Source organism: Sarcophilus harrisii, chromosome 2, assembly GCF_902635505.1.
Source record: "Sarcophilus harrisii chromosome 2, mSarHar1.11, whole genome shotgun sequence".
NCBI classification, from domain to species: Eukaryota; Metazoa; Chordata; class Mammalia; order Dasyuromorphia; family Dasyuridae; genus Sarcophilus; species Sarcophilus harrisii.
In genome coordinates, this window is record NC_045427.1 from 32,215,468 (window position 1) to 32,337,363 (window position 121,896).

Sequence of the window (121,896 nt, forward strand, 5' to 3'; positions counted from 1 at the left end):
GAAAGGGAATACATTATGAGGGGGAGGGAATGCAATTAACAGTAGGCTAAATCCACAGAGGAACTTCCTAAAAGAGTTACTATAACAAGGAGGAATGGGGGAAAGAAAGGGGTAGGAGAAAGACACCAGGAGGAAGGAGGGCTGACCCCAACAGGGATTCAGCAAAGATGGCAGAGGCCGTAGACAGATTTCTAGGGGATTTGACAGCATAACTTGCCTTTCTGGTTGAATACATATAGTAAGGTGGGATTATCTAAGACCTGGAAAGTTGAGCTGATCCCCATTAGTGCCCTTCCCTGCTTGCCTCAGGAAGTATCATTTGTTTTTTTTTTTTTTTTTAATAAAGTTTTTATTTTCAAAATATATACATGGATAATTTTCAGCATTCACCCTTATAAAATCTTGTGTTCTAATTTTTTCCCTCTCTTTCCCTAACTCTTTCCCCTAGACTGCAAGTAACCCAATATATATTAAATGTGCAATCCTTCTATATTTATTTCCACAATTATCATGCTGCACAAGAAAAATCAGATCAAAAAGGAAAAAATGAGAAAGAAAACAAAATGCAAGCAAACAACTTTCAGAAAGAGTGGAAATACTATGTTGTGTTCCACACTCTGTTCCCGTAGTTCTCTCTCTGGGTGTAAATGGATCTCTTCATCACGAACAAGTGGAATTGTTTTACACATGATGCTTACTGATGGTTTTAAGTAGACACTACTGATCATTTTAAGGAAAACTCCATTTATTCCTATACTCTCTAGTGTTTTTAATAGGAATGGGCATTGGATTTTGTCCAATGCTTTTTCTGCATCTATTGAAATGATCAAATGATTTTGTTAGTTTGGTTTATTGATAGTCAATTATGCTAATAGTTTTCCTAATATTGAACCAGCCCTGCATTCCTCATATAAATCCTACTTGGCCGTGATGCATTATCCTGGGTATAACTTGCTGTAATCTCTTTGCTAATATTTTATTTAAGACTTTTGCATAATATTCATTAGAGAAAATGTTCTGTAATTTTCTTTCTCTGTTTTGACCCTACCTGGTTTAGGTGTCAGCACCATATCTGTGTCATAAAAGGAATTTGGTGGGTGAAAATTCTCTTACCTCTGGAGAGAGAAACCTTAACATACATAATCTTGTCCCATTGATTTCCTAATAATCTAAGACAGGAATATTGGATGAATCCTTGATCTGACTGACCTCCTACTGAGTCCTGATGGTCCCTCCTTGATCCTCCGGTGCTGAATGGACTTTAAAAAAAATACAGATTTGCTGGGACACCATTCTCCTTTCACTTCAAATGAAAGAACCAACACAAGAGCAGGCAAGAAAACAGGGCCACATGGGAGCCTTGGGAAGAAGGCTCAAGGTCTTTCTCCTTCCAGCTTTGCCTCTTACCATCAGGGGAGTCCAAAAGGTGTATTAAGAAAATGGCCACAGAGACTTTGAGGCACATGTCCAAGCCTTGTCGGGATATAGAATGGTTTCTGCCAGCCCCCTAATTAGCCACTCTCTGTGACATCATGTCTTCAAATTGTAAATGAGCCAATATAGGTTAAAAAGTGTAATTTCTTTATACATATTTCCAAATTAAATCATGCTGCACAAGAAAAATCAGATCAAAAGGGAAAAAATGAGAAAGAAAAAAACAAGCAAGCAAACAATAAAAAATGGTGAAAACATTATGTTGTGATTCCCCTTCAGTCCCTCTTTCTGGATGCAGATAGCTTTTTCCATCACAAGTCGACTGGAATTGTTTGCCGTTACTCTTCAAACAATATTGCTGTTGCCAAATACAGTGTTCTCCTGATTCTGCTCATTTTTACTCAGCATTACTACATCCAACTCTTGCCATGTTTTTCTCAAATCAATCTTTTCATCATTTTTTACAGCTCAGTAAGATTCCATCACAATCATAAAACCACAGCTTATTCAACCATTCCCTAATTGATGGATATTCCTTTAATTTCTCTTTTTATTGTCGATTTTTCTGTCATAGACCAGTTTTGAATTTTGTCAAGTAAAGGGAGGAAGGAGAAAAGAGATTTACGAAGTAACAGACCGTTAAATGTCATTTTCCTAGGCTCCTTTCCTGGGCGTTGGTCCTGGCGCCACACCCCTTCTCTTATGTACCCCCTCTTTTATACCATTCCCAGACTGCCCAAGTTCTCTGTGTGATGTCACAATGAGGGGTTCCATTGGAGTCTTTTCTGGATACGGCCCCCTGAGAGCACCACAGTCCCTTGGAGAGCGTCCAGGTAGTCTCCCATCCCCAGATTTCCACAGAGCAGGTGCTCCCTCTCTGGGGATGCTCGTGTAGCCGAGCCCTGATCCCAGGCTGGTTTGGGGGCTCCCTGGTAGCCCCCACTCCAGCTCCTGAGACTGTACTTTGGCTTCTCCAGGGCTGCGATGGGCAGAGTCAGCATTACATAGAACAAGCCTTTGTTCCCCAGTCACTGCCCACATGTCACTCAGCTCTCTGACTCCTCATCAGTACCATTGGCCGGCTCAAGATGCAGGGTCCCCATCTCCTCCCCCCCCTTTCTGACCCCAGAGCCGGAACCCTGCCCCAGACCCCAAAGGTCTGTCTCTGAGCCCCAGGTCCTTTAGGTTCCTTCCTGCTGCCCACTCTCCAGCTCCCCTTCCCTGCAAGGTAAAGTGGACAGCGAAGGGGGAGCCGGGGAGGGTTTGCTGGATGGAGGCCAGTGGGGGCTTTCCCTTCCATGTGGGCATCTGACCACTGGCTAAGTCTAACTCGTCTTCTCCCTAGGATTTCCTGTTCATCATGAAGGGCATAATGTATCCCAGCCAGGTGAGCCTTAGGGACTTTGTTTCCCCTTTCTACTCGAACCTCTCAGGGGTTGCTCATTGGGAAGAAGCTTCATTTCTTACCCAATCCTTTCGGTGAATTCTGAAGAATTCCTATATAATGGGTACATTTTATGTTAGGCAGGAAAATGAAGATTAACCATGAATATTCGAGCAAATCCCTCCAGACCTCAGGTTACTCATCTGTAAAAAGAGGGTGTTGGATTAATATTAATCACTCATATTTATATAAAACCTGAAGGTTTACAAAGCATTTCACAAATGTTATCTATTGATTCTCGCAGTCCTGTGATGCAGGGGCTGCTATTATATCACCCCTCTTTCCAATAAGGAAACTGAATCTCTTCAGTGATTTGCCCAGAATCCCACAGCTAGTAGGTATTAGGATTATTCCCTCCCTCCCCACTTTTTAAATGAAAGCTGTGATTCATCAATACAATGATATTATCTCACCCCAGGATGGGATTCCCCTCACTCTGGACACTGTAGCTTTAGAGAGTGGCTTAAAGAAAGAAAATGTCTTGGCCCCAGTCCCACAGGTCGAAAGGTGTCAGAGGTAGAATTTGTCAGCCTGATGGCCAAGCGCTTTTCCCATTCTAAAGATAGATGGTCTTGCCAACCGTCCTCAGCCCATAGTAAGTTATTTAATGGACAGAGCTTTGGGTTTGGAATTAGACAATCTGAGTGGTTTATTAACTGGGTGATTGATTGGGCAAGTCATTTGGCTTCTGTTTTCTGAAAACGAAGGAAAGGTCCCAATTATAAATCAGTGTTTTTGAAGCACCTAGTATGTGCTAGGCATATAATCTATCAATATTTATGAAGTACCTACTATGTGTCAGGCACTGTGCTAAGGGTTAGGGACACAAAAAAAGGTAAAAGACAGTCCCTACCCTCACTTAACTTACAATCTAACGTGGGTTAATAATAAATATTAATAAATCAACGATCTTCAGTATCAGAGATAGGATTTAAGCCCATTTCTCCTGAGCCTAAATCCAGTGCTTTTTCCACTGTATAGATTATTCCTTAGGAGTGGGGAGAGAAGGGATAAATATTTATATAGCACCTACTGTGTACCAGGCACTGTACTAAGTGATTGATCCTAATTATCTCATCAGATCCTAATAACCCTGGGAGGTGCAATTTTTATTTTTACAATTTTTTGTTTATTTGTTTGTTTTACAATTGAGTAATTGTACTCACTTTACAAAGTGAGACAGAGGATAAGTGACTTTCCTGGGGTTGCACAACTTGGCAATGCCAGAGGCTGGATTTGAATCCAGGCCTTCCTGATTTCAGGCCCACTGCTCTGCCCATTGAGCCACCAGCTACCTGTATAGGTGGGGAATAGGCTTAGGAGGAAGGACTGTTAACAGTGCCTTCTGGTTTCCCAGACATTTCCTATCTGTTGTCCTTCCAACCCCCCGCCACGAGGTAAGTCAGTGCAGATCTTCTCCCCATTCTACAGATGAGGAAACTAATACTGAGATTAGTCAAGTGATTACCCTAAGACCCCATAGCTACTCAATGAGCAGTGTAGGAACAAAGACCTCATGATGTGAGGATCTTTCCCAGCAAAGAGGTAATGGCAGCAATGGTAGAACTCAGATCCGACAGCAAGTAAAGTTGCCATTTTTGATAAATCAATAAACATCTATTAAGTGCCTACTGTATGCCAGGCACCAAATGCTGGGGAGAGCATTAGGTGACATTCTTCTAGGAGGAATTTTTTCTTCTTTACTTTCTTTATTTAATTTTTAAAAATTATATATTTGCAGGCACCTCTGAATTTGAGTATGTACAAAAGTTCCTACATGGTCGACTACAAAGATTTTAGCAAATACAAATCTCCTCTGGAAGATCCTGAGGAGGTAGGTGGAGCCTGTCCTGTCCTTTGTTTTCTTTTTTCACTGAAATAACTAATTTTTGTCCCACTGGGAACAGGAGAGCACCGCGGATCCCCTATGTGGGCAGTCTGCTTCAGTAGCTCTTAACCCACACATAATTTCAGAAGCTCCAATGTCTCCCCCTGTTCTTCCTGACTGAGAGGTGTTTGGTCAGCAATGGGCAGGACTAACAGGAAAGCCTTGGGCCCCAGGGGACGGAGAAAGTTCCAGGGAAGGCCCAGCCACAAGGTTAGAGGGCCAAAGAGCCCAAATGTCTCAGGACACGGGGGTTTAGGCCCAAAGGGACTCCCGGGGGCTCCCAATTCTGGTGGGAAATGAAAACTGCTCATTTCACCGAGCAGAGCCTGAGATCCAGAGACTGGTTTGCCCCAGATCACACAGTAAGCAGCAGAACGGGCATCTGAAGCCATTTGGGTCTTGGAATTCCAAGTCTAAGGCCCTTTAGACTAAGATCACAACTTACAGATTAACAGTTTAGTTCAGCCTTAGAGTTACTGTCTTAGAACCAGCCAGTCATGATCGGCTGTAAAAACAGCTATTTGGATGAATGCAACCATCCAAGACAGTTCTGAAGGATTCATGATGAAACAGGCCATCCATCTCCAGAGATAACTGATGAATTTTGAGTGATGGAGTATCATACCTGCCCCTCCCCCCCGCCGCCCTTTTTCTTCCCTCCTCCCTCCTTTCCTCTTTCTCTTCCTTCCTTCCTTTTCTTTCTTCCTTCCTTTCTTTTCTTTCTTGCTTCTTTCTTTCCTTTCTTGCTTCTTTCTTTTCTTTCATTTTTCTTTTCTTTCTTTCCTTCCTTCCTTCCTTCCTTTTTTCTTTCTTTCTTTCTTTCTTTCTTTCTTTCTTTCTTTCTTTCTTTCTTTCTTTCTTTCTTTCTTTCTTTCTTTTTTTCTTCCTTTCTTCCTTTCTTTCTCTCTCCTCATCTTCCTTCCCAGGTTTCTCTGCACCCATCCATTTCATCATTTATCTGAGTCAAAAAATATACACACATAGTTTGGAAGATTGATGGGCATAGCTCCAAATTGCCTTTCAGAATGACTGGAATAATTCACAGCTCGACCAACAGGGCTTCAATGTTCCTTTTTAAAAGCAGCTCCTCCAACATTAATCACTTTTGGTTTTTTCTCATTTGTCAGTCTGATGGCTGTAAGGTAGAATCTCAGAGCTGTTTGGATGTTCATTTCTCTAATTAGTAGTTCCAAATTAGTAATTGGGAACATTTTTTCTTATGACTGTTGATATTTTGGATTTCCTTTGAAAGCTACCTGTTCCTATCTTTGGCTAGCGCTCAATTGAGAAGGGGTCTTATTTTTATGAATTTGAATCACTTACTTATATATGTTGAAAATGAGAGCTTTATCACTGAACCTTGCTGCAAAGTTTTCTTTGTTTTTTTACAGTTAGTGGTTTACTTTCTAATTTTAGCTGTATTGGTTTTGTTTGTGGCAAGCCTTTTTAATACAATATAATCAAAATTGTCCATTTTATATGCTGTCTAACCTCTCTAACCCTTGTTTGATCATAAACTCTTTTCCCCCCCAAAGATACGAAATAAAATATCTTCCTTGTTTCTCTAATTTTTTTTGTCATGTGACCTTTTCTATCTAAAGCTAAAGCATACATCCATTTGGAGTTAGTCTAAATCTAAGTTCTGCCAGACCACTGATTTTGTTTTACTTTGTTTTTTGTGTATTTTTTTTTTTTTTTTAGCAAACAAAATCCTTACCCAAGAGCTGGTATTTGGGAGTTTTATCAAACACTAGGTTACTAGGTTGATTTGTTTCTATATGTTGTATACCTAATGTTTTTTTTAACAATTATTTTGTTGCTTTGTAACTTAGCTTGAGATCTGGTGCTTCTAGCATTCTTTCTTTCTTTCTTGTTATTTTCTTAAGATTCTTGACCAGATTTTTATTTTTTTCTCATGCCTCAAATTAATCTTTTGGTAATTTGACTGGCATGACTGAATAAATAAATTAAGTTGGTTAGTATTGTCATTTTTATTCTATTGGTTCAATTTATCCATGGACAATAACTATTTCTGCCATTATTAAGCTTTCTATTTCTGTTAAAAGTATTTTATATTTATATTTATATAGTTCTCCTGTGTGATTGAATCCTTCAATATTGTATACATACTGTTATTTTAAATGGAACTTCTCTATCTCTTCAGGTTGGGTTTTTTTGGTAATCATAGAAAGCTGTTGATTTCTTTAATATATTACATCTTTTACTGATGTTTTATTTTACTCTGCTGTTCTCTAAGTAAACCATATCATCTGCAAATAAGTGATTATATTGTTCCCTTTTTGCTTATGTGATTTCCTTCCACCTCTTTTCTGTCCTTGCTCTAATGATTTTATCTTGTATACACCTATTTGCAAATTGGCTTCTTTCTCCATTAGAATTTGTAAGCTCCTTGAGGGCAGAGATTATTTTTGCTTTGTTTTTTAAATAATAGATTTTTATTTTTCAAAATACATGCCGATAGTTTTCGACATTTACCCTTGTAAAACTAGGTATTCCAAATTTTTCTCCCTTCCCCCTACTCTTCTCCCCTAGACTAAAAGCAATCCAATATAGATTAAACATGTGCAATTCTTCCAAACATATTCCCACATTTGTTTTGTTTGCTTTGCTTTGGAACCAGTGAGACCCCTGGGTACCCTGACCCGATTTGGGTTGATGACCCGATTAACCCCTCTGTACTTTAGCAACTCTCTAAGACCGTAACTGCATTGGTGGAGGAAGTTCCCCTACACTGAGGAAAGAATCCTCTGGGTGAACCTTTCTTCTCCAGATGCAGAGTAAGACTTAGAAAAGTGGGTGAGCTGGCCAACTTGCAATAAAGCCAATTAATCAGAGCAAGGGGACCTAATGTTGGTAGTCCACTGTGATGCTTCCTGGCACTGGAAACCAAGATGCTGATTCCTAAAGATGGGTCAGCCAGGTTCTTGGAGGGTACGGGAGCTTCCATCATGAGAAGACCCTTTCCCTTTTAAACTCAATCATTCAACAAGCAGTGATTTAATTCTTTCCATGGGCCAAGAACTGTGATAAGCACTGATGATACTAAGAAAATTGGGCCCACAAACCCCATCCTCAAGGAGCCTGCATTCTACAGGGTAAGACATTATGTAATTGAGTGGTTCTCAAACTTTCAGAGGGTCCACAGATTCAGTTAGTTTTTATTCCTAATATGGTAACTATGTATAAATAAAACCCACATAAACAAAAACTCTTTGGACAGATCCTCGATAATTTTTTTTTAATAATATAAAGATACTGAAAATAAGTTTGAGAACCATTGATGTAAATAACCAGGTATCTACAAGATATATACAGAATAGATGGAACATACTCTCAGATCGAAGGAGATAGAAGCTGGATAAAGAGGAGATTAAAAAAAGGCTTCCTCTACAAGGTGAGATTCGAACTGAGACTTAAAAAAAGGCAAAGGCACATGGCCAGCAGCCAGAGCAAAGATGCAGAGGTGGGAGATGCACTTGGTGTTTGAGGAGCAGCAAGGAGGTGGGTGACAAATGAATTGTGGGGAAAGAAAGGAGGGGAAGGAAGGAAGGAGGAAATGAAGGGAAGAAAGGAAGGAAGAAAGGGAGGAGGGAAAGGAAGGGAAAGAAGGGAAGGAAGGAAGGAGAAAAGAAAGGGGAAGGAAGGAGGGAAGGGAAGAAAGGGAAATAAATAAGGAAAGGAGGGAAAGGAAAGAAGGAAAAGAAGGGAAAAAGAATGAAGTGAGTGACCCCCTCTCCCCCTCAGCCTTTGATTTGTATCTGCTTTGGTTCCACAGCAACGGAGGGCAGAAATCCAGTTATGGCAGAAAGAATTTCATCAGGCTCCTTTCACGTCACCATTCAAGCAGACAAAACCATCCCCAGCTGTTAAGGAGCCCCCGCCCTCTGTGCAAGACCTAGAGCCTCAGCAGCTCCCTCAGGAGCCAGCCCCCAAGGCCCCTCCGGCTCCTTTCTCCCCCTATCTGTCCAAGTCGGCCCCTGTGCTGATGAGGGCTTTCACCAAGCCCCAGATGGCGGCAAAAGACTTGGAGGCCGGGGCCTTCGCCCAGGACCCAGGGCAGAAGGGCCCCCAGGCTCTTCTCTATCCCACCGTGTCCGTGTCGGCTCCCGTGCTGACAAAGGAAGCTCCAGCTTTCAAGGAGCCCCGGAGGACTGCGAGAGACCTAGAGCCCTGTCCCTTCACCCAGGAACTGGCCCAGAAGGCCCCTCAGGCTCCCTTCTGCCCCACTGTTTCCATGTCGGCCCCTGTGCTAATGAAAGGGTACCCAGCTTTCAAGGAGCCCCAGAGGACAGCGAGAGACCAGGAGCCCTGTCCCTTCACCCAGGAACCGGCTCAGAAGGCCCCTCAGGCTCCCCTCTGCCCCACTGTTTCCACTTCAGCCCCTGTGGTGACAAAAGAACACCTGGCTTTCAAGGAGTCCCAGAGGACTGCAAGGGACCTAGAGCCCTGTCCCTTCACTCAGAACCCAGCCCAGAAGGCCCCTAAGGCCCCAAATTTGTCCCAGTGATCACCATCCTCCTCTGGACCCAGATTGGATCCCAGCACACAAAACTAGGTATGTCCCAAACCCGGGGAACTTAAGGATCCATTTCCTGAGACGAATGAACACTGTGAACTGAGTAGCACATAGTTATGACCAGATAAGATGTCTCTGCCTTTCCAACCGAGACCCTTGAAACCATTTTATCTTCAGTAACCTTGAGAGCCCAATAGAAAGCCAGTGGGAGAGACCACCGTGTGACAGCCACCGTGTCGCTCCTCCAGAGGGCAGGGGTCAGATTTTAAATAAACCAAGAAAGTGCAACTGGATTCTTGCGTTTCTTCAGGTTGCCTCTTGCGCTCTGGCCAAGCACACTGGGCCCCCACGCTTATCCCTGGGGAGAGAAGAGCCTTAAATGCACTGTGCTAAATGCTGGAGATAAAGATACAAGAGGAGGAGCAGGGGTCCTGAGTCTTGTTTCCCCTTCCATTCGACCTTAAATGGCCGCTTCACACTTCTGAAGCCTCATCTGTTGTCTAAGATGACTCAGTTCTAAACCTGGGAATCCAGGATTTGAAGACTAGGAATACTTCCTTTCTTCCCTTCTTTCCCTTCTTTTCTCCTTCCTTCCTTTCCCTTCTTTTCTCCTTCCTTTCTTCCCTTCTTTCCCTTCTTCCTTTCTCTTCTTTTCTCCTTCCTTCCTTCCCTTCATTTCCTCTTCCCTTCCTTTCCCTCATTTCTTTTCTTCTCTTCTTCCTTGCCTCCTCCTTTGCTCCCTTTTCTCCTTCCATCTTTCCCTCTTTCCTAGGATAAGAACTTACTGGCGAGTGAAGGTAGAGTGATCTGAGGTTCACAGATGACAGGGTGGTCTAGACAAGACAAAGAAGTCAGATAATCATTTATTGGCTTCCTGATCAATTCAGTAAGTGCCTATTATGCATCAGGCACTGCATTATGGGTTAAGAATATAAATACCCACGAGGATCCCTGTTGTCAAGGAACTTGGATGAAGGACACAACATACCAATACCTCTGTACAATAACTCCAATACATTGGAGGGAATCAGCAGAGGGAAGGCACTCATTAAGGTGGGAGGGGGGAAAACTCCCCATAGTGGATGGGATTGTAACTGGGATGTGAAGGACTGTTTTTTGCATTTTTTATCTCCAGCATTTAGGAAGCGCATTTAAGGCTCCTATTAGGTGGGGAAGAGAATAAGCATTTATATACTAAGTGCTTTATAATTACCATTTGATCCCCCCCCCTCCACCCCTCCACAGCTTTATTATCTTAATTTCACTATTAAGGAAACTGAGATAAACAAGTGCCTTTGCCAGAGTCCCAGTCGGCCTTGAGGTCTCATTTGGACTCCAGTCTGAGAGATTCCAGACCCAGTACACTGTCTCCTGCAGATAAAGCCTCCATCCAGGCGGTTCAAATCCCAGACAAGACACTTCTCTAGGCACAAGGTGGAAAAGTGGACGGAGTTCTGGTCTTGGAGTCCGGAAGGCTCATCTTCCCGGGTTCAAATCTGCCTCAGATACTTCCCAATGACTTTGGACAAGTCCCTTAATCCTGTTGACCTCAGTTTCCTTATCTGTAAAATGAATTGAGGGAGGAAATGGCAAATCACTCTGCTTCTTTGCCAAGAAAATCCTAAAAGGGACCAGGAAGAGTAATACACAAATGAAACTACTGAGCAATAAGGCACTTTCTGCCTCAGTTTCCTCTCTGGTAAATTGAGGATAATGACGGCATTTCCTTCTCCAGATTGTTGCGAGATGTTGGCAAAACACTTTGCAAACCTTATAAATGCTGGTTCCCAGCTATAGAACTAATACCTGCCCGCACTTAGCAAGAACCCAATAAATAGTAATTGACTAACCCGACCGGTATAAAACATACAAATGTGCACGCAGTGTGGTTTGTGCTGGGAAACTGTCATGGTTAGAGACGCAGGACCACAAAACGTGGGCGACCACTTCCTAAGCGGACTAATTAGTGGGTGCCAATTACCTGTGCAGATCCCTCTCCGGGCTAAGGCCTGTGGCTGGGACTTTATTTATTTGAGAATTATTCTTGGTTTATGGGTCCAAGCGTGGCAGAAGGCTCTCGAGAGGTGAGCTAAAATTGGAAAGCGCGCAGATCTTCCTGATTCTGTCTGGGGTTTTTCGGCAAAGACCCTGCCGCCATCGGCCCTTTCCTTCTCGTGCTGCAGATGAGAAGACTGAGGCAAGCAGGGGGGGGTGACGTGCCCGGATCCCGCAGCTGGGAAGCTGTCACTGGGGACCGTCCACTGCGCCATCTGGCGGCCGCTCTTCGCCAAGCCGAGCAGAGGCGGGGTCGGCGTGCCTGGTCTGGATTTCGCTTTCAGGGACGGTCGCGTCTTTCCTCCCATAGTCCTCCCCAAGCTTGGCGCCGCCGCGCCTTCCTGCCTTTGCTCTCACGGGCCATTAACAAACACGAAGGGAATGAATGAATGGGCGAATGGCTGAGTAAGTCTCCCTAAGCCCCAGAGTCAGTGCTCAGGGAGAAGGGAGCCAGAAAGGGCATTGTGGTTTACCACACGGTCCGCTGGTTCCGTTCTTTTGGTCCGCCCGGTTCTAAGCCTGAGCGTGCTTAGGGAAAGGAGTTTTTAAGAGATTGTCGGTTTATAAACTGTATCCCCTTTGCCGGTTCCGGTTCTGGTCCCGGTTCCGGTTCCGGTTCTGGTCCCGGTTCCGGTTGCCCCAGAGTAGGTTGGAGAAGGAGTTTTGAGAGAGATTTTGCGTTTAAACTGTACCGGTTCTGTTCCGTTCTGGTTCTGGTGTTCCGTTCCGCCCCCAGAGTGGGTGTTAGGGAGAATGGAGTTTGGAGAGGAAATTGTTGTTTACCCAGTATGTATCCAGTTCTGGTTTGGTTTGGTTTCCGTTTCGTTCCGTTTTTGTTTCCCTTTGTTTTTGTCGGGGGACGGGAGTTGGGAGGGAAGCTTGCCAAGAGTCCTTGGGCGTTTGGGGGAGCAATTTGGGCCCGCTTTTTGGGATAAGCCCTTGCTTTCGCCCAAAGGGGCCCTTCGTCCCCCGACGGGTCTCCCCGCATTAAGTCAAATCCTAAGAGGGGTCTGCGGGCCCGGATCCCTCGGGGAACCTGGGAGCGCCCTGCCCTGTGAGCCGCATGAGCCAGTTTTCGGGCGGTCCTTGGGCGGGGCAGGAGAGGCGCCCCCGCCCTGAGCGGGCCGCCAGGGAAGGGACCCCGGGGTTGGTGCCGCCCCTGCCCGGGCGCCTTGGGTTTGAGGCGGTCCGGAGGGAGCCCCTTTGCTCAGGCCCGGACACTGGCCGGTTCCCCAGGCGTCCGGCAACGGGGTCGGCGCAGGAGTCTGGAAAGCTTCAGTTTGGGGGTCGGGGTCCTACCTCTCCTCTCCCGCACTTTGCTTTGGGGCCTTCCCAACACTGTGTCTGGTACATAGAGAGAGAGGAAGGAAGGAAGTAGGGAAAGAAAAAAAGGAAGGAAGGAATGTAGAAAGGAAGACAAGAAGGAAGGAAAGAAGGAGGAAAAGGAAGGAAGGAAAGAAGAAAGGAAGAAAAGGAGAAAAAGGAAGGAAGGAAAGAAGAAAGGAAGAAAAGAAGGAAGGAAAGAAGTAGGAAAAGGAAGGAAGGAAGGAAGGAGGGAACAAAGTAGGGAAAGAAAAAAGGAAGGAATGAAGAAAGGAAAAGAAGGAAAGAAGGAGGAAAAGGAAGGAAGGAAGGAAGGAAAGAAGAAAGGAAAGAGGGAAGAAAGTAGGGAAAGAAAAAAGGAAGGAAGAAAGGAAAAGAAGGAAAGAAGTAGGAAAAGGAAGGAAAGAAGAAGAAAGAAAGGAAAAAAAGAAAGAAGGAGGAAGGGAGGGAGAAAAAAAAGAAAGAAGGGAGAAAGATGATTGTAGATTGCTTGATTCTTATTGATTCATTACTTTTTCAATACTCTTTGAGTTATTAACATTAAAACTCTGGGAAAGCTGCTGATAGAGGTTTCCCAGGAATTGGTCCTTTGAGTTATACCTGGTGCAATGTACAGGGTTTTGACAAAGTAGAGAGCCATTTATCAGGATTTTTAATATCAAAGGTGCCTCGGTGGAGGCTAGACAAAGGCCAGTCCACACCGATGGAGGAGGCTCCACTAAGGGATTTTTGTGCCCAGAGGAATCGTTGTGGCTTTTGTCCCACTGGGGACCAGAGGTTATTTTAGCATTGATGCTGTTCCATGGCGGCCCCAGGGAAGGAGAGCTAAAACTCCAGAGCCTTCCTTGGGGAGCAGGCACCTGTATGTTCTGTGTGACTCTTTTAAGCTCCTGTTCTAGGTTTTCTCTCCATTGGGATGTTTTTCCTAGACAACAACTAAACAGAGCTCAGCACCCAATACAGAGTGACCTATCGTGGAGGACAGGGAGGGAGATGGAAGAGAGAATGTCATGTACAGGAAACAGGGAGACTCTTAAAGCTTCTTAAACCAGGTCTCAGGCCCCATCCAGGATCTGAACGCAGGGATTGTCAAACATTTGGCCACAGTAAAAAGTATCAAATATTCCATCAAGATTTAGTTCCTGATGTAAAAATAAATAAGCAATCCATTTCAATACTATGCAATTTTGCTTTCACCTTTAATAAATGGTAAAATTATATGTATATCAAAGAATTGTTTTAAAATAAGTTTCTTCAGCAATATTATACGTTGACCAATTCTGGTGGACTCTCATCAACAATGAGATGATTCAGACTGGTTTCAATGATCTTGTGATGAAGAGAGCCATCTACATCCAGAGAGAGGACTATGGGAACTGAGTGTGGAACACAACATAGCATTTTCACTCTTTCTGTTGTCGTTAGCTTGCATTTTGTTTTCTTTCTCATTTTTTTTCCCCTTTTGGATCTGATTTTTCTTGTGCGATATGATATTTGTGGAAATATGTATAGAAAAATTGTACATGTTTAACATATATTGGATCACTTGCCAACTGGGGGAAGGGGGGGAAGGGAGGGAAAAAATTAGAATACAAGGTTTTATGGGGATGAATGTCAAAAATTATCCACATATATAGTTTGAAAATAAAAAGTTATAATAAAAATATTTTTAAAAATAATTTACTATCACTAAACGTTTGATTTGTATGCCTATTTTATACACCTGTATACCCGGGGTCATATAAAAGTTTCTCAGGGGAAAGGGGGTCTCAAATGGAAAAAGTTTAAAGCCTTGGACTAGAACATAAAATATGTGAAATGATATAAGACCAGAAAGATAGTTGAGAATCGGGATTTGGAAGGTTTTCAAAATCAAGCTGAAGTTGTATTTTATCCTAGATGCAAAAGGGAACTTCAGAAGATTTTGGAAATGAATGATGCCTTCCTTCATTGGAAAGAGTAAAAAGAAGAGGGATAAATGAGAGGATAGTACAATAACTTGGGTGACAAGTGAGAAGGACTTAAACCAGGGCAGAAACGATCTTAGTGCAAACAAGGATGTGGAAGTGAGTGAGAGATGCTGGAGACAGAATGGATACAGATTTGACAAGGATTGGAAATACGAGGGAGAAGGAAGAATCAAAGATAATTAGCTCCCAACCCATCCATCTCACGATGTGGTAAGAACTTATTAGCAGAGGTAGGTGGCAGTGGCTACTTTGCATACGCTTATATTTTCTAAGAAATGATCTTTCCTATTATCCATTTCCCATTTTTCAAAGCCAACAGATGGATTTAGAACCAATATGTTTGCACCTGCTGGCTCCTCTTTATCCTTTTAAATGGAATCAATTTTGACATTTGCTTTAACTAATTGCTGAGCTAAAGGCATGGACAGTCGGGGTTTGGATGAGACAGCTTCTAAGGTCTCTTTCCAGCTCTAAATCGATAATTTATGATCTGTTCAATTTTTTCTTTATTAATCTGAACCATATTTTGCAGTCACTGTGCCCTCTTGTGAATTAAGGTCCTCAAATATTGATTTGAATAGAAAGACAAGGCCTTTGCCTTGATCCAGGTCAAGCCTGAGTACCCTTCATGGCGCTGTCCTCTTCCTTTCTCCCTCTAGGCTGGTTCATGTGGTGACTCCATCAGCTCCTATGGATTTAATTTAATCTCCACGTGGATGATTCTCAGATCTCCTGACCTACAAACTCATACCTCCAGCTTCCTAAAGACCCTCAATAAACTCCAGTGTCTCCCTATCACTTCTAGAATCAAATATAAATTCTCCTTTTTTTTTGTTTTGTTTGTAAGTCCCTTATAACGGCTTCCACCTCCCTCACCCCCATTCCATCTTTCCAGCCTTCTGACATCTTCCTCTGCTCCATGTGTTCTCTGAGTCCATGAACAAGAGCCTCCATCTCTGGGCTCCTTTTCTCTGGCTCTCATTGGTGCCTGGAATGCTCTTCCTTCTCTCTCTCCTGGCTTCCCAAGCTTTCTTCGAGTCCCAGTTAAAAATCCCATCTTCTATGAGGGGCTTTTCCTGATCCCTCTAAATTCTAACAGGTTGATAGGACAGCGGTCAAGTGATGGAAGACCTGAGAGCTGCCTTCGGAGGTTTTAAGGAGTGTCTTGCCGTGGCTGGAAGCTGAGGTTGGACAGACCTGGAGCTGTCCCAGCCTGGAAAGGACTTCCTTGGGAGATAGGATGAGTGCTATTAGGCAGGAGGAGGAGGAAGATAATTATGATTAGATATGGACTGAACAAGATGCCCACCAAGGTCTCTCCTCAGTTTGAGATTCAATGACTCTGCATGTCAGGAAGAATCATCTTTCTGAGTTTAAATAAGGTCTCAGGGACAGCTAGGTAGTGTAGTGGATAGAGCACCAGCCCTGAAGCTAGAAGGACCCTGAGTTCAAATCAGATCTCAGACACTTAACACTTCCTGGCTGTGTGACCCCAATTGCCTCAGCAAAATAATAAATAAGTAAATAAATAAATAGATAAGGTCTAAGCTGTGTGATCCATGTTGCCTCAGTTTCCTCATCTATAGGAAATGGCAAAACCATTCCAGTATCTTTCCCCAAAAAACCCTAAAGGGGGTCACGAAGAGTTCCCATTTCTAAAGTCCCTTTAGGAGCTAAATACATATGATTCTACAATTAGAATCCATTAATAGCCAAAAGAAAGATTACTCCACAGCCCCGATAAGAGAAATCAGATTTAGAGGTGGTGTTCTCTCAGCGCTAGCAAAGATGAAAAAGTCCGTGGCAGAGGGGCTCCCCCCATACGCTGTGGATGAAGTTTTGAATCGGTCCAGCTATTGTGGAAACAGTTTGGAATTAAGCAGGAAAAGTTCTTTTGACGTAGTAATGGGCCCCATTCCTAGTCTTGGTTGGTTGTGGTTCTTTGTTCTCAAATAGGACCGAAATGACATCGCTGTTGGAACCAAGTTAGCATGGCTGATCAGAGCAATGGGAGCTCGGACACAAATGGTCCCTACCAACATTTGGGGGAGATTCTCCAGTTTTGCCCATTTAGCGGTTCCTTTGGGCTAATTCCTTTCTGCTTTGCTTCTAGAGCACGGCCCCTTCTCTGGTGAGGGCTCGCCATCCTGGGCCGGGGTCTCTCGGGTCATACAATCGATTCTGAAGTTACTAAGAGAGACCTTGGGAGTGTCCTGGTGCCCCTTTTCTGACCCCTCATGGCTCTTGCCATGGATGAGTTCTCCATAAAATGGTCTTTTTGGCAAGCGTACATCTGGGCCAACTTTCTCTGGTATCTTGCTGCCCTCTTGTGGTGTCTCGGAGTTCAACCAAGGAGGACCTTGTTACTCCCCATTCTGAGCAGAACTCCAGAAGAAATGAGTAGCACAGAATCTCCAGGCTGGAAGGACCCAGCCGGGCCGCCGAGCAGGATGGCCCCGAGGAGCTTCCGTAAGAAGTGTACCTCGGAAAGCTAACCGGTTTCTTTTGGATCGCTCCCACTGTTAACAAGTTTGCCCATCACTTTTTCCCACCCTAAGGCGATCAGGGTTAAGTGACCTGCCCAGGGTCACAGAGCCAGGATGTGTTCAGTGTTTGAGGTCAGATTTGAACTCAGGGCTACAAACAAAATGTGTCTTTTTGCCATTCTAAATATCCTCTTTCCGGACCAAAGAGAACAGTCTGTCCTTCCACTGATAAAGACGTGAGACATCTCTCTTTGTTGTTGGTCAGCAGTGTCCAGCTGGGTGACCCCTCTGGGGTTTTCTTGGCAAAGATCCCGAGCTGGTTTTCCCTTGGATTCCCTGGCTCATTGTAGGGAGCTCCCCTTGGCTAAGGTTGCTGAATTCGAAACTATAAGAAAAACGTGGCGCCGGCGCCTCCCTCAGGGTTCCCCCGTTCTGATGATGGTGGTGGCGTTTGCGGGCCAGGCACTCGCCAAGCGGAGGACGCTCAGGGGCCTCCCCTCACTCACCAATGGGCTACAGGGGCTTCCCCCATCACCCTCCCTCCCTGATCCGCCTTTTCTGCTTTTGGAATAATGAAATCAGTCTCTTCCCTGACTGCCCAAAAGGTGTGGCAATATCTTAGGGCAGCTCCCATTGGGTGACAGAAAGCACTCTGTTCCAGCTGCTCAGATTTGGATGAAAGTTGAGGATTTGAGGGCAGAAACTGCTATCTGCATTTCACCTCCAGTGCTGAGCACAGTGCTTGGCGGTCGTGAGTGCTTAATAAAGGCATTTTCCTTCATTGACTCAGCATTTATTAAGAGTCTGGATATGAGTGACACCAGGCTGTGATCCGGGCCGGGGGACACCAAGTCTCCTGTGCCAATCTAGCCACAGATATTTATTAGCCGCGTGACCCTTGGAAAAGCACTTACTCCAGATTGCCTCCCCCAAACTCCAGGGAAAACAAAACAAAGGAAGCAGCAGGGAAGGGGAGAGCCCACTGTGTGCTGGGGGCTGTGCCCATGAAGGGCTTTACAAATGGGACCTTGGTTGAGATCTGAGCTCAGTTCCCGAGCCCTGCCCTCCCACTGTCGTTTTCCATTTTTTCTCTCTACGGCTTGTTGTGGTTGTTTAGGCTTGCATGTTGTCTCCGCCACCGGACTGTGAGCTCCTTGAGATAGGGTTTTTATCTTTCCTTATATCCCCTGAGCTCAGCCCCGTGCCTGAAACACGTCAGCACTTAATATAAAGGTTGTCAACGGTTTTCTACAGGTAGGTGGGTTCTCTGCCTAAGCCCAAGTTTATATTCCCCCACAGACACTTCTTAGCTGTATGGGCGAGTCCCCTACCCTCTGTCTGCCTCAGTTTCCTCATCTATAAAATGGGAATAAGGGAAGAAGGGAGGTTGTGAAGACCAAATGAGGTGATAATGGTAGAGTGCTTAGCAAAGTGCCTGGCACATGACCACCGTCATCATCAGAGCTGTGTAACCCTGAATGGGACATGTAATTTCTTTTGATCTCTTTTTTCATCTGTAAAATGGGAATAATAAAAGCCCTACTTCCTAGGATCATTGTGAAGATCAATAAGGTAATAATGGTCAAGTGCTTAGAGAGGTGTTTGCCCTGACACATCCTAGGCTCTAGGTAAACGTTGGCTGTAATTACTCTCACCATCATTATTAAAATCTGTGTCAGCTGGAGGAAGTCACTGAGCCATTTTCCTCCTGTTTTCCCACTCTGGCAGTGTCCAACAACCAGAACTGCTTCTGGGAGAACTCCTACAGTCATCCCCGAGGGGAGAAATCACCATGGAGACAAGGATGCTCACGATCAGAACCACTGACCATGAGTCTAGGACCCCCCTCTCCCCCTCCGACTCACGGCCCCGAGCCCAGCTCGGCTCTCACCCCTCCGTCCAAGGAGGCAATGTCATGGAGAAGGGGCCAGTCATCCCCCCCTCCCCCAGTTGTCAGTTTGTTGTCCCTCCAAGCAGCAGCCACTCTGCCTGAAGCAGCCCCTCGACCACGCCCCCCCCCATTCTGATGGCAGCCCAGTACCCTGGACCCCACAGGGACACTAAACAATGACACTAGAGCACTGCAAAGGCTGGGTTGGGGTAGGGGGACACACAACATGCAAACAGGTAACAAAGAAGGCTGAAAGAACAAATGGGAAATTATTGACAAGAGGAAAGACTCCAAATGAAGAGGGTGGACGAAAGGTTTCTTGTGGGGGTTTAGAGGAGGCTGGAAGGGAGCTGAAAGATGGGAGGAGCTAGGAGAGAGTCCGGGACATGGCCACGGACACCTCACCTAGTCATCGGCCCTAAAACATGTTACTCTGGTTGTGGCTCATGAAAATCCAGCCCAGACGCCTGCCAGCTCCTGGGGAAGACATTTAACCCCAATTGCCTCAGTGTTGCCCAATTTCGCTTTTTCCTTGTGGCTAAGTTTTGCCGATTTTTAGGGAATTTGAATCCCCAGCCTGACTCAGGTATCAGCAGACCTGAGCATCCCAGGCACTGGGGACAAATGGAGAGTGTAAGGGTTCTGGAAGAAGAAGAGCAGGAGAGCCAGTGCCCTGGGAGAAAGGGTCCGGGGGGAGGAGACTGTGCAGGTGGAGGGGCCAGGGGCGAAAGACCTTCGAATGCCCCACCAAGGATTTTACATTTGATTTGATCCCAGAGGTGACAGGGAGGCCCTGGAGTTCAGGGACCATGAGTGACATGGTCAACCCTGTGCTTTAGGAAAATCATTGCTGAGAGGAGGAAGCCCTGGAGTGGGGGGAGGCCTGTGGCCGGCAGCAGGCTATGGCACAGTCCAGGGATTGAGGCTGGAGAATGCTGGGGAGGGGGCCAGGCCAGAAGCTCCAGAGGTAAGACTGGCAGGCCCTGGAAAGAGATCAGCTACGGGGTGAGATGGCGAGGAGGGCGCTGAGGGGGGTCTTGCCTTCAACAGTGATGGGGGAGTTTGGAGGGAAAGGCACTGAGTTCCTCAATTTTGGACACATGGGACATCCCGACGAGATGTCTCCTTGGAGCCAGGGCTGGGTAATCACCAACACAGAGAGAGAAGGATACAACGTGTCACCAGCCTCACCACTGGCCACCTGTCTCCAGCTGGCAAAGGAGCCCAGGGCCCTGGGCGGGGCGATCCCTCCTCCCCATCTCAGACTCACAGCCGGAGCCCAGCTCAGCTCTCACCCCTCCGTCCAAGGAGGCAATGCCATGGAGAAGGGGCCAGTCACCCCCCAGCTGTCGGCGATTCCACGGCAGTGGATGAGATCACCAGGTGGGGCCATTGGGAGGAGGTAGGGATTGTATCTGACCCCAGTGCCGTAGGTTGTCGCTGCTGCCTTCTGAGAACCTACCTCGAGAGGAACGAAACGGGCTCTCTGGAAGCAGAATCTCATGCAGAGTGTGCCTCTGACCTGGGACCAGGGCTTCCAGAAGGTAGAGGGGTGACCAGACCTGTCATTCCTACAATTCCCTCCTGCAAAATGCAAGTCTTCTGTTTTGTTATTTTCACAAAGGAAAAGACAAGCCATAAATAAAAAAGTTTTATTAAATCATTTAGACTTGAAAGAAGTCACAATAGTTAACACACTTTTATGTGTGCTCTGTACACCACCAACCCAAATGGATTGATTCAGCATTTTTATAAATAAAAATGAACATATTTACAGTGAAAAATAAAACCATATTAGGCAGTTAAGTTAGATGATTAAGCAGTAGTCTACAATCAGGTTTCAAAAAGTACCAGTCTACAGGATTATGTAAAGACATGATTTCATTAGGTTGGGAATTTTTCATAATTCTAAGAATTAGCTGTAATATATGTTCATTTCTTACTAAGATTTTTTTGCCTCCAAAAAAATCCCAGCGCCAACGGCCAATTTACAACAAAAGCTTCATTTCCCTCTATGCAAGTGCAAGTACAAACCAACTTTAACCTTTGCTTAGAACCATCTAAGACAAGGAACTATAATACCACAGATACCCCTAGAAAACTAGCTTTGGACAGAGGCTTCTCTAACATTGTGCTGTCTGCCCTGTAAATAGCGCAGGTTCCTAACTGACCCAACTAAGACAAAAAGGGAGTCTGCCTTTGAGGAAGCCGGTTTCAAAATCACCATTATGTCCTCAAAGAGTCAATTTCTAGTACAATAAAAATCACGGCATGTGGAGACCTTCCTCTGTGCTATAAAAATATTTTAATTCTATCTACATTTGGGAAATCTCCTTCTCTTCCCCGGGTGGCGGACTTTAAGGAGATCCCGACACAGAAAACAGCAAAGACGTTGGGAATGGGAGGAGTAGCCAGCCAGGGCAGAGGGACTACAGACAAAGGGACACCTGGAGAGAGGTCCAGAGAGGGCCTGAAGAGCAAACATTCATCACCGTCCTCCTGCCTTGCCTGAGAAGACTGTCTCAATCGGCCTTGCCCAGGACAGGCCAAATTCAAATGACTTGAGAACATGATTTTCCAGTAGGTGGGATGCAAGCCTTAGGCCAGGAGGTCGAGCTGGGTCCCAGGACTCCACTACTTGCTTGGCTGCCTCGAATGCTTCATTCCTGAAGAACTCAGGGAGCGAGACCTCTGCCTGAGCACAGTTTTCCCTGGGAGCTCCAAGTCTTCAAATAAAGGGTTTTCAATGATGTCCGTGGCCTCAGGTCGCTCAGTGGGAGATGGGGAAAGCATGTGCTGAACCATGGTGTACTGAAACAGTAAGGAAAGAGAAGTTAGGGAGGAAGAATGGAGGTCAGCTCAGAAGCAAGGTCTCAGATCAGGTAACAGGGCCAGGCCTGCAGATGCCCTCAAAGACACATGCTGGGAACTGGGGTACCAAGGCGGACCGGATACCCTTCTGTGGCTGCAAAGGACGCTGCTGCTTCTCCCTGGTATCTGGCCTTTGCCACTCTCGGGGCCCTCTCCATAACACTCCATCTCTCGTTTCTGGGACCTGGCACAGGACACACCTTCAGGCCTAGAACTGGCTCTTTCCTCATCTGCCCCTCTCAGCATCCCTCGCCTCCTTCAAGCTTCCCTCAGCTCAGGACAGCCCCTAAATGCCTCTCCTCACCCCCCTGGTTTTCAGTTCTTCATCTTGGCGTTCATATTGTTCTCCATATAGATGGAGAACATCTTCATGTTCTCAATATTCCCAATAGAAGGGAAGCTGCAGGGCAGGCAAGGAGAAGATCAGAGAAGGGGGTAATCTGCTGGAGAAGACAGTGTGGGGGGCAATCACCTGCACATTTAGAGAGGTGTGCCCTGGCAAGGAGAAGCCCCGTGTCTCAGGAGACACAACAGGAGGAGCAGGAACGAATGAGGAACTCTCAGAGAATGGCCTCCATTTTTTCAGTGAAATACAACCTACTTTTTAGAGCAAGAATGGACTACATTCTGTGTGTACATGTTTAATAGAAGGGCAAAGGGAGAATAAATATGGAGAACTAGTAAAGAATCATCAAAGCTAGATTGTTCATGTACTCTATGTATTTGAGATTTTTAAGCTTATAAATGGTCTATTGTAAAGTACGGGCTAGCTCCCTGGAGGGCCTCAGGGTCAGCCAGAGTCAGGACAAATCAAAGTCCTTGGTCTTTAGGAAGAGAAGTGAAGGAGGCAGTCAAGCTGCCACGAGGCTTGCCAAAGATGAATCCTAGACTCTGGAGTCCGGAGTCTCCAGCCTCTCTCCTGTTGTCCTGCAGCCAAGTGACCCTGACCTCTCTCCCTCAGCCCTCCAATACCTTACCGCCAAACATTCAGCAAGTGCCAATGGTGAGGAGAGCCATTATCCAAATATATGCTAATAGAGCCATTGTCTCACATGAATAGGTAGCATTAAGTGCTCTCTTTTCTGATTCAGAGTTTCAACCCTCTACAATCTAGGTTAAGGCCAATTTGTAGAAAGTGACCAATGTCACTGCATAAAGAACTAATAATTTACAGCCAACACAGTGATGATAATTAATAGCCCCACAACTAATTAGCTGCAGAGACTTAAGCAAGCCCTTTAACCTGTCTGTTCCCCACTTTACTAATTCCCCCAATAGACAGAATAATACTCCGTGTGTCTAGCAAACTAGAATGTTGTAGATTTTGATGGTATCAGAAAAACAAAGATGAAGGGAGAAAGGTACTTTCCTGAAGGACAAAGGGGTATCCGAAGAAGGCAGTGGAGGAAGAGGGATGTCACAGAAGAAAAAAGGCACAAGGGGCTGTGCTGGGAAAGGCAGATCTGACTAAATCTGGTCAGGGAGGTAAGAGAGTGACAGCTGGCAAGGAGGAAGGCAATGGTGACACCAGGCCTAGAACTCAAGAAAAGAAAGACAGGGTGGGCAGGAGCCATCAGCGAATCAGAAGAAAGTCAAGAAGAAAGGAAAATCTGGAAAAAAGCTGTAGCTGCATGTGCAAAAATGTTTGTGGCAGCTCTTTTCTCAGTGACAAGAAACTGAAAACTAAGGGGATACCCATCAGTTAGAGAATGATTGGGTAAATTGTGGTATATGAATGTTATGGAATATTATTGTTCTGTAAGAAATGACCAACAGGATGAATATAGAGAGGCTTGGAGAGACTTACATGAACTGATGCTGAATCAGGTGAAATGAGCCAAATCAGGAGATCATTATACACAGCAATAACAAGATTATATGATGATCAATTCTGATGGACATCAGATTTAACAATGAATTAATTCAGACCAGTTCCAATTGTTCAGTAATGAAGAAAGTCAGCTACACCCAGAGAGAGGACTATGGGAATTGAGTGTGGACCACAACATAGCATTTTTACTCTTTCTATTATTGTTTGCTTGCATTTTTGTTTTCCTTCTCAGGTTTTTTTTTTCTTTGTAGATCTGATTTTTCTTGTGCAGCAAGACTACTATATAAATATGTATACATATATTGGATTTAACATATATTTTATCATGTATGGGACTACCTGTCATTTAGGGAAGGGGGTGGGTGAAGGAGGGAAAATTTGGAACAGAAGGTTTTACAAGGGTCAGTGTTGAAAAATTACCCATGCATATGCATACATATGTTTTGTAAATAAAAAGCTATTTTAAAAAAATCTGTGGGTGAAAGTAAATGAAAGTAGAATTATAGAAAAGCCAAAAACAAAAGCCTTCAGAGCTGAGGGTGGGGGAAGGGAAGCAACTAGACAGAGGGAAAAGGCAAGACAGAGCACTTTTATACAAGCATTTGTTTCCTTGCTTTCGAACTTAACACATTTTAAAACATTTCATTATGAATTATGAAATCTGATGAGAAAATAAAATGTGATTGAGTGGGGAAACTTTTTAGTGGGATCTGGGAGAATTATTAACAATGTGATATGCAAATACCTTTTTCTAGCTAAAAAAAACACACTTTTAAGATTAAAACATATGAGCATTCAGAAAATTTAAGCATGTGTTTTATAAATACTTAGAATTACTCTCCCAGGGTGAGCGAAGCAAGTAATTTAATTTTTGTGTGGAAGGCAAGACGCATCCATGGGAAAACTACTGGATTGGGCTGCAAGAGAGCAAGGGTTTTGTCCCAAGTCTTGGCCAAATCATTTATCAACAAAATGGAATGGAGAGACTAGATGATCCCAAGAACTCCTTTCCAGTGCTACCATTTTGGGCTTCTAAAGAACAAGAGGGATAAATGAGTACAAAGATACTTACTTCTTGAGGATATTTCTGAACAAAAAGTGGTGGAAATTTGAGATTCCTTACATCACTTAATATCTGAAAAAAAAAAAAAAAAAAAAGAAAAGTGATGAGTATTTTCTCATCCTTTTATTTCTTGTCCCACTGAAGATCTACTTAAACATTTTGAACAAAACTTTTTTGCTAGATAGAATGACCAAGAGGAAAGGTGTGAAATGAAATCAAAGGAAAACCTGCCACCTCTTCCTGCCAAAACTGCCTATCTAGCTGCTTTGTCGAGTCCCAGCATACACTGCATTAAAAGATCAGAGCCAGGTAAATGATGCAAGTGTAACCAGATCCCAGCGGTACAGGAAGAGCCCGTGACACATGGCCTTGGGTACCGTGAGAGATAAAAGGGCTTTTGCCAAAGAGTCCGTCATTCATGGACTTACCAGAACTCACACTTTCCCTCCCTCCGGGGGAGACACATTCCTGGGCTGCCCACCCACAAACGTCAAGCTAATATTACACTCCATGCTTAATGGGCCACGGAGACACTCTTTGTGAAGGCTGCGCCTTGTGCGGGCCTGGCAGATGGGGAGCTCTGCAGGTCCAGCCCCTCCCTTCCCTGGTGAGGAAAGCTAGCTTTCAGAAGCACCCAGCACGCTGCAGGAGAAAGGGCACTGGTCTTGGGCTCCTAGGCCCTGGGGTGGAATCCAGGTTCTGAGACCGACTGACTTCTCACAATAAAAGTGAGGAGGTCTCTACCATCCCTTCCTCCTTGGAGTCCCCCATCCTATTAGAATCAGGTGGGCATCTGTCTTAAAGAGTGAGTTGGAAGGCTGGGTCATGGCAGCCATGAGCACGCTGCAGAGAAAGTTGGGCTGGGGATGAGGAGGAAAGTCAAATGCAAGGAAGAGGCTGAACGTAGCCCCCAATAAGGGAGAGGAGTGCCGGCAGCCAGCAATGGTCAAGGCCCGGGGAAAAACCCAGGGACAGCAAGGGCATTTTAGAACTGCATGGGATTAAAACAAAGAACACACTTTTAAAGCCTACATCTCACAAGGCTTTTTGTCAACTTATCTTTGAACTCACTGTTTTAAATTTGATAAAAGTGTTTTGTTTTTTAAGCCAACAGGAGACAGGATAACTGAAGGCAGGTCGGGGGGTGAGGGGGACAAAAACCTTTGCAGGAGGAGCAGGAGAGCCTGAAGCTTGGCGCAGTCACTATTCCAAGGTGGGGTGGTCAGCTAACAAATGGCCACAAGCAGGCTGCAAAGGCCAGAGTCAGATGAAATGGGATCAGGGATGCTCCAGCCGAGGTCCGACAAGCCGAGGTGGTGTCGCCTCTTTAAAGGAAGGGGCTGAAGATGCAGAAATCAAAGAAGGAGAGATGGATCTCGAGGCACCAATTTATTAAGGGAATGAATGGGGCCATGGTGAGTAGCATTAGGAGATTAGAAGGTACAGAAGGAGCCCCAGGGGAGATGTTTATTTAAATCACTCTTCATCTCAAATGTGCAGTAAAAATACTATGAAAGAGATGTGTCCTCCTGCCACCTGGGTACACTTCTGGTAGCAAAGGAGCAAGAGAGGCTAATTGGGGAGGAGAAGATGGTCAGGAGGGAGACCATCAAGTGGGCCCCAGATCTACTGAGGTGAAGTCCCTGGGGGTCACCTTCACTCCCTGACTCAACTCTCCAGGAATGTTTGAAAGGGGGGTGGGGGGGGGAAGAAAAAGCAAGTGACTAAATACAAGCTATATATGCAGCCTCAGGGGTCAAAGGCTAATTTTTGAATCAACAGGATCACTGCTAGGAGTGAATCAATTTTGCTTTGAAAAATGTCACTTTAAGATTTTAAAGAAGGGAAAGGGACCTGTATGTGCAAGAATGTTTGTAGCAGCCCTTTTTGTAGTGACCAGAAACTGGAATCAGAGTGGATGCCCATCAATTGGAGAATGGCTGAATAAATTGTGGTATATGAATGTTATGGAACATTATTGTTCTGTAAGAAATGACCAGTAGGATGATTTCAGAAAGGCCTGGAGAGACCTACATGAACCGATACTGAATGAAATGAGCAGAACCAGGAGATCATTATATACTTCAACAATAATACTAGATGATGATCAATTCTGATGGACCTGGCCATCTCCAGTAATGAGATGAACCAAATCAGTTCCAATGGATCAGTAATGAACTGAACCAGCTAAGAACTCTGGGAGATGACTAAGAACCATTACATAGAATTCCCAATCCCTATATTTTTGTCGGCCTGCATGTCTGATTTCCTTCACAGGTTAATTGTACACTATTTCAAAGTCCAATTCTTTTTGTACAGCAAAATAACTGTATGGACATGTATACATATATTGTATTTAACTTATACTTTAACATATTTAACATGTATTGGTCAACCTGTCATCTTGGGAAGGGGGAGGGAGGAAGGAGGGGAAAAATTGGAACAAAAGGTTTAGCAATTGTCAATGCTGTAAAATTACCCATGCATATAACTTGTAAATAAAAAGCTATGATAATAATAAAAAAAATACACATAAAGAAAAAACAAACCAAAGAAAAAAAAGAAAAATGTCACTTTAGTTTTAGGCCTTGGAGTTGAAAACCCTATTAATCTTTTATTTATTTTATTTTTTTCCTATTAATCTTTTTAAGCTGTTTATTGCTATTTGTTTTTGCACCCCCTTCCATTCTGAGTCCCATCCCTTAGAATATAAAATGACAAGAATTAGGCAAAAAACAGTTCAGCCAAACTAACAAAGCATCACTGGTGCCCACCATGTTCCGTACCTGCAGTCTCCTCCTCAGTGAAGAAGGGTAGAGCCTGCTCAAGAGCCTGCACCAGTTTGGGTACTTCCCCCTGCATGAAGCCTCAAGTCCAAGAAACAGATCTGGCCATGGGCCATTTCACCCCTCACTCCCACACACATCCTACTTGGGTTGCTCTCTCCCTGCATCCCTCCCCAGGCTGTCCTCCAGGTCTTGCAGGCTCTTGGGGGTCTCTGGGGCTAACTGGGCCCCTGACACACTCTGTTCTCTCAGAGGACCAGCAGACCTCCTCGAGGGCTCACCCTGGCTTTGGTCCATCACATGGGGGGTCAGCTCTGGAGGAGAAATGACTTCTGTTGTCTTTGTAGCCCAGGACCTTGTACGATTCCTGGCATTTAGAGGGCTCAATGTTCGCAGAGAACGTCATTCTCTCCACGGGTTTGTCTTAACCCACTCTTGTGACTCCAAATCCATCCTTTGAGGCCATTCTCTAACTACTGACCTTCTTGTCTTACTTAAAATCACTTATTCTTTGTTTCACATGTTTTTTCCTTCTTTTCCCTTCCTTAACTAGATGACCAATTTCTTGATGGGTGAAAATAAGATTTATATTTGTCTCCACATATTTCAACAACACAACAGTAAACACACAGAACATACTCAACTAATTAGTAAATTATAAGAAGATGAAGGAAAATTATGGAAACAAATTCAGCCAACCATAATTGAAATATTTAACTGAAGCTACATATAATTTATGTAAATAATTCTAAACTGATAGCATTACTCCAAACTGATAGCATTACTCCTACAGTACCCTCGTCCTTCAGGTGACTATCTTCCTTCTGATGTGTTTCATTTCTAATGTCACTGTTACTTTAAGAATTTAATTTTTCTTTTAACTTTATACTTATATCTTTTATTATCATTTTCATTCCACTATTTTTAAAAGAAATACTTACCTTGACCCTCTCCATCTGAGTGCTGAATGGGTAAAGCAGTTCAAACAGGATCAGGCCCAAAGAAAAGATGTCCACTTTGTGGGAATAAGTATTGCCATAAATCTGAAATGTAACATGAGATGGGAAATAAGCACAATCAATGAGGAAGTCAGTGAATAAAAAGGCTTTAACGAGATTTGTGGCATCTTTAGTTACCTCTTGGCCCACACAGTTTATCAAGAATAGACGATTATTATTAATCATGTAGCTGGGAGCAAATAGCCCTCCACGTATATTCTCCACAGGTCACACGGTCTCCTAGAAGCTCAGAGCTGAGGGAGTCCCAGGAACCTTCCAATCTGATTTATAGCTGGGCACAAGCCCCTTTACAACCTGCCAGGAAGGTGGCTCCGGTGGTGGGGAGCTCCTCTCCCTCCCTCCCAAGACAATCCCTTCCACCTTAGGGCGTATATTCTGAATGTGAGCAAGGGTTTCAAGACCAAACTTGCTTCTTAGCAACTTCTTCATTTCCCTGGTTTTCTCACCCAGTCCTCCTTTGGCATGAGCTCATCCAGTGCATCTTCTGCACCCTCTAAAGCTCAGCAATGCCCTTCCTCAGACCTGGTGCCCCAAACTAAACACAGACATCCAGGTGTGGTCCGACCAGGTCCTGACACCTTGGGTACTCCCCTCCTTAGACCTGGATGCCATTGCCCTCAGTGCCGCCTGAAATGATGCTGGTGTGGGCGGCGGCTGTCCCTCGCCCTCGATTCAGTCAACCTGGAGTCATTAAAACCACAAGATCTCTTTGGCCAGATGGCTGCCCCACCGCCCCTCCCTGTTACCATCCAGATGATTCCTGACCTGAATTGCCTTTCATTTCATTAGCAGCTCCCTTACGAAGGCTGGCCCTGGCTCGCTGGCCCTCACAAGTGCGGCCCTGGCTCACTGGCCCACGCTCCCACCAGGGGCGCTGACAAACTGCCACTGCCAACTCTATTAGCAGCCATTGTGAGGCCATGAGGGGGCCAGGGCACAGAGCTCAGGAAGGCTTTTCTGAATTCAGATCACCCTGGACAAGTCACTTCCCCATCGGCCTCAGTTTCCTCACCTGTGAAAGAGCCAGAGAAGGAAGTGGCAGCCCCACCCCCTCCAGTATCTCTGGCCCAAGTGGGGTGACAAAGAGGCATGTGACTGAAACAAGGACCAATGAGGTTCTTTTGTTTTGTCTTGAGAACATGGCAGAGATTTGGGGGTGTACACGACCAGAAAAGGAGGCTGAAGACCAGGGAGAAGGGCTGGTCAAGGGGCCCACTGCCCACAATCTCCTAGGAGGGGTCAGTCCCAGCATTCTGAAGGTTCCAAAGGGACACTTTTTTCACTGGCCCTTGAGGCCTTCCTAGGGCTACCACAACAACCTCTGGCTGCTTCCCTGCCCCCTTCTCTTCCCTTTCCTTCTAGATGACTGAGGCTGATGGATGTCTGAATCCCCCCTGGGCTTCTTCTCTTTCCTGGAGGCTCTGGGGGCCTTGGGAGGCACTGAGGAAGGTGCCGTGAGACCCTTTGTTTGTGGAGGACTCCACCCGAGACTGTGTGGAGGGACGGCCCTCCTCACGCCGGGGCTTGGCTCTCAAATCCTGACATTGATCTGCTTTGATGGCACTTGTGCACGCCCTTGGGAGTCAGCCCCCTTGGCAGTCGTACAGCCAATAGCTGGCACAGGGCCTGGCACATAGTGGGTGCTTCATATATCAGAGCTGGCTGACTATGCATTGAGGGTCTCTGTTCAAGTCCTGCCTCTGACGATGGGTGGCTGGGCCCAGGCAAAGGGCAGTCTCTCAGCGCTGCCCTCAGTCCTCCAAGCCCACAACAAACAGTTGCTGATCTGCACTGATGACGGATTGTCCTCCCCTGGGAAGTTCTGATACCCCAGAACTGGTCAGAAATGTAAAGGAACTTCACCCTTTGTGTCCCAGAGTTGTGACCTCAGATCTCCGCCCCCCCCCCCCCCCCCCCCACCGGGCTCTCCTTCCTGGCACCTAGTTATCGGTAGGAACAGACATGGGGGAACCGCACCTGACACAATCCTTCCACCTGAGCCCTGAAAATGATGAACTACAGCTACCCAACGGTCCCACATCCCTCATAACAAGGAGCCCTGCTTCAGACAAAGAAAGGAGAAAGCTCACAGCAACGAGTCTTTTGCTCTTGCTATGGCCCAGCATTTAGGGTGGATGAGCCTGCTCTGAGACACTTCCTTGAGGACCGTCAGAGATCTGCCCAGACCAGAGCTCAGAAGGGAAGTCGTCCCCTGCCCCGTCCCACCCCGTCCCACCCCGTCCCTGTGGCTAAGAGGCTCTCGCTCCCTCGGTTCTCCAGCAGCTGCCACCTTCCCCCTCACCGGCATCTCCTGAGCTTCACTTTGTGGCCGTGGGGATTAGTCCAAGGGGCCGTCGGACTTTTGGCAGCACCTGCCCGTTTCCACTCTAATTCTGGGGGCTTCCTCTGACCGAATTCTCACACGTGGCATGGAAGGCTCTCGCATACCCACTTATGATCAGATATCAAGAGTTCATGAGTCTACCAAGAGGGGAAACGCAGCAGCTACTGGACGGTCTCCCCTAGAACTGCTACGAAGCCACTCCTTGAACCCCAACAACGCGGTCGGTTTTCTTAAAGGAAAAGCACCTTACCTGCTCTGGGCTCATGTAGAGCTTGGTCCCCACTTGGCCTGTGTGCCTGGCATAATCGGGCATCGGGGTCAGAACTGTCGGTTCTTCCTCATCCTGGTCCATGGCAGTCACCAGCCCAAAGTCGCCAACCTTCACCACATCGTCCATTGTAAAGAATATATTGGAAGGCTGGGAAGACAGCAGAAGAGCGAGCGCAGAGAGAGAGAGAGGGAAAATTAACATGTGGAGAGATCACCGGCAAGAAGAGAGGAGCTGACAGGAGACAGGGGCCACTCTCAGCCGTGAATGGCTTTTAAGGCTATAAAAGGGAAACAAACTCAAGGTGCTCACAAGGTCTGCGACCATTCGTGCCGTCCTCCCCCTGCGCGTGTCCCTGCAGACAGGAAGCATGGCCCCTTTGCTGCTTCAGTGAGTTTGCTGTGGCCAGAAATCCATTGCCTAGAGGCCAACCTTCCAAAGGTTCTCTCTGAACCTGACCTTGTGTACCTTTCCTCTCCCTCCCTCCCTACTTTTCTCTCTCTCTTTCTCTGTAAAACATGCTAAAATAACAATAAAACCTGTTTTGAGAGTTCTCAGAAGGGTAGAGAAAGGAAACCGATTGGCTTAGGATGGAGCCTGAGCAACTGCAGCAGTCTCCAAGCCCCATTTCAGATCTATTTGCAAGCAGAGAAGGAGATCCAGAGAACTTAGCTGAACCATTATTCAAGTTTTCCTCTCACCTGGGCACCAGAGCAGCCAGCAAGTGGCAAGACTGCTGCAAGGGTGTCACCCTTTCTCTTCCCATGCCCATGCAAGGTGGCCAACGGCAGGAGGAGCGGACAACACTGACCAGAACTGTCAGTGCCAGGGGCTGCTGGGGGCTGCCATACTTTACAGAGGGAGATTGTTGTTCTATCTCCAGCCCTAGCAGAGCGCCCGGCATGTCGTAGGTGTATGAAAACCAAGAAACACAAAAAGGCCCTTTCCAGATTCACTTCAAGGAATGATAAGGGAAAGAACCTTATTCACTCTGCAATATGGTGTTTAAAGAAGGCAATGTCTCAAACACGATACCACGGAGAGGATCAATCAACATAGGTAATCTCTGCTCTGCCCAACTAGAGTCAGTTACTCTCTGAGTAAAGAGAACAGTAATATTATTTGACAAAACTTCCCTTATTACACTTCCCTGATGATAGGCAATGTGTGTTTATAGCAGCTGGATCTTTCTACTTAAGCAATAAGCAACCACTTGTGTGGCCAGAGTCACTATTCTCTGAAGTCGAAAATGTCTTTGACCAAATCTCAAGATAAGAACACAAGGCAAAAACTCTTGGCTTCAGTCATCTCACCTAAAAAATGAAGGCAGTGGAGTTATGGTTCAGCTTCTTAGAAGCTCTTAAATTCTATGACTCATCCAACTGAGGGCCATCAAAGCCAAACACTGGGATGTCTTAGTTTTAAAATGCAATTAGAATTGCCAGATCACTTGTTCCTTCAACCTTATTCTCATCACTATTGCTGTGGGTGGACAATACATCTTATTCTAAGTGACTCACACCTGTGTAAGTGGTGATGGAGCTATGATTTTCCCCCCCACAACTTCTAATGTGTATGGAACTATGTGACTAAATAGGCAAGTCCCAGGGAATTGCCCAAATTATATATGGGCTAAGTGACTTGAGCAGGGTCATGTGGTTAATGCCAGAGGGAAGATTTGAATTCAAGTTTTCCTGACTACCAACTTAACTATCCACATGCTATGACACAACAAAAGTTAAATAAATGTATGCTGAAGTGGATTCCTTTGAAAAATGGAAAGGATGACCCATTTTCCTGATTTTGAGGCTTATCTCTCAAAATATGAAGTTTAATTCTTTATGGGATGATGCCAAAAAGCATCATGGGAAATTAGAAGCAAGGAAAACTGAGAACAATGATGGGGAACTAATTCTAGCTCATATACTGATTTCTGCACACAAAACAAAAATCTGTAAGATCAGAACACAAGCTAAGAATTCAAGCAGTCTAAACCTATGAAACTTGTTTAATTAAGTTTAAATTTTTGAAAATCCTATTTCGATAAATGACTAGACACACCTACCTCAAACTGCCATGATTATTTGGTGCAAAGCAGTTTATGCTAAAGTAAAAGTTCACTTAAAGCAAATTAAAAGTATCAGGCAATTCTGGTGATGTTAAGGATTTCCTAGGCATGTGAGAAAAACTTGCTGATTTAAAATACAGACGCTTTACTTCTGAGACTCTAGCTCTGTGACTGTGGAAAAGTCATATATCCTCACTGAACCTTATTTTCCCCATCAGTGAAATAGAGATCATCCCTGCACTAACATCAGAGGCAGGGAGGAGGCTATTGTGAGGACCGATTGAGATAAGGCAGCTTAGCACTCTGCAAACCTAAAATGCTATACACACATCTATAATTATTCTTACTATTAGTTGTAAGAATTAAAAAAGCAGTACCATTAAGGCAGTCGGCCTTATGCTCCCAACATCACTGCTGCTTAAGACTGAAATCCGTGACTAAGTTAAGTTTTACTGTAGGGTAACTTAACTTACTGACATGGGAGCATCAAGTTATCATAAGGTTCTGGAGGACTCTCCCTTAGCCATCGCTACTGACAATTCTACAAAAAGAGACAGATTTAAGGTCCATATTCTTTCCTTCCTGATCCTATAATAGAGGCACTAATGAACAGGGAATAGTACAAAGGTCACAGAGAGCATCTAAGAACAGTGAATCGACTCATCAGACACTGGCTAACTGAAGACGGGGCGGGCAGACGCTCTTAAGGAGGTACCTGCCCCAAGAAAAAGTACCGTCCTTCAGAAAGGATCCAGACCCTGTGGCAAAAAGAATGCTCTCATAGTGAATCACGGTACTCAGAGACAAAGAGATGGAGAGACACGGGTCCTGCCATCCTCCCCGTGGTACCCTGAGGTAACGGAGCCCCCAGCCTCCTGATTCCAGGGATGGGCCTCTTTCTGGAAATGATCTGAGGAAGGCCCCAGACTCACGGGGCACCTTTTGGAATACACACCTTGAGGTCCCTATGCATAAGTCCTTTACTGTGCAAAAACTCCACAGCCTCCGCTATCTGCAGGAAGATGTGCAGACACACGGTCCTCTCCCTCTCCTCCAGGGCACACCTTCGATTCATCCAGTCCTTGAGGTTTTCCTTTCTGCAAAGCTGCATCTGAATATAGAGATAGACCTTGGGTGAGCTGGGCTGGAGTTTCTCAGCAGTGTTCTGAGTGAGGTCCAAACTTAAGGTGGTTGGCCTGGGAGGAGAGATGGACAAAGGGCTTTCGGAGGAGCACTTGGAGTCGGCCTGCGGGAGCACGGCCAGTGTGCGGGCACACTGGCTGCTGGAGGCCAAGGCCGTGGGTCTGTGGTCCTTACTGGGGGTCCGGTCACAGCCTGAGTCCTCAAACACAATGGAAGAGGAGGTCCGGTCCCTGGACCTTCGATAGTGTAGGCCATTGGGAGGGCAGAGGCCAAAGGGGCGGTCCTCCTCGCCACCGTCCATGGTGTCATCATCCAGGCTGCCGTTGGTAAGGCAGCTGTCCTGCAGGTGGGAGGCCGGGCCCGCCGAGTCGCTGCCGTCCCCGTTGCTGGTCATGGAGAGCTCCAGGGGAGAGAAGCTCTGCTGGCTGTAAGAGAGCTCCACGCAGACGGACCTCCTTCTGGGAGGCGAGGGGTCCAGCACCTCAATGTGCTCCTTGGTGGAGAAGGGATCCACACTGCGGATTTTAACCGAGGGTGCGTCCATCAGGCTTGGCGAGCTCAGAGGCCAGTCGGTGCTGAAAGAGAGTAAAGGTGGGGGGACGCCACTGTCAGAGCCTGTTACCTTTGCCCCCCAACCCTCAATCCCCCACTACAGCAAAGACTAAAGATGAGACCGACCCCGTGGACAGGTCAGCCACTGGCTGTTCGCTCTCCCCTCCCCTTTTTGATAAATGTGACTCAGCCACTTGCCAGGCGAATTCCCAGCGCCTCTAAATTGAGCCTCACCTGGCCAATGATGGCCACTTCGTAAGAGAGCACGCTAACCTAAAACCAATGGAGCAATGCTCTGAGTGGACCACACACATTAGGCGGTGCTCCACGGGGCTGGTGGGCAAAATCTGAAATGAACGAATCCTCATCATTTAAATGTATTTATTTAGTCTTTAGCTTATTCCAGATTTTTTTTTTTTTTTTTTTTTTGCTTTAGTTACTATGGCTAGAAGACCACAATCCCTTCCTTAAGCTATTAGATTCTTCTTTCGCTCAAGTGTGGAAAGAATCCGTTATTAAAGCCAGAAGCAAATCCATTAAAGCATATTTTGTACAAATAAAATTAGTCAATTCATTGAATCACACGTTAAGGGGAAGGAGCTAATTCCTCATTAGGTTTTCACATATTTAAGATGCCTAAATGTTTTAAAACATGCAGTCCAAAAGCATCTAAGAAAGAAGACATCTAAAATATTATTAATTTCCAAAGTGAAAGAGCACACACAAAAAAGGACAGGTAGGTGAATGAAAGGAATAAAAGCAGCCCACAAAGTGCTTTTTTACTTGAGAAACATCATTTGCACTGAATTAAATTACACAGGACTCACATTTTCTGAGTAAAACAATTATTCTCAAAATAAAATTTAAAAAGCCCACAACCAAAAATGTGTGTGTATATGTGTGTCCAGGATACATTATACATATATACACGCATACATATATGTATACATACATATATTAAGCAAACTTGGTTCCCAACAGTAGTTGAGAAAATGTATCTACTTCCATTCTCAGCAGAGGTGGGGGCCTATAGGCACAAAAAACAAGAGTAAATTTTTAGACATGACCAATACACCGGTTAATTCTATTGCACTGCTTTGTCTGTTCTTTTGCTTTTTTATGCTATGTTACATGAGGTAGTAAAGGTGGGTAGGGTGTATTCAAGAAATCATGGTGATGTAAAGACAACAGATATCAATAGACAATTTTGTTCATTACAAAAAGCTTTGGTTGATAAGTGGTTAGGAAAAAGTTCTAAGACAGCTGATCACTAAGAGCAAAAACGTGCTGCTTTTTTCAAGTTTGGGAATTTCCCCCCTAAGATACATGAATCGGTCTCTCTTCGAACAAAGCAAAGGCTGGAAGAGCCCATTAGCGAGGGGGTCACCTTTCATCTTTCAGCCAAAGCTCGTCCATCTTCTCCTGCCATTTCTCCGGTGGGGCTTCCAACCAGGCATTGAAATATCTCACAATTCCTGGATGCTCGAGCTTGGCTAACGCTTTTACTTCTCGCATCACCTTCTCACGGGCCAATTCCCTGCCATTAAAGATGGAAAACATCGGCTGTTCATCTGGTCAAATTCGTCATAAACAAAGGAAAAAAAGATTTTCTGAATTACCACCCTCCCTCTGCCTCCAGTTAGAAAGCCAGATTTCACACAAGATATAAAATGAAGCAGTTCTAGCTTCTCTGTTTTGAACTCTAAGTCTTAAGAAAAAGACAGAAAAATGCCTCAAAGGTTTTTTCTTCTCCAGGAGCCATGGGCACATGGCAGGGAAACTTAATTCCTCACATTTTAACAAATGGCCAAGTTATTTTTTCATTCCCAAATCACCATCTCCCATGTGCTCGCTGAAGGTCAATCACTTGATGCCAGGCTTTTAAGAATAAATCCCTGCAATGTTTAAGTTCTTCCTGAGTTCTCCTTAACTCATCATTAAGCAGCTGTTACTGTTGCAGTCCTGGATGCCTCCTGCCGACCCCATGAACCTCTCTGTCCAGAGGTTTGCCATTTCTTTCTCCAGTGGCAAAAGGAGGTTACCCAGGCAGGAGGCTTTAAGGCTGGATCTGAACTCAGGTCTTCAGAACTGCCAGCCCCGAGCTCTCCCTGCCCCTACTGTAGACCTGATGACCCACCATGTGCCAGGGATGTGATGAATGAGACACCCCCTCCCCATAGGGACCTTACGTTCCAGGGGGCACATGGGTTTTTACATGTGGGTATACATGTGCTCCATGTGTATGTGACCCAGCCAAGAAGGGATGGCCGAGATAAGGAGGAAGCTGTGGGAGCAGAAGGGGCAAGATGAGGGGCCTAAGCTTCAGGGCTGAGCTCTGGGCCTGGGCTTTTGGCAGAAGCAGAGTTTTAGAATGTCGGGGGGGGGGGGGTACTGCAGGGGGAGAGTGAGCCCAAACCCAGGAGGGGTGGGGCCCAAGACCAAGGCAGCCAACATGGCGGCCACGGAGCGGGCCTGAAGGTGTAGGGAATTTGGCAGACAAGCCAAACAGAGATGACGCTTAGTTCTGTGGGCAATGGGAGTTTGCTGGGTAAGGGGAGGCCATGGTCAGAGCCTGCCTTTAGGAAAGTCACATGGACAGCGAGATGGAGACTGGGCCAGGCTAGGCCGAGACGGACTGAGAAGTGATGCAGGAGCCCTCTGGAGAGGAGGAGACCTGAGCGGGGACAGTGGCTGTGGGTGAGCAAGAGGAAGGGGTGTGTGGGCCCAGGACAGGCAAGGACTGCTCACTGACTGGCAGGACGGGGTCAGTGGAGACCAGGAGCTGGAGGTGACCAGAAGGACGGACCTTGGACATCAGGCTGGGCTGGAAATGTCCACTGAACAGCAGGCTGGGCCGGAGGTGTCTGGGAGAGACATTGCTTGAAATGTCCAAAAGGCAACTGGGCCCATGGAACTGCGGCTCGGGAGAGGAGTGGGCTGTATAAATAGATCTAGGAATCATCTACCTAGAGAGGATAATTAAGCCCACAGGGGATACTAAGAGAATAGAGAAATAAGAGGGGGAGTGGAGGACAGAGCCCTGGAGGCCAAGCCCAGCTGGCAGAACTGACATGGAGAAGGACACAGCAAAGCGGCAGGCAAGGGACAGCATGATGAGGATCTGATCCTGGGAGGAGCGTGTCCAGGGGGAGTGGGGAAGTGGCAGTGATCCCCGAGGATGAGGACGGAGCACAGGCTGCTCTCTCAGGACCTTCCGATACAAGTTTCTAGATCACATTGCCCACTGTGGACATAGCTTTCTGGCTTATCAGGAGAGATGAATGCTAGCTTGCCTCCAAGACCGCTCCCCCATACCTCACACCAGGCTTTGTCACAAAGAACAAACCCCAAACTTCTTTGTCCATTACCTATTGGGGAGACGGATTCTTTTGATGGCATAATTGCAATCATCAACTTTGTTTCTAGCTTCAAAGACTACTCCAAATCCTCCACGACCCATACACTGGATTGGTTCAAAATCCGTTAGATATCTGAAAAGGAAATTTTAGCAATATGTTTTAAAAAGAGAAAATGCAGGAACAAAGAATCCAAATCTACACCCTTGGGGGATTACCCATAAGAAGCCTAAAAGCTGCAGGCTCTCCTCCTACCCACCCCACGGATGGTTCACTTTTTTCTTCTCCACAGAGAAATACACGACCACCATTTTGGGCTACTTAATTCCTACAAGGTATCCACATGGAAGAGAAAGTGAGAATAGTCCTTTGTTACCTTCGGAATGTCAAGAATCCATGATTTCCCTGATGTGGGCACTTCCTCCCACCACCAATGCAGATCACAACCTCTCTAGGACAGACAGTCCTTGAGCTGCTGGGGCTCCTTATGATGAACCTCCCCACCTAATGCTGCCCCTAAACAACTTCAATGTGATCCATCACTGAGCCCATAGCTGGAGGCTTCTCAGTGGGGAGTGGAGGGGGTGCCAGAGCTTGCCCTCCACCGCTCAGCCTTTGAGAACCCAGTGTCACCCCCACGTGACGATGAAGAGGATGGATGTCATCATGACCTTTAAAGTTTTATACCCCCTTGTCTTCTATGTCAAAAACTTTAAACCAATAATGGTCAGAAAGATAAAATTATTGATATTGAGCAAAATAGGATTTTACACATTAGTTCTTGCCCTTCATGTCACAGATGAGGAAATCAAATATTAAGTGATGTGCCCAAGAAAGTGGCCTGTGTCCAGACGCACTTTATAAATGATGAAAAATGACATTGCCACAGATGCTATTGCTATCTGAATTCCAAAGCTACAAACACACATCCTGGCTGTCTGAAGCCTTTCACCATCTCTCTGCAAAGCAAACGTTCCTCTTTGGGAATCTGAAAATGAGCTTCCATCTCACTGGGAATCACTTCTCCTTGTGGTAATGCTCACCTGGGCTCTTCTGTCCCATGGACCCACGGCACAAACGCAAATTCCTCGGCTCTCTACAGGCTCGTGCCCTGACTCTCACTGCAGCTTTGAAACAGGCAGTTTGCTTAAGTGCTTTTCAGGAGAGTTGTCGCCTTCTTTGTCTTGCCAAAGGGCCCCAAATGGATTTCGTTCCATTATATCAGAACTATTTTTAGCTGAAGATCTTTTTTTGTACAAAAACTTTTCAATTTGATATAATCAAAACTTTCAATTTTGTAGTCAATAGTGATCTCTAGTTCTTCTTTGGTCATAAATTCCTTCCTCTTCCACAGGTCTGAGAGGTAAACTATCCTATGCTCTTCCAATTTATTTATGATCTCATTCTTTATGCCTAGATCATGAACCCATTTTGACTTTATCTTGGTGTATGGTGTTAAGTGTGGGTCAATGCCTAGTTTCTGCCATACTAATTTCCAATTTTCCCAGCAATTTTTGTCAAATAATGCATTCTTATCCCAAAAACTGGGGTCTTTGGGTTTGTCAAACACTAGATAATTAAGGTTATTGGCTGTTTTGTCCTTTGAACCTAACCTATTCCATTGATCAACTAGTCTATTTCTTAGCCAATACCAGATAGTTTTAGTAACCGCTGCCTTATAATATGATTTTAGATCTGGTACAGCTAGGCCACTGACTAGTGATCTAATGACTAGTCCTACTCAACACTGCCACATGGTGGCGGAGCAGTGTACCAGATGCACCCTGAAGTCCCCCTCCCACTCAGGATTTTCTCATCTACAGCACGGTCCTGATGATCACAAACACTAGATTCAGCTTCCGTGGGCAAAGGAGCAAAGCTGCATCCCACACTGCAACTAGTGATGTTCAAAATAGGAGTCCCTGGTCAAGAAGGGATAGAAGAGAGCCATGTGCCCGCCTAACAATCCATCCCTTCCCCTGCCAAAACCATCTTCAATCAGTGTCCTGCTCATGGAAGCCACAATATGGAAGACACCACTAGGCAGACATTGTTCATCTCTTGAAAAGAGATAATTATCACCTTTTACTCAAGGTAATCTTTACAATGATTATAAAGGCCCATGAACCTGCCTATCCCCAAATCACTACCAAACTTGCCCTTATTCCAGACCCCTCATGTCGACTGCTTGACTGAGGGGTCCTTCAGAATTCACACTTCCCTTTTCCGAGATCTTGGCTGTTGTCCATCTGATGACCTTTTCTCAGTCACTAAACCCCAGTGCAGCTTTTGGACCCGCTGGTCGCCCTGGATTCTCCTCAGGGTCCACCTCTTCCTTCTCAGTCTCCTTTCCCGGATCCGCATCTGTCTCCCGTTCTTTAAGTGCTGGGCTCCCCAATATTCTACTCTAGGCCTTCTCTATGTACCAGCTCTCATCGTGCCAACCTTTACCTCTGTCCCGATGACTTCCACCTGTGTGTATACAGCCTCAGACCTGTCACTTCTCGGCTGTTGTATTTCCCATAAACAAACTCACTACATCCCCAAAAAGAAGCTCACTCTTCTTCCACTTGAGCCTTCCTCTCTCACACACTTTCCTAATTCAGTCGAGATGCACAACCTCAGACAGCCACAAAATCACAGAAATGGTCATAAAGAACTCAGCAGTCCTTCTGGTCTAACCTCCGCATAAAAGGACCACTATAAGACACTGACCAGCCAGTATCCAGTCTCTCCTGAAGACCCCCAAGAGAAAGACGCTATCAGCTCCTTAAGCAGGGGACAGTTCGACCTGTTAGGAAGCCTTCCTCAGCGCCCAGCCTCAATGGGCCTCTTTTCACTCTGCAGTCTGATCTCCCCTCTAGCTTTGGAAATACTTGAGCACAGCTGTCGCCCTTCCTGCTTCCCTCCAGAGCCTTTACTTTCCTAAACTGCCTTCGTCCAGCCTTGACTCATGGCCATGCTGACTGCCCTCTCTGGGTACCAAAGTACTCAGAACCAGCTCCTCCAGGTGAGGTCCAAGCAGGGCAGCTTGCAGTGGGACTCTCACCTCTCACTGACTGCCAGCCGCATCCCAGGACTGACTCATACTGGGGCCCACCAAGACCTCCACCATCCTAGTTTCTGCTTCGAGGACTGTCACATTCTCCTAACTTCCCCCAGCTTCTAGCCCCTCCTATCTCCAAAGCAGGTTCCACTCAGCTGCCAACCTAATCTTCCTAAACACAAGCTATTCTCCTGCTCAAGGGCTTTCAGTGGCTCCCTATCTTGAGAAATCAGTTAAGCTTCAACCTGCCTTTCCCAGCTTATTTGGAATTAATAGATAAGGGAATGTATGGGGATTAAGTGCCTCATTTTAGCTTTACCTATAACTGCCATCCCACAAAACTGGCTACATGAACTACTAAGGTGGCTGGACTTTCACCTTTTCCTTGTCTTTCTCCACTCCAAATGGCAAGAAGCAATGAGAAAATGAACAGATGGGCAAAGAGAGCAAACAAAGCTTGGATAATTCACTGGCTCACTGAGTGGCTCCTCAACAACCAAGCTGGTTCTACCTGAGGGTTTCTGTTATCCAATTTTCACTACTCTTTTTAACCCCCAAAAAAATCAAAGACTGAATTCAAATCCAGTAGCTACATAGTCAGTGCATCTTCCTCTGAATGTCACTTCACCACTTTCTGTAAAGGTATTTCTTGTTTCCTTAGGTAGGGGACAGCCTGGGGAGTGGGAAGAACCCTTTTGCACTGGAGGCCCAGATCTGAGCCCCAACTCTGCTCCTTCTACCTGTGCATCCTTCAGATTCTTAGTGAGGAATGAAGAGGTTCAGCTACATACTCTCTAAGGTCCTCTGACCTAGGATGTAGTTTTCTCTTCTCTGCTAAGGGATAAATTTCCTCTGTGAAAGTCCTCTCATTTTCTCACTTCTTATTTCTCACATGCAATATCAGGAGATATAAATAGTTTTTTTTAAAAGATTAAGCAGCAAAAAGGAAAAATTAATATATTCCAAACAACAAATAAATATCACCCAATAATGTTCCAGCAAAAGCAGATACAAATTTAAGTGGGTGCTATTGGGGCACAGAAGAGAATAAGTCACATTAGGTCTCATTATCATTTCTTTTCAGATATATGGATCTTCACCATATAAGAGAAACAAATAAATTTAACATTATGATTTTGGAATCCTACCTTGATGTATACCCAGAGGACTTTGAGTCAGCCCAGCTGCTTTCGCTGCTCTCGCCGCTTAGGGAGTCATATTTATTATCAGTCTGACATTGAGTTTCAGATTCCTTTCTTTGCTATATTGATGAAAAAAAAAGAGCTGTCCCATCAGCATTACTCTACAGTGCTAATAAAAACTCATAATCAAGAGTAAGAAAAATAATTCCATCCAAAATAACTATGAAATGCACCAAATATCTAAGGAGTCAACCTACTGAGACATACAGAAAATTTATATAACTACAAAACATTTCCCATAGAAATAAAGGGAAGCAAATAACTTGGAGAGATAATCACTACTCATGATCATACCAATATAATAAAAATGAAAATAATAAATAATTAATAATACATAATAATATTATCAAAGGGACACTTTTAAAGAACTAGGCAAAATAAGAGAATTCTTTTTTTTATCTTACTCAAAAGACATCAAGAATAGGAGCCAGGATGTGATTTTTATATATATTGTTATTTTTATACTTTTAGCAGCATTTCTTTTCAATGACAACATATAATCATTTTTGAAGCATTAGAATAAGAGGTTTCAAATCTCAAGGAAATAATTTTTTTTCAAAAATAAAAATGAAGGGAGCATAGCACAACTAGATATTAAATTATGTAATAAAGAAGGGTTGCCAAGACTATTTGGTGTTGGTTGTAAAACAGAAAAGTAGATCATTGAATCTAATTAGAGAAACAAGAAACAGAAGTGATCAAGGAAATAATAAATTATAAAGGAAAGCAGGCCTTTTTACTCCATGAAACTTTTTTTTTTTTTTTAAACAAAACAAAAATACCTGGGGAATCTGAAGAGTACTATCAGGTTCTGACCAACATTTTACAAACCTAATGCAACAAATTCAAAATACTTATGTGAACTAAATATAAAAATACAAGCCACAGCTATGGGTAAGGACAGAATACTTAAACAAGAAATGGAAATAAAAAGCAAAAGACAATTTTGATTACATAAAATAAAAATGTTTTTGCATAAATTAAATCAATTAAGATTGAATTAAAAAAGAAATGGTAGAATGGGAAAGTATTTCCATCAAATATTACTGGTACCTAAAATAGTGAATGGCCACAAATAAATAACACTAAGACTTTCACTTCATTAGAATAAACAGTCAAAGAATATAAAGTTTTCCAAAGAACAAACAACCAAAGACAATATGAAAACATGCTCCAAATTACCAATTGTAAAAGAAATACAAAGTAAGACAAAAACAAGGCAAAATATAAAGGTGACAAATTTTTTTTAAGGATCCATTAATAAGAGCAAATCTACTCTCACCAGAGCTTCTACATTTTACTTTTTTTCATTAAAAAATTTAAATAATAAGCCCATCAAGATAGGGCTATATATATTTGAAGTACAGCTAGTGCTGCTAATATTTGAAAAACCATTATACATTGTCAATGAAAAGAAATATTTCTAAGAATATAAAAATCAAATACTGCTCTGGTTTTCATTGTCTTTAGCATAACAATCTAAAATTCTATGATTCCACAGTAAATATATTAAGGAAGGCTATAGGTTTCCTATAAACATAAACCTTTCAAATAAAATTACTTACTCTATGAGGATTAGGGTGGAAGAGTCGGCGTACAATAAAAGTTGTTGCTATGATGCAAAACAGAATGGTCGCAACAATTTCTTTCCACCAGTGCAGGAGGAGGACAGGGTCCTTTTTCCGGATATTTTTGTTGTAATTCATATTGTCAAAAAATCTCACAGTGATCTGTGTGCTCCGTTTGTTCCTCTCTCTCTTGTAATATGGTAAATAATAGCCATTATCTTTCAAAAAAAATTCATATAAAAGATTAAGTAAAATTACTTGTACCAAGTTAGAGATTAAAAAGAAAGAAGAAATAATTACTCTTATCTTTCTATTTTAAAGGCTCCCTTCAAGCAGCTCACCTACAATCAAATATTTCATTAAAGCTGAAGGTCTATCCATTTACCACTGAACCCGTCTCAGCAGGTCTAAATAAACTAAAACAATCCAACTCATATCCCTGTTTGGTTCATTTAAGATTTTGCCAAGATGAGCTTCCCCAGGAGTTTCCTTCAATGATAAGTAACTTGATATTGAATTATCCTACCTACCCAGAGCATCAAGTGGACATCATTATTCTTTTAGGTCTTGTTGAAACCTCAACATACACTATCCCAAAATAGCCTAGAATACTTTCCTTTTCACCAGCTTTACTGAAAAAAACAAAACAAAAAAACCCCAACCCAATTATTTCCAAGCCCTAGCAGCTCACTGTCCTTCATCTAATTTCACACTAGGCTACCAAGCACATGTCCTTTCTGTAGGCCCCTGGCCGGCTCCATTTACTGTGTCTTCAAACACAAGAAAGGCCACTTGTCGGGGACTTGTGAAGGGAATTCAGGTTCTGAAACAGGATAGACCCGCTGACCTCGCTGCCCTTTCCACCTCTGTGCCTGTGATCTTCCTTCTTCTGAGGCAGCCTGGCAGAGGAGCCGGAGCTGGCCCCTACCCTATGTTGGCTACACAACCTTCCAGGGTACCCCAGGAGGCCTCAGAAACTAGGTGTTGCTGCTATTTGTTGTTCATCAGCTGTGTTTTCTACCCTATGTCAATAGAATTATAGGGTGCAACCAAAAGAAGCATGCCAACTTTGCTAAAAAATTATGCTCAAGAAAAAACAATCTCCTCTCATTGCTCTTCCTCCAAAATTTCTTTGTATTTTGCTTTAAAGCACTACCATGAGGTAATTGGACAATTATCCACCGATTCTCGTTTTTCTGTGATTTAAAGATCATAGGAGAGATAACTTGAGGATATTCACACTTACCATACGGATACTGTAAAATGGAAAGTGCACCATTACTATATTCTTCATGAGAAAATTTGTCATTACTGAGACATTTGTCAAATTCATCGGAACCCACCAAGACAGGAGTCCTAGAAGGAGAATCTACAAATAAAAGGGGAAAGGATCAATCATATGTGCTGACATGAAGGAAAACTCCCTCTGATTTAAATATTTCCAATCCCCAGTTTTTGTCAGTAGTTTTGTCCTGAATATTTCATAATTATTCATAGTGAAGAGATGTTTAAGCAGCATGTTAAAGCACACTTGATGAACCACAACATTCAGGAGAGAAACAACCCTCTGTGCAACATAACACTTTGCTACTAAAATCTGTTTGCATGAAGGTAAAAATTTAGCCTTCTGGTTCATCAGTAAAACTTGGTCATTTAGTACCTCGTAGAGAGGTGCTTAAATTGATAAAGTGTCTAAACAGTCACAGCTAAGATGGTAATGAAGAGGACTTATGAGAGACTTAAACTGTACAAGATGATACATGTTCTATTACTTACGAATTAAGGGCTTCCATTTGATTGTGGGCAGAGGAATAATTGCATTTTCATTATTGACAGATTCCAAAGCCTTTGGGTTCGTAGGAAATTTTTCTGAAATCCTGACTGATGACTGCAGGTAGAGCTGACCTCTGTACATCCCTAAAGGATAAACCAGACAACAATGACCTTTGACAATGTGAAAGAGGGTTTTTTTTTAGTTCCTCTCTCTTGAACGACATGCTAGAATCCTCTTTTCAAAGAAAAACAACATAGGACAGAAGAACTCAGATTTGGTTAATGAGTTATTCTGATGACGACAGAAAAAACTACTTCTTGCAGACCTTGGCTGATGATCAGAACTGAATTTAAAACAAATTAGTTTGTCTTTTGCTCCTTTGGGCACTGAGATGTATTTTACAAGTCTTTTCTACAAATGACCAAAAGATGAACGTGAAGTTGTATTTCTGGATTTCTCAAGTCATAATGTACTGTGATTTCCCTTTTGAGCATGTCTATATGAGCAATCAGTTATATAAGTCCATGCTTCATCCCTTCAGGAGGGCAAGGAACGTTTGGTTTTGTCTCTGGGACCTGCCAGCTTGCACCCTGAACAAAAGGGGTTTCATCAATGTTTGTCAACTCTCAGCAGAAGAGAAATTGCACTACACGGCAAATAATCAAAAGGAATTTCATCCTTTCCCCCCTCATACCTTGTCCTAATTGGAATCAGAACAAAGTGTTACATGCTTCCTAAGAAATGTTCCCTCCAAACTTTGGCCAAAGGTCCTGACCATATTCAGATTACAAAGCTTTGGAAGATGGGAATCATATGAGAAGACAGGAGAATGATGGGTCATATACAAGACTTGAGGCAAGAAAATATCTGGAACAAGACTGTGGATGCTGTGGTAGAGATTAAATCAAATAAATAAAAAGAAATGTTACGGCAAAGCTCAGGGAGGGCCCCATAAGTTAGTGGACCCAGTTAGTGCAGTTACACTATTTCCTCCAGTACTTTTTTAGTAGTACTGGCAAGTAGAAGATGACATATTATTTTTAAGAACAGTCCCCTCTCTCCCCCCCCTTTTTTTTTTTTGAAATTGCTAGAGTAATTATGGGAGAGGAAAGTTTTTATGAATATTTTTTTTTTACCAAGCCTAACTCAAATGATAATTCCTACAACTGTGAAAAGTACTATATCAAAAACTCAGGTCTTTCACAGGCCATAAAAGCATTAGCATTTTCTCCAGATTCATGGCTAAATAAATGGTTTAAAAACATGAATGTGACTTCTACATTTATTAAGCTTCTTTGGTGTTGGTCCCCACACTAGGTACAAAACAAAATTTAAACAAGACATTCCTTTCCTTCAAGGGGCTTACAAGGGGAGATATAAGTAACCCTAAAATTCTTAGCCATATCAGAATAGGAGTCAGGATACTAAATGAAAGCAGAGTCTACACTGAACAGTCTGAGACCTGGAAGTTAACTAGGAACCACAAGAACAACAATTACTTCCACTCAGCCTTACACTACAAAGTCCAGGCCTTTAGGTCCATGATCCCCATATAAAGATGTGCTTTCCCTTACCTAAGTAGACACTGTTCTCAGTGGCTCCTCGGGCTGCTTCCACAATGTCTTCTTCATCTTCCAGAATTTCACTCTCAGACGAATAACTTGTATCATCAAAGAGACTGATTGGAATGACTTTCCCATCTTTAACCAACCAGGCTGAAGCAATTGGAGTGCAAAACTGAACAAAGATAAGGTTAGTGCTGGACTTTACCATCCAAGTGGCCACAGGTGCACCTGAGTCATACAATTATCTGTTGTCTGAATTACAAAAAGATCTTGGGCCTGGAGAACCCTCCCTCCTCCCAAGAATGGTGGCCCTTTCCCCCACCAGAAACTCGGGGCAATTTTAACTCTGCCTCTTTAATACCTGATATTCCCATTCCAGATGTCCACCTTTCTTGCTAAAGGCCAGAACCTTCCAATCAGTGACGGAGACTTTTATCACGGTGTCCTGCAAGGCGGCTTCCTGTTCCTCCACATCTGAAATGATTTTAGACTCTCCTTTTTTAACACTGGATTTAAAGTTACTTTCAATAAATCCAGCTCTAGTCTCCATCTCTGGAACGTAGCGCAGTTCAAAGTGGCCAACACTGAAATTCCACCTTAAATTTACAAAAGTACATTTTAGAAATTACATTTAAGTATCAAAACTAAGCATACCGCTTTTAGCCTAAAGAAACACGTAACAAAGCTTTAAGTCTCAACAAAAGGAATTGCACCAATTTTATCTCAGAACGTGAATATATTGTTGTGCTGACTTATGTCACTAGAGGGTGCATGAGAGCTTTTAAAAAAATCACTCAAAGATGATTTAACACCTTACATTTTGAATGTGAATGGGTTTCAGACACTGATGCTCTTTCCAGCCAAATCCAGATTAAAAATGGTTTTTATGAAGTAATTGTACAAGTAACTCTAGAACCACGCCCTCTGCTATCTGCCATCTTTCTGTTTTCAAAAATCCAGTACTGAATTTGAAGCCAAAGGATATGGATAAATTTGTATGAGCCCCTAACTTCTCTGTTTTCCACTTTCCACACCTGATGACTTGTAAGGTCCTTAGCTTTAAAACCTTCATGCATCTGTGACTTGGATATTGAGTTTTTGAACCTACCTATCCCCATAAGATAATCACACAGGCTCTTTCAATATTTAAAAAGCCACTGAAGGTGATCTGCTTATGCGATGTCGCAGGAATAAAAAACAAAAAGTAAGCATTTAAATATTGACAAGATAACTTCCGTTACTTAGCTATAAAATAACAGGGCTGGGAAATGAGTCATCCGACTACATGGCTCCTACTAAAGATTATCTTTAGAGAACAGCTCTTAAGACACAACTTCCCACTGGGGAAGCCTTGGCTGAATGACGTGACAAAGCGTAAGGTAAGTTACCAGCTGACTCAGCACTTGCCATGCAGGGATGGACTGAATTGCATCTGGAGAAGGAGGACTGATGCCCACCACCCAAAATCCCTAGCAGCCCTAGTCTGGCCCGAAGGAAAAAGAAGAAACATTCGTCGTCATTCTGAGAAAAGCCTGACTTATTTTTAAATGAGCAAAACAGTGATCTCACGAGTTATTCTGCAGGCAAGTTTCAATTTAAAGGCGCTTGATGTTAGCGCTGGGCAAGTAAAAATTGGGCAGGTGGTTCAGACTGAGGGCATCTCATTCTTGTGCCTCATTGTAGTCTGACAGAAAGCACAGGCATTAACCAGGAGCTGGGCAAACTCCAGTTTTGGTCCTAACTCTGATGCGTCCTGACTGTGTGATTCTGGGCAAATCCTTAAGCTCTCGGTGTCCCAGGGAAGCCTCTAAGACAATCAGTGGTGGAGAAAGTACCAACAGGCATGGGCAGAGGAAGCAGCTCATTTGGAAGTCCCCTAGATCAAGGAAAGCACTCCCTATCCCCACATACTGTAATGTATTTGTGATATGAATGACTTATGTTTTGCAAAGAACTATGTCAGCAGCAGTAATAACACTGAGACAAGAGGCATAAAATTATCCTTCAAGACCCAGCGATGCAGTTGCCTGGTGAAAAGAAATGAGAACAATCCAATAGGTAGAACAAATTGAGCAGAAAATATGATTAACCAAGTTGTCTTTGCTCAATGAGGTAAAAAGACCACACTCTTTATGGAACACTCTGATAAATAGTCTAGACAAGCTATGCCCTACACGAGTGCTTTCATTTGAAAACACTTGGCTAGCTCTGCGACGTCATCAGTGTGCACACAGATCACAACCTCTGAGCCTAATCATCCCTTGTGCTCCCACAAATCCTCTACATGGGACACCCCAAATATCCCACAAGCTCACCCACGCTCTGGTGCTACCCCCAAGCCAAAGCTGTACGTGGGCTGCCTGATGAATGTGCACTTCCTTCTCTCACTATGCAGTTTCTGTGATATCTTTCATGGTCCTTGATTTTTCACTGGTAAAATGCTATATTGACTCACTCTGCTTCCCTTAATAACTATTTGAGTTATCATAACTCAACTGCAGTACTCTATACTTTAAACACAGAGCATCATCGGAACAATATGGATGCTAACAAGATGAACCCTCACTTCAGAGAGGTTTGAGGTAGTAAAAGCATTGTACAATTTCCCAAATGGAATCCAATCTTCTTTCCTCCTTCTATCCATTCTGGGTCCAATTTACTGTCCATCTGTAGTTACTGTCCAAGGTTGTACTGGACAAACAGTCCATCTAAGTGCATATCACAGGACAAGAAAGATTTTTATTCACTTGGCTTTTCCCTGAGTTACCACAAATTCTCGATTTAATGTGGATCTTGTCTAAGAGGCTTTGCAATGTCCTGGGGCTGAATGCAGTCAAAATAATTTTTTTTTCTTTTTTTTGTTGAGGCAATGAGGGTTAAATGACTTGCCTGGGGTCACACAGCTCAGAAGTGTTAAGTGTCTGAGGCCAGATTTGAACTTGGGTCCTCCTAACTTCAGGGCTGGTGCTCTATCCACTGTGCCACCTAGCTGTCCCAACATAATTTCTTTTACAAGAAGGAAAATCTGGAGGACTTCATCATCTAGAGAGAACTTTTTTTTCCCATCTGCACTCAGTGCCAGACAATTTCCATTTCAATGTCAAATGCCCATCTGAGAGGTACATCTCCTCCCAGTTTTATTCTTCACTCAGTATTTCCAATCAAAGTCCTCTTTGCTACTGTATCTTTCATTCTATCATTTTAATAAATGTGAAGGAGACACTTGTTAGAGAAGAATCTTTAAGGCACATTTTGATCTACCAAATATATATTTTTTTAAAATAAAGAGCCCAACAATGGGGTCTGTATTCTCAAATCTTTCAGAGAGATTTTTGACTGTAAAGGCAGTTTACTGTAGAATAGTTTTTTTAAAGCCTGCTGATTCCCTTCTTAGACACTCAAAGAAAGCTGTTAATAGATGTCTGTGGCATCCCCATAGCAGTTAAAGTATTTGCTATCCAGGATGGTTCTAGGCTCTTTCGGATTTCTTGCAGCAGTGGTTGATTTCCGTTCTCAAAGAGGACCAACATGACATCATTACGTTCATGGGTCTGACTGGCTGATTAGACCAATAAGAGCTCAGAGTCAGACACAAATAGTCCCTATGAACATTTGGGGCAGATTTTCTAATTTTGCGTTTCCTTTGGGCTAATTTAGTTCTGCTTTGTTCTTAGATCACAGACCTTCTGCAATGAGGGCCCACCACGCTGGGTGGTCCTGGGCTAGGGTCTCCCATATCATCCAAATGATTCTAAAGTTCTTAAGAGAGACCTTGACAGTGCCCTTGTATTGCTCTTTCTGACCACCTTGTGAGCACTTGCCCTGTGTGTGTTATCCATAAAGTAATTTTTTTGGCAAGTGTACATTTGGCACTTGAACAGTGTGGCCGGCCCAACAGAGTTGAGCCTTCTGCAACAGAGCTGGAACGCTGGGCAGTTTAGTTCGAGAAAAGACCTCGGTGTCTGGTACTTTATCCTGCCAGGTGATTGTCAGGATCCTCCTGAGACAATTCAAATGGAAGTGATTCAGTTTCCCAGCATGGTGCTGGCAGACTGTCCACGTTGTGTGCCTGTGAAATCTTAGTTAAATTACTTGGGAAACAGAGCTGGCCTGTATTAATGTCTGTGATTTCGTCCATCCAATTTTTCAGCCTATTTAAATGATTTATGTTCAAGGTTTTTTTTTTTAACTGCACTCCATAGTGTGGCATAAGAGACAGAATTCTGGGCAGGGTCATTCAGGCCAGGGCTAAAATTCTACCTCTTCTTACACTTACTAACAATATGGCCACGGACCAGTCATTAACCCATCTGTGTCCAAAGCAACTCAGGAAGATTGTCAGTTATCTCTCTGAATTGGGAAGAAAGTCCCCGTACCCATGAAATCCCTGCCATTTCATGGGTTGATGTATATTCTTATTGAAGGCCTTCTGATCTGCTAAGTGGCAAAAAGTGCCGGGCCCAGGGTCAGGAAGGCCCAAGTTCAAATACAGCCTCAGACACTTGCCAGTAACCTGCTTGCCTTGTTTTATAAAATGGTCTAATAGCTGCAGGATCGTGAGGGTCAAATGAGATAACAAACACCAGCGTTGGACACAAAGTGAGCCCTATGCAGGCTCTGCCATGCTGCTGCTCGCCCTGCAGACAGACAGCTGAACCAGCACCCCACCCTCCAACTCTGTGCTAACCAGCCGTCTCTCTCATTTTTCGGTGCTCTCCCAGGAGCCGCCCCCGGCATGCAGCCCACAAACGTTACTCCAGTGCCATCTTTCCACCTGATTCTTCCCCCTCTTGCCCTCTGTCTGCCCTGACGCCACCAGGTACCGAAGCACCTGTGGACTCAGCTCGGACACGCCTCCCCGTGTCCTCACCCCGGGCCACAGATGCTGCGCCCATGCTCCTTTCACAAACGCTCCCACCAATCAACAAGCTAAGGGCCCCCCGAAGGGCCCATCACACAACTGAGCAAGCTGCAGGCTCTCCTGCCTCCCTTCCAGGAGGACCTACCACCCATCCCTTTCTTAGGCTTCTTTGACAATGAGACTCTCAAGAATGATGTGATTTGGGGGCAGCTAGGGGGCGCAGTGGGTAGAGCATCAGCCCTGAAGTCAGGAGGACCTGAGTTCAAATCTAGTCTCAGACTCTTAACATTTCCTAGCTGTGTGAGCCTGGGCAAGTCACTTAACCCCAACTGCCTCAGAAAAAAGAAAGAAAAATTAAAAGAATGATGTGATTTGGCAAACAGGATGGTGAAGGCTCTCTTGCATTTATGCCAAATAAGGACTTAGAAAGGGGGTGTTTCCCTGGAGAAGAAAAAATCCAAGAGGTCCAGGGCAGATCTCTTCCCACCTGCCCAAGGATCAGACTTTGTTCTGTTTGCCACCAGAAAGTGGACTAGGAGGAAGAAGAGGATTTAGGCCTGATAAAAGAGAGAACTTCCTAATAATTAGAACTTAATAATAATAATGGAACTTGAGCATCCAGCCTCTGTTAGACATCTACAATGTAGAGTGCACAAGATTCCACTGTGCTCATCTAGTAACTATAAAAGAGCATTTCAGTTGACCGAGCAAAATACTGCTCTCTTTCAAGAACGTGTCTGCCATGCGTATGTCAAAATTATACAAGAAAGGTGCAACGAGAGAGATTTTTGATAACCTTTGAATAGAGAAATCAAGTAGAGCATAAAACGAGCCAAAGACGGTGGCCAGGGTCGTGACCAAGGATGTACGTCCAGTAGACTTCAAGTGAAGAGGAATTCCATGACAGCATCAAAGTCCTCCCCACGTTCTTTGTACGTGACACGGCGCTAACTGCTACCCAAGCCCTGAGTCTCCTGAAGGAGATCTATGATCCTCCAGAGTTTGGTCTAATTATTCATACCCAAGAAAACCAAGTGGAGGAAAAGTGCCTGTTATTCATGCTATGTTATGCAAAAGATCAAACAACCTGTAAAAGTCTAACCATCAACTTTTACATCTTGGACAGGCGGCAAGAGATAATGAATTTAGCCTGGAATAGAACAGAAAAAGAGTGGTCTGAACTGCCTGTGGGAAACTGAAACATGGGGTCATCTCTGCTAGAAGAATAATGCTGAATGAATGCAAGTTGTGAAACTGCTTGACCACCAGAAGCTGAGTCCCCTTCCAAGTGTAATGGAGAGGTGTGTAGTGTGTTTAAGCAAGCAGCAACATATAGCCATATGCCACCCACCTGAGATGAGCCCTCTAACTGTGTGCTAGAGACAGTCCTTGAGCCACTAGCTATTAGCCCTCGGCAAGCCAAACCTCTAAAAAGTAATGTTTGACTTCTGGTCTTACACACAATTCTGGATAGTAACAAAACACCCCCTACTAATACACACTTCTCATGGCCGCTCCGTGGTCCCACGGCCCTGACTGTTTTCTGTGTTCGATGCAGAAGAAGAATGTCTTCTTGTTCCAACTCCTCATCATCCCATCGGCGACAGCCCATGGCTGAACAAATATACTTCACCTGAAAAGCAGTAAGCCATCAAAACAATAAGGCACTAATATTCACAGGGGACAGATAAGAAAAGAATAGAAAAAGTAATAAAATTCTTTGAATCAGAATAAGAGTAGCAACAACTCAAACAGATAGTATTGAAGGTATGCAAAGTATTTTACTGATTCATTTAATTTAATCCTCACAATGATCCTATGAGATGGGGGTTATTATTATGATCTTCATTTTAGAGGAAACTGGGATCAAGTGGTTTTCCCAGAATCACATCAAGTTAGTGTCTGAGCTGGATTTGAAGCCAGGTCTTCTTGAATGTTAATCCAGTGTTCTATTTCCTAGTGTGTTGCCTTCTCAATAATAGTTTTACTACATGTTTTCAGTCAGATTATTTCACTTGGCACTCACTGTAACTCTGTGAGGGAAGGAGAGTAAGTGTTCTTATCCTTCTTTCACAGAAACAGGTCTTTAGGAGTGAGGAGATGTTACCACATCAGTAAAAAATAAATCTCAAGAATGTTGTTATAGCATATGTGTTGGTGGTGTCCTCAGACACCTAGTGTAACAGCTTAAAAATGTCTCCACATTTTTGCAAAGAAAGCACCTCAGCAGCACTAAATGAAAACCGTCCAAAAAAGAAAAAAGAGAAGAAAAACCTAACAACAATAACAAAACAAAAATGCCCTATTACAGCACCAGCTAATGTAATGGCACCTGGAATCACAAAGACGAGGATTCCTAGATTTGGAAGAGTCCCCAGAAATCACCGTGTCTTCCCTTGTCCTCCATGACACAAGTGAGGACAAACAGACTCAATGGAAGTGAAGTGACCTTCTTGGGATCAGGCCGGAGCACAGCTCAGGAGGGCAGGAGGTCCCAATCTCCCCCAGGTGCCCTGGTGTGGGGCAGGAAAGGCACAGCAAGGAGACACTTCCACCCTCTCATAAAGTTGGAAATGAAGGCGGGTGACAACATTCTCAACTATGGATTCTCTGCATGTGGACTTGCCCTTTCTAGTGAGAGTCATCCTTATCTTGTGGCTTACAAACCACACAGTTAAAGGATTAAGAAGAGAAGGGCAGTTTTGGAGCGTCTAAATCTTTCCAATCAGCTCTTGCTGCCAGAGATGTTCTAATTTATACTTCTAGACATGGTCTCTAGGTCGCTGTTCTTGGTCTGTAGGATAATGGGTTTATTTATTTATTTTTTAAAAAGTTTTCTTAATCTTACAAATTTCTTGTTAGAATAAATGAGAACTCGTACAATAAAAGCATACCTCAAAGCACACTCTGCTCACTCTGTATTCAAAAGAATATAGAACACTCAACTGCAAGCATCTCTCATCTTCAGTACTGTGTCCTTTTGTGCCTTCATCACATCTACTCACTCACCTTTCCACTGTGTGCACTTAGCCCATATGTGGTGAGAGACTTTCCTCCAACCAAAACAACATCGTCTCCAAATTTATACGATGACTCCAGCAGAGACTCCACTGTGAAAGGAACTGCTTCCATACTTTCCCGTTCTCGGTCCCACTGGAAGAGGTCTCCATCCAGGGAAGGAATGATCATCTTATTGCCAAACACCTAAAACAGTAACATTACTTTTTAAAAGTCTGGAAGTTTAAAACAAAGCTATTAGTGGAGGGTTGGGTCAATTTGACAAAATATCAAACTATGGGCATGAATATTAGGAAAATTAAATAGAGCTATCTAATGTGTTTCATTTTAAAACTACCACTATGTTGGGCAATTATGAGATTGCTTCAAGAACAGACTACTCTTGAATATGGGTTATGACCCTAGACTGAGATCTTTTGAAAGGAAAAAAAAATGTATATAATGTATAAATTAAAAAGTCACTTAGACTATAAAAATCCAATTTTGGGGAAAATATACAGATTTTTTTCAGACCAATATGGTAAGTGCTACCCATTTTCCTCAAAAAAAAACAAAAACCCCAACCCCCCCAAAAAAACTCAGATATCTTTATTAAAATTAATAACTTGAGTAATTTTTCTTCTTTTAACAAATATTATACAAAGTTAGCATATGTAAGTCGTTACTAAACAAGGAAGGATTACAGATCAGACTACATTGCTTATGCAATTTCTTCTAAATAAGATCCAACAGAAAATAACATTTAGTCACAAATGTTAGTCTACCCCAAATTTTATTTACTGTTCCTTAGATACTATTTTCAAGTTCATAATAAAAATTTAGTTTAGCTTTATCATACTTGAAGGAAAACCAGGTATTCTCTTCCTCATCTGGTTCAGTTGAAACACATTCTAAGCATAAATAGCACTTGGCTCCTTATGTCCCCATACTTAGGTACCAGTTAGAACCACTGATAGAGTCTAAGATTCTGATTTCTTTTTTCATAATTACAAAAAGAAGTCAATAAATTCAAAAGAAAAATGTACTATTCCCCACACTTTAGAAATAGAAAGCATCACATTCTCAAAGAAAACATTAATAGAAGAAGAGTACTGAGAACCCAGAGTTCCCAAGCACAAAGGAGTTCTAGAGTTGTTTATTTTTGAAACGTTTTGTTTATTAGGTTTCATATGATCAAAATAGAACAAGGTATGAAAGTGACAGAGAGGCAGAATTTCCTAAAATAGGAAATGGTATAGTTTCTGTCAGTCAGTAGAAGGGCCATTCAATGTACAATCATCTTCCCAGAGGCAGAAGCAGTTTGGTACAAAAGTCCGGGCGCTGGACTTACAACTCTGAAGCAAGTCACAAAAAAACCTCAATTTCTTAATCTATGAAAAAATGATTATTTCATCTACCTCCCAAGCATTACTGCGAGGATCAAATGTGGTGATTTGTAACCCTTAAGTACTAGATAAATGTCCATAATTACTTTACACAGATAGAAGAAGTCAACATGGTAATAGGGCTCCAAGACTGAATCCTGGAGAGAGAATATCAGACATTTGCTAGACTTCTGACCAACTGCGAGGAAAGGCAGACAAGATTTAAAACAACAGCAACAACAACAAAAAAAACCCATTTATTAAGAGCTTCCTGAATCGCAACGAGGCAGAGTGGACAGACGGCCTTGAAGCTGGGGTCAAGGTCCAGCTTGGACACACGCTGCCTTTGCCACTATGAGCAAGTCTCTCCCTCTAGGTCTTCAAGGGACTCAAAGCCTCTCAGATTACAAAGGGAGCTAAGTCAGCCTCCCTTTGTTAGATGACAAAGTCAGCCTCCAAAAAGATCTTGACAGAATTAAAGCTGCTGCTCCAGTCTACTAAGGTGATAGGTAACAAAGCAGGGAGTGGACAACAAACACAGCCTCGAGACAGCCGTGTGCTCTTTGGGCACTGACATATTTCTGGACCCAGGGAGCCTAACCTAACCAAGCTAGACACACAGACTTTTTGTTTATCTTGTAGGAAGACAATCACTGGCTCCACAAAAGTAGAGAAAGCCAGCAAGGAAAAGAAAAGTGTGGAGAGAGAAGAGAGGGTCAAGGAGAGAAACTCGGTCTGCCACATTAATGGGCAGATGGAGGAAGAGAAGCTGGTGAAGAAAGCGGAAAAGGAAAGGGAGAGGTAGGATTTGGTGATAAGGTAATCAGGGTCCTCACCATGACAAAATGGTTAAACAGATTTCCGGAGGGTGGGAGAGGGAAAAAAAAGAGAAGGGAGGGGAAAGAGGAAGAGGAGGGAGGAAGAAGTCTCCACTTGTGAGACAGGTGCCTCAAGCATGATTATTTCCACACCACAAATGAAAAAATGGAAACTCAGAGATGAAAAGATGTGCTCAGGGTCTCACAGTAAGCACCAGAGCTCTGCCAACTGCAAGACCAGCATTCATTCCAAGAAGCCATGGGGCCTCCCCAGAAGCCTGGCAGCCAAGGGCAAGACTCGGGTCTACTGGTAAAGGAAGCAGGGTTGAAGTTTTTGGTTGGGTTGCTGGAAAGCAAAGCTTCGGTCTGCAGAGGTTTATCCAAGAAGGAAGACCACCTTGACATCTCCTTGGGATTAAGTAAAAAAAGTCCATTAGGAGTGCTATGGTACCGCTGAGGGATCTAATAACTGGATTTTCTGATGCAAGGTCCTCCTGGTGTAGCAGAAGGATTTATAGTAATTAACTCTAAGTTAGACTCCTGACTCAGCCACTTCTCAGCTACAGGAGAAATGTCAGCTGAGCATCAGTTTACTCATCTATGAGACAAGGACAATGGGGACTCACTTCATAGATCCCTTTCAAGACTCACACTCACGCTGAGGTGGGCTGGGCAGAGACGGCGGTCTCCATTCCTTAGGTTTGCCAGCCAGAGCCAGAAGTCAAACCCAAGGCTCCTGCTGGCAAGCCCAGACTTATTATTACCACATCTCCCTTGGAAACCACAAGTACTACTGAGGAAAAGCTGTTCCAGTAGAAAGTTCTCCTCTCTCATGCTTCTTCCCTTTATTTTTTGTTTTTGTTTTCTCCAACGGAAATCTTTCCAAAATGGATCATAGCTTTCCTTCCTAACTCTGAGTCATCACCAGAAACAAAGAATTCCACAATCTGAACCAGAAAGTATCCTGATGGCATCTAGTCCAACTTGTTTATTTTCAGAAGGAGGAAGCAGGCCGGAGCAGTGCCAGAGGCAATATTCGAAGCCAGGTCCCATCTCCAAAGTCAATGCTCTGAACTAATTGGCCCGACACTTAGTACCCATTACTGATGACTCCATCCTTGCTTCTGCCTCCTGCCTCCCTTGTGGGACACCAGCCACCATGGCTTATTGTCCTGCCTCTCCTGCCAGCCCCCTATCAGTCAGCAAGCCCTCCCTGAGAGCCTGTGGGCCCTGGCCCATGAATGTTGCCACATTCTGACATGGCAGGCGTGATGGATCACGGGTGTGAATGGACACAGAGAAGTCACCCAAGATAATCAGCAATGACAAGCGGAAGGAACAACTGCCCACCAAAAATCCGAGGTAACCCTCAGAGCAGCCTGAAGTTCAGGCAGTCCTCGAGTGGGAGACAGGAGGGGATGCCCCATTTCCCCTTTGTGGAGGGCAGGGGGCCACAGGTGAGACAAGTGGGGCCAAAGTGGGGCAGATGGGCCTGAGGTAAGATGGGAGGAGGGATGGGGAGCCCACATGGCACAACTTCCACTGACAGCCATGCTAACTTGTTTCCCCCTATCTGTCATGTGGGAAGGCTCTCTAGAAAAGGGCAGGGGGGGAGACGGAGTGGCCCCTGATGCCAGGCTCCAGACACCCCGAACCCTAGCTCAGAGGAAGGTGGGGGGTTAACAAGTCACAGAGAAGTCAGCACAAATGAGGAAGAATGAGGTTTAGGGATGGAGTGAATCACAGACCCCTTACTAGGAAGACTGGAGGTGAGGAGGCGGCCCAGTCCAAAGTGGCAGCAGCACTCAGCATTGCTGAGGGAGATTGGCTCACAGAGCTGAGTGATGGAGAACGAGCAATCAGACCGGAAAGGAAGGCTGGAAGCAGATTGCGAAGGACTTTGAGCTCTAGGAGGGCATGCACTTTATCCCAGAAGCCTCTGAGACTTAATGAGGAGGCAAGGCCCATGTCTACCTCCACTCAGGAAGGGCAGGGCAGGAGATCCTTAGAGGGCCTGAAGGAGGCTGGCCAGGCCAGAGTGGAGCAGAGGCCAGCTGCAGGAGATGTGGAAGAGGGAGAATATGGCCAGCACTGGTCCGGGCCGAGCCAGGACCGGCACACCCTCAGTGAATGCTGACTGACAACTGCCTGAGCACAAGAGGAGAATGGTGGGTGTATCGAGGATGACTTTTAGGTTGTAGATCTGGGAGATGCAGAATCAGGGCCGGGAAACCAGATCCCAGGCCTGCTGTAAATGAGTGAAGACAATGAGCCAACTGCATGGAAGCCCGTCCTAGGAATAAAGCGCATGAGCGTTAGCGAGGCTGGTTTGGCAGTGCAGAGGCCTTTTGGCGAATTTCGGTGGTCTGTTAAGGACGCTAACATTACAGCAAACAGAGAGGTTGTGAGTGTGGTGGATAAGTTCTCTCATTACCTTTATCCTTTCCAGGGATATCCTCATTGATAATGAGGTTGAAACACACCTTGCTAGAGTTAGCTCAGTATTGGGGAGACTCTAGGCAAAGTGTGGAGAGGAAAGGTAGGAGATTGACTCCCAAACTGAAGGTTTCCAGAGCTCCTGCGCTGACCTCATTGCTGGACGCCTGTGAAACCCAGCCAGTGTCCAGCACCCTGCCAGAAAACTGAATGGCTTCCATCTGAACTGTCTCAGGAGGATCCTGATAATCACCTGGCAGGACGTGGTACCAGTCACCGAGGTCCTTTCGCCAACTACACCGCCCAACGTTCCAGCTCTGCTGCAGAAAGAGCAACTTGGGCCGGCCACATTGTCTGAATGCCAAATGTAGACTCGCCAAAAAAAGACTGTTTTATGGAGAACACACACTGGGCAAGCACTCACAAGGTAGTCAGAAAGAGCAGTAATGCAAGGGCGCACTCAAGATTTCTCTTGAGAACTTTAGAACCGATTGCATGGCATGGGAGATCCTGACCCAAGACCACTCAGCACAGTGCGCCCTCATCAGAGAAGGGACTGTGCTCTAGGAGCAAGGCAGAATTGAATTAGCCCAGATACGTGAGATGTGCAAAGTTGGAGAATCCACCCCAAATGTTCACGGGGACTCTGTCCGACCTGTGGCCAAGCATTCCGAGCTTGGGTTCCCCTAATCAGTCACAGTCGGACACGCCATTACTCAACTCTAACATAGCGATATCATTCTGGTCTTCTGAAAACAAACTCAACAACCAACATGTTCTTAATCAAGCCAGGGCAAAACCTCAGTGTTAGCTCTAATCTCCACGAGAACAGGCATATCCCCATCCATCTTTATATCTCCAAAGCGTCCTGCACAGTGCTTTGCACAGAATGGACACTTCATCAATTAATTCTCCATGTCTCTCACAATTCAGCCCCCATCTCTCTCCATTCCCAGTCATCCCCAGAGTCCAGCCTTCAGTACGAGAGAAGCCTGACTGTCCAAGCTCAAAAACTCTTGCCCAACATCCTCTTTGTGATAGGAAAAGAGAGGCCTAAATAGGGTACAGTGTCAACTAATGGATGAAGTCTCACTATGAACACAGTCAAAGCTTCCTAAGTGGTCTCTCAGCTGCAAATTTCTCCTTTTCCCAGCCCATTCTACACACTACCAACAGCCTCAGCCATTGACCTTTCTGCAGTTGCCCCACACCTAGCCTATCAAATTCATATTCCTTATACTGACACTCAAAGCCTGCCATGAGAAGCCTCCAAGTTTATCTTGTGACTTATCTCTCACTTTTTCCCTACACTTACCTATTCTTCAACTAAACTGAACTATTCTTAATTTCCTAAATATGTCTTGTATTTATACTTTCATACCTTCTTTCTGCCTAGATTATCTCCCTCCCAACCCCAACCACTCTATGGGCAAAATCCTACCCATCCTTAAGGCTTGACTGAAACGCCACCTTTTTCATGAAGATCTCTCCTGTTCTGTTGTCCTAGGGCACTTAGGATCAGTGAGACTCATTTAATACTAGACACCTGCCTGTATGTAAGAACGGGAGGCAGGTGCTCATAGGAGGAAGATCTGAATTTGAATCTTGCCTCAGACACTTAAGTGGTGCAACCTTGGCAAGTCATTTAATTTCTCTCTCTTCCAATATGGGGATAATGAGAGCACCTATTTCCTAGGGTGGCTGTGAGCAAAGTGCTTATAAATGCCTGCTCTTCTTCTTATTGTTGTTATTATTAATATGCTCCTCCTCCTCCTCCTCCTCCTCCTCCTCCTCCTCCTCCTCCTCCTTCTTCTTCTTCTTCTTCTTCTTCTTCTTCTTCTTCTCTCTCTCTCTCTCTCTCTCTCTCTCTCACACACACACACACACACACACACACACACACACAGAGAGAGAGAGAGCTATAAGCAGTTGAATCCACAAACCATCATGAAGTACAGTACTTCTGTCTGTTCTGATGACTTTAGGATCTTTGACTACCTCAATTTTTCTGACTTTTACTAAAACTTAGTACCACCACTTTATATTTCTTATTCTCTTCCTATTTCCATTTTCTTCTTAAAAAACCACAGATATAACATACAAAGAACTTTTACATATTTCTTCTCCTAGAGATATTTTGGAAAATATCCAACTTCATGTCTGGACATTTAATGAGCTCAGCCCCCAGCCTATTGGATGTACAGCCCAAGTGTAATGTGTGACTTTATCAATTAGAATCTCCTATATAGCTCTCAGGTTACAATACCTGTACTATCGGCAAACAATAATTTATATATTTAGAACACTTTAGAGTTTATAAAAAAATTTTACAATCATTACTTCACAGATCTTCTCAACAGCCCTGTAAAGTAGCTAGGGAAGGAACCCCTATTTTTACAGCTGAAGAAAGACTAAGAGGAATAATGTGGCTTGCTCAAACTCACTAAGCAAATACTTTAATGTCTCCTAACTTATATGTAATCTCTTATTTTTATATACATGTCTACATATTTTACATTAAAATACTGAATATGATAGGCATTCAAATTACTCTTGTAATGACATATAATTCTTTATAGAGAGAAGAAAAAATTGAGTATTATCAATCAAGAAAGGAAGGGATAAAACTTGAAAAAAAATTCATTTTTGCTTAGTTCTCCTAAAATTTCCAAGTTCTTCCTAAATAAGTAAAATTTACAGAATTGTATATTCCTTTGGTTCTTGAGTAAGAAGACCATATTAGATAAGAGTGGATTCAGTGAGACAAGATCACCAGGTAGAATGATATTTATTGTGTAGCAATATAGTATATAGTATAGTATATAAAATAGTATAAGTGTAGCAACTCCCCAAAGTCAAGCCAAGATGCTGAGTTTTCCTTTGATCTGACTATGTTCTTCTAAAATGAAAAAGAAGTTTCACTTATCCTCCAGTCTGTAGGGCTGTGAGAGATAGACCTAAACAGATCTGAGCCAGGAGGAAAAATAAAATACTAAAGATTCTGAAAATATTGATCTCATGGATAAATGAAAAAAAAAATGTTAAGACTTCCTCAAAAATGCCCCTTTAGAGAAGTGGCAACTATCCTATACAAAGTATGCAATTTATTTACTTTTGGATCTTTAAAGTCCCCCTGTTGACCTGCTATTCTTTTATTGGGTGCTTATGATGAAGCATGTAGATCTGCTAACATTTGCCACCACTGCTATAATGTAAAGAATGAGCTTTCTTTCCCTCCAGCTGTGAACCCAGATGGTGCTTTTCCTGGAAAGCTACAGGAAGCAGCATCAGCATGCACTTCAGGTAGGGAGATGACATCACCCCCTCACAAAAGCATTACCTCACCTCCTAAGCCAAGGAATGAGTCACCCAGAGAGTCAGCTGAAATCTCTTGGTAGAGAAAATGTAGGTTACAGAGATGCATTTTATACATTCCACTGAGCTGTCAGATGGTAAGTAGCTATTTGTTCCAATTCACTGCTCAGCAATACGTCCCCTAATTGTTGAGTGATTTGCTTTTCTCATTAGTCATATTTTTAAATGTTAATATCTGCTGTTTTGTCCAAAAAAAGGAGAATGCACTCTCACTTTTTTTTCTTCCTATAAAAATTAAAATTCGCCACATTGGTCAGAAACACAGATGCAAACATCCAATCAGAAAACTCTCTCTGAACTGTCACTGGGTAGCTAAGGGAAGTATTTCACCCTCTATTTCTGAGTAAATCAAAAAGCAGAATTATGTTACTAGGGAAATTCAGCATCTCCGTTCTGGTTTCAGCAAAGGGGAGCTAGCGCTGGAGTCAGTACTCCAAAGTACAGATGGAACCAAGGACACCAAGGGAAGACACAAAGAAAGCAAGGACCGGTCAGCTATCAGAAGACAAGTGACCACCACTAAACAGAAATACAAAATACAAACTTCACCTGAATGAGAACATGGAATTCCCCCATCTGCCTGTTTTTCCCTCTCTTCCAGTAGGAAGAACACCGTCTTGCCTTTGAACTCTGACAAGTATTCTGACAACAACAATCTGCAAAAGCAGTGCTCAGACAGGCAGTATCCTTGACTGTCCCAAAGAGTCTTCAACCCCAGAGTGACTGTGGATTTATCTGGCATGAAAACAGAATGCTGAGGTACAGCAGGCTCTCCAGGGCTGGCCCCATCTTCCCTCCTTTCTCTTGGCTCACTTCACAGCAGAGTTGGAAGGCTCCTGCCTCCCTCACCCAGCCCCTCTTTTCCTTTGGGGTTCATGTAATTCATCTCTGCCACCCAATCCAACTCCTGGATGCTCTTGTGTATAGAACTTCTTCCTTGCTTAAGGAGGTTGGCATCTGGCCCACAATTTTTTCTGCTTCCCAACTCCTGCTCCATATGAGGAGACTCCTACCCACACAGTGACTTGGCCTCCAATTCCCCAACCCCTCAGCTCCCCAACCTACTCTGAACTAAGAACCTAAGATCCCCCATGAACTGCTTCCCCACTCTACCTCAGCCACACAAGCTGGTCAGACAGACCCCTGATCTTGATTTTCCCACAAATGACCTGCCTTCATTTCATGTCCAAGAATTCTCTGACCAGAGCACTCCATTTCCTACTTCCCCGCAGCCCTACTCTTCAGCCACCCAGCAATCTCCACCCCCTTGTGTCCCCAGGGTCTCTCCCAGACTGTGTCCCCTGCACTCACCTCTCCCTCCTTTCCCCCCATCTTGACCCTGGGGTGAACCAGTTCTATGCTGTTCTTCTCTCTCATTCTATCACCTCTAACCCCAGCGAGCCTTGACTTTGAATCGCTGCTCTACTTGTGTTCTCCCTTACACTCGGACTGCTGAACGAGCTGAAGAAAAAGCTCCTGCCAGTTCTGATCAAATCCACTACAAATGTGGGTTACCCCGCCTCAGCCGGGCCCCTGCTGCTCTCTCCGGCCTCCTCAGCTTCCACTCTACACCGAGCTCTTCCCATCCTTCCCATGGTTCTCAGACCCCCCCCCCCCCCCATGGCTTTCCTTCCGCTCAGCCCACTCTGCCGGCCGAGCAACCAGGCCACTAGCCATGAGTTCCCTCTTCCTCATCCCCCATCACTCAGATGATTTCGGTCTCTGGCTCCTCGCCTCCTTCACCCCTTGTCTCACAGGAAGAGGTGACCTTGCTCCTTACCAAGGCTAACCCCTCGACCTGCTCGGGGGTCCCATGCCATCCGTCTCCCCTAGCAGATTGCTGCCTTAGTCATCCCCACACCATCTCTCTTGGTCCAAGGGCTCCTCCCCTCCTGCCTATAAACATGTCCATGTCTTCTCTATCCCCAAACTCCTCAGCTGATCCTTCCATCCTGCTATCACTAACTCTTCTGCCCTTAGTCTATGCTCAACCCCCAAAGCAGAACGTTTTCTCTCTTAAAAGACCAGAAGCAAGGGTGACTCATTAATTAGCCCATAAGCCTACATCAACATGAATGAGAACATTATGCATTTCAAACAATTATCTCTGCCTTCTCTGTGGTTAATAAGCAGGCAGATAGGGTAACTGACAAATTGTACATCGAAATCCTTTTCTCGAAGGCCAGTCACACCAATTTCTTATTTGGCAGTGCACACACTTAAACTAAATTAGTTTGGTTCTCAGCATCCTATTCTGCAATAAGCCAAAACTTTTTCCAGAGGGCCAATAAAGACAGAATTAAATCAAAGCAATGTTTCACTTCAATAATTAGTAGAAAAATTTATATTTTAATGTACTTAACATCTGGGGGAGGAGGTGGGGGGGTAAGAGGTGAAAAAATGGAACAAGAGGTTTGGCAATTGTTAATGCTGTAAAGTTACCCATGCATATATCCTGTAAATAAAAGGCTATTAACTTAAAAAAAAAAAAAAAACAATAATTAGTAGAAAGACAATTACTTACATGTCCATCTAAATGTAGCCCCAAGAGATGATTGACACTCATTTTTCAAGACAGAGAAGTTGCAATGGTAGTAGTGATAGCCAAGTACAAATTAACTTAATTTCTTCTGATTCAGATAAACATACTACCAAAAGTAATTCAGTTTATTTTTAAAGTTAACTGTTTAATGTACCAAATTAACACAGCAACTAAAAATATCCTGTACTTGTAGAACATCACAAGTGTCTTTTTGAGACTTATTGAATTTCAATTTACAAGTACAGAAATAATAGCAAACAGCTAACATTTCTATAGCTCCTCCTAAGTGCCAGGAACTGTGTGCTCAGCACTTTACCTACATTATCTCATTTGATCCTCACCACAACCCTCCAAAGCATATGCTATAATTGTGTCCATTTTACAGTTGAGGACACTGACAGGACTTTCAGAGGTGTGACTTGCCTAGGATCACACAGTCAGGAAGTGTCTGGGCCAGATTTGAAATCAGGCCTTCCTGACCCCGGGTCCAGATATCCTCTGTGCCTCAGACTGCTTCAATTCTGTCCAATTTGGAGTGTTTTTATCCTGGACAGAACTATGTCACTTTGTGGGATCTCTCCAAAAGCCTTCAGAAACCACTCAGTCCAGCTTTATCTTATAGAGATGAGTTTGAGGAGGGACTTGCACACCCCAACACCCCGACTGCATCACAGGCTCCCCTGATCCCACAGCCATTCATTTCTCCACAATTTAAACAAATTTACTACGAGTGCAAAACACGATCATGACATCAGCCAATAACTGAGTTAATTTTTCCAACATGATAAGACCTATTGATTTATAAATTATTTATCTACTATCTACAGGGAAAGAGTAAATTTAGCTATGCAGTAATTAAAGTAGGGAGCAAAATAACTTAAAATTTCCTAAAAACCTATGGTTATGGGAAAAAAAATACAGACATCTTATGATAAATCCTTTCTAGAGTATTCATGAGCTCTGATAATTTAAGCACATTATTATTAGCTAGCCAGCTTGGCCTTGTGGATAGAGAGCCGGCCTTCAGGTCGGGAGGACTTGAGGTCATACTCCATCTCTGACTCAGACTAGCCAAGTGACCCTGGGCAGGTGGCTTCCCCTTGCAGGCTCCCAGTAAATTCTCTCAGACTCATTACAAAGCTCTAACCTGCATTAGCAAGGGAAGGGCCTCCCTGGGAGTTCCTTACACAGATGAACTTACAGATTACATCAATATCAATCAATTCATTAATTAATGACACTAAGTGCGTACAGAAAATCTTTTAAAAGGTTCTTCGAAAACCAACAGCCCTGTCATTTCCTATTTGATTTGGAGACTTAGGAGGAGGAAGAGCATCTGAATCCCGTTTTTGCCCTCCCCAATCGGAAACAAACTCGCGTCTCACTGGGATGAGCTGTCCCTGAATTAAATCAAAACCCCCAACAAATGCTACCTATGGTCCTAAAATCTAAGGGGCTTGGTCCTGTTCCTGTTTTAATAATCAGAAAAACCCTCTGCATTCTAACAAAGGGATAAATAAATGGCGAGTTTTCTGTTAGGGGGAAAATGATGTGGCTCCACTTCAGCAAGTCTGCCCAATGGGAGGTCATTCTTCTTTACACCCCAGTCAGTGGCTGACATAACCCACTGCCTATGAACCACACCATGCAAGACCAAGTGATCTCTTCACCAAGAAGCAGCACGGCCTCAGTGGAGGATAGCCTTAGAGTCACAAGAACCTAGGGTCCCTTCTGGTATCACAAGGGGTATGATTCTGGGAAAGTCCTTTAATCTCTGAGCCTCAATTTCCTAAGCTATAAAATGGTGACAGCAGATACTACTTCACAGGGTTGAGAAGCAGATCCAATTAACTAATATATGCAAAACATTCAGCAAAGCTTAAATGTTACATAAATACCAGTCACCACAGTTATTGCCACCAAAAGGGACAAAGCATGCTAGATCATCTATTATATTTCATCTGAATTAAGCTACCTTAGTGTGGCTAGTGGAAAGAGTACAGGGCTGGAGTCAGAGAAAACTCAGATCTGAGTTCAAATCCAGCCTCAGACACTTACTAGCTCTTTGACTTTATTTGCCTTAGTTTCCTGGAGCTGCAGAAAGAAATGACAAACCCCTCCAGTATCTTTACCAAGAAAACTCTAAATGGGATCACGAAGAGTCAGACACACAACTGAACACTAAAAAAGTAAATCCAGGTTAAGAGGAAAAGCCAGGCCAATCAGAACTGTTTTTCCAAATAATTATCTTCCCACAGCATACATTTCAACTTCATTCATTCAACAACATTCAAACATCAGGCAATAGAACATATGTTCTGTAACAGAAGATCCCATGTGTAACAGAACATATGGCCTATAATAGAATATTCACATACGACAGAACCATCAATCTCTTATTCTCTATTGTTTTTCACCAACATTATCAAGCAAGGGTCACAGCAAAGTAAGAACACACTTTTGTACCCACTTTACAGCTGGGTCAGCTGGGGATGAACACTCCAGGTAAGCACAATGCTGCCTCTGGCAGCAGGACAGCAGAGGGCACCTCTCTACAGCACCTGTTCAGGAGTTTGATACACTGACTGTCAAAAAACTTTTCTAATCAAAATCTTTGAGAGGAAACCACCATCACTGCTTTACTTCTTCCTTTCTAAGTCTTCCCATTCTATAAGAAAGTACACACATGATCCCACCACACCTGCTCCTTCTCTTGATATTCTTCAGCCTTCTCATCCCAGGGTCCTCATGAAGCTACCATAGGAGACTCCTGGGGAGACCGTCAAAAAGTCATTACAAAGCACATAACATAAATTTATTTCCATTCAGCAGGTATTTATGAGTGTTTATAAAGTGCAAGACACATAAATAGGAAATAACAATAAATTAATCATAATGCGGGATAGGAAAAAAGGCACAAGAAAGAAATATAGTGATACGAAAGCTCTAAGAAAATGAACAATTATTTCCAACTGCAGATGACCAGAGTAAACTTCTTGGAGCATATGTTATTTAATTTAGGCCTTAAAGAATAGGTAAGACTTTAATGAGAAGTTGAAGAAAAAGCAGAAAGGAGCAAAAGGATATTTCAGGTACAGGGAGCAGATGAGAACAAATTTGGCAGTCGGAATGTAGTGAGAAGTAAAATAATAAAGTAGTTGAATCTGGCTGAGGTAAAGTGCACATGGAGGGGCATTATTAGGCAACAAGGCTGGAAATCCAGGGAAATCCCTAAATGCCTGAACAGTGGGGAAGATAGCCTGAATAAGTCACAAATAACTCGCTGTCACCAGAAGTCCATAAGTGCTAGATATCAGTAGGGCTGTCAATGGATTGGCAGGGCACATAACTCAGATTTAGAGAAATATTTTAAGATTTTACAAAATATTTTTCTCAAACAACTCCCTGAACTTGATCAGACAATTATTACTACCTTTTAAGGACTAAGTGACCAATCCATTGTCATACATCTAGTAAGCCTCTGAGCCAAGATATAAACTTGGGGCCTCCCAATTTCATGTCTATTGTTCAATGATGATTTTGCTGAGGCTGATGAGGTTAGTTGGGATGTGATTCCTTGCAATCCAACGCAGGAAGGCAAAATTCTTTCTGAGCTTTCAAAGTTCTGGTCAGACCAGAAATGGCTGTAGGTGACAATGGCCTTTTCATTCATTTAAATAAGGAAAAATAGTGAAAAGCTATGCTCTCCATACACCTCCATTCTATGCATTCAAAGTATGTATTTGTGATCATGCTGATCTTTGTAGATGTTAACTAAGAGCATTAAATGTCAAGACTTAAATGATAACGAATAAGTAAAAGCAGCTTTTTCTCTGTGGCCCCTCCAGCTGGAAAATGAGATAAAGGTGTCCAAGGGTCTCAGAAATTAAAAGGGAACACAGGGAAGAACAGTAAAAAGAGAAACCTCTTCAGCAAGTTAGAAACAATAAGATCACTTTTTTGAGGTGACTGGTCCAGGAATGAATGACTCCTAGACTGGACTGTGAGGAACAAATGGGGAATAAAAATGGGAACTGCTGTATCCTGGAATGGTCAGTGGCATCACAGCTAAACCCCATGGAGACCAGAACAAAGTGAAACTCGCAAAAGAATAAATACTTCCTGGGTAACAGGTAAAAATATAGACCAGGAAAGAAGTAAACCCAGATCATTGATTGGACCTTTATGCAAAGAAAGGAAGCTTTCATTAAATAGAATTTAAATTCATTGTAAAGTGCTTAACAAACCTTAAAATATAACAAAATTTGAGCTAGTGTTATTATTATTATTATTACTATTAAACTTTTACACATTCACATAGCTCTAAAATTAGTTTTACTGAACTCAACAAGCACAGATGCTAGATTGGGAAAAATCTCAGTCGCCATTTTGTCCAGCCAGTATCTGACCGAGAATCTCTTCTAACCTCCATTGTTCATCTCAGTATTCCCATTGTGAGATCCTTTCCCGAGTCTCTCTTAAAAACCCGTACTATGAAGAACTGGACAGGGAAGCCCTGCCACCTCAAGGTCATAGGCAGGGGCTTGAATTCCTTTGGGGGGGTGTGTGGCAACAAAGATAGGGAATCTACCATGTTATTACAGTCAACTTATTACTTTCAGATTTTTTTTCATTTTTACTTCTTGCAGGACAGAATATAAAAATCCACATTATCCAAACGATTACCTCAGGACTCATTCTCCATCTGGACAAAAGTTTGATATAGTCCTTTAAAGTAAGGGAATCTCTTGCTACATAAGTTGGTATGTGGGGACCTTTCCTAAAAGCAAAAACTCCCCACGTTCTATACATTCTATTGTGAGAGCAGAATGGTGGATCTAAAACAGATTACATAAATCAGAGATGGTGAGACAAAGGAGGACGGGGAAGATGCAATTTTATTTTAGCAGAAGTAGTTAATCTAGGTGCATTTGAAAGTGAGCTACTGAACATGCAGTTTTTCCTATAGAACTACACATATGCACAAGTATGTTGGTGATAGGGGGCAGGTGGGGTCCACTCCGAGTTCATGCAAACAAACAGCTCAGCTTCCTTTCTAGGCACATTCTTCGTTTGCAAACATAAACATGCTTTGCATCACTCTGTAACGTTACCTCAGGTGAACAGCAGCTTACAGTCTTCTAGCAGGGGCAAAGTCCTATGTTTGCTGATCATCTCTTAAGTCTCGCTTAAAGGAAAACCAAACACAACCCCAGGAAGCCCAAATAAAATCAGATTTAGTTGTAATTAATTTGCATATAGCATCTGAAAATCTTAATGCACTTTACAATCAAAATGTGTGAAGTTAACATAGTTAACACTGAAAAAGCATACCCAACGTGAGCCTTGGTCCCCAGGAAATTTTGCACAGCTTCCCACCCACTTTACAGCTATAAATTAGAATACACACAAGAAATACAGGGAGTATGTTCTGTATGACATTCTCCCCAGGGGAAACCGTCTGGCTTGTTTTCTGGAGAAAAAAGTGAAGTCGTATCCCAAATCCTGTTCCACTGGGCTGTGTGAAGATGGTGGCTTTCTAATGACTGGGAATCATCCATGGCCAGGATCGGTATCAGTGAGACACGGGTTCAAGGACTAAATGAGACAGGTACTAGCTGTGGTCCGCAGGCAAGTCATTTAACCTCTCGCTGTTACACACAGCCCTCCGGCTCTACCATCGCTACCAATCTGGATTGCTGAGGAAGTTTCCACATACAGAGTTCCCTGTCCTGATGGAGTCACAGATCCAGCCAAAGCCTCCTTGCCTACCTCCCCTCCCCCACCCTGGTCTATAAATTACAAGTATACAAGTTATTTCCAGAGTTTTGTTATCTGTAGATTGTCTTTACTCTTCACTTTTTATCAGTCAAGAAACTTCAAAAATTTGGGAGTGAAATCAAGTATGAGAAAACTGAAATTACCCCTAAATCTGGGCATAGAAATTATTTCAGGAAGACCAAAAGACCCTCTCTTTGGGAGCAGAGGCACAGGAGCCAACAGAAGGAATTATAAGCATAAGAGCTATTACTTGCTCCTCTTCACTCCCTACTTTCATTTTATATGGACAATAACATAGATCAGGAGAGTGACTGACTGATTTAAACAAAGAAAGGTGTTCCCAGAGACATTCAAAGATTTGTTCAAGAAAAAGTATATGGATTAAAACTCAGTCCTTCTGAAAGAAAAATAGATTCTTCTGAAATGGCATTGTAGGGAGTAAAGAGAGGCCTGTAAAATAATAGAGAAATATCTATAAGGTTTTAAAACATGGACTTCCAACCAATAAAACTCAAGAGTTTTGTTGTCCTAATGCAGACGTGATTCTTAGAAGCCCTGAGATAACCCTAATAAGCTGCATATGCATTGGAAAAAAAAAAACTAGACCAAAATGTTATAGAAAAAAAAAGTCTTACCTCTGGTTTGCTGAGGCTGGATGACACCAGGGAACCAGACCCTACATCTAAATCCCATTGTTTTCTACCACGATTGTCAGGATCCAAGGCAGCGATTCGTCCATCCAATGTACTGATAATCACCAGTGATCTATAATTTTAAAAATAAGCCACTAGTCAAAATTTAAAGAATTATCAAGAAAACATTTAATACATAAAAACATTCAATCCTAGCAAGTCCATTTAGAGATAGGAAACAAGAATCTTTGAAGGGAGATGAGGGCAGCAACATGGTCATTTTTAATATTAAGACAGAATTACCAACACAAGTGCTAAAGGTCTATGATCCAGATGGGCCTACAATCAACACAGACCCAGGATCAAGCCAGGCATTCATGGCCTAGAACCATTATGAGCTAGAATCAAGACAGGTATTCATGGCCTGAAATTAAATTAGGGACTTAGATAGGCATTTAGGAAAAGGAGAAGTAAATTTTTTTTTCTTTCACCTTTTTCTGATTAGTTTGCAAGTTACAAGTTTGCCTTGTATTCATTTGTTACAAAAACTACATATTCAACCACCAAAACAAAAAATGATTTGGGCAAATATTCCACTTATATCCTTTTCTAAAATACAATATTTTCAAGAACAAATTCAACAAATCCACACTTTTCAAAGATTTCATAGACTGTAGTTCAAAAAATAATTCCCTTTTAAAAGATTTATTTTGAACCTGAAGTCCAAATAAAACAGGCATTTTCATATATATAAATAACACAGAAAAGAGGATTGTATTTAAAATTTTCTTTCTCTATTATGTTGTTTTCTATTTAAATATATAAGTTCAACATGTAAGTTTCAAAGTTGTCCCTTGTCTGTGAAAAGCTAATTCTCCATGCAAGAGAGAATTTTTTTGTTGAGGCAATTGGAGTTAAATGACTTGTTCAGGGCCACTCAGCTAAGAAATGTTAAGTGTCTGAGGCCAGATTTGAACTCAGGTCCTCCTGACTTCAGGGCTGGTGCTCTAGCCACTGTGCCACCCAGCTGCCCCAAGAGGTTAATTTTCTACAAAACATCTTTTAATTTCTGAAAAATATAAACTTCACCAATAATAGGCAAATAAATAATAGAACTTATTATTAATCAGTGAAGAATAACAACAAAAATTCCCTCCATGATCTCAATACACCTTCCTAAAAAATAGATCAAGTAAATTAATATTTAGATTTTTAAAAGATCTTCAAGACTTCAACTTTTAGAAAATGATTCTTTCCACTTCAGAAACAGGAAGGCAGTTTAGTCCCAACTAACAATATTAACCCTCCAAACCAATCAAAGGAGGCAGTTTTGTAACATCAACTCAATTTTATTTCATTCAGCATACTACAGATCCATTATTTTCCTACCATTTCACTGACTGGAGCAGAATACCTATGGCAAACTGAAATGCTGAACTGCAATTTACTGGAATTATGGCATTATTTTTTTACAGTGAAAAAAGCACAAGATTTTGGCAGTCAAAAATTTATCAATCTCAAGAGATCACCCTCACACATAAACATGTCAATTCTCTTTATATATATAAGTACATGTTTTTATGATGATTTGGGGTTTAATATCTCAAATCAAGAGCAGTAATTGTTACCAACTTCCACTAAAAACCTGCTCTGGGTGTGGTTGAATAAAAAATTATAGCATGATTTTCCAATCAGTTAAATCATTTTATACTATATGCCTAGGTATAACTGAGTATTTTTTTAAAGAAATCTTTTTTTTATCTTTTATTACCTAATTTAACTAAGGTTTGTAGGAATTTAAGTAAAGAAGCTAGCTTCCTAAAGTAGGATCACTATGACCAAAAATCCTAGTCTCTCTTTGGCTATAAACTTTCATTTAACCCTTCTACTTTTTGCTTATGATTTACTGGGAAATATTTCCATTTGACTTGCAAAGTTCCCCACTTCTTTCTTATCCTTATGAAAAGCAAAGAGAAAAAATCCACAGAACAAAATTTTTACTGGGCTAACAGTTGTTTTATTTTCCTAATCTTCATATTCCAAACATTTTCCCTCATAAAGTTGGAGGAGTTACTTTTTCTTTAGAAATTAAGACCTGTTTCATAGATGCTCTGGATTCTCTTACCTCAAACTAATGAATGTAGGTCTAATTAAGTACCAACCCCCCCCCAACCAAAACAACAACAAACAAACCCAATGTTTATTACATTTTAAAAAATTAATTCTTGAAAAAGTCAAGAAAAAGCTTTTTGTTATTATTTAAAACCTCTTAAAAACTTAAATTAAGTCAAGTTCTCAACCACAACCTTCTATTTCTACAAAGTTACCAGATACAGTTTTCCAACTAATAAAGTGAGGAAAATAAAAGTGTGTTTTATAAATCTAATCAGAATGGGCAAATAAAAAGTCAAACTAAGAAACTGCAAGTTCTTTGAAACATATTCAATATAGTATTATGTATTCCTGGGCAACTTAAGCATTTTGTGCTCTAGGGGGCAGGCAACTCTCTAAAACTCACTATCAGTCACTAAAAAAGCCCTGCCTTGATAGAAAGAGATTTCTTATGTGGAAGTCTCTAGCCAATGAAATCTGGACTTTTACAATGATGAAATTACACTCTTACCCTATATTTTTGTGTATTTCTGTCTTAATTCTAGACTAACTAGAATAACCAGATAGTTTTTTTTACAAAAAAAAAAAAAATTTAAATCTCAGCACTGGCAGACCATCTTAGACATAAGCATGACACAGAACCAGAACCATAGCCCCACATGCTCTGGCCAGCAGCCAGCCCAACCTTTGTAAATAATACCTGGCTGCTAGAACCCAAATACTAGCCTGATTTTTTTGGGGGGAAAGGGGAGGGTACAGGCACTATTAGCCAACTGCTCCATCCAAACAACATTCAGCATTCTCCTTCAAATATCACCAGAGGTACACCTGGAGAACAAAGATGAATCAGCTAAAGGCAAACTACAACAAAGTTCAATTAACTGGCTATTTGGATAGCAGTAACCTTAATCTTAATCAGTGCCACTGAATTCCTTTCTTTTTTTTTTTTTTTTTAATTTATTTTATTAAAGCTTTTTATTGACAAAACATATGCATAGGTAATTTTTCAACATTGACTTGCAAAACTTCTGTTCCAAATTTTTCCTTCCTTCCCACCACCCCCTCCCTTAGATGGCAGGTAGTTCAATACATGTTAAATATGCTAAATATATATATTAAATCCAACATATGTATACATATTTATTCAGGTATCTTGCTGCACAAGAAAAATCGGATTAGAAAGAAAAAAAGCCTGAGAAGGAAAACAAAAATAGAAGCAAACAATAACAGAAAGAGTGAGAATGCTATGTTGTGGTCCATACTCAGGTCCCATCGTCTTCTCTCTGGGTGTAAATGGCTCTCTTCGTCACTGGACAATTGGAACTGGTTTGGATCCTTTCATTGTTGAAGAAAGCCACATCCATCAGAGTTGATCATTATATAGTACTGTTGTTGAAGTGTATAATGGTCTCCTGGTTCTGCTCAACTCAGCATCAGTTCATGTAGGTCTCCCCAGGCCTCTCTGAAATCATCCTGCTGGTCGTTTCTTACACAACAATAGTATTCTATAGAATTCATATACCACAATTTATTCAGCCATTGTCCAGCTGATGGATATCCACTCAGTTTCTAGTTTCTTGCCACTACAAAAAGGGCTGCTGCAAACATTTTTAGTGCTACTGAATTTCTACCAAATCCAATTAAATTTCACAAACATTACATGCTCCAGTTGGATTCTTCTAGGGCACTTCATGTGATTCTTTTCTTTGACCCACTAACTCTACCATATATCAGGCCCCTTGAGTACTTGAAATACCCTCCACTCCAGTAGATTATAATTCCATTAAGAACGAGGTTAATTTTTTTTTCATTTTTGTAGTCCCTGAACAGAGCAGAATGTCTCATACAATGCTCCCTAAATAAAATTATTTTATTTTCAAGGTAACTGATGAATGAAATGAAAGAAAAGTATTTCTACGAGCTGCCCTCAATTAGAGGCACCAGTATCTAGAATATTAGATATTAGATTTGAATATCATCATAGACCCAAATGGAGCTGGCAGGTGTTATGGGCAGTCAGTAACATCAACTAGAGTGGATTTACCCAAGGGATATGAAAAGTGCCTGCTGTTTGGACTGCAGTGGCAAGACTAGCCCCTCAAGTCCCTCATCTCAAGGAGCTGATTCCCAAAGTGAAAAGGTGGAGGCAAACAGGGGAGAGTACCTGCAGAATCCTAGGCCAGGAACAAGACAAACCCCTGAACCTAAGCTGATGGTGCCTCATGTTGTCAATCTGGAAATGGCTGAACCTCTGAAGAATCAAGTCCAAGGGTGCCTGGGCTCAATAGCGAGAGGGCAGAACAGGAGAAAGAAGCCTCATTCCAATGACCACCTGTACACAAGGGTCAAAGACTCGGCTTTCAGGAGATGGGTGGTCAGAAAGGTGGCAGGCCAGGCTAAGAGCTGGAAGGAAGGTCAGAGGAAACACTGTAGCTGATGGGCTCCAAGGAAGACAGGGACAGGGCTCCAGTAGAGCCCCAGCACCCACAAAGTGGAGAAGCTCATCAGCAGGTGGGGGGGCAGTATGGGAGCAACAGGCATCAGCACAGAGAGAAGCCAGCTCCATGACAAGGAGGCACAAACCCCCTCAAGGACCCAAGTGTGAGGGTGTAATGCTGAGCTGCACACTATAGTGGGTCTGGATGCCCCAGACTGTTCTTGCTCAGAGAGCACAGAGAAGAGTGTCCAAGGCAGCCCGTGGGCCTGAGAGTGCAAAGACCAAGCCTTCCTTGCATGGCCCCGGCCAATCACGCAGCCTGTCCAGACCTGTTTCCTCATCTGTAAAACCAAAGTGTTTCGTTCAATGACCTTCTGAAGTCTCTTTTGAGTTTTAAAATCGCCTGTGACTTTGACTTCTTATTAGCTAAATAAGCCATTCAATTCAATTCATTCTTCTTAGTCTTCACTACAAGAAATAGCTCTCTGGGAGGAGAAGAAAGGGAAAAATACCTTGAAAAATGAAGATGATATAGGAATAAAAATGCAAAGAAAAATTTGTTCTAAAATATTCAATTCCAAGAATTGGAATAGAGGGAAAATGAGGGGATGCTCATCAGTAGGGAAATGGCTGAATAAGCTGTGTATATGAATGTAATGGAACACTACTGTGCTCTAAGAAATGATGAGCAAGCAGATTTCAGAAAAACCTGGAAAGATTTACATAAACTGCTGCCAAGTGAAGTAAGAAGAACCAGGAAAACTTTGTGCACAGTATCAGCAACTCTGTGCAATGATCAACTATCACTGACATAGCTCTCAGCAATACAATGATCCAAGATAAGTCCAAAAGACTCATGATGGAAAATGCTTACCATATCCAGAAAAAGAACTAATGGAGACTAAATGCAGATTGAAGCATATCATTTTCACTTTTTTTTTTTTCATGGTTTAATCCTTTTGCATATAGTTTTATATAATTTAACTAATGTTCAAACAAGAGCCAGGGCCCTGCTTAATGACATTTAGATTGGTTTTGCATTTAATGCAACAGGCTTTCTCTAAATATCTACCAACTACAGGTACCATGTCTTGACTTGCCCATGAGTTGGATTCAAGTGAAGCAGAGTTGCACAAAGTCATCAGGCCTTTCTTTCTCTTCTAGAGTCCCGAAGTTCAGGGGCAAGACAAAAGACAAGACAACTGGCGATGGCCTGGGATGCAGTGATAACCCTGAGTCTTCCGTATCTGACCAAGCTCCCTTGTGGCTGTTGGGGCAAAATATTCTGATCCACCACTGTCCTAAGGGAAGTCTTCACATGCTTAGGGCAGACATCTCCCCAAAATTATTACAACACACTTCGTTGAGATCTAAGTTAATCATAGTTGAAGTCAGTGTATTACAATAAACTTTTCTTATATTTGGATCCCTAAAAATCATAGACCCTGGGTATTTATAGAGAAGAAATAGCACCAAATTTAGAGAGCTTATTTGAATCCCAGCTCTGATGCTCACTAGGTAATTGTAGCAGATGTAAAATGAGGCTGATAATACCTGATCCTGGAGGTAATGATAATAGCCAGAGTTAATATAGTAGTTTAAGGATATTATAGAACACTATCTCATTTGACTCTCATAACTCCAGGAAATAATGCTATTATTTCCATAATACAAATGAGGAAACTGGGGAAGATAGAAATTAGGTGACTCGCCTAGGTGGATAACCAAGTCAGTAAGTGTCTGAAGTTACATTTGAACTCAGGTTTTCCTGTCCAAATCCAGCATTCTCTTTATTCATTTAGCAATCTCAGGAGGAGGAAGAAGCAGAATTGGATCAAATAATAGAAAGAAGACTTGTAAAGGGGTTGAGGGACCAATCTGTAAGGTATCTACATCTTTAACAAAGATGTAGAAAAAAAATCTCAGATTTTAATATTTTTTAAAAGATAAGCAAGAAAATATCAACTACTACTGACCTATATGCCCACCCTCCTATCTATACAAAATCTTTATAAGAATCATCGACACATGAATCAAGGGCATCCTTGGTGAGGGATATTCGGAAGGAACAAGTAGACTTACCCAGCACAGGAAGAAAGGATTCAGAGAGATGGGCAATCGATCCTCCTGAAGCACAGGGCCAACCATGTCACTCTCCCTCTTTGCCCCCCCCCTTCCCCCCATTCAGTTCAATAAACTGTCATTCCCTATTACCTCCAGGATCAAACAGGAAATCTTGTTTGACTTTCAAAGCCCTTTATAACCTGGCTCCTTTCCCCCTTTCTTACACCTCATTCTACTCCATATACTGGCCTTGCTAGTGTTTCTCAGACAAGACATTCCATCCATCTACTAATTGACATTTTCACCCAGAACTATCTCCAGTCTGAATCTTATCTCCTCCTCAGTCTTCTTCAAATATGGCTAAAGTCCTACTTTCTGCAAAAAGTCTTTCCCAATCCTCCTCAATCTCAGGGCCTTCCCTCTGAGATTATCTCTAATTTATTTTGCTTACACATAGCTAATTTGCAGGTTATCTCTGGTCAGTAGACAGTGATTTCCTTGGAGGCAGGGGTTGATTTTTGTGGTTATTGTGGATGCTCTGTCTTCCTTTATATACCAGTGCCTATATATCACAAGCACTTAATAAATGCTTATTGACCAATAGGGGGAATATATATGTATTGATGGCTACTGAAATAAGCAGAATCATGAGATTATGAGAATCATGAGTTATACACAACTGCAACTGAATTAAAAGATAATGATCTTAAAAGTAAGCTGAACTCTCAGAAATGGAAAAACCTATGAAAATGCCAGAGATCATGAAAAACATGTTTCCTTCCTCTTGGCTTAAGGTGTGCTCAGAATGCTTTGCTTCCTTTTTTGTTGTTGTTGTAAAGAGAGGGTGCAAAATGACTGGCATAAATATAAGTATCAATAAAACTTGTTAAGAGTTACATACATTCAAAAGAACTTTTGCTGCTGAAATTCAAAAGTGAGAATGCTCAAGAGTGCACGGGATGTGGAAGGCAGGGACGGTTTAATCAAGAACATGGGAAAAGATGAGGAACAGCATGAACCAAGTCCCGAGTGCCCCACTCATGGGACAACAAATTCATTTGTTTATGTTATTGCATGTTACAGAACTTCACAGAATAAACTGGCTGCCCTAACTAATGTTACAGACAGCATATGTAAATAGCTTATGATAAAAGGGTTTTTTTTTTTAATCGAAGGAATCATCAGATGTATTATTCCATAGAAACTTTAAAGGAATATGAACTTAGCATTTTTCAAAAGATAAATTCATCTCTAAGATGGGAGAGAGCTCCAGATGTCATCTTTCTGCAAGTCTGTGCTACAAGTACAACTTGCTTAAATGACCTTGGACAAGAGACTCAGAACACTTTAAATACAGATCCCCAAATGGAAGCAATTCCCTACTTATTTGGAAAATCATATAAAAAGGTAGTGTTGTTGTTCAGTCATGTCTGACTCTGTGACCCCCTTAGCAAAGATACTGGAGGGCTTTGCCATTACAGCTGGGATGAGGCAAAGAGGATGAAGTAACTTGCCTGGGGTCACACAGGTAGGAAGGTCAGAGGCCGCATTTGAACTCATACCTTTCTGACTTCCACCCACTGCACCACTTCAATGTCCAGCAAAGCTCTGAAGCCCTCAGCTCTACCACCAACTTCCTAAATGATAATCTATTAAATGCTAAATTTCTCCGAGCACATTAGTTATAGATGGCTGAAGTGAATGAAATTTTCCCAAGTTTCTGAATATTAGACTAGAAGTCAGGAGTTTTGAATTCTAAGGCTGGATCATCTATTAATTGCATAATCTTGTAGGACTTAACCCCTACTAACTTCTCTAGGTTTCTTTTCTCCTATTCATTCATTCCAAATGACTACCTCCCACCCTGATACCCAATTTTACAAGAAAACAAAAACAATCTTGTCTTGAGTTTCTCCAATTCAATTTCTTCCAATTCTATTTAAGTTTCCCACATTTTGATAAGTAACAATTTATACTACTACCTTAAATTCCCCTTAAATTAAAAAAAAAAATTCTGAAGGAAGTGAAATGACCTAACTGATTGGGAAAAAAAAATCCTACGAGTAACATTTTTTTTAAGTCTTAAGAGTTTCAGAATTCTCAAATACTCATTCGATTTTTTATATCGGTGTACTTGATTAATTTGAAACTAAAGGAAAAAAAGTAATACCATCACATGTATGTATTTGGTTTGATTCCACTATTTTGAAATATCTTCATGTGCTCCAAGGAAACACATGTCCTTATATTTTACTTCGAGTCCTCACCTACTAAACAAATATTGCTCTCTAAATCCTACCTCCTTTATTTGAGCAGATGCCATCACAAGACCAAGCCATGCCCCAAATCAAAACAAAGTTAAAGCCAAATTGACTATAAAGTCAAATATCACCAGTTAAATCATATGATATTTAAAGCAACAATTAAGCTGTACTTGAAAAATATGCTAAGTCTTTAACATCTAATTCAACTATGGAGTCAGTCAATAAACTTATAGTAAACACCTACTAAATGACCCAAGGGAGAGGATGGGGAAATCACAAAATAAAGCAAAAACCAGTTGACTGGATTAAAAAAAAAAAAAAAAAAAAGGCAACATTTTCTTTCAATTATCACAATACAACGCTCACATTACTACTAAGGCATCTATTTAATAATGATGTACTGAAAGAAATTAAAATCTTTTTTTCCTTGTTCTAGCAAGAAACAATTGAAAACTGTTTTTTAGAAACTTGCAAAGCTACTCAAGGCAACAGACACTTACTATCTTAAGACTGTCCTGTTATAAATAAGGTGAATCTTGAAACAAGGAAAGAAGGAAGAAGGAAATTCAAGAAAAAGGCACAGAAACAGGAAAGAAGAAGGGAAAGTGGGAGGAAGGAGGGAGGGAGGAAATGAAGGAGGAAGTCAATTTGAGTCAGATAAAAGATAAGTTTCCAAAAACTGAAGGAGAACAACAACAACAACAAAATGTTGCTAGTGGTCTAAAACCAAGTTAGGTTTGTTGTTGTTTAGAACAATTCTTCGGGACCCCATTTGGGGTTTCTTGGCAACCACACTGGAGTGGTTTGCCATTTACTTCTCCAGCTCATTTTGCAGATGAGGAAACTGAGACAAACAGTTAAAAAGTATCTTTAGCCCAATTTTAATCCAAGAAGATGAATCTTCCTGCCTCCAGTTCCACAGTCTATCCACTATCCAGTCTATTCACCTGGATGTACCAAGTTTAGTTTAAGTGAGTTTAAATGAGGAGAAAATATTATTCCTCTCTTCCTCTGGTGAGTTTTGGGTTTGGCTTCATCCAGTCTGGAAAAAGACCAAATGTAAGATAAAAACTTATCAGTTCAACAGTTTGCTCATTTTTTGCCTTAAAGCAAATCAGAAATGAAATGAGTAATACAGCTACTATCGTGGAAAGAACATTTGTCCTGGATTCCTGGGTCAGACCCCATCTCGAGGCTGACAATCTACATGTTCTCAGGCTAGTTCGATCACCATCCTCATCTGGACATCATGAGATTCTCATGGACCATCAAAGTCAATAACAATAAATTCACTTAAACTAAAGATCAAAAGGATACAATTACTAATTACTACCTCTTCCAGCTCTGTATCTTGGATCCTCATTAATTTAGTTTTGAATTCTTTTAGTAAATCAGAAATTGTATTTTTTTTTTCACTTCCCCTTTCTGAATGTGCACCTGTACTATTCCAAGGTGACAGAATGGAAAAAAAAAATATTATAGGCATTCATTCAACTTGTAAATAGTATAACCAAAGCCTAAAGTCACAGACTTTAACCTAATGTGGTCAATCACCTATTTATGGCAGTGTTGCTTTAGAAAATTATTTCACCCACCACTATACTTTCAAAAAGCCAATGATTATAAGGGAAAGAGACTGTCCTCTATATTTTTCAGATACTGTATTAATATTCAATCAACAAGCAAATTTATTAAGTACCTCCTAGGTTCAAGGTACTAGGGATACAAAGGGAACAGTTCCTGTCCTCAAGGAGCTTACATTATACTAGTGAGAAATAACATTGTATACAAAAAATATAAAATAGACACAAAGTAAATAGAAAGCATTGCAGGGGAAATCAAGAAAGGCCTCTTTATCCAAAATGGCCCTGGAGCTTAACCTTAAAGGGAGCCAGGGATTTCAGGAAACTGAGGCAAGAGGGGAGTGAATTATAGAATGTTGACTAGCCTGTGCCAAGGTGTGAAGTGGGACAGGCTGTCCAGTAAGAGAAGCAGCAGCAGCAGCAGCAGGCTGGTTCAGCTGCAACACGAAGCGGATGTGTGAGGGTGAGAGACTAGTCTGGAAACACAGGTGGGTGCTGACTGGAGGGTGGGTTGGAGGCCAAAGAGACTGGAAGCAGAGAGAACAATTAGAACAAGGGTCAATGATAGCTCAGATACCAATGATTATGGTAGAATGGAAAGAAGGAGAGAGATGAAAGGGATCCCAGGTAGAAGAACAAGTGACGGCTGCTAACTGACTGAGATCGTGGGTGGGGAAGAGTGGGAAGATCAGGATGACTCAAAGTGAGGACCTGAGTGTCCAGAAGGACAGGGATGCTCTCACTAGGGAAAGTGACCTGTCTGGATTCCATTTTGTTCATGCTGAGTTTGAAATACCCACAGGACATCCGCTAGGCAGGGCAGGTAGTGAGGCAGATCTAAGGAAACTATACAAGGCAGGGATGATAGAACTGAAAATCATCAACGCAGAAATGATCACTGGACCTTTGGCAGCTGATGAGGCCCCCAAGAGAAAAGTTGTAGAAAAAGACAAGGACCCTAAAAAAAGCAATAAGGGACATCCAGGGATAACAACCCGGCAAAGACAACTGGCCAGAGAGATAGAGAATGGTGCCATAAAAAACTAGGGAGAAGGACAAATTTAGGAGGATGAGGTAGTTAGTGATATCAAATATCACAGAGATGTCAAGGAGGAGAATCAAAACAAAGTCATCAAATTAAGCAATTAAAAGAGAACTAGTTGTAACCTTGGACAGAACAATTGTAATTGAAGGATAGAGTTGGAAGGCAACCTGGAATGAGAGCTGTGAGAAGTGGGTTCATGAAAGGAGAGGAAAAATCATATTATGTCTGAGAAAACTGAATGTTGGAGGGGATGTGGAGAAACTGGGACACTAATATATTGCTGGTAGAGTTGTGAACTGATCCAACCATTCTGGAGAGTAGTATGGAACCATGTTCAAAAGGGCTATCAAAATGCGCATTGATCCAGCAGTGTCTCTACTGAGCTTGTATCCCAAAGAGATATTAGAGAAAGAAAAGGGACCCACATGTGCAAAAATGTTTGTGGTGGCCCTTCTTGTAGTGGCAAGAAACTGGAAACTGAGTGTTTGCCCAACAGTTGAAGAACGGCTGAGTAAGTTATGAATGGTATGGAATATTATTGTAAGAAACAACCAACCATGTCAAAGAGACCTGGAGAGACTTACATGAACTGATGCTAAGTGAAATTAGCAGAACCAGGAAATCATTGTACACGTCAAGAAGAAGATTATACAAAGATCAATTCTGGTTGTTTTTTTTTTTGTTTTTGTTTTTGTTTTTGTTTTTTGCTGAGGCAATTGGAGCTAAGTGACTTGCCCAGGGTCACACAGCCAGGAAGTGTTAAGTGTCTGAGACTAGATTTGAACTCAAGTCCTCCTGACTTTAGGCATGGCTCTATACACTGCACCACCTAGCTGCCCCAAAGATCAATTCTGATAGACATGGCTCTCTTCAGCAATGAGATGATTCTGGCCAGTTCCAATGATCTTGTGATGAAGAGAGCCATCTACACCCAGAGAGAGGACTTGAATTTTGTTTTCTTTCTTATTTTTTCCCCTTTTTGATCTGATTTTTCTTGTGCAGCAAGATAATTGTATAAATATGTATTCATATATTGGATTTAATATATATACTTTTTTAACATGTTTAAGATATATTGGATTACTTGCCATCTAGGGAAGGGACTGGGAGGAAAGGGAGGGAAATATCTGGAACCCAAGGTTTTGCAAGGATCAATGTTGAAAAATTATCTATGCATATGTTTTGAAAATAATTTTGTAATTAAGTTTGAGGAAATTGAATCAGGAAGATACAATCATACACACTTACTGTGCAAATCAAGAAAAAGAATCTAATTCCTAGGCCCAGATCCCCAACAAGACTTCCCAACATTAGTCACACAAACAGAAAAGCTTTTTCAGCACTCTTCATTTGTATTTTGGTCAAAAATGACTTTGACCATTTGATAAAATTATGTAGATCAGATTATTTCTGTGGACTCCATGCCCTTTTATCCTGATACCTCACTTTCCCAGAAGAGTTCAAATCTTTAACTGTTCCTCTCCCCACCTGCTAAACATCATCTTTTTCCTTGAAAAATAAATCTTCCAGTTCCTAACCCTCAGCCACTATGCAAAAACTCTGATTTCAGTAGTATTCGGGTACTTAGAAACCCTCAGCTCTACCATTAACTTCCTAGTCTCTTAAATGCTAAATTTCTCCTTGGGTATACCAACATGAGGTAGCTGAAATGAATGGATTTTCCTCATGCTGGCCTACAAGTCAAAAGATCTGAGATCTAATACTGGATCATCTACTAATTGTATAATCTAGAACCACTTTAACCTCCACTAACTTTGAGTTTCTTCTTCTCCAGAAGATCTGAGTTCAAATTCTTTGTTTTACCCTTGCTGGCTGTGGGACTAGTCACTTCACCTACTTAAGTCTCCTCACCCATAAGATGGGGATTCTATGACTTAGTTAGTCAACCTACCTCTCCTACCTTACAGGCACTTTACATACCATAAAGCTTTATGTAGCTATGAGTTATTATTCTATTCTATAAATTACTAAACAACTATGTTCACCTTTAGACCCACTGCTCCATATAGATATTATTGTAAAAAACTACAGTAACAAAGTTTACATGTCCAGGACTCAGTTTGATTTTTTTTAACCATACAAAACTTTTTCATAAAGTGCTTTCCACCCACAGGATTCTTACATTTTCATCCCATGCTCTCCACACCTTTACATAAAAAAGCTGGACAAAGCCTTCAAAAGACCAGTCTGCCACAACAAACTCAAAATCAGATTCACTTTTCAGTCAAAACTGAACATGGTGAAGAATCAAACAAAGCTGTCTAAAGCCCAATATTTATGCTTTGCATAGATTTTGGATTTCCTTTTAAGTTGATGATATTTCCTCCTATAAGGAGTAAGCTCTAGGGGCAGGTAGAACTTGCTTTTGTTTGTCTTTATATACCCATCACCTTAGTAAAGGTGTCTGAAAAATGCTTGTTTGACTGACTGAAAAATAGGAGGGAGGTAGAAGAGCTGAAAGCTCTTCCCTACTTTAAATTCAAAATTCTGAAATTGTCTCTTAGGAACAAAAGTATATCTCATAATTCTGCCACAGCGAAAATAAACTTTAAAAAGCAATTAAATTCAGTGACCAAAACTTAACATACAGTATTAACTTTTTCGAAACAAATAAAACATTGAAAATTCTATTAAAGAAAAAATTTGAAAACAGCTAGGAATTATCACGATGACTTAAGAGTAGCAAAAGAAAATACATAAAAGAATTTTAGTACCTATTTACTTGTCTATAATTTTACAAATATTTCTCAGCTGTCGCTGAGGTTAATTTGCTTGGTTAACTCAAATCTGTTTCCTTAACTCCTCCTCCTCCTTGATACAAACAGGATATGGGCTGTTATAGTGGAACTAATACTTTCATGAACACATTATACAGCAACATATTACAAAAATAAAAAGTTGTTTGGACTCTACAGGAATAAAAAGAAAGTGGCATCAAACTAAAACTCGCCTATTTTATAGTAATTTGTCTGATTTATTTTAGTTGAGTACTTTTGAAATTTATTTTTAAATAATCTTTTCAACACATGTCTGATTCATGGAAGAGTTGCAAAAGAATAATAGCAAATATCTTTTCAAGAAGAGCTAATTATGAAGTTAATGTTGAAGCTTGCTTCAGCAGAGTACTAAGAAACAATTTCACCAAAGATAATCTACTTTAAACTGGTCTTCATCTAAAAGTCCATTAAATGGTTCCCTACATAGAGTTTAGGAGCAGCCAGTCAATAAGCATTTAAGCACCTATAACAGGCCAGGCATTGTGCACTGTGCATACAAAAGAAATAAAGAATCTTTGCCCTTGAGGAGTTTATAGCATAGTGGAGGAGACCACAAGCAACTAAATATACACAAACTTTATCAGCATAAACAGGAAATAATTAACAGAGAAAAGGAACTAGAATTAAGAGGAATTGAGATATTAAAGAAATTGGAGAGATTAACAAATTAATGATTAATTTTATTTATGAATATTTTCTATTCTATAAACTGTTTTTATATATTGTTAACAATTAGAATTAATAATAAATCAAAGAAATGAATAAAATTTAAGGTGGTGGTATTATAATAATTTGAAAACAATGTTAGTTTTTTTGTTTCTTAATCTTAGAGTATTAGAGTTGGTTTAATTTCTCCAGTAAATCTTACTTGTTAAATAACACAGTATTTCTCTATGGGTTGTTGTGAAGATCAGTTATCTGTAAAATACTTTGAAGTAATCATGGGTATGGTATATTTAGAACAAGCTTTCCTTTATTTGATCTTTACAACAACAGTGCAAGAGAGAGGACATTATCTCCATCTGAATTTACAGAACTGAATCAGTTTTCATTTGTCTGACTTAAACAGCTGGTTGTAGTTAGTAAACCAGAATTAGTCATTTTACATAGCTGAGTGTTCATCCCAGTTTTCTAGCTCAAGTACTGCGTGACAGATGCAATTCAGGATGAAATTAACTGACTCAATTCAAAGCAGAATCCTGAGAGGTTATTGGATGACTTCCATTCCATAGCAGTGCTCTGTAATTGTTAAGATGTAGGAAGCTAAGAAACTAGACTCATTTTTGATCCTTGATTCAGAACCACCTTACAAAGTTTATACAGGGAGAGAGGGGATGGGGGAAAGGCAGCCATATTCAAAGAACATTTTGTAGCATATCTTTTAAAAGTTCCTGCTGAAAAATCTCAAAGAGGCAACAGCAACAGCACCTTCGAATTCAAACATCTAAATATAGTTTCTGTCTGTGTGTGTTTGTGTTTTAAAGTTGACTTTGACAAGAAGAAAACAATGGATGGGAGAAAGTGAGATTTATTTTCTCCAGCTCTTTTCTCCCATTTCAATGACTGAAAACGCTAAGCCCTCTCCACCTGGCTCACTGCAGCTCCTCCTGAGGTCTTAAGCACTGTGGGAAATGATTATTAAATGTGTTCAGGAAAATAACTGCATGTGGCAGATTAGCATCGCCCCAAAACTCTGCCTACCCATAACTTCTAGGGAAGCTTTGTTCTTTCAACACCCTCTCCCTCCCCTTTCTGTTTCTTGGTCAGGGTCTAGACTCTCATTTGGAAAAGAATGGTACCGAGTCCTAAGCGGGGAATTGGTCGCTAAGGCACTTTTCAACTCCAAAAGACTGATTTGATTCTATGAAATCGGAAGTGGTGGGAAGACAGACATAGTGAAAGCTCTAACAGCCCCTCAGCCAAAACAAACTTGGGCCCCCAGGTGAATCCGACGTGCAGTTCTGGAGTGGGGGAGGGGTGGCCGGGCCCAGGGCAGAAACCGATCAACCGTCTGGGTCTGGACCGCAGGGGGCTGCTCTCGGGTTTCCTCCCACGGCCTTCCTGTGAAAGGCACTTCGCTCTAGCAATCAGCGAGCCTTCACAAGCCTCCATCCAGCTTTAATCTTTTATTGTTCCCTTTCTGAGCCTGACAGTCTTGCCTCAGAGCTATCGTAGGGAAGAAACATGCAGCTTCCATGTGTATGGAATTGAAAGAGGGTTTCCAAATCGGTTCCCTCTACTCTTTTCCTGTGCCTTTCCAGATGGGGCAAGTCCGTACATGTGCCCTGCAGGGGAAGCCGGACCCCACCAGGAGTCAGGAGGACCCAGACCCGACCAGGAGTCAGGAGGACCCGGGTCTATGCCCTTAAGGAGCTGCGTGCTACTGGACCATCCCTTTCCCTGCTCTGGGGCCCGATCTTCTTCTACCAATATAAGACAATTGCAAGAAATGCTCTCTAAGGTCTCTTCCGGGATAAACATTTCGGGGCTCTCGGGCCCCAGTTAACACTCTCTCCTTCCGGACTTTACTTTGCGTCAACTTATCTGCGAACATTTCGCGCTTCCCGGGAGAATTCTTGGCGGGCAGGGACCGCTTCCTTTCTGTCCAGGTAGCTCCAGCACCTCTGCACGTGGCAGACGGTAATGCACAAGTGCGGGCTAAGCCCCTGGACTGATCTCGGACCTTCTCAGCCCGGGCCCCCCTACAAAGTGGGGGTGGCCCACCCGGGGCCTCCAGGCTGCCAGGGTGGAAAAGCCGCGTCACCTTTAAGGGCTCCCAGTCCCCACAGTTCTCTTACCGCCCACTATCTGATGGAAAGAAATGAAAGAAAGTTGATTCTGAACGGTCTGTATCCAAATCTAGATGCTACCACTGTGATTTGGCGCAAGTCTTGCTGCGAACTCTAGCCCTCGGTTTACCCCTCGATGATCTGTCAAAGTGTATTCCTGGAACAAGGAACGACAGGTTTGGTGCAGAGGAAGCGGAGTTTAGATCGGGGGAGAGCAGTGCAAGCCCCTCGTTCTGCGGGCGAGAAAGCGGAGGCCCGGGAGGGGGAGGGACACAGCGCCAGACCTGCCTGCAGAGCCCGTGCTTTCCTCTCCACCGCAGTGCTCCGATCCTGCTTTGCCCTTCGGAACCTGACACAGGGGCGCCCGGGGCCTCAGTTTCCCTCTGTGTACGGGGCGGCGGGGCGCGAGGGAAAGAGCAAGGGGAGGTTCAGCGTTCGCACTCACGCACCTGCTGCTCGGCCGCAATTCGGGCTCGTCGTCCAGGTCCGGCTCCCGTGGCTCCTGCTCGCCCGTGGCCGCCGGAAGCGACTCGGCGTCTTCCACCGTCACCTCGGCGGCCGCCAGCGAGGGCACGGCGGCGGCGGCGGCGGCCGAAGTCGGGGCGGCTGAGGCGCCCAGGCCGAAGGCCGTGCCGTCCTCCTCCACTGTGGGCCCCGGGGACTCCGGACTGCGCTCCGGATCCGGGGCTGCGGCCGCCGTCCCCGCCGCCAGCCCGAGCAGCAGCAGAGCCAGAGCGAGCGGGCCCCGGCGCGTCGCGCGCTCCATCAGCGGCGTCCCGCCCGCGCGGACATGGAGACTCCGCCGCCGTAACGAACCTCTTCCCGCTCCTCCAGACAAGCCCCGCGCCGGGCAGAGAGCTCTGGGCGGCCGGGCAGAGAGCTCTCGGCGGCCGGGCAGAGAGCTCTGGGCGGCCGGGCAGAGAACACTCGGCGGCCGTGCCGACACCCAGACTGCTTTGACAGTCAGCTCGGTTCCCCGGGCCACGTCTAAGGGCCGCCTCCTCGACAGCCCCACCAGCCGCTGGGACCGCTCACTGGGTAGTCTCCCCATGCATGTTGGCCCTCCCCATGAGATGAGTCCCTCTATTAGTCGGAATAGCTGCCATTCAGTGTCCTGGGGCAGAGACTCGGGGGTAGGGCGTGCTTTCTCTGGTTGTCAACACAGCGCGTGCCAATCAAATCGTACTTGGAGCTCCCGAAGCCCCTCACTCTTCCGGGTGTGACTGACCAATGGAAGAGACGTCTCCCCACATTTTCTCTACTTGATTGGTGTTACCGTTCGAGCTCGCGGAAATCGATCTGAGACAGGACTGGTCAGAAGCCAGATGATCACCTCCCCTCAGGTGTGGGGAGCCGCAAGAATACGGAAGCATGATTGGTTCAAAGTAACGCCACTCTGAGGAACGGCGATGCCTCCTTTCTGATCGGCTGGAAGCAGCCCTTCATACGTGGCTGATTCTGACTGTAAAGGGGTGGGGCAGTGTCCATGACGCAATCGGGCAGTTCCCAAGTAAAAAGAGAAAAGTGGGAGGCGGAGTCCAAGGTGAGGGCGGAGCCAACCTTAAAGGAATCTCAGCTCGAAAAAAAATCTGGAGTTCCTCTTCGTGCCTGATTAAAATCTCAAGCACTGGAAGCTGCCCAGCCCAGTGACTCAGTAGTAGGGAAAGCAGTTAGGACATGTGACCTTGCTTACAACCTCTCTGAATCTATTTCCTGGACTGTTAAGTGGGTATGATTGCCTCAAGGTGACTGTAGGGGAAATGCTGTGTAAACTTTAAAGGGACATGGAAAGGACCATTCATTCATTTAACAAGTCCTTTTCCGGTCATCTGACACCATCTAATTACATTATCGTTTATTCCCTATCTTCTCTACAAGAACGTGATAATACCGATAACTAGAGTTTATATATATATATATATATATGTGTGTGTGTGTGTTATATATATATGTGTTTGTGTAGATGTAAACTTGTGTATATGTGCATATTTAGACAAATATGCGTGTGCATCTATTTTATGCATGTTATATATGTGAATATGGATGTATTCGTGTACAAGTATATGTATGCACGTGTTTTATGCATGTATATGTAAACATATGAACATGCATGTATGTTGTGCAAGTAGGTGTGTATGTGTTTTATGCATGTATATGTATATATGTGAACATGCATGTGTGTGCAAGTAGATGTGTTTGTGTTTTATGCATGTATATGTATATATGTGAACATGCATGTATGTGCAAGTAGATGTGTATGTGTTTTATGCATGTATATGTATAGATGTGAACATGCATGTATGTGTGTGCAAGTAGATGTGTATGTGTTTTGTATATGTATATACGAGTGTATGCATGCATATATGACTAGCTTTTGTATAGCACCTACTATTGCATCCGGGGCCATCTCCAGTCATCTTGATCTCTCTCTGGCCACTGGGCCCAGATGGCTCCGGAGAGGAAAGTGAGGCTGGTGACCTTGCACAGCCCTCCAATCCAATTCACTTGCACATCACATATCACCTTCCCAACGTCATGGTTCTCTTCAAGAATGAAGGAGCAGCACCTACTATGCACCAGGCACTTTATCACATTCGATCTTCCCAATAATCCTGGGAAGGAGGTGCTATTGTTATATCCATTTTTCAGCTGAGGAAACTAAGGCAAACAGAAATGAAATGAAAAACTGTTGACTAAGCAAACTATCACTAACTTACTAGTTAAGAAGCCAGTCAGAAAAAGCCATGAGGTTAGCTTGACATGCTTGGCTGGTCCTTGGTCATCTACTGCTTTTTCTGGATGTTCACTAACCTCACTTCTCTAATGAAAATTAATTAATTAGCATGGAGTCAGGAAGATCTGAGTTCAATTTTGCCCTCAGTCACTTTGTGACCCTATCTCTTGTCTGTCAGTTTCTGTAAAATGGGGACTATGAGAGAGCACCTACATTCCAGATGTTGTGAGGAACAAATATTTGTAAAGTCCTGAGCACAGTGCCTAATACTGTGCCTGAGCACAGTAAGTGCTTAATAAATGTTTGTTCCTTTCCCACAATTCAATTTCATCATTAAGTGCCTTGTGTGTGCAGGTCATGGTGGGGATATAAATGAGTGTAATTAGCTGTTCCTGCTTCTGAAAAGACATATCAAAGAGGGGACCCCGGGCCATCTCATTCATCCACATCTCAAAAGAATCCTCTACATGGAATAGTGGTCTCATCCAGCCCCTTCTTGAAGACCCCCACTGAGTAGAAGTCCCTCCACATCCCCCCCCCCCTTTCTGTGGCAGTTCTTTTCCCTTCTGGTCAGCTTGGACCAAGCCTAAATTTGCTTCTTTGTCTTTTCTACCCATTGTTCCTGGATGTTCATGGCCATTAGAACAAACTGTTGTCATCTGCCCATTCTGCCAGAGAAGCCTTTACCTGTTGGGAAAGACATTCCCCTAATTCACCAACAGATTTGGGACCTGTTGGTTACCCTCAATATGATATGCCTCAAGGTACTTCACTAGTCTGTTCACCCTTCCTTCAATACTTATCAAAGTTCTTCTTAAGCCATGCAATGGTCCAGATAAGTTCTGAATACAGTGGGACATCTTTATGCTTGAATCTCTCAATTCAGCCCAAAACTGATTGAGCTTTTCTGGCTTCCAAAAAAAGTGGAAATTAGTAGTGGAGTTAGTAGTAGTTCTGCTAACTCACAGTGAGCTTGAAGGCCACTAAAAATCCCTAAATCTTTTCTGGAACAACCACCCTCCAACCATACCTTCTACTTGTGGTGTTATTTTATACAGATATAAAACTTAGCATTCCCCCTGCTGAAATTCATTTTGCTGGATCCAGCCCAGTGCTCTAGCACAACAGCCACGGGAGTTAGGTAGCTCCAGCAACACCTGGACAAGGACAAGCCAAGGAGGTAGTGTCTCTGTACTGGGTGCACACTCTGAGATTATCCGAACTCCCAGTCCCACTGACCACGGGGTCCCCAGAGCATAAGCTACTCCCTCTCTTAGGGTAGTGCTAGTGACAGGGGGCAATGCTCTTTTTAAATATATATGGTTCTAATACAATTAGACAATTCTCTGTAGTTCTATACCATTCTATACAGTTCTAATTTGATACAATTCACAAGCTCCCATCGGAGTACTTCCCACTATACAGTTCTAATTTGATACAATTCACAAGCTCCCATCGGAGTACTTCCCACCATGATTATGGATTAATTACCAATTATCCATCCAGCCCTAATCTGCTTTTAGAAAGGAGTATTTACTAAAGTAAGAACAACTGGCACCAACACCCACATACACACAAGAAATCAGTGCTGTTCTCCCTATCAGTATGTGGAGAATCTAGGCTCAAAAAGCATGGGGAGGTAAGGGGTAACTCACAGCTCTTTGAAGTCCTTTTGCTGAAATCCTCAAACTATGCCCCTTAGGTATGAGGTAGATTTTTTGTTGAGTTGTTTGTAGATCCTTGAATCAATGTCCCACCTGTGCTTGACCCTGGATGCAGAGACTGCCAGCCATCAGTTGTTTGGGGGGATTGGGATGAACCTAGGACAAAGCAAGAAAGATGGGAAATCTAAAATCCTTCATACCTTCCGGGACTTCCCCAAGTCAGTTACAGAACACTCTGGGCTCCATTAGCTCCAACTTCTGGAGACTAAAAGGATGAGTTTATAGATGACCTCCAAGGTACAACAAAGATTCCTTGGTTTCCTCCAATCCCAACTCACTACAGTTGGTCAAGGACTGTCACTCCACAAAAAGTCTAAAGCCTATGATTGATCGGCTCAATACAGACACAATCTCCCCTCGGAAGGTAGCAGAGCTCAGCATGTGGAGACTTCTCTCCAGCAGAGTGGGGTGATTTGATTGATTTCTTTCATTAAACTCCACTCTTCCACCTATCTACCAGGGTTGTTGTGAAGAAAGACATGTAGCCCTTAGAGCAAAATAGAAATCTGAATTATTATGATTACCTCTCAGGAATAACTAGGCTGCTTTGAGTCTCATTACAGAATCATAGACAGAAAGTTGGGAGAGACATCAGAGAGCAGGGGTCCTCAAACTTTTAAAATAGGGGGCCAGTTCACTGTCCCTCAGACTGTTGGAGGGCCAGACTATAGTAAAAACAAAAACTTTGTTTTGTGGGCCTTTAAATAAAGAAACTTCATAGCCCTGGATGAGGAGGATAAACATCCTCAGCTGCTGCATCCGGCCCACAGCTGTAGTTTGAGGACCCCTGATAGACCCACCCTTTCATTTTACAGAGAGGGAAAGTGAAGTGAATTTGTCCAAGGTTATAAAAGTAGTGAACAGCTTAACTAGGATCCTAACCCCAATCGGCACTGGATTTGGAGAAAGGATTACACATCATACTATCACCTTCACACATAGTATCATTATCACAAATCACTAGCATTTAGTATTTATTTGTGTGACCTTAGACACAGCGTTTTAACCTTTTTGGACCCCCATTGTCTCATCTATAAAATAAAGGGTTTGAGTCTCCAATTTTAAATCTATTACCCTAGGATCCTATAAGCCTCTGAATTTGAATTTCTTCTCAGAATACTGTCTCTAAATGGATAAAATAGAAAGGATTACAAAGAAAATCAATTGTAATAAAACTATAATTAAAAAATAATTACAAAGGAAATTAATTTAAAATAATTATCAAAATATTTGACAAATAACTTATGAACGCTGGGTTAAGAGTGTTTAGAGGAAGACTAAAGGTCAGCAATCTTACCAAACTACAGGCAAGTTACTGGCTGATGCTCCCAGTCATTCCCCATCCTTCAGAAAACTTTCACTCAACCATCCCCATCCCCTCCAGCTACTGTCATAGGTCTCACACCTGTGTTATTGTGTTGTCAAACTGGCAGACAGTCTCCTCCATACATTGCAGTCATTCATCACTTCCTCCTTCCCAACCTTTGCCTTTTGGGGTCAGACACCTGCACCTGCTTACAGACAGAGCTAATGGTTCACATACCTGCCATTGTCTCTCTGCAACATTGCAGACATCTCTGAACTTCTGAATCAACTCAGCTCTCATGCTACTTACCCTGAATGGGGACACAATCTCCAGATCCCTTTTCCTGGATACTCTCCCATTGTGAGCATCCGTGACACTCCACCTGTCGATTTGACTTCTGAACTTTCTTTCCAAGGTTATTTTACAACTCCTGTCCTGCTCAAAGCAGAAGCAGCTTTCATTTTTGTCTTAATGCCTTCGGCACCTATCACAGTTCCTTGCCCATGGTAGGTACTTAAAAAAGACTTGCAGAGTTGCATTATAAAGCTAATCTATCCCTTTCCCTATGACGCTCAGCTCTGGGGACACCAAGAAAGATCTGCTTCAAGGAACTTATATTCTAATGGGAAGCAACATAAATAACAGATAAATACAGACTATATACAAGGCAGAGTGAAGGTCATCTCGGAAGTCAAGAGGCTAACAGTTGGAGATGGAGAAAGAACAGAGACCAAGAAAGGCCTCCTGCAAAAGGTGAGACTTGAGTTGATCAGTGAAAAAAGCCAGGGAAATAAGAGGCAGGAACAGCTAGGGCAAAGGCATGGAGAAGGTAGATAGAATGTGTAGCTGGAGAAAGAGCAACTCATACTGGTTTTAATCATTTATCAGAGCTGGTTCAGAATTAAAAAGTTGTTTGAATCCCAGAAATCTCTTCCTGGATTACCCTAGTTCTGGAACTTAGGAGCAGTCTTTCTATCTGAAATCAGAACTAGATTTAGAGAAGACCTTAGGGCTTAATTATGTAACTGAATTCTACCATTTTACTCCTAAGAAAATGAGACTCAAGAAACAGGAAGAATACTCATACAAGTTAAGTATTCATGGACAGGAGTAAAGTGTGAGAAGTCTGGAGAGGTTAAAATGGGCCAATTTATGAAGTTATTTATATAATTAGAGTATAAGAGAAAGGTTTAGCCCAGTTTGGGGAAGATGGGATCCTTGGGGTGCTTCTAACAGAGCAGGCACTTTGTATATAACCAATTGACTCTGTCCCTTCTCCTGCAGCGATGTGTTTGGAAATGCTCCGGTCAGTCTGTCAGAGAACAGTCATCTTGACTCCTGCCCTTTCTCTCCTTCCCCAAGGAACCGCATTTCTGGGCTGTTATTTTGTGATGGGTGGAGCTGCCAGGCTAGCTTTCTCCCCAAACAGGCTGCAGCCTTCTGGCTCTGAAGGCAAAGGAACTGAGCCCATCCTCCCCACCGCTGAGGATCCCACGAAAGACTGGCCAGGGGAGAGGCTCCTTTCCAAGGAGAGCCAGCAATACCCAGCTTCCCAGCACAGGATTTCTCAAGTTAGTCCTGGATGGCGAAAGCAATTTCCTCATGGCTCACGAGTGCAATAAGCAGCACCATCATTCTTGTTCTGTGATCTTTCCCAAGAATCCTTACATAAGTTAGGAGTTTATATATATACATACATATATGTGTGTATATGAATATGTGTATATATATGTATATATATATATATATATATATATATATATATATATATATATATAAAGTTTTCCCCAATTACATAACACTTTAAAGTTTACAAAGCACCTTACATATCTTATCTCAACTATTATGCCGTTGTTCAGGTTTGTCCAAATCTTTGTGACCCTATTTGGAGTTTTCTTGGCAAAGCTACTGGAGTAGTTTATCATTTCTTCTCCAGCTCATTTTACAGATGAGCAAACTGAGACAAACAGGATGAAGTGACTTGCCCAGGCTCACCCAGCTTGTGGTATCTGGAGCCAGGTTGGAACTCCAGGTGTAGTAACTGTAGTCTCCAAAGGTGGTCAGATTTATCACTTCTCTTAAACAAGTCCCCTCGCTCATGAGCTCTGGGCAGGAGAAGGGTACAAAAGCTAGTTTCTCTTAGCTAATGACCAATGGTGGCATGCCAGGGACAGATGGTAAGAGCAGTGAGTTGATTGGAAGTAGGGTGGGGCCCACTGGGATCAGGAGCCCTTATTCACCTGAGGATCCTGGTCACTGGCTAAAGTCCAGCGGGTGATGTGCTCAGGGAGGAGGCTGGGAGCTGAAGGACTCTTGCCCTTGACTTAAATCCCCTTCTATTTACCATCTGCAGTTGGAGGCAGCTTGCTGTACACCAGTCTTATTAGTGACCCAGAAAAACCTAGAGAAAGAAGTGAAGGGACTTTCTTTCCAATGCTCTACCCTCCCTGCCCCCTCTTGGAATGATTAAAGAAGCCAAAAATTTGAATTTGCTCTGAGCCTGTTCTAAAAAGCAGCATAAATAAGTAAATGGCCCTGCTACTTGCTACTTGTATAGATTGTCTCTTCCTATTTCTGGGTCTAATTTTCCTTAAGAGTAAAATGACAGAATTCAGTTACATAATTAAGCCCTAAGGTCTTTTCTAGATCTGACAGGCTATGGTTCTGATTTCAGATAGAAAGACTGCTCCTAAATTCCAGAACTGTGGTAATCCAGGAAGAGATTTCTGGGATTCAAACAACTTTTTAATTCTGAGCCAGCTCTGATCAAGGTCAGGCGGTCCCAGATGGCAACTGGTTATTTTCCATGTTAGGACTAGGGAGATAACTTAGATTTTTTTTTTTTTTTTTGCACCTTGTTTTGGCAGGGAGGAGGTAGGTAAAGGAGGTGGTGAGGAAAAAAGGAAGTAATGACTGTTCCTAAGCAAAAATACCTCTGACTTGCCCAGGCAGTAAAGGAAAGTGTGTCAGTCTGGTTTTTCTAACTGCAGCTCTGACCACAAGGTTTCTCTTCTGATTATATTCTGAGAAGCCCATGGGAGTCATTCATTGCATTTTCAAAGAAGTCCTTTGAAAAGACACAGAACCTTGAATCTTTTCTCTTTATTTGGGCATTTTAAAATGCAAAACTTTATAAAAATATGGACATAAAGAGAAAGATGTGAAATATATACCCTGGATTAAAGTCACCAAAGTCACAAAATCTTCCATCTTAGACATTTACTAGCTTTGAGACTCTGGGACAGTCATTTAATCTCTCTCTGTGCCTTGGATTCTTCATCTGTAAAATTATGGGTTGGATTCAATGGATTCTAAGATCCCAAATTTTACAATAAACCTTTTTTTCACATACTAATTTATTATTTTCTCATCTGTTAAATGGGGATAATAATGGTATTTACAGGGTAGTTGAGAAGATCAAATGAGTTAGTGTTTGTAAAGCATTTTATAGACTTTACAATGCTGCTGTGCATAGTGTTAAACTTAAGTTAGGGAGATCTGAGTTCAAATCCCATCCCAAACATTTCACAACTGCATGACTCTTAAGTAAGCCATTCATTCTCTCTCAATCTCAGTTTTATCATCTATAAAATGGGGGCAACTAGGTGGTACAGTGGATAGAGCACCAGGCCTGAAGTTCAAATCTAGCTTCAGACACTTACTTCTGTGCCCCTAAATAAGTCATTTTACCTAGTTTACCTCATTTATAAAATGAGCTGGAGAAAGAAATAGCACCAGTATCTTTGCTAAGACAACCCCAACTGGGGTCATGAAAAGTTGAACATGATTGAAATGACTCAACAACAACAAAAAATAATGGCACCTCCCTCCCCAGACAGGATTATTGTGAACATCTGATGAGATAATTTATGTAAAGTGTTTGTAAACTTTAAAGTTCTATTCAAATATTGACTATTATTATTATTGATATTATTAATATATATATAACAAAATGGAAGATCTTCCTGCTTTGGGCACTATAATGAGACTGAACCCAAACTCTGTGTGTATCTTTATCTACATACCTAAAAAAATACAGAATAATTCACATTTTTCCATTCAGATATCTCACAATAACCCCCCTAAAGGACTCAGCCAGTGGGTAGGAGCTGTCAGGAGTCCTCTTCAGAAACCATTTTTCTGGCCTTCTCATTTTACAGGGGAGGCACAGGGAGAGAGATTGCTTCGTCCAAGGTTACACTGCAGGTCCCCATCAGAGATGGGATTTGGTCCCATTTCCCTGGACTTCAGAGCCAGCATTTTCCCCATGATTTATGCTACTTCCTCAATCATAGAGCAGGCTGAGCAGGGAGACAGCAACGGCCAGAGCTGTCCCACAAGGCTGCACAAAGTCTTCTGATCATCCTCCGATGGAAATCTGATAAATTCCCAAGGAGGAAGAGATGGTCAGCTTTTTCTTCCAGCATGTCTCCCTAATAACTTCTGCAGAGGAACCCAATTTCACACAAAGAATAGCCTGGGTGGGATGGAGCAAAGTCTTGCTTCCAAAGACAGCTGACAAACACAAGGCTGGTAGGCCATATGGTGACCTCCAGAGACGACCTGCACTTCTGATGACTTTAAAGTCCAGTTCAACCCAATCCGACCAATATTTATTATCCCTAGGGACAGTGGGAACCAGAGCGATATGGTCCCCAACTATCTGGGCTTACATCCTTCCTCCAATTTATACTGGCTATCTATTGTTTGTCCTTCACTCGGGAAGGTCCATCAGAGAGGTGATGCCATAAAGGCCATTTCTTTCTGACCTAGTCTTAATTACTGAATGGATAGTTGACTTAGCTTAAAGACCTTGGCTTTCAGAGGCCGAGTTCTCCCACTGAGTCCAGGGCCGTCTCTAGTTGTCCTGATCTCTCTCTGGCCACTGGGCCCAGATAGTTCTGGAGGACACAGTGAGTCCGGTGACCCTGGCCAGCCCTCCCTCCCTCAAACCCAATTCCTTTGCATGTCATGCTATCACCTTCCCAATATCATGGTCCTCTTTGAGTCTAAGGGACAAGCAATAACAACTGGCTATGTGACTGATAGTCACATGCTGGCCATCTCCAGCAATGAGATGAACCAAATCAATTCCAATAGAGCAGTAATGAACTGAACCAGTAACATAGCCTGGGCAAATCGTGTAGTTTCTCGGTGACTCTCTAAAACTATATTGTAATAAGAACAAAACATTAAAAAGATAGTGAGGAATATCTAGAAAAGGAAGCAGTGATTGCCCAAACATGGTGGGTAACTGGAAGGAACTCCTTCATCTGAGAGTTCCCTATATCAGTAACCTTACGGGGGTTTTATCCTAAAAGTGCAGTGCTACAGACTAGTAATACAAAGACAAAATAAATACCAGAGCCTGCCTTCAAGCAGCTTACATTCTGCTAAAGTTTACAGCATTTATCCTCCAGCAGAAAGATAAGTAAATACAATATTAATTAGAGGAGAAAATAATAATTCAGAAAAGGCTTCTAGTTGGAGGTGCCTCCAGGATGGATCTTGAAGGAATTGAAATTAAGTGAACCAATGTCTCTTTGTTACAACTTTGCAGTGATAATGCCCTTCCCCAAAATACATGTGAATTTGTGAAAAATTCATTGCAGGACACACCTGTCAGATTGGCTAGAATGACAAGGAAAGATAATGTGGAATGTTGAAGGGGATGTGGGAAAACTGGGACATTGGTACATTGTTGGTACAGATCCAGGCATTCTGGAGAGCAATTTGGAACTATGCTAAAAAAGTTATCAAATTGTGCATATCCTTTGATCTAGCAGTGTTTCTACTGGGCTTATACTCCAAAAAAATATTAAAGAAAGGAAAGGGACCTGTATGTGCAAGAATGTTTATGGCAGCCCTCTTTGTAGTGGCCAGAAACTGGAAACTGAGTGGATGCTCATCAGTTGGAGAACAGCTGAATAAGTTATGGTATATGAACATTATGGGATATCATTGTTCTTTAAGAAACGATCAGCAGGATGATTTCAGAAAGGCCTGGAGAGACTTACACGAACTGATGCTGAGTGAAATGAGCAGGACCAGGAGATCATTATATACTTCAACAACAATACTATATGATGATCAGTTCTGATGGACGTAGCCATCTGCAGCAATGAGATGAACCAAATCAGTTCCAATAGAGCAGTAATGAACTGAACCAGCTACACCCAGGGAAAGAACTCTGGGAGATGACTAAGAACCACTACATAGAATTCCCAATCCCTCTATTTTGTTTGCCTGCATTTATGATTTCCTTCACAGGTTAATTGTACACTATTTCAAAGTCCGATTCTTTTTGTACAGCAAAATAACTATTTGGACATGAATACATATATTGTATTTAGCTTATACTTTAACATATTTAACAGGTATGGATCAACCTGCCATCTGGGGGAGGGGGTGGGGGGAAGGAGGGGAAAAGTTGGAACAAAATGTTTTGCAATTGTTAATGCCATAAAATTACCCATGCATATAGCTTGTAAATAAAAAGCTATAATAATTTTTTTAAAAATTCATTACAGGGAAACGCCCATATGTCTCTATTTTTCTATTATGTCATTTTCCTGACTGAGTTGTCACTCATTGTTCAGGGTTCCCCAAAGTTTCTGGGCTCACAAAAAGTGGGTCTAATCCTGGATTAGGATTTGGGGAAGAGGTTTATCTCAAAAGAGTCTCTCTCTTTTTTGGCCCATTATATCCCCACCCAAAATTTACCACCGAAAACTGCTCTCCTGTTTCCATGAGTCTGGGTCATAGGGTCCACAGCATCCATATGATCACTCCAGGTAACACACATCAAGGTAGAGTATAAGCCTTTATTTCATCCTAAAGAAAGTGCATATGATACAACTGTGATGAACTTGGCTCTTCTCATATGGTGATTCAAGGCAATTCCAATAGACTTGGGATGGAAAATACCAATCACATTTAGAGAGAGAACAATGGAGACTGAATGTAGATTGAAGCATGGTGTGTTCACCTTTTTGTTTGTTTGTTTCTTTCTTGTGTTTTTTTTTTCCCCCTTTTGGTCTGATTTCCTTGCACAACATGACAAATATGGAAATATGTTTAAAAGTTTTGCACATATTTAACCTAAACCAGATTGCTTGCTGTGTTGGAGAGTGAGAAAAATTTAGAACACAAAGTTAAAAAAAAATGAATGTTAAAAACTGTCTTTACATGTATTTGGAAAAAATACTATTAAAAAAAAGAAAATTCATATGATACAAGCTCTTAAGAGCTTATAAACTAATATTGCAAAGGTACTTACAGTGGTTCCTCTTGGAAGGAATTGAATTTGGGGTTGTCATTGGGACAAACTTTTGACATCTGAATGAATCACTATGCCTTCCTACATAGCCCTCTACTGTCCCTCTGAGACTCACAGTGCTCCCTGAAGTTTAGTTTCTCCCTGAAAGGTATTTAATATGTGTGTATGTTTGCATGCATGCATGCACGTATGGATATATAAACAATACATATGTATATGCCCATTTTATTTGCTGTTTGTCAATTTCAGAATAAAAATACATTTTAAAAATATAAGTAAACCCTTTTTAAAATCTCCAGGTCTACCATTTAATATATTGTTGATGGAGATGTGAAATAATATGACCTTTTTGGAAAGCAATGTGGAATTGTGCAAATAAAGTGGCTAAAATATTCTACAGCTAAGAATATTCTCTAGAGAGGTACTAAATAAAAGGAATGGTGTCATATATGTCAAATTATTTATTGTGATAGGAAAGAACTAGAAACAAAATAAATATCCATTGATTGGGGAATGGCTAAGCAAATTGTGGTACATGAATATAATGGAATGTCTTTAAGAAGTGATGAATGCAGGGAAATATGACAAGACTTACATGAATTGATACAAAGTGAAGTAAGCAGAGCCAGAAAAACAATAAACTCAATGATTACAGTGATGTAAATGGAAAGAGTAGCCATCCCAAAAGAATCAGAAATAAATGTTTTGAACTCACAAAGAACAAGTCTGGCCCCAAAATAAAGCTATAAAATGACCCGTCCACCCATTTATTAGGGGGTGGAGAGAGGTGATCCAGTAGAGGGGAGAGGGGATGGATAATTGGGGAGTGGATTTCGTGGTTACAACTTCCAAGTTTGTAATATATAATTATATGTACATACCAGCTTGACAGTAAGGAGTGGTTACAGCAGAAGCAGAAGAGGGAGAAGTTACTCTAAATTCATCTGGGACAGAGCACACTAACAAAATCCCAGGGACAAACACACGAACAGAATGGCTGATGGGAGGTGCTCTAAGTAAAAGGCCAACATCAATTTGGGAACAACTCCATGTGAAAGTGCTCCAGTCTCACTCCCAATTCCAACAGAGGGATCTATAGTTAATTAATTAAGTGATCACATGGAAGCAGAGGGGTGGCTCCCCTAAGCCATCAGAAAATCTTTTGGTGGCCTGAAATATCTAAAATTTCTCCCACTTTTCAGTTGAGAGACAGGGGGTGACAGGTAGAAAGCTACACATGCTGTCAAGACATGAACATCATTGTGTCACTTGTTATTATTTTACTGTTTCTCTTTATTATGAGAGCTTAATTATGAAGGAAATGGAAAGGAAGCTATTTCTAGAAGTGATTGCTGTGAAAAAAGAGAGGTTATCAATTAAGTTTATTTTTAAAACAATAATAAAAGATCCTTAGAAAAGATATTTTTGTGATCTGAAGTAAATGGAGACAAAGGGTAGAAGGCAAAGTAACATCTGTAAGAAGAGGTGGAGATGATCAGAAGCTAACTGGCAGACAGGAAGACTGGAAGGACGAGAACTGGCTTTTTCACAGGTTCATAAAATCTTTGGGAATTGTACAAGACTGGGCTGGGTCTCCTTTGGACAAATCTGGTTAACACTGACTGAAGTCTTGGTTCTATTTCAAAGTCAAATTAAATCCACAAATACTTGCTGCATGGAGACGTTAGCCCAACATCCTTCTGTTTGTTGCCAGTTTAAGGCCTGACGAGTTTCGATGCAGTTTTCAGATTCTTAAGGCCAAGGTATGAGTCATTATCATGGGATACCTGTGTTTCTTCCTTGTTCCTGCCGGATAATAAACACGCCAGAAGATATTAACAGCAAAGGCGATTGGCCAGGGGGCTCTAGGCCCTCCAATTTGGGTTCTATTTACTTTGGCTCTTCAATGCTTGCATTACAAGATCCTCATTACTGATTTACGGGATTGTTTTGGCAAAGACCATTGAGTTTATTATTATCCCTTGATTGCCCAGCTCCTTCAATCTTTTCCCTACCTTCACTCAGAAGTCTCTTTGATGTGTTGTAGAGGCCTTGGAAAATAATTGAGATTCTAGTGCTGCAATTGGACTGGTTTTCTTTCAATCATAATTAATAATAATAATAATAATAGCTAACATTTATATAGCACCTTAAAGTTTGCAAAATGCTTTAGAAATGTTATGCTCATAACAATTCTGGGAGGTTTGGTGCTAGTATTACCTGTGTTTCATGGATGAGGAAACTGAGGGAATCAATCAATAAATGGTTATTAAGTGCCTACTGCATGACAGACATTACTAAGCACTGAGGATAGGAAAAGAGGAAAAAGGAATCCCCGCCTTCAAAGAGTTTACAATCTAATGGAGGAGACAATATTAAAAAAAATACAAACAAAGCAAGCAATAGACAGATAAAGAGGAAACAATTAACAGAGGGAAGGCACTGGCATTAAAAGGGATTAGGAGAGGCTTCTTGTGGAAGGTGGGATTTTAGTTGGAAGTTAAAGAAAGAAAAATCAAAATTCTGAGGGGGAGGAAGAACATCCCAAACACAGAGGACAGTGGGAGAAATGCATGGCCACGAGAGATGGAGTATCCTGGAACAGCAGGAGGGCAGTATCACTGAATCAAAAATTACCTGTGAGGGAGTAAGGTATAAGAAGACTGAAAAGGGCCAAGTATGATGGGCTTTGAGTGACAAATAGAGGATTTTGGACTTGTTCTTGGAGGAAGGAGGGAGGTACTGAAGTTTATTGAATAAGAGGGTGACATGATTGGACCTGAGCTTTTGGAAAGTCACCTTAGTGGCCAAATGCAGGGCAGATCGGAGCAAGGGGTGACTTGAGGCCAGCAGAGCCAGCAACAGCTATTTCAAATGTCCAGGTGTGAGCAGACAAGGGCCAGGGCCAGGAGTTGGCTGCCTCAGAAGGGGGAAAGGGACATATCGAGATTTAATGAGAAGATGGAACCAACAGGGCTTGGCAACAACTTGAATATGAGGGGTGAGAGAATCCAGGGAGGAATGCAGAATGACCCCTAGGTTGTAAGCCTGAAAGGCTATGGGGGCAGCATGAACTCCTAGGTAAGGGCATGGTGTCCTACAAGAAAACCCTGAGGGAATCTGTGGTTACAGGGGATGATTTGGAGGAGGATGCAGCAAAGGAGACAGAGAAGGAATGGTCAGAGAGGTGGGAGTGAATGGAGAGAGGGGGGAGAGAGGGAAGGAAAGAGGGAGGAAGAGAGAGACAGGAAGAGAGAGAAAGAGAAAGGGAGAGAAGGAGAGAGGGAGAAAGACAGACAGAGACAGACAGAGATTCAGATATGAGGGGAACTAACAGTTTCCATCAGGTCCTGTTACTTCGGAGAACTTTTCCTTAGGTGAAACCTAGGATTCTCTCTGTTTTTCTGTGTCTCTGTTTCTGAGTCTATCTCTGCATCTCTGTTTCTGGCTCTCTTATCTGTGTGTCAGTCTGCCTGTCTGTCTCCGTCTCTGTCTCTCTCTGTGTCTGTCTGCCTGTCTCTCTCTTGTGTGTCTCTGCCTCAGTTTCTGTCTGACTAGCTCTTAACTTTATGTATGTGTGTTTATGCCTCTGCCTGTCTTTCTGCCTATCTCTGTGTCTCTGTCATTTTCCATGTCTGTTTGTCTGTCTCTGTCTCTTTTTCTTTCTCTCTCTGTTTCTGTGACTGTCTCTCAACTCTATGTATGTGTGTCTGTCTCTGTGTTTGTCTATCTCAGTGTATGTGTCTATCTCTGTCTTTGTCCCTCTGTGTGTCTGTGCTTGTCTATTCTTCTTAATGTCTCTCTGTCTTTGTGTGCATGTGTGTCTGTCTGTCTGCCTATCTCTGTCTCTGCTTGTTTCTGTCTTATCTCTCAACTCTCTCTCTATGTCTCAGTCTCTATCTTAACTCTATGTCTGTGCCTGTCTGTCTCTGTGTGTATGCATCTCTCTATTTCTCTCTTAACTTTCTATGTATGTGTACATGTGTATGTGTCTGTCTCTGTCTCTGTCTGTTTCTATTTTAACTCTCTCTGTATGTATGTCTGTTTGTCCCTGTGTGTCTGTTTCTCTCTCTCAACTCTCTATGTATATGTATATGTGTCTGTGTCTCTTTGTCTGTCTGTCTGTCTCTGTCTCCTAACTCTTTATGTTTGTATATGTGTGTATGTTTGTCTATCTCTGTGTATCTGTCTATTCCTATCTCTCTTAAGTCTCTATGTCTGTGTATATGTGTGTCTGTCTGTGTGAGTCTCTACCTTTGTTTCTATCTCTCTTAAGTCTCTATGTTTATGTCTATGTGTGTCTGTCTGTCTTTCTCTGTCTGTCTGTTTCTATCTCTCCTAAGTATGTATGTATATATGTGTGTATGTGTGTCTGTCTCTGTGTGTATCTCTGTTCCTGTCTGTCTGTTCCTATTTCTCCTAAGTATGTATGTATATATGTGTATATGTGTGTCTGTCTCTGTGTGTATCTCTGTCTGTTCCTATCTCTCTTAAGTCTCTATGTCGGTGTATATGTGTGTCTCTCTATGAGTCTCTGTTTCTATCTCTCTTAAGTCTATGTCTGTGTATATGTGTGTCTTTGTTTAGCTGTCTGTCTATCTCTCCTAACTCTTCATGTGTATATGTGTGTGTGTGTCTGTCTCTTTCTCTCTCCCTCTCTGTCTGTGTGTCTCTTTCTCTCTCTGAGTTATCTTGCTCCCATTTGGAGAAGTACTTCCCCCTTTATTGCCCAGTCTATTCTATGTACACCTCCTCCAATTTATTTTTGCTACTGATTTGGATAAACGGGTTTTTTTGATATTCACTATGTGGGTTCATTGTGGAGTTAGTGTTTAGTAGAAAAGGGGTCAAACCTTGGATATAAAGCTTAGGATGCTGCTTCTCCTAATAATGAAACACAAACCAGAAGTTAGCTTAAACCTGAAAATTATTTTCTCTAGGCTAATAATATTTAAGGGAGAAGACAGATCCAATTCCAGTCTAGTCTCCCTTTTATGAGGAGAGAAGAGTTGCCTTGTCTGGCCCTGACCTCTGCTTCCTCACGTGGCAGGAATTAAAGTCCCTTTGGAAAGGGCCAGGGAAGAAGATACAATTTTCTGCTTCGCTTCCTACTGAACCACACAATGACACCCCCATGTATGTGGAGACCAGCTCTCACCACACATACAATCATGTTACTTAGATAAGTGCAATGGGCTTGGATGATGCAATCCCTTCATGGACTTTGGAGAGTGCCCTGACATTCTGGAACTGGTTCTGGTCCATTAACCACTTGAAGATGTTCTTTGGTTGTCTCTACCAGGAAGTCTGAGGAATATCCATCAGGCCCTGGTCTGCTCCCTGGTTTGGCTTTTCCTCTCTGGGATATTCCAGTAAAAGAGACAAGGTCTAAGCCATCGGTGGTGAACCTCCAGCTTTAGTCTTGTCACACGTGCCTCTGTGACGTAGCCCACACAGGCACAGCCCTGCTCTTGCACCTGCTCATGTCTCTCTCCACTTTTAGGTAAAGGGAGGTTGGAGATATCTCTAGTCTTGTGAACTTAAAAAAGCGAGGAGATGGAGACGTTCTCTGCTGTGAACTACCCTCTCACATCTCAGGGTTCTGACAGATAATTCACAATCAATTTTAGGGCCACTGAGTCTAGCATCAAGGTCCTGAGGGATAACTTTTGGAATCCAGCCCAGATAGAGTTGAGATGCATTCATCCAGGCAGACAACTAGTATAGATTAACTACAATGTTCCAGGCACTGTGCTAATCGCTAGGGATACAAAGAAAGGTCCAAGACAGTTCCTGCTCTCAGGGAGCATGGGAGAGATAATCTGCAAATAGCTTTGTATAAATAAGATAGAGAAAGAATAAATTGGGAGTAATCTCAGAGGGAAGGCTCTAAGATTAAGCAGGGCTAGAAAAGCCTTCTTTCAGAAGAAGGTGGGATTTTAGCTGAGTTCTGAAGGAAGCCAGGGAAGCCAGGAGGCAAGGATGAGGAAGAAGAGAATTTCAGGCACGGGAGACAATCAGTGAAAATGCTTGGAATTGGGAGATGGGGTGGGAGAAGTCAGAACAGCAAGGGGCTGGCCAGCATCGCAGAGCACCTAGAGGGGAGCAATGTATCAGAAGAGTAGAAAGATAGAAAAGGGACAATTTGTGAAAGACTCTTAAAGCCTAATTGAGGATTTTGTATTTCAGCCATTAATTTTGCTTCATTTGGATGTGAACTTGGTGGGACCAAAGCTACAGATAAGGGCATTAGGACTGATCTTACTCACCCCAGAGATGGAGATGCTATAGGGGAGACTGTGTCCCTAAACATTGAAAGAAAATATCTGTACTTCTGTCCTTGCTATGTCTTCAAAGTAAAAGTTAATTGGTGTTAATTGGTTAAACAGAAGTCCAGTCAACTCAACAAGCATTTATTAAGCACCACAGCAATACTTCCTGCTTTGGCCAGAAACCCGGAGGGTTTTCCCCTCCTAAATTTATTTATTTATTTAGATTTTTTTTTTTTTAAACTAGGTGAAAGAGATCTTTTGCCTCAATTGCTACCTAGTCTCAATCACTGAATGGCTGCAGATTCAGTCAAAACTGAGACCTGTTGAAGACCTGAGCTTGCATCCAGGGCCATCTCCGGTCATCCTGATCTCTATGTGGCCCCTGGACTCAGATGTTCTGGAGGGGAAACTGAGGCAGGGGACCTCCCTGACTTCAATCCAATTCACTTGCATGTCATGGTATCACCTTCCCAAGAACAAAGATCAAGCAACTGTTGTGAAGTAGGAGTTCAAAGGAAGAAGGGCTTGAGAAGTAAGACAATGAACTTTGTTCTGAAAAGTATTGGGACATGAGTTAATACATGGTGAGTATGATGGCAGCACAGGAAAGATTGAGATAGAGTACTCTAAGAAAATGTCAAGTAGCGGAACCTTCTCAACTAGAAGGCTAGAGAAAGCTTCACTAAAGGAGGTAACCTACCCTTCCTACCTTCCTACCTTCCACCCCTTCCATGTATTCTTTGATTCAGAGATTCCAGCCTTCTACCATGATGCTCCATCTTGCCAATGGCTTTGAATGGCAAATCCCATTTCTAGAACTTGCAATTTCTTCATCTCCACCTTCTTATTTCTCTGACTTCCGTCAAATCTCAACTGAAGTCTAACCTTCTGCAAGAAGTCTTTCCTGATCCTCCTTAACGTTAGTGCTTTTTCTCTGATATCTACAATTTATCCGATTTTTAATTTAAAAAAAAATAATAAATCCTATTCTTATAGAATCCTATTAATTTATCCTATATATAGTTTATTAAAACAAGTGGTTTGGAGGCTGTCTTTGTTGTTATTATTCAGCCATTTCAGGTGCATTCAACTCTTTGTGACCCTATTTGGGATTTTCTTGGCAAAGATAATGGAGTGGTCCTTCTCCAACTCATTTTATACATAAGGAAACAGAGGCAAACAGGATTAAGTGCCTTGCCCACAGTTACACAGTTACTAAGTGAGTAGGAACTCAGAAAGATGAGCTTTCCTGATTCCAAGTCCAGCTCTCTATCCATTCACTGCCTCTTGAATGCTGTCTACTCCCATTAGATTGTGAGCTCCTTCAGGACAGGGACAATATTCCCCTTTCTTTATATCCCTGGCATTTAGCCCTTGCCAGACTCTTAATAAATGTTCATTAATTAGTGGAATAGAATTCTCCCTGTGACCTGAATGACAAGTGGTCATTCAGCCTTTGCATGGAGGCATTCCAGTCCAATTCCCCTCCCCCTTTCAAGACAGCCCAGGCATGGGCATTTCCAATTCTTAGGAAGCTTTTCCTGATATCAAGCCTCAATTTGGTTCCTTATGACACAAGGCTCCCAGTTCTGCCCTTTTGGGGCAGTTCCTCTTCCAAATGGCAGCCTTGAAACACTTAAAAACAGCCGCTTCTCCTCCAGATCCCAGCATTCTCCACATCACACATCACACCCCGGGTCCTTCAAGCAAGCTTCACGATATGAACGTGAGGTCCCTTCCTACTCTTAGACTTTGCCTGCAATACCAGAAATAAAGCAGGACTTCAGATGTGGTCTGAAAAGGGCTGAATTCAACAGGACCACAACCTCCTAATTCCTTGAAACCTCAGATGGCTTTAGCTTTTATTTTTCTTGTGATGTCATTGTGTTGACTCATATTGAACTTGCCATCCACCACAACCTCCAGATGTTTTTCTCCAAAGGAAATGCTATCTAACTCTCCTCCCCCATCTTGTTGTGACATCTGCCCAACATCCTGTGTGCTTGTCGCTGCATAACAGCTGCTGGTTCTGTGGTTAACACTGTTCTTTGACTTTAGTTTCGCAGTCAGACTCAGGGCTGCAGCCTCCAAATACTCCTCCCTGTGTCCCCCAATTACTATGTCAAAAGTGGAAGGTGCTGCCTTTGGAAGGAGGGGGGCTCCTCTCAGAGGCGGTCTCCAGGCAAAGGTGAGATGGCCACCTATGTCTTGGAGGGTATCCTTTTTCAGTAATGGAACAGACTGCATCGACCACGTCAATCCTTCCCCAATATGAAAGTCTTGATCAGAAAGTCCTAGCAACCTTTATCTATCTATGTATCTATGTATCTATGTATCTATGTATCTATCTATCTATGTATCTATCTATCTATGGGACTTGAGGTTACGTGACTGTCACCCAACCACAGCTGGTAAATGTCTAAGACCAGATTCTAACTCAGATTTTCCCGCCTCCACGTCCTGCTTTATCCACTCAACACCTAGCTGTCCCAGGTGGCCCAGTGGATGGAGCACTAGTCATGGAATCAGGAATATCCAAGTTCAAATTTGAATTTGAACTCTTAGTAGTTGTATAATCTGGATAAATCTCTGGCTATCTCAGTTACCTCAACTACAAAGCATAATAGCACTTGCTTCTCAGAGTTGTCTTAAGGATCAAATGAGATAATATTTGTAAAGCACTTAGTTCAGTGTCCAGAACACAGTAAGCACTTATTAAACAAATACTTCAGTTCTTGTTGATAGTAACAAAAATCCATTTCACTACATTGGTGCACCCAGCCACTGGTTCAAATCAACAACTGGTCTGTAACATCTACTCTTAGAGATACGTTGGGCACGTTTTCCCCTTTTGTTCTGATTTTCTCTCCGAACATGACCATAAAGAAATGTGTATTAAAAAGATTAATGTCCATGTATAACCAGATTTTTCCTCAGCCTTATAATATTCTATTTAAACGCCTAAATTCCCCTACTCTAGATTATAGAACATCTATCCCACTTCTCAAAAAGATCAAGTGATAAAAATCTCCCCATACTAGAAGAATTATGGGGTTTTTTTTGTTGTTGTTTTGTTTTTAATGTCCAGAATCTCAGGCAGAATTGAAGCTCAGAGTTTCCTGACTCCAAAGTCTGGCCCTTTAAGCACTATCACCAGGTTGTTGTAATGACTTAAAGGGAATATTAAACAATGAGCAAGTAAGGCACTTACAGACCAAGCACAAGATTTGTCTATCCATCAAAACAGGGAATCAGTGTGAGCCTCAGTTTCCAAATTTGTTAAACAGGAATTGTTAGTAATACCTGTGGAACCTACCTTACAAGTTTGCTGTTAAGGATCAAATGCAATAAAGCATTTGATTGTTTTCTATACCTCAAAGGATAGTGTGTAGATCTGTGATTTCTCTGGCTTAGAGAACTCACAGGTAGGGTAACTCTCTCCATCTTTACTTAGAAGGTTGCCCAGAGCATGTGTGTTGACCAGGGCCATGTCAGTATGTCAGAAGGAGATCTTGAAATCGGTTTTCCTGGCTTTGAGACCAGCTCTCCTTTACAGCTCAGTTTTTAAAACTGTGGTTCTTGGCCCCATATGGAGTCTCATAACTGAATATGAGGATCACAAATTATGATTTATTATCAGTATATCCATACACCTAGGATCATGTAAAAATTTCTCAGGTGAAAAAGGGATCACAAATGGAAAAAATTTAAGAAGCCCAGCTCTATACGTACATTCTGTGTATATGATTTATTTTTCTGGGGAAAACTAGAGGTTAAGTGACCTGCCCAGGATGACACAAAGGGTTTAGTGTCAGAGTTTAGGATATGGATCTGAACTCAAGTCTTTGTATGACTCCAAACCCTGAGCTACCTAGCTACTCCTGGTGTAAAGAATTTAACTTCAGGGCCCTACTCATCTAAGATTATAAATTGTGATACACTCTAAAAACGTAGCTATTGTTATCACTAATATATCATTTTTCTTTTTTTCCTATTTTTTTCCTCTTAGTTTTCCCTTTTGTTCTTTTCTCTGCCAACATGACTCATACAGAAATGTGTATTTTAAAAATTAATATACATGTATAACCAGAAAAAAAGGATAAAGTAAAAAAAAGATAAAGATTAGGAAAAGTAAAGCCTTATATATTCTGAGACTCCTGAGGTCTCCTACTCTAAATTCTAGAACATTCTATCCTCCTTCTCAAGAAGATCAAGTGATGAAAAATCTCCTGATTCATATGTTTACCAAACTCTTTGTAGATAAGATAGAAAGTTCTTTGTGTTTAAATATGGAAATGGAAAAAGGAGAAAAGTCTGCCTGTTTATTTTGGCTGGCTTAAGTAAACAGTGAGAAGAAAGTCAAGGCTGAACAAAGTTATCTGTGGGGTGTAAGGTACATAAAGAAAAGAGCAGGAGGCAAGAATGAGGTGGGAAGGAAAAAAACATTAAAAAAAGTTTCAGGAACAAATGACTTATGGGAGATGATGGTGGCGATTTTCAGCAGTGCAGACCAGGAGAATACTGTGCATGCAATAGCATTTTTCCTCAAGCTTGTATATTTCTGTCCAGACCCAGAGTTTGCTCTGTCCCAAGTCCTAGACCAGAACCTAGAATAGAGCAAACTCAGAGTTTTAGGATACATTCAGCATAGTCTAAATTCTAGTCTAGGAATTTATAGTTATAGCTTATATTTATATAGTGCCTACAATCTTACAACTCACTATACATGTTATCCCATTTGCTCCTCATGAATTTTTGTTTTGGTACCCCCAGCTCCTTATTTTAAAAAGTAAATCCTTTTTAAAACACCGCCAACAACTGTGATTTCATCCTCTACAATCCCAGGACATAGATGCCGATATTATCTCCATTTTATGGATGGAGAAACTGAGATTTTGTCCAGGGTCTCATACCTAGTAACTATTAGATTCTGAATTGGAAGATAATCTTCCTGACTCCAGGTTCACTGTTCTAGCCAGCAGCTGCAGGAATTCCGAGGTCATCCGGTACCATCCAGTACCTGACCAAGAATCCTTCCTATATCACCCCCAACAGGTGGCCAAGCTGGCTTTTGCTTGAGGATCAGTGAAATAACAACAGCAACTAATATTTTATAGCTTTATAGTTTGCAAAGCACTTTAAATATTAGTAATCTCATTCCCCCCCTCCCTCAAAACAGTTATGTAAAGTAAGTGCTATAAGTACTCCATTTGCTGGGGAGGAAACTGCCCCTGCTTCTTTTTCTCCTTCTCCTCTTCCTCCTCCTTTTCTTTCTTTTCTTCTTCCTCCTCCTCCTCCTTTTCATTAAATGTAACCAACCACTTCAGCTGATCCTCATATGGCATGCTCTCTGACCACCTGAGTTAGTCTCCCCTAGATGCTCTCCGCTTTTATCCGTTCTCCCTAAAATGCAGTACCTACATATGAATACAATATCTTGGATGTTGCCTGACTAGGGTAAATGTGCCTGACTAGGGTAGACTCCAACTGGACTCTCATTTCCCTTATTTAAAACATTATGCTTTTCTCAGTTATCTGTGATTTCCATTCTTTTATCCTTTTAATTATTTTGTATTTATATTGTTCATATTTTGTGTTCTCTTGTTTATATCTAAGAGGTGGGTTGGAATTCTCTTTTACTAGAGCCAATTGTTAAATATTATTGTGAGCATTTTTACCTTAGAAGTTGGCAAATGCTACAAACAACTCAGGGATTAATTTATTGTTCTGTTGATTGTCCAGACCTAAGAAATGATGAGAAAATGATGCAGATTAAATTTAAAGGTGTGTCCTACCCATATTTTTGTCCTTGTCATTTTTTACTTGTAGAATGCAAACTCCTTAAGAGATTTTCATTTTTGCCTCCTGATCCAGCTGATGGTATACAGTACGCATTTAATAAATGACAGTTGAATTAAGTTGACTCTCAACTAAAGCTAAGATCAATTTAGCTTTTTTTATACTGCTTGAAGTATCAAAGAGACCACCTGAAGGTAGGTTGGTATTAATTAGGGGCAGATTCTAGGGAACAAAACAATGCATTTTTTATGATCAAGTACCTTGAAGTAAGAGTGAATCTCAGCCCAAATTGGAGATTGTGAGCAATATTGGTGGATTCACATTGATGTTATGGTTCAATCATTTTGGTCATGTCTGACTCTTCATGATCCGATTTGGGGTTTTCTTGACAGATAATGGAATTGGCCATTTCCTTCTCCAACTCATTTTAAAGATTAGGAAACTGAGGCAAACAAGGATAAATGACTTGCCTAGGGTCACACACTTAATAAGTGTTGAAGCTAGATTTGAATTCAGGTCTTCCTAACTTCAGGCCTGGAACTTCTATCTTCTGTACCGTCTAGCTGTCGTGCGGTGATGATAAACTATAAAATGTGGAAGAAAAAAGGAGATAATTTGAACTTTTAGATATATTCAGAGTGGTGAATATGCAAACACAGTTGAAGGTAGCTTGGGGATAGGCATGGAGTCATGCTATCCCCATGTGTGGAATGTTCTCTTTCCTCACTTACCCCTCTCTGCTTCCCTGACTTCCTTCAAGTCCTACTCTTCTTCAGAAACTTTTCCCATTCCCACATTCTAGTATCTTCCCTCTGTTGATTATTTTCCATTTATCCTGTTTATTATGCTTTTTGTACCTACTCGTTTGCATATTGCCTATCCCCTATTAGATCCCCCTCTTCAAGGGCAGGGTCTATCTTTTGCCTTTTTTCATATCCTCAGAGTTTGGAATAATTTAACAAATGTTTATTGATTGGCTGACCTTGATATGAATACCAGATCTAGTCCTAACCACACAGATCCCATGTTATATATTCCAAGTCTAAAGGTGTTGACAAATTAGTTTTGAAAATGCTCCAAGGTGTAGTACTTTGTCTTACACAATTTAAATGGTCTTTCTGGGGGGGCTAGAACTAACCTAGAAAACCTTTGAGTTTCCTTACTTTCCAAGGAGCCTAAGGAGCTTACAATGGTCACTAAGTGTATCTTCACCTTCACACTTGTGGACATAAATAAAAGTATTTGATGGAGGGAGGGATGATGTTTGTCCTTCCTTCTTGAAGAGGACCCTGACATCAGGGAGGTGATGCCATGATATGCAAGTGAATTGAATTTACATGAAGGAGGCTGGGCAAGGTCACTTGCCTTACTTACTTCAAGGGGCAGCTAGATGGCACAGTGGATAGAACACTCACTTTGGAGTCAGGAGGCCCTGAGTTCAAAACCAGACTCAGATATTTTCTAGCCATGTGACCTTGGGTAATTAACCCCAGTCGCCTTGGAGAATAAGAACAAACAATTCAATACTGAAGGGAATAGAGGCAAGAACAGGGACAGGCTCCAAACTTAAGCTTTAATTGATATATTGAACTTGCAAGTAAAGAAATTCCTTTTACCAATACAGGTTGGAACCTTCTCTGCAATATCTTAGAGAAATGCCTGGAGTAATGATATAAGTGAATTTCCCAGGATTCATAACCATTAATTATCAGAGTCAAAATGTGAACCTGGATCTTCCAGGGTTCATATGATCCATTTGCTGGATTCATAGGCAGTAATGATTTATTTTCATTTCATTTTTGGTGTGTTTATTTTTAATACACATTGCTTTATGAATCGTGTTGGGAGAGAAAAATCAAAATAAAAGAGAAAAGCCACAGGGGAGAAAAAAGCCATAAAGAAGAAGTGAACATAATATGCATTGGTTTACATTCAGTCTCCACAGTTCTTTTTCTGGATGCAGATGGCGTCTTCTATCCAAAGTTTATTGGGACTGCTTTGGATCTCTGAGTCACTGAGGAAAACCAGGTCTTTCACAGCTGATCACAGCAAATTCTTGCTGTTACTGTGTACAATGTATTCCTGGTTCTGCTTGTGTGGCTCAGCATCAGTCCATGCGAACCTTTCCAGGTCTGTCTAAAATCAGCTTGTTCACTATTTTTATAGAACAGTAATATTCCATTACCTTCACACGCCACAACTTATTCAGCCATTCCCCAGACATTTTCCACTTCTTTGCTACCACAAAAAGAGCCGCTACAAGCATCTGCGCACGTGTGGGTCCTTTCCCCTCCTTTGTGATTTCCCTGGGATACAGCCCCAGCAGACACCGCTGGGTCAAAGGGTGGGCAGAGTTTGTTTGGTGGCCCTTTGGGCAGAGTTCCAAACTGCTCTGCAGAAAGGTTGGATCGCTTCACGCCTCCGTCAATAATGCATCGGTGTCCCACATTTCCTCAAACATCTATCATTATCTTTTCCTGTCAGCAACAACAAGTTTTAGAAAGCCCTTTCCTAACGTCATCCCTAGTCTGTTTCTCCTGCCTGCTCTACTTTCCTGGATCACCCTCGGCGCCCCCACTCTCCCTCATTCCACGCCTTCATTCCCCTGACACGGCTTTCCCCAAGGTTACTAACGCGCTCGGTCGCTCTCGCTCTTTCGGATCTCTCAGTGTGCGCTGAAACATTTTGTTGGAACGGCCGGCAGGGCACTCTGACAGGAAGCGGGACGTTCAGAGAGGAATCGGGCTGAATTGGGGACGGGGCCAACGCTGTGGAAGGCAGGGGGAACCTGAAGGCTGTGACTCGCGGACAAATGGGGGCACTCCCTGATGACGGAATCACAGCAGGAGGTTCACAGGGCGCTTTAGTGTGCACAGCCGCGAGGGAACGTACCTGACCCGGCCTTGCCACGACCCGCACGAGGCCGGCGGTCTCCCGGCCAGCCCCGCTCGGCAGACGCCTGAGGCTCGGAGGGGCGAAGGGCCCGGATTAGCGGAGGCGTCCCCCACCCCTCGCTCCCCGCGCCACCCCAGGCTGCCCCTAGCCGGGAATCACGGCCCGCTTTTCTCTTGGGCCGCTCGCGTGTCTCAGCGGGCGCAGTCCTCGGGGTGGGCGAGCCCGCTCCGGGCAGCCACCCGCCTCCCAGCGGCCCCCCTCCCCCTCTGGCAGCCCACGAGAACGTGGCTCCGCCCCTTCCCCTGCCCGTGGGTGCCTTCTCCCTCCCCCGGCCTGGAAGGCCTCCCTCCGTTCCCTGATGCCCCCGGGAGCTTCCCCTGTGTCTGTAACCTCACTGCCCGACACGGGCTGCGCGCTCGCGGCCTTCGCGCGCGTCCCGCCCCGCCCGCCGACTCTCTCAGCACCCTGGAGAGCGTTCGCCGCGAGTCCGCCCCGGCCTAGCGGGGAGGATGCGGGATCCGGAGCGCGGGGGCCCGGGCCCCGGCGGGGGGGGGGGGGGGGGGGGGGGGGGGGGGGGGGGGGGGGGGCGCGGGCGCCGGGGGGGGGGGGGGGGGGGGGGGGGGGGTGGAGGGGCGCGCAGCAGCCGACTCCGGCCCCCACCTCCGGGAAGTGAATTGTGCTGCGGGCCGCGCTCCCCCAGCGCCCACCCCCGGTCACAGGGCTCCGCTTCAGAAGGAAGAGAAAAAAACTTCTTCCCCCGTTTCCCTCAGGGCCGCCCGGGTGAGGAAGGCGCCGTGCGGCCCCCAGAAACAGGGTCAAAACCGCAAAGCCAACCTGAGGCTCCGTGAAGTCACACGCGAGGAATATGATTGGATGGCCTTCAACAGCCTCGAGCCCGCCCCGAAACCTTGTGACCCCGGGCTGCGGGAGAAACCCTTTGGGGGCTAAACAGGAAGAAGACTTCATAGCCTATAAATAGCCAATTACCAGTCTCCGCTGATGGGGTCCGGCTGGCCAAGGGAGGGGGTGGCGCGCCCCCTGGTGGCCGCAGCGCCGCAGCGCCCGCAGGGGGGGAGCGCCCTCCCTCCGCATAGTGCGTGGGGAAGGCTCTGGGGAGCCTGGCTAAGTCCTCTCGCGAGAAACTCCTCAGGGCGGCCTCCTCCTTCCGTCGTGCAAGATCTCGTACTGAACCCTTCCTAGGAGGGAGGGCGCACAGAGGGCAGCTTCTGTCACTCAGTTGTTTCCTGGAGAAAACTTCCGCTCCCCCTCCGCTCTGAAACTTACCATCTTAGAAAATAGGGCCCCGAACTGAGAATAAAACGGCAGGGACGGAGGGAGGGAGGGAAAGAGGGAGGAAAGGAGAGAGGAAGAAAGAAAGAGAAAGAAAAGGAGAAAGGGAGGAAAGGAGAGAGGAAGAAAGGAGAGAGAGAGAAAGAAAGAGAAAGAAAAGAAGGAGAAAGGGAGGAAAGGAGAGAGGAAGAAAGGAAAGAGAGAGAAAGAAAGAGAAAGAAAAGAAGGAGAAAGGGAGGAAAGGAGAGAGGAAGAAAGGAAAGAGAGAGAAAGAAAGAGAAAGAAAAGAGGGAGAAAGGGAGGAAAGGAGAGAGGAAGAAAGGAAAGAGAGAGAAAGAAAGAGAAAGAAAAGAAGGAGAAAGGGAGGAAAGGAGAGAGGAAGAAAGGAAAGAGAGAGAAAGAAAGAGAAAGAAAAGAAGGAGAAAGGGAGGAAAGGAGAGAGGAAGAAAGGAAAGAGAGAGAAAGAAAGAGAAAGAAAAGAAGGAGAAAGGGAGGAAAGGAGAGAGGAAGAAAGGAAAGAGAGAGAAAGAAAGAGAAAGAAAAGAAGGAGAAAGGGAGGAAAGGAGAGAGGAAGAAAGGAAAGAGAGAGAAAGAAAGAGAAAGAAAAGAAGGAGAAAGGGAGGAAAGGAGAGAGGAAGAAAGGAAAGAGAGAGAAAGAAAGAGAAAGAAAAGAAGGAGAAAGGGAGGAAAGGAGAGAGGAAGAAAGGAAAGAGAGAGAAAGAAAGAGAAAGAAAAGAAGGAGAAAGGGAGGAAAGGAGAGAGGAAGAAAGGAGAGAGAGAGAAAGAAAGAGAAAGAAAAGAAGGAGAAAGGGAGGAAAGGAGAGAGGAAGAAAGGAAAGAGAGAGAAAGAAAGAGAAAGAAAAGAAGGAGAAAGGGAGGAAAGGAGAGAGGAAGAAAGGAAAGAGAGAGAAAGAAAGAGAAAGAAAAGAAGGAGAAAGGGAGGAAAGGAGAGAGGAAGAAAGGAAAGAGAGAGAAAGAAAGAGAAAGAAAAGAAGGAGAAAGGGAGGAAAGGAGAGAGGAAGAAAGGAAAGAGAGAGAAAGAAAGAGAAAGAAAAGGAGAAAGGGAGGAAAGGAGAGAGGAAGAAAGGAAAGAGAGAGAAAGAAAGAGAAAGAAAAGAAGGAGAAAGGGAGGAAAGGAGAGAGGAAGAAAGGAAAGAGAGAGAAAGAAAGAGAAAGAAAAGAAGGAGAAAGGGAGGAAAGGAGAGAGGAAGAAAGGAAAGAGAGAGAAAGAAAGAGAAAGAAAAGAAGGAGAAAGGGAGGAAAGGAGAGAGGAAGAAAGGAGAGAGAGAGAAAGAAAGAGAAAGAAAAGAAGGAGAAAGGGAGGAAAGGAGAGAGGAAGAAAGGAAAGAGAGAGAAAGAAAGAGAAAGAAAAGAAGGAGAAAGGGAGGAAAGGAGAGAGGAAGAAAGGAAAGAGAGAGAAAGAAAGAGAAAGAAAAGAAGGAGAAAGGGAGGAAAGGAGAGAGGAAGAAAGGAAAGAGAGAGAAAGAAAGAGAAAGAAAAGAAGGAGAAAGGGAGGAAAGGAGAGAGGAAGAAAGGAAAGAGAGAGAAAGAAAGAGAAAGAAAAGAAGGAGAAAGGGAGGAAAGGAGAGAGGAAGAAAAAGAGAGGAAAAGAGAAAAAAAGAAGGAGAAAGGGAGGGAAGGAGAGAGGAAGAAAGGAGAGAGAGAGAAAAAAAAAAGAAAGGGAGGAAAAGAGAGGAAGAAAGGAAAAAAGAGAAAGAAAAGAAAGAAAAAGAAGGAGAAAGGAGGGGAGAGGAAGAAAGGAAAGAGAGAGAGAAAGAGAAAGAAAGGGAGGGAGGGAGGGAAAGAGGGAGAAAGGGAGGAGAGAGGAAGGAAGGAAAAGAGAGAAAAGAAAAGAAGGAGAAAGGGAGGAAAGGGGAGAGGAAGAAAGGAAAAAGAGAGAGAAAGAGAAAGAAAGGGAGGGAGGGAGGGAAAGAGGGAGAAAGGGAGGAGAGAGGAAGAAAGGAAAGAGAAAGAAAAAGAAAAGGAGAAAGGGAGGGAGAGGAAGAAAGGAGAGAGAGAGAAAGGAAAAAGGGGAGGGAGGGGAGGGGAAAGGGAGGAAAGGAGGAGAGGAAGAAAGGAGAGTGAGAGAGAAAGAAAGAAAAAAAGAAGGAGAAAGGGAGGAAAGGAGAGAGGAAGAAAGGAAAGAGAGAGAGAAAGAGAAAGAAAAGAAGGAGAAAGGGAGGAAAGGAGAGGAAGAAAGGAAAGAGAGAGAGAAAAAAAGAGAAAGAAAAGAAGGAGAAAGGGAGGAAAAGGAGAGAGGAAGAAAAAAGAGAGAGAAAGAAAAAGGAGAAAGGGAGGAAAAGAGAGGAAGAAAGGAAAAGAAAGAAAAAAAGAAAAAAGGAGAAAGGGAAAAGGAGAAGGGAAAGGAGAGAGGAAGAGAGAGAGAGGGAGGGGAGGGAGGGAAAGAGGGAGAAAAGGAGAGAGAAAGAAAGAGAAAGAAAAAAGGAGAAAGGGAGGGAAGGAGAGAGGAAGAAAGGAAAGAGAGAGAAAAGAAAGAAAGGGAGGGAGGGAGGGAAAGAGGGAGAAAGGGAGGAAAGGAGAGAGGAAGAAAGGAAAGAGAGAGAAAGAAAGAGAAAGAAAAGAAGGAGAAAGGGAGGAAAAGGAGAGAGGAAGAAAGGAAAGAGAGGAAAAGAAAAGAAGAAAAGAAGGAGGGAGGAAGGAGAGGGAAGAAAAGGGAAGAAAAGAGAAAGGGAGGGAGGGGGGAAAGAGGGAGAAAGGGAGGAAAGGAGAGAGGAAGAAAGGAAAAGAGAAAGAAAGAGAAAGAAAAGGAGAAAGGGAGGAAAGGAGAGGAAGAAAGGAGAGAGAGAGAGAAAGGAAGGAAGGAGGGAGGGAAAGAGGGAGAAAGGGAGGAAAGGAGAGAGGAAGAAAGGAGAGAGAAAGAGAAAAGAAGGAGAAAGGGAGGAAAGGAGAGAGGAAGAAAGGAAAGAGAGAGAGAAAGAGAAAGAAAAGAAGGAGAAAGGAGGAAAGGAGAGGAAGAAAGGAAAAGAGAGAGAAAGAAAAAGAAGGAGAAAGGAGGAAAAGAAAGGAAGAAAGGAAAGAGAAAGGGAAAGAAAGGAAAGAAAAGGGAGGGAAAGGGAGAAAGGAAGAAAGGAAAAAGAGAGAGAAAAAGAAAGAAAGGGAGGGAGGGAGGGAAAGAGGGAGAAAGGGAGGAGAGAGGAAGAAAGGAAAGAGAAAAGAAAAAAAAGGAGAAAGGG

At 42.9% G+C, this 121,896-nt stretch overlaps 2 protein-coding genes across 4 annotated transcripts; one reads left to right on the top strand and one right to left on the bottom strand.

Moving 5' to 3' along the window:
- Positions 1 to 2,196: 2,196 nt before the first annotated feature.
- Positions 2,197 to 9,596, top strand: TEX37 (testis expressed 37). 2 transcript variants are annotated; one of them, XM_031949814.1, is made up of 4 exons: positions 2,197 to 2,267; positions 2,780 to 2,821; positions 4,620 to 4,712; positions 8,563 to 9,596. In XM_031949814.1, exons 2-4 carry the CDS (start codon positions 2,795 to 2,797, stop codon positions 9,292 to 9,294), a joined length of 852 nt encoding a protein of 283 aa, XP_031805674.1. In that variant the 5' UTR covers positions 2,197 to 2,267; positions 2,780 to 2,794; the 3' UTR covers positions 9,295 to 9,596. The 2 variants fall into 2 exon arrangements, with proteins under 2 accessions (XP_031805674.1, XP_012395971.1); XM_012540517.2 differs by having other exon boundaries at positions 2,221 to 2,662.
- An 11,068-nt stretch (positions 9,597 to 20,664) lies between these two features.
- Positions 20,665 to 117,468, bottom strand: EIF2AK3 (eukaryotic translation initiation factor 2 alpha kinase 3). 2 transcript variants are annotated; one of them, XM_031957118.1, is made up of 18 exons: positions 117,410 to 117,468; positions 93,793 to 93,957; positions 72,315 to 72,444; positions 55,355 to 55,549; positions 53,848 to 53,978; positions 47,846 to 48,080; positions 47,494 to 47,656; positions 45,922 to 46,062; positions 45,392 to 45,514; positions 44,143 to 44,363; positions 42,524 to 42,636; positions 38,342 to 38,464; positions 36,361 to 36,510; positions 34,234 to 34,996; positions 31,193 to 31,360; positions 28,521 to 28,622; positions 24,803 to 24,865; positions 20,665 to 21,839 (listed from the first exon to the last, which is right to left on the bottom strand). In XM_031957118.1, exons 4-18 carry the CDS (start codon positions 55,532 to 55,534, stop codon positions 21,663 to 21,665), a joined length of 2,853 nt encoding a protein of 950 aa, XP_031812978.1. In that variant the 5' UTR covers positions 55,535 to 55,549; positions 72,315 to 72,444; positions 93,793 to 93,957; positions 117,410 to 117,468; the 3' UTR covers positions 20,665 to 21,662. The 2 variants fall into 2 exon arrangements, with proteins under 2 accessions (XP_031812978.1, XP_023351027.2); XM_023495259.2 differs by lacking the exons at positions 93,793 to 93,957; positions 117,410 to 117,468 and adding an exon at positions 89,853 to 90,785.
- Positions 117,469 to 121,896: the final 4,428 nt, after the last annotated feature.

Bases quoted from the DNA above. Each gene is read 5' to 3' on its own strand.
- EIF2AK3 (XM_023495259.2), bottom strand. From the start codon at position 90,454: ATGGGGAGACTACCCAGTGAGCGGTCCCAGCGGCTGGTGGGGCTGTCG. The intron at 53,979-55,354 runs GTGAGTGAGTAG...ACTGCTTTTCAG, and splicing joins TAAGTGCACACAGTGGAAAG to GTGAAGTATATTTGTTCAGC. The intron at 47,657-47,845 runs GTATTAAAGAGG...ATCTTTGTTCAG, and splicing joins ATCTGGAATGGGAATATCAG to TTTTGCACTCCAATTGCTTC.
- TEX37 (XM_031949814.1), top strand. From the start codon at position 2,795: ATGAAGGGCATAATGTATCCCAGCCAG. The intron at 2,822-4,619 runs GTGAGCCTTAGG...ATATATTTGCAG, and splicing joins GCATAATGTATCCCAGCCAG to GCACCTCTGAATTTGAGTAT. The intron at 4,713-8,562 runs GTAGGTGGAGCC...TTGGTTCCACAG, and splicing joins CTCTGGAAGATCCTGAGGAG to CAACGGAGGGCAGAAATCCA.